This window comes from Spermophilus citellus (genome assembly GCF_964194105.1).
Source record: "Spermophilus citellus genome assembly, chromosome: 5".
NCBI lineage: Eukaryota > Metazoa > Chordata > Mammalia > Rodentia > Sciuridae > Spermophilus > Spermophilus citellus.
The window spans coordinates 11,839,620-11,973,678 of NC_138186.1; the positions used below are offsets into that span (position 1 = coordinate 11,839,620).

The 134,059-nt window shown below is 47.2% G+C and overlaps 1 protein-coding gene across 2 annotated transcripts; it reads left to right on the plus strand.

Annotated features, from left to right (window-relative positions):
* Positions 1–288: 288 nt before the first annotated feature.
* Positions 289–104,373, plus strand: GFOD1 (Gfo/Idh/MocA-like oxidoreductase domain containing 1). Of its 2 annotated transcripts, XM_081296314.1 has the most exons (3): positions 411–551; positions 38,114–38,191; positions 97,845–104,373. In XM_081296314.1, exons 2-3 carry the CDS (start codon positions 38,164–38,166, stop codon positions 98,762–98,764), a joined length of 948 nt encoding a protein of 315 aa, XP_081152440.1. In that variant the 5' UTR covers positions 411–551; positions 38,114–38,163; the 3' UTR covers positions 98,765–104,373. The 2 variants fall into 2 exon arrangements, with proteins under 2 accessions (XP_081152439.1, XP_081152440.1); XM_081296313.1 differs by lacking the exon at positions 38,114–38,191 and having other exon boundaries at positions 289–551.
* The last annotated feature ends 29,686 nt before the right edge of the window (positions 104,374–134,059 follow it).

The window sequence follows — 134,059 nt, forward strand, 5'->3', positions numbered from 1 at the left end:
GCTTCGGGGCCTCGGGCGCACTGGGGGAGTCCCAGACGCGGCCTCCGGGAAGGACGGGAGCCCTGCGTGGGGGACACTGCAGCAGTCGCCGTGCTGAGGAGCCCAGAGTCTGCTCTGCCCGCAGCTCGGCACGCTGTCGGCACCCGGGCGCCTTGCCGGGTGCTGGGCGCCAGGCGCACCGCGGCGTGGTCGGTCTGCTGCGGGAGCCCGGTGCACGATTGGCTAAAAGAGGTGTGTGTGCGCGAGTGGTTGGCCTGGCGATCGCAGCAGAAGCAGAACCGGGCGAACCTGAGCAGCCATGCTTCCCGGGGTGGGCGTGTTCGGCACCAGCCTCACGGCCCGTGTCATCATCCCGCTGCTCAAAGACGAGGGCTTCGCGGTGAAGGCGCTGTGGGGCCGCACGCAAGAAGAAGCGGAGGAGCTGGCCAAGGAGATGAGCGTCCCCTTCTACACCAGCCGCATCGACGAGGTGCTGCTGCATCAGGACGTGGACTTAGTGTGCATCAACCTACCGCCGCCACTCACGAGGCAGATCGCTGTCAAAACCCTGGGTGAGCGCGCCTTCTCTCGGTTCCATTCCGGATGCCTTTCTTTCTCTTCTTGCCCTTTCCATATCCCAGAGGCTTACTCAGCATCTGAACCGCCCCAGGGATCCGGGATCCCGGGTCCCACTCGGATCTCCCCCTCCCTACTGCCTGCCCTTCTCCACCTGCGCGCTTCTCCCCTTTCTCCGGCATCACCTGAACGCGCTTCCCCAGGTGCGTGGCGTGGAGAATGGAGGTGCGTGGGTTCGGGGGATGCAAATCAGGTGGATGGCGAGAACAGGAGCTCGGTTGCTACTCCCGGAGAGGAAACTTTGCCCTCAGCTGTGTGTGTAGTGCCGAGTGTGTGTGTGTAGTGCCAACTACGCACCTGGGAGAGAGGAGCGCGCAGCCCGCAATAAAAGGGCCTGAATAAAGGGCCGCACACGTGTCTGGGTTTTCGTGGGGGCGATAGAGTACCTGCTTTTCAGCAGCTGTGCAGCCCTATTAGGGTGATTTGTTTCTTTCCACTGTGAGTGAGTTTACTGTGAGATTAGAGATGTGAAAATCGGCTGGACTGATTTCCTTCCAGGCAGGAGGAAGGAGGGCCCGAGGTGGTGTGTGTGTGTGTGTGTGTGTGTGTGTATGGGGCTGACTATTAGAATATTTTAAGAGATGTCATAGGTTACTAAAGATAGGTAAAAACCAGAGTAATTTAACCTTTGAGTGCGGCCTCCTGGGAGTTGACTTCTGCACCGATTTGGAATAATCATCTTTTATTTTTAGGGGATGGGGCACTCTCCTTTTAGCAGGGTGGATACTTTGTATTGGAAAAGGGCCCAAAGCTGCCAGTTTGTTTTGAAAGCGTGTGATGGTATCTCTCTCATTTCCTTCAGGAATAGTTCAGAGGTTTGGTGTTGACAAGCAGACTGTCACTCTCCCTCTTCATCTGGTCCCCCTCTAACTCCGTCCAGGGGGCTGAACAGCCTCCGAACTGCATTGTCAACCTCCCTGTTGTGCTGAGGACAGAAAAGTGCAAGTGTTTTGCCCCCCAGCAGCTCCACGCACCCCTCAAACAACCCCAGGGCCGTGGCTCACTCTTTCCTACCCTAAACCATTTAAGAGCCCATCCTGGGGAGCTGGAGTTTTTATCAGTGAGGAAAGAAGCAAAGCTTCTAACAGGAGGATATGGGATATCTGATGAGTTAGAGCCTGAGAATCTGCTCAAGGTTGGCAATTTTAACAAACCTCTGGCCTTTGTGACCTTGTCCCTTTGGGCTTGAATTGAATTCCACTGGGTTCTGGCCAATATGTCATTTCTCTTTGATGGGACATTTATGTCGGGTGGGAAAGTCCCTTATTTACATTGGATCTGTGCAGAGCAGATAGGTTACCACCAAGCGATAGATGCATCTGTAGGGCAATTTGTAGAAAACTGGTCCCTGTTAAGCTGCATCTACTAGAAAGGCCCTGTTGGAACATTGCCCCCCACCCCCCCCCCGCCCCACCATGCAGGGCAGACCCACAGAGCAGCCCCAGAGCAGGGGAGTGCCAATTTGGGGAACAAGGATGTTCTTGTGTTCTGACCATCTCTGGCACTGGGACTGTGAAAAGTACTTGGGGGAGCTGGCCCAGAGGAGTCATTTCTGGATACTTCTGTGCAAAATCCCCAGGAGGACTGGAGATAGAGCTCAGTGGTAGTGACTAGCATGCATAAGGCCCTGAGTCTCATCCCCAGAACCAGGAAAAAAAGAACATCCCCATGACTTTTTCATTGATAAGACTAATGTGAGTTATCTCTTCAGAACCAAATAGAGAAGGCATAAAGAAGTTTAACTAAGGAATACGATTTGTTCATGTTTTGAGGTAGACTGGGGGCTCTCTTTTTTAAGCCCTCCTTTCGTAGGCAATCCAAGGTAGTCCTTGCATATGGAAAACATGGAGAGGCCGGGTTTAGATGTGGCTGGACTTTTGTGCTAAGCCTCATCTTTCCTGGAAAATCCCCCGGTAGGGCTCCCTTTGGTTGTGCCTGCGAGTACATACGGGGTGGTCGTCTTGGTCGGCTTCACAGTCATGGTTAGAAGTTCAACCCAGTGCAGGAAGTGAAAAACCCCAAACAGTTATCAGGCTGGCTTGGCTGTTGGGGGCTTACAGATGCTGGTGTTAGCTTGGAATTGAAACCAGCCAACCTTTCACCAGTCTTGGTGAATTCTTTTAGCAAAAGCCTGGGCTTTGAGTTGCTTGTGCAGGCATGGTGATAGACCCGTGGCCTTCTGTTATGGAGATGTTTCTACCACATAGAATCTCTACACTGCCCAAGGATGCTTCTGAGTACCTGCTGTGTGCCAGGTAGTGTGGAAGGTGCTGGGCATAGTGTCTTATTTTGTGATTAATGTAATCCTCCAAGATAGATACTAACTAGCCCCAATGAGACAACTGAGGTTCAGAGACGTGGGATGAGTTGCCCAAGGACACACAGCTAGAGACTTGAACCCGTGGTCATTTCTTCCTTTCTTACCACCTCTACCTTGTTCACGGCCGTTCCAGATAATGGTTGGCGATGTCCTGGGTTCCCTTTGACCCCACCCATGGAATCAGTTCCCACACTGTCTCCTGAATCTCTCAGTATCTTCCCCCTCTGTGCCATCGCTTCCCCAGAGAATCCAGGGCCTCACCTAGGCTCCAGCTCACCCCTGCCTGCCACTGGCCCTGACTCCCCTTTCCAAGGCTCCCTGTCGCGTCCTAGGAAGTAACTCGTCCTGCAGGCTGATGGGAGTCCCACGATTTCAGCAGAGACACACTGTCTCCTTGGAGGGACCCAGTTGGCTGTCATGTCCGTGCCTCTGTCAGGAAGACCCTGTCCCTTGGGGTCATGATCTTGGTCCTTCAAGACTCAGTATGTCAGCGCTTGGTAGGTCCTACCCCTGTGGACCCTTCTGAGTTCTCAGCACTGGGTGCCCCCCCCCCCCCCATTTTAGCTCCTCTTTGCACACATTTGTTAAAAATCTAAATTTTGTTTAGTTATTTTGAATAGGCTATATATTCACATGATACAACATTCAAATGCCGTGAATGTACACAGTGAAGAGTAAATGTCCCCCAGTGCCTGTCTCCATCAGAGCCAATCCATGTTGTTTTATACACACACACACACACACACACACACACACACACACACACACATGTCTTCAAGACTTTTCTAGGGATATACTGAAAATACATGTGGGAGAATTTTTAAACCCTTTTTTACACAATCGGTAACATCCAGTTCACACGGTTATATATTTTGATATTGTTATGCGGTGTTATTGTGGAAATTTGTATATATTAAAAATATAATATCTTAACCAGCTGTGGTGGCTCATGCCTATAATCCCAGTAGCATGAGAGGCTGAGGCAGGAGGATTGCAAGTTCAAAGCCAGCCTTAGCAATTTAGCAAAGCCTTAAGCAACTTAGCAAGAACTTGTCTCTACAAAAAATTTTAGAAGGGCTGGGGATGTGGCCTACCGGTTTAGCACCCCTGGGTTCAATCCTTGGTATGAGGAAAAAAAAAGGTAATATCTTAATTTAATATTATATAAAATTTAGATACATTATATGTTTTATAAATATATGTAAAGTACATAAGTATATGAGCACATATTTATATACATATAAATATTATATATAAATACATATTAATGTATTCATAAAATATACAAATATTTACACACATAATTGGTCCTTTATCTCCTTGGGTTCCACATGTGTGAATTGGGTACTAGGGAATGAGAGTGATCAAATTATTTTATGTGCCTGTAAAATATGAAACAATACAACATGCAAACTACGTACATAGCATTATACTATATTAGGTATTCTAAATAATTTGGAGGTGATTTAAAGTATATGGAAGGACATCCCATTTTCTATGAAGGACTTGAGCATCCATGGATTTTGGTATCTGAGGGGGTCCTGGAACCAACTACCCAGAGATTCTGCAGAACAACTGTGTACACATGTATATATTTATATCATACACACATATAAAATGCAGAATGTGAACGTATCCTTGTTCCTGTTTTTAGCTGTATGTATTTCGTTGTATGGAAAAATCAAAATTTATTTAACCTGTTCCCTATGACTCAACATTCAGGTTGTTTCCAATCTTTTGCTTATGCAAACATGACATAAATAATCCTGAGCATGAGACTGATCTAATTATTGAGCATATGTTGTTTTGCACACGTCGGTTTCTTTGTAGGATACCTGTGGGGACTGAGAGCTGGTCATTTAGCCACAGTGTTGCCAGATTAACTGGCGCCCGAAATGGCCCTGCACTTTCTCAATTTCCCGGGCTCCTCTACGGACAAGGCTCTTGACTGCCAGGTCCCTAAGGCAGCAAGGATGCTTTCACTCACCTTTGAGTCCAGAGCAAAGGGGCTCAGGGCCAGCACCATGCCCCAGCCAGCCTGTGGGGTCAGCCTAGCCTGGCAATATTTTCCCCACTGCCAGTCTCCCTGGAGTAACACAGTAAGCTGTCCAACCTCCTTGGGGCCCAGCCTGTCTCCTATCCAGTCTGATCACTAGACAGTGGAAAAAGTGGTTGTGTGTGGACGCACAGATCATGCATGTGCACGCACACCTACGTTTGGACTTGCTCTTTGTTTTTTAAGGTTCCCTCGGCACCTGGAATAACACCAAGTGCCTCACCGTGATCTACCTGGCCGGAAATGGCCCTGCCTCGCCCAGCTCCCCTCTGGGACTCTCTGCCCTCCAGCCCCCTCCTCTGTTCCCCCAGGGCCACATCCCCTTCCGTGACTCCAGGCCCCCACCCGCCTGGCCTCTGTCCTTTGCCTAGAAGGCTGGTTCCTCACTGCTTCCAAAGATGAGCTCGTCGTCACTTCAGTTCCAGCTGAACTGTCCTTTAGGAGCCAGGCCTTTCCAGACTCTCACCTCCTGGTCATGCCTCTGTCATCCTCTGTCTCTTCTTGGTGACACTGTCAGTTTGTGATCATCCCTTTCGCTTGCAAGATTGTCTTCTTAGGGCTCTTTGTCTCTCCAGCTAGAAGGTGAGTTCTTGGAGGGTGGGGCCTTTGTCCTGCTCTCCAGACAGTGCCAGGTGCCTTGTCACCTGGTGGACAGGCTGTAAGTGTTTGTTGAAGGATGCACCAAGGCACAACCGGTTTCCATTTCGTGGATGTCTCCCTGGGGGAAGGTGAGGGGTTGCAAACACCCGGCGCCCTCCAACACGCAGAATTTTGGTCCTGCCCGCCGTAGCTTCTGCCTTCCCAACTTTCACACACAGTCACCTTATCTGGGGATCTCTTCAAGGTGCAGATACCTGGATGGGTCACAGTTTCTGTCCAGGTCTCTGTTGATGCAGACACTGGAATAGCCAGGCACTGGAGATGAGCCGGCCCTCTGCCTTTGGGAAACCAGGATGTCTCCTGCCATCATTTCTCTGCCTTGCATGGAATGCGGTGACATCTGTTTTGTTGATCCCTATCCTGGCTTTTGGAGAGTGCAGATTCTCCCCGGGAAGCCACCCTTGGGGCGGTGAGGAAGGCTAGAGGTTTTCACTGAGCTCGCTCCTGCCGCACATTGATCTTGCCCCAACTTGCTTGGCTTCGTTAGCCGAGGACCTGAGCGTCCTGCCTCTCCCTGCCCCACTTCACGCAGCAGCAGTTGCTGAATGCTAAGGAGGGCAGCCGGGATAGAGGTGACGCAGGAGGAAACAGGGCTGAGGCTTGACGAGGGTGGACTTGGACTTGCTGGTGACCATGCTGAAATCCTAGCCAACGCTGCGTCTCCAGTTCATCCTCGAGGTTTCTTTTGGATCTGCTCCTATCTTAACACTCTGGAAGAGGGTGACTCTAGTTTTTTCTCGCTGCAGGAAATGATTTCAGTCAATCAATTTGGTGAAGAGTTGAGGGAGCCCTGGGGCATTATGGAAATAAAAGAAATTACCCTGCTCACTGTTAGGAAAAGTCAAGCCTCACCAGTCTTATTTCATCTCACCGAAATTAGGTGCAGTTGAACGACCCTTTCATGGGCGATATCTGACTTTGAAAACAGATAATTCTGCAGAAGTTTAAATTGGAGTGAGAAGAAGCTAAATGAAGACGTTGAATGTTTTGGTACCTGAAACTGAGGGAGAATGACCACCACAAAAAAAGTAGAAGTAAATAGCATGTTTTGAGGGTTTCATCAAGAACGAAATACAGAAGGCAATTCATTATGGATTTCAATCCAGGGCAATCATGGCCCAGCAAAGAGCATCTTAATATTATTGGATGTGTGTTTTAGAAGGTAACCAATGATAGGAAAGACTTCCAGTTACTACCATGTGACTATGGGAGAGGTACCTGTCCTTCCTAAGTCTCAGTTTTCTTAATAAAATGGAGGAAATGACAATGTCATATGGTGTGGTGGTTAAAATGAGGGGTATGTAAATACTTAGGTTTTTTTTTTTTTTTTTTTTTTTTTTTGTCCTCCGTCAGTTATCTGCATCAGCTCAAGTAAAACTTCTCCTGAGCATGATCAGTTCTGTAGCCTATCCCAAATGGTGCTTTGACAGATGTTCCTTTTTTTTTTTTTTTGGTACTGGGGATTGAACCCAGGGCACTTAACCACTGAGCCACATTCCTAGCCATTTAAAAAAAAATTAATTTTGAGACAGGGCCTTGCTAAGTTGCTGAGGCTGGCTTTGAACTTGCAATCCTGCCTCAGCCTCCTGAGATGCTGGGATTACAGGCATTTGCTGCAAATCTAGTACAGCTGGCCATCTGTGTCTGAGAGTTTTACAAGCTTGAACCAATTACCGGTTGAAAATATTTAAAAAGAGAAATTGCATCTGCATTGAACATGTACAGACTTCTTTTTTTCCCTGTCATCATTCCCTAAACAATACAGTAGAACAACTGTTTATATTGTCTGAGGTATTATAAGTCATCTGGAGATGATTGAAAGTATACGAGAGGATGTGTGTAGATTGTATGCAAATACTGTGCTGTTTTACACAAGGGATCTGAGCATCTGAGGAGTTTGATATCCTTGGGGGTCCTAAAACCAGCCCCTGGCAGATGCCAAGGGACAGCAGCCCTCGATTCACAGATATGTGATCAGCAGAGGTGCTGATGCTACTGACAGGTCCTCACTATGCTCCTAGGAAGATTTGTGGTCACTTGTGTTGAGGATGCTGGCCATCTTGGTGTCGGGCACCTAGCCAAGACTCCCGGGGTCATTCGGTTCCCCTCTGACAGCTTCGTCACCCACCCCTTTTCACACCAGCCTCCTTTGCTTCGCGGGCCCACGTGGTGGACAAAATAATTGTCCACGCGCCGCAGCTCCCAGATCTACAGATCACAGGCGTGTCACCTGGAAAGTACAGCCCCATCTTCCTGGTCATCTTGGCTTGTGTCCACTGCACTCCTGGCTCCGTGTTGTCTGGGGTCACTCACAAACTAGGGACCCATCAAAAATGTTGCTGGGCCCACTCAGCTGGATGGCAGTGGAGGAGGGGCCAAGCGGACACTTTTACAAACGTAGACGATTCTTGAGTCCTGACTGAATGAAGTGCACACCTGGTATCTCATTGCCTTTTTAATGACTGCAGTGAAGCAGTGGAAGGAAAGTGGGGGGTGGGGGTACCGAGGACCAAACCCAGCAAGTGGTTCTGAGCACATCCCCAGCCTTTTTTATTTTTTAATTTTGAGACAGGGTTTCGCTAAGTTGCTGAGGCTGGACTTGAACTTGCCATCCTCCTGCCTTTGCAACCAACACTCTACAGTGTACCATGTTGTTAAGCTGTGAAGATTAGGACATCAGGGGTAGTCCGTGAATTTTGTTTTATTTTACTTTTTCTTTTTGTAACAGGGAATCGAACCCAGGGACACTTTACCACTGAGCTACGTCTCCAACTCTTTGTATTTTTAAATTTTTTGTGGGGTGGGGTACCAGGGATTAAATTCAGGAGTACTTGATCATGGAGTCACATCCCCAGCCCTATTTTGTATTTTATTTAGAGACAGGGTCTCACTGAGTTGCTTACTGCCTCACTTTTGCTGAGGCTGGCTTTGAACTCACGATCCTCCTGCCTCCACCTCCCGAGCCACTGGCATTACAGGTGTGCACCACCACGCCTGGTCCCATTTTATTTTTAATTTAGAGACAGGGTCTCACTAAGTTGCTTAGGGCCTTGCTAAGTTGCTGAGGCTGGCCTTGAACTTTCAATCCCACCTCAGCCTCCTGAGCTGCTGGGATTATAGGTGTGCATCACTGTGCCTGGCCAATTTCCACTTCTTAATATCTCACAAAGGGGACTGAATTTCAACTCATGAAGCTTTGGGGGACACACTCAAACATGTGTATGTCACAGCCAGAGATGTGTTGGTCCATTTTCCATTGCTACAATGAAATGCCTGAGGCTGGGAAATTTGTAAAGAACAGAGGTTTACTTAGCTCAGGATTCTGGAGGTCCACGAGCATGCCACTGGTTTCTGCTCAGCTCTGATGAGGCCCTTCTGGCTGCATCACATCGTGGCAGATGGCATTATAGGCTAGCACCACCGTGCCGGGTAGTCAGTGCATTTTCCACTGATGAGGTCTTCAACTCACGATTGGTCTATGGGGACAAAACCCTTTGTGTATTTGCACACACATCCCATGGGTTCTGTTTCTCAGGAGGACCCTGACTGATAGAGATTTTGCCACCTGGCCAGGTAAGCTGGTCATGGGGCACCTGAAAGTCAGGTCCCACAAGTCTGGGTCTAGAAAGACATGCTGGAGCAACTGCCCCGTCCAGTTCAGCCGTGAGCCTCTGAGCACTTTCCCTCCAGAGAGGAGGCCCTGTAGGTGAAGATCCTGTGAGTTCAGACTCAGGCTGAAGGAGCCTTGGGGGAAGTCCTGTCCCTCACCTTGACGCTTCACCCTGTCAGATTCTATACTGTCTACAGGGCCTCTGGGGTTTGCTCAAGTCTGAGATGCTTTGGGGTTTAGACTTTTCTTGACAATTGTTGATGTCCTACTTTGTAGTTTTTAAAATCCCAGAAAAATAACTTCATATTGAAAATAATACCATTTTCCAAAATTCCAGTTTCTAATTGTGACAGCCCTTGGAACATTCAGCCACTCTTCTGGTTAGTATAATAGCCATCAGCGAAAACTAGAAGATTCTGAAGCCCCCAATCAAGTCGGTTTGTGGCTTTAGCATTTTTTTTTTTTCCAGGAAAGCTTTAACTGGCTAGCTTTATACTATAGAATTCACCTATGCACTTGAAAGATTTTTAGTAAACGTATGTAGTTATGTAACCCATCACTACACAAAAGAACATTTAGAGCGTCCAACCCCCGGGTTCCTCCTGCCTGTTTGCAGATGATCCTGTTCCCACCATGAGCCTCAGGCAGCCACTGATCTGCTTTCCGCCTCTACAGTTTGCTTTTCTCATAATGTGTAGTCTTGTGCAGCCTCATAATGTGTAGTCTTTTGTATCTGGGTCCTTTCACGGGGCATCGTGATTTCCATGTTCATCTATGTTGTTGCGTGTGTCAGAAGTATGTTTCTTGTTACTGCCATGGAATAATCCATGGTATGAATATAACACATGTCGTGTCTCCACCCATCATCTAATGGGTCGTCTTATTAATTCTGGGCTTGGTTATTAAGAATAGCGTTGCAGTGAACATTTGCATACAAGTCTTTTGCAGATCCTCATGTTCATTTCTCTTGATCAGACACCTGGCACTAGAATTGTTGAGATAATAGGGAGTGTATATATTTGACTTTTGGAGAAGCTGCCAAACTGTTTTTCTAAAGCAACTGCACACTTTTCCTTTGCCGCCGGTGATGTGGGAGCGTTCTGATTTCTCCAAGTCATCCCCAGCACTTGCTATTGTCAGTCTTTCTGATAAGAGCCATTAGAGGTGGTGTGTTGCGGTATCTCATGAATTTGATTTGCATATTCCTAATGACTAATGATGTCGGTATTTTTTCTTGCCTGGTATTTTTTCTTGCCTCGTCTCTGGTGAAATGTCTATTCAAATCTCTTGTCCATTTTTAAATAGGCTTTTGTCATCCTGTTATTGAGTTGTAAGTGCTGGTTTTGTGATTTTTCTTAGTTTGTTGTAGTAGCAGGCTTCATTTGGGAAAAGGGTTAGAGTCCCCCCACCCCCCTCATCCCCTGTCCTTTGTTTTTGATTTCTGGAACTAGTACAGTGGGACTATTTCTCCAATCCAAGTAAAGTGAGCTTTGCAAATATTTACTAAAATGGCTCATTATGTCAAAGGCAGAGAAGGCTCAGGAGGGGCTGATCCTGGGGCTGCAGCCTTGCACGGAGCCCTGATAAATGCACTCTGCTGGGCATGTTTGCAATTTACAGATTATCTCCAGTGCCCACGTGGGGTCTCCTAATCCCCTAATTTTCTCAGCGCCTGGAGACTATTTCTCTTTTTTCCATTTATTTTTATTCAGTTAGTGCCTTTTGGATGCCTGCAGCTCTCACTCTTGGCTGTGGTGAGAAACAGCCCAGAGAGTAAGACACGGGTTTGTCCTTGGACACGGAGGCTGCGGGGTGTGTAGTGTGGAGCAGGGTGAATGGTCACAGTGTGGTGCCCGGAGGGGTTCACCTAAGGCAAGAGAACGGTCCCCCTCCCAGGTCAGCCCTGATGAAGAGTCGGCCACGGGGGGGGGGGGGGGGGGGGGGGGGGGGGGGGGGGCTTCCCAGGGCAGTGTGCTGAGGGCACTGGAACAAAGGAAGGTGACGGAACAGACGTTGTGACAGAAGCCTCCATAAAAGTGTGTGTGTGTGTGTGTGTGTGTGTGTGTGTGTGTGTGAGAGAGAGAGAGAGAGAGAATATGGGAGATCCACAGCGGGCTGGGACCTGGAAGGGGCGCCTGCTGATTGCTGGTGAATGATTGCTTCCTCTTCCCTGCCAAGCACCAGGGGGGACTGGAGTTTGGGGTTAGAGATAAGATGTCCAGGACCTGTGGGGAAGGGCCCCACTGCCCTTCCTCTGGGGCAGCTGTGTGGTCCCTGGACTGCTGCAGGCTGGGGAGGAGCTGAGAGCTGGAAAGTCCTGGGAGATCTTTATGAGGAGCTGGGGCTTCCCCTGGAGCAAGAAGAGGGGCCAGGTTTAAAGAATTTTAAGGGAAGGTGTAGAATGTTCTGGAGTCTTCCACGGCTGCCCCGGGAGCTACCTGGTGTTGCGCACCGTTGGCCACCCAGGATGATGTTAGAGTGGTCTGAGGATGTCCAAGGTTCTCAGCAGTCCACTATACATTTCAAAAGAGCCAAAGGAAGAGAGTTTGAAGGCCGCCAACACACGGGATGGAGAGTCTTTGAGGCAATGCTAATTACCCTGCTCTGATCATTGCACATCATAGATAAGTATGGAGTTATCCATCCGTTCAGCATCCATAAGTACAGATACCATGTATCGATTTCAAAATTAGGAAAAAGAATGTCTGATATCCTAAAACTATTTTTCTTCAGCAGCGGTCAGTGCCCCTTGCGTGGTCCTCTCCCCTAGGATCCCACACAGTGACAGTCACAAATGACAGCGCTCTTGGGTGGGCGAGGGAGACAGCCTGCAGGGCGCTGGAGAGGACCTGGTGGAGAGGAGCCGGATGGTGGCCTTAGAGGGGGCGGAAAGAGCAGCTGGAGACGCTGTGAAGATAAAAGTCCTGTGTGTGATGGAGTCGGGCAGCTGGGGACAGGAGGGTGGGAAGGGTCTCGCCCCTGGTTTGTGCTGCTGATGGGTGGTGCTGGTGACTCGTGCCCTTGGAGGACATTCACGTGTGACGTGCAGACGTGCCGGTCTGCGTTCCTCGAGAGCTCGTGGAGATAGTGACTGCTGGGCCATCTCAGAGTGGCTGCTGTTGTGGGAGATGGCTTCAGGAGGAGGCCACAGAGGTAGAATGAGTAGTTAATTCTTGACTCAGGATCTGCCATTCAGTCACCAGCACCCTGTGAGGCTACTGCTGCAGCTAGATTTTTAGAAGATCCCCGGATGAGACACGTCGGGTATCTTTGTTGCTGTATTTCAAAAGGAAAATTTCCCTGTGAAATTTGATCTCACTCTGTTGAAAGTGGTGCACCCTCATATTTTTCATCAGAGGAAAACTCAGCCAGTTTTAGGAGAGACGGTTCCATCAGATCCCAGAACACCTGGGGGACTGTGGCAATGTGGGTGTGGGAGACCTGGGTTGGATCCTGGTCTTGCCATGAGCTACGTGGCTATTGACCCTTCACTTAATGAGTCTCTGTTTCTTCATCTGTAAACAGAGATAATAAAAGTAACTAGATCTGAAGGTTGTTGACCTAAACAGGGCTTTGTTCGACATGAATGCTCAATAAACATGAAGATCCTGCTTAATCAGGACACGTTGTGGTGACCTGGGGTCCATTCATTCTTTCCTTTCCTCAGAGCTATCAGGATCCATGCTGAGCAATGGAATAGCTGTTAGCCTCCTGTGGTTCTTTAAATTGACATAAGCTAAAACTAAGAGAGGGAAAATTTAGTTCTTAGATGCCCTAGTCACATTTCAAGTGCTGGAAGGCCACTCGTGGCTGCCATATTGGATGGCGTGACATGGAGCATTTCCATCCCTGAAGAAAATTCTGTTGGACGGCACTAATCCTGAAACTGGGGGTATAGCTATGAGCAGAGCAGTTGCTTGTGTTTAATCTAAACATGGATTTTTTTGAGAAATCCAAACTTTTGGATGTGTTTCATTTTTCTCCAAGGAATGGGATAATAGGGCGTCGACTCTTGGGATGTTTGTGTCTCAGAACTAATTAGTAGGTGTTTCACGAGGTCCAGGCACATTCTTCTGGATTTATTAGGAAGGACTCTTATTAATAAGAAGGGCGTCAGGTGCGGAAAGTTTCCTAAATTTCCCATGAGAAGTTGGGAATGATCCATCAAGTAAATGACACGGCCCCCACCTTTCCTCCGTCTCACCCCAGGACTCTAGGTAGCAGATGGCACAGACCAGGGAGGAGTGTGCCAGGGCAGGAATTCTGTCAATGTAGAGACGGAAGCAGAGAGAAGCGAAGGGACTTACTAGACTATGTAGGGAAGTTTCTAGATGCCAGGACTCTTGATCTTACAAGAACCTGTGAGAACACTGAGCAGCTAGTTGCTGAGGACTTGGGCTGAGGGGAAGAAGAATTTTGATTTCATAGTAAAATAGTTCTCTTCTTCTGCGTGATAGTGGGGGACACAGGGACCCTGACTTATTCCTCCTCTCTTCACTTACCCCTGTCCTTCCCATCATCTAGGGGGAGAGGCTAAATAAATACTTAGAGCACGAAGCCTCTACTAATAGGTTATTGCCATTTTGCTAATTATTATTGCTGACACTGAGAAAGCCATATCCATTTGTGCACACGCTCCTTGGGGAACTGGGAATGTGAACTCGGGCTTGCTGGAGCTCCGTGCTGGAGGCGGGGATGGGTGGGTATTTGTGAAGGTGTGAACACACACACGCACACACACGCACGCACACACACATACATACACACACACACACATACACACACACGCAGGAGCACGCTTCTGCCAGAATGACTTGACTGGAGTCAAGGGCAAAGCAATGATTTGAGACGACTTGATATTTAAATGTGTCCCTGGAAGCCCTGCTCATCTCCTACGTGAATATAAATAATCAAAAGTGGGTGGTGAAAGCGAGATTAGTTCCCCTGCTCTGTCTCCTTTCCCTTTCCAAAGGATCTGGGGCGTTGGAGGAGAGGAAGGCAGCAGGCAGGCAGACCTAGGTGGGAAATGCACATGGCTGTCTGTGTGAGCTCCGTTCCCTGCAGCGCCACCCACGTGGGACATTTGTTTACACCTCATGCTGCTGCTCCCAGAGAGTCCTAGGGGACAGGTTCACAGCCCCAGGGGATGTAGCTGCCTGACTTAATATGCACAGCCGTTCACATGGGCGCAGAAGGCAGTCTGGCTCTCTCCGGGAGGCCTCTGGGTACCACAGTGCCACGTTTGTCTGTAGAAGTACGATTTAGCCAGTCATTCTTGCCTGAATGCAGCTGCCTCCATCTGCAGGCTGTGGGAGGGAGGTGGAGGGGGGGAGATTCTCGGTGCCTCCAGAGCTGACATTGGCTCTTCCCGCCCCCAGACCCAGGCAGGATTACACTGAAGATGTGCTGTCACATTCAGGCCCTGGGGAGGCCAGTGGAACTCCCATGCTATATCCTCGGACAGGAGTCCCCGGCTTACATACCTAGCAGTTTTCAAACTGGCCAACATTTGTCTTCCCACTGGTTAATTGAGTACCTACACGGCGTAAGGAGACATCTTGGTCATAGAAGCGAACAGGTCAAAGCCAAGAAGATATGACATCTACTCTGAAGGAGCTTGTGGTCCATCCGGAACCTACCCATTACATTTGAAATGAGAAGAGGAATTAGTATTTTTTAAAATTAGTTCACTATGGAGACATATAATATTGGGGTTCATTTTGACAATTACACAGGCCTGGAATATAATTGGCTCCAATTCAGTCCCGATATGTCCCCTTCCCCTTTCCTCTACTCCATTTATAGAGGTGTTTATTTTTTTAAGATCAGTGCATTATGGATATACACAAAGGTGAAATTCACTGTGGTATATTCATACATGTACCTGGGAAAGTTAGGCCAGATTCATTCTACCCTTCCTCCCTTTTCTCATCCCTCCTGCGTCCCCCTCGATACCCTCCCTGTCCCCCTGATCTCTCTTCTTTAGGAAAATTAACATTGTGAAGGGTATTTTCTGAGGAGCAGGCCTGGAGTCGGGTGTGACACAAGTGTAACCTCACACAGCTGACTCCCAGGTGGACATTCACACCTCTCTCCCTCTTGCTAGTAAGAAATTTAACTACGGGGAAGTTAAATATTACATCGTGGAATCTAAGTCGTGGATTCTAAGTCGTGGATTCTTTTCATATTCTAACATCTAAAATGTGGGTGCGTCTTTTTTTTTTTTTTTTTTTTTTACTTTGATACAGGGTCTTGCGGGGTGGCTGAGGCTGACTTTGAACTTGTGATCCTCCTGCCTCAGCCTCTCACATTGCTGGGATACCGGCCTGCGTCACTGCTCTCAGCTGAATGATTGTAATTCATTTTTAAAAAATTGAAGCGAAGCTAAATGGCCCACAGGAGTGTATGGCTAAGGTGGACCTGAGGAGTGGGCTGCGTCCCTGCATCAGGGTAGCCATGTTCTGGGGCAAGGGTGAGATGTGACCAGTGGCTGCTTTTCTGTCCTCGGCGAGGGCCATCCTAGGAGGTACAGGTGACTGCTGCCCATGCCTGACTGAGTCCTGAGAAGTCCCCAAGTGCAGGCCTGTGTGTTTATTATTATCACAGTGCCCCATGGCCAACACCGCGGATGAGAAGCAAGGTCTGTGAATGCCATGGCTGACCTGGATTCAGAGAGCCGTGACAAGGGCTCTGTAGGAGGAGTGACCAGTGGTGACCAGGTATACTCCAGAGACTTGGTGGGCACGGCCCCCCATGTGCTTAAACCGACACGGTCCCTCCGTGGGTTCCATTGAGTCATTTTTCTGAGCAGCTAACAAGAAAAAGGGAGACCGGCTGGGGAATTTGGCACCTTGGCTGGGAGGCCACAGAGAACAGTGGACACCTGTCAGCTTAGGAGGACCGTCTCCTGGTGCCCAGAGAAATCGAGTTGCCGAGGAGGGGAGTGGCTTGCCAGTGTTCCTACTCGGTCAGTGACAGCCTCCTGGGACCAAACCCAGGTCTCTGGAGAGCGCGTTCCTTACCCTCTTGAATCACTGACTCCCTCAGGGCCTCTGCTTTCCCAACAATGACAAGGATGACTTCTAGGAAGGTCTCCTAAGGAAATGGCATCAAATAGTGATGACGGAAACACCCACCAACTCAGTAGTGTTCACCGATGCCTTATTTTTAATCAGTGAAATACTAGAAACAATAAATATTACTCCATATCAGAGCAGCTAGGTGCGTCCTACCATCCTAGTACACACTCACCCTTGCCCAGAAAATTCAAGTCTGGTAGGTAAGAGGAACAAATCCTAATGGTGGTTATTTCCAAATTGTCTAATTATGGATTTTTTTTCCTCTCGTCTATATTTTCAGTCTTTTAAAAACATGGTCATAGTGGGCCCGGTGTGGTGGTGCATGCCTATAATCCCAGTGATTCAGGAGGCTGAGGCAGGAGGATCACAAGTTCAAGGTCAGCCTGAGTAACTTAGAGAGAGACTCTGTCTCAAAGTAAAAATGACTGAGGATGCGTTTGATTCCCAGTAAAACACACACATACACACAAGTTATGGTCATAGTGGGGAACATAAGTTTATGTTTTCAAAAGAAAGAGAAAGGGCTGGGCCTATAGCTCAGTGTTGAGCACGTGTGAGGCGCTGGGTTCGATCCCCAGCCCCACCAAACAAAGAGACAGTAGCATGGTCTGATTGGGTGACTCTCCAGTTCTTCCATCCTGTGATCCTTTGGGCCTGGGTGCTGTCCCCAGGTGTCTATACATGTGTTTGGTGAAGGAAAAAGAAGTCCCACATTGTCCCAAGGGAAAGGCCACCTCTTTTGGGAAGCGGAAGGGGGGTGATTGTAGTCCAGGGGCGTTGCTGATGCTCGGGGAATCCGTGGGCATGTCTCTGGGTCTGGATGTGCCACAGGCGCCTGGCTGCAGGGTGGTTTGTTTATATCCCTCCATGTGTGGCCAAAGCCGAGCTGTGTGGGCACACCCCAGCCATTCCCTCTGCCTCCAAAGCTTGCCCCTGGTGGGAAGAGGCCTGCCCTGTTCTAGGTTCTATTCCCCCCTTTCTATGCAGGAAGCTGCTGCTCAGCAAACCCACGTGGGCGTCTGTGGTTTGCAGCTTCAGAACCTTGACCCCGAGAAAACCCATCACCTCCTGCGTGGGGTGCTGCGCAGCCAAAAGGGTGTTGGCCTGGGAACCTGGACAGGTGCTTCTTGTCCCAACACCACCGCCAATTAGCCGTGGGACCTTGGGCGAGTGACCTCCGCGGCCTAGGCTTTCTCTTCCTGTAAAATGCAGACGCTAGAGTCGGTTTTTAAGAGCTCCTTCTGGTCCCCACCCTGTGTGTCTAATAACTCACTTTAAGAGCTTGGCACCGACAGGCCAAATTGGTGGTTGGTAAATATTTTAAGGTGTTGTTCTATTGCCATCGCTGTCACGGTTGATCAGCTTGGCATTCACTTTTCCTGATCAGTTGCACAAACCTACAGGATTCTGCTGTACACCAGGAGGCCATATTCCCTTTATCTCCAGGGGCGGAGAAGACGCATTCCAGGGGCGGAGAAGACGCATTCCAGGGGCAGAGAAGACGCATTCCAGGGGCAAAGGGGCGTGGCTGGCGAGGCTCCAGACGGCAGAGAGCGTGTGCTTACAGGCGCACATGCCCTTCTGTGTGTGGCGTGTGCACCTGCCCACGTGTGTTGTGCCCTCAATGGTGGGTTTCTTTTTCCCCCTTAAATTTTCCTTGATGACTGCGCCAAGAACACATCTGTGGGGGTAGGTGTTTTCACCAGCTGTCAGCTAGCAATTCAGTGGGGCGCCTCTTAATCGCTGGGCACAAATTTACCAGCGTGGTGGGCGTTTGTGGGAGCTGCTTCTGCAGGCGTTTCCTGAAACCACTTGTTCTCCATCGCACCGAGGAATGACGTGGTTCTGCACCCTGGCGTGGTTGTGTGGCCCTGAGCAGATCCAGGAATATTCACGCCAACCAACTCCAGGTCAGAAATCGTGTCATGGACAGTTTATGGGAGGCCACAGGCAGGGAGGTGACGGAGACTGTCACCCTGTTGTGTTTGAGTCATCTGCAGGTGCAGGGCTGCTTATGTGGGTGCTGGTGGCAGATGGGCTCCCTTGGTGGGTAGTCACCCTTCCTAAAAGGGAGAGGAGGACGTGAGGTTGCTGATCTCTGTGGGTGGAGAGCCTGTTGTTACTGATCATGACCGGGCAGAGGAATTAGTCAACCTCACCAAACCAGTAAAAAGATAAAAGCCAGGGAGCGCCTTGTAAGGAAGAGAAACCCGGTTCCCTCTCCTCTCTCCTTCCTGCTCCTCAGATTAAAAACCCACACCAGATGGCCACCAGAAGAAAGCACAGTCTCATCTTCCTGTACCTTCCAGAGAAGTTACATAACCAGAGCGTCTCGGGATCAGCAGAGAACGAGGGAGCCAGTGAGCCTTCCCCGCATCCCCGGGGGACATTTTTGGGTCGTCCAGCCTGGGGGTGACACACATCTTCCCCAGCCCTAATTTGGCGCTTAGTTTCAGCGTGTGACGGTCATAAATAAATGAGAAGGTTTCCTCAGATTCAGCCTAAATGAGTAGGTCTGCATTCAGAGAGAGTTCGGCTGGTTCTGGTTTGCAGAGATGACTTGGTGTGCTTACAGCGACCCCTCAGCGGGGTGTCAGATGACCCGGGTTTCATTTTAAATTTGCTGACAGGGCCTGCGGATCTGTTTGCTCTTTCCTGTAAACGTTTTTTAGGGAGATGTGAAATCTTGGCAGGAAGGTTCTTATTCCTTGCATTGACTCACCTGTGGTCCCCTACAAATCCTCAGCCTTGCCGTCCTTAACTCCTCTTATAAAACTAGAGCTTCCTTCCCAGTGGCTTGGGAGGCTGAGGCAGGAGGATCGGGAGTTCAAAGCCAGCCTTAGCAAAAGCCAGGCGCTGAGAAACTCAGTGAGACCCTGTCTCTAAATAAAATTCAGAATAGGGCTGGGGATGGGGCTCAGTGGCTGAGTGCCCTGAGTTCACTCCCTGGACCCCCCCCCCCCACAAAATGAGAGCTTCCTTACAATGGTCTATTGGGATCCCGAGGAGGTTCCTAAGGTCGGGGTGTGTAGGCTGTACCCCAGGCCAGTGACATCAGAGTCTCTGGGAGTAGAAAAAGAACATGGGCATTTAAAACAAAAATAAATTTTAAAAAAGCTGCTCAGAGTTGAAAACCTCTTGCTCCAGCCATGCTTCTCAGTCTCTAACATGCAGACAGTCCCCTGGGCATCTGTCTTAAATGTAGATCCTGGTTCTGTGGGGCCTGGGATTTTGTGTTTCTAACAAGCTTCCAGGGTTGCTGCGGCTGCTGGACCCAGCTTTAAAGAATAAGGTTTGGAGTCAACAAGCCGCTGTACGGGCCCAGTCATTATGTTTGCCAAAAACGTAATCAGCATCCTACAGGGGTGAGCAGAGGTCAAGGGGCCGACCAAATCAGGGTGGCTGCACGTGGGAGATGGTGTTCCAGGATGAGGAGGGTTGTTAGTCAGGGGTTATGAATCTCGTGTTTCTCCTGGGAAACAGAAGTCTCCTTGACTAATAGACACACCTGCATACATGGACCAAGTGTGTGCACCAGGTAGCAAGAGAGGATGCATGCACACAAGTGAATGGTACACCCGCACAGAGGGCTAGGGACCAGGGCAGGGTTGATAACGTAGTTCAAATCCATGGCAGGCGTGCTGGTACGGTGCCTCTTCTTTAAGGGAGATCAGTCTTTAAAAAAATAATAATAAAATAAGGTCTTCAACTGATTGGTTGAGGCCCACCCATGTGAAACAGGGTAATCTGCCTTACCCAGCCTACCAATTTAATGCTAATCTCATCTAAAAATTCTTTCAGCAGAACATTTATTTTCACCTAGACATTTAGAAAAACATGTTGGCCTAACCCCTGGCTACCTGGCCTAGCCATGTTGACCAGCGGAATTCACCACCATACTCAGGGCAAGGTGCTCCAGTATCTCCTGGGCTCTGTAACCACAGAACCCTGGTTAAGAGGCAAGACTTGAGTTCCAAGGAAGCAAGGATGACTTATGGCCACTTCTCGGTCTCTGCTGTTGGGGTTCTGGCAAGCCTTTGTTCTGCTAAATACAGAAGAGCTGGACTTCGAAGACCCCAGAGCGGGTGTAGGCCCGGCTGTGGGTGGGTCTGTCCTTGTGGACACTGGGAGCTCAGCTGGGCATCTGGAGCCGTCCGTCTAGCTCCCTGGCTGTATGCCCAGAGGAAATGGATTCACAAGGAAAAGCACGTGGAAAGTCACCTCTGGAGGGAAACCCGCGTGTGGGCCCATGAATCAGAGCTGGACCTCATTCTCTCGTGAACTGAGTCATCCGGAAAAGGGGAAAATGAGCGGGGACGGGTCACCCAGCTGTCTGTGCCAATGTGAGAACCTCGCTTCTCCTGACCTTGATGCCCGGGAAGATACACATTTTACATTGCGACCCAGTCACTATGGAGCTGCACAACTGTAAGAACAGACAACTGTGGGTGCCCGGGTAAACGTACAGATGCACATAAATAAAACTGAATATGGCTTTTAGGACACGACATTTACCCTTGTTTCTTTGGCACGTGATGCCCTGTGGTGTTTTCTATTTTCTCCATTTCATTAAAAAAAAGTGTGGGGGGGGAGCTGGCCGTGACCTGTTGAACCAACTTCGTGATGCTTAGTGGATCCCCACCTTGGGCACATAAGAGCCCCAAGTCTTGGTGGATGGAGTGAAAATATCTTGCAGGGTCTTGGGATCTGGGACAACACCACCCCATTTCTGGACATTTCTGTGACCATGGAAATGTTCTGATCTGCCCAGTTCGACCCGAGAGACTGACTCCTCGTGGCCACTAAGCATGGGAATGTGGCTAGTGTGAATGAGGGCTGGGCTTTCAATTTTATTTCGCTTTAGTTAACTTGTGGCTCCTGGGTTGCATGGCACAGATGCCCTCCCTCTGCCCCTCACCGGCTCACTGCAGTGAACTCTGGCCGGTCAGCAGGGGTCTCTGCAGAGGCTACCGGCTCCCCCTGCATTCTGAGGGTCAGGAAAGCCAGGCTGGATGCTTCTGTAGGGACACCCTTGATTAAGTGCCCGGGCGGTGTTACAGATAACACGCTTTGCATTTTTAAATGCTCCTTGAGAAACCTTTTCCTTCTTTCCTTTCAGTTGCTTAATTGGTCACCTGTGTGACTTGAGTTTGGAAAGGTAGATGCTCTCTGCCTGATGAAATCTTAGCAGCTCATCTTTCCTGGCCACTGAGCTCAGGGTGGCGTGTGCAACCTGAATACGAGAGGCTTAGTTTTCATCAGTTGCTTTCGCCTCAAGCAGAGGAAACTGCTGGCCAGATGGGTAGAATGGCCCAAATGACGATGACAGTGGGCATTTGGGGACATGGGTTAAATCATCAGGATGCTTTTATTTTTTTTTGGGGGGTACTGGGGTTTGATCCCAGGGGTGCTTAACCACTGAGCCATATCCCAGCCCTTTTACTTATTTATTTATTTATTTTTTGAGACAGGGTCTTGCTAAGTTGCTTAGGACCTTGCTAAGTTACTGAGGCTGGCCTCAAACTTGCAATCCTCTTGCCTCAGCCTCCCGAGTTGATGCACCTGGCTCAGGCTGCCTTTGGTTCATGTGTTTTATATGTTGTTCATCATGCTTGCAACTCTGTTTGAGCTGTGGTGGACATTATTTGTTTAGATTCCATCAGTTGGAGCCAGAAAGTACTCCTTCTTTCACTGACTCTGCTGGGAAAGTCAAGGGGCCCAGGAAAGGGCAAGAAGGGCAATTTCTTCCTAACTTTCAACCATGTGGTAGGAACGACCGTCAGCCTTGGCTGAGGGGCTGGGTCTGGCAGAGCGTTGAACTGAACGTCCTTGACGAGCTGACGGTGGATGTGAAGCTCGCAGCCTGCTGACTTGCACCAGGCCTAGAAGTGCCTGAGACGGCTGAGGCGTCGTCTTGGCTGACGGGAAACATAAAGAGAGGGACAGAAATCCTAGGAAGAATCTTGATTCATTGATGTCGAGGTTGGAAGCTAAAATAGCCTGCCCCCGGTGGGATTAAGTGGCCCGGAGCTGCAGGAGCATCTCCCCGGTGGACCCCCTGTTTTCTCTGCACGTCGATAATAAGAGGAGTGTTTACAAAAACAGAGCAATTGTGGCATTAAAGAAGAGCCAGGTCAGACCCACCCCCACATGAATGCAAGTCGTTTTGTTAAAGGTGGAGTGTTTGCCGAGTGCCAGGCATCTCGCTGAATTCTCCCCAGGACAGTCTGAGCAAGTGACAGTCTTCATTCACAGCTGGGGAAACCGAGAGGTGAGTATTGCTCAGGGCTCAGAAAGCGACCCTCCAAAGCATGTTGCATTGACACACCTCGCTGGAGGAGAGCCTCCGAACTGCGTCTCCAGTGTTCCCTTCTCCTGCAGAATGGGAGGGGACTCTTCTAAAATAAATGCAATCAACTGAACCACCTCGCCGACGTGCATCAGTCTGGAAATACATTAAACCGACTGCAACCTTCAGAGGGGGAGGGGAATTTCCTCGCTCCTACGGTGGCTTGTCCAGTGTCACCCAGGGACTGGTGGAGTCTGGGCCCAGATCTACCTCTGGAGCCTTTACACGGCTGAGCTGCCTCTCCGCTGGAGGCCTGGCCCCCTGGGGGACTCACGGCACCATCCCTGGTGCCCATCACGGGGACAGTGTGAGTCTGGTCCTCTGAGCCGCGGCTTGCTCGATGGAGGCCGAGGCTGTCTCCTGGGTTTTCTGGGAGACTTGAGCCTGGGCAAGGTGGAGGAACAGGGGGGCCCTCATTCATCCTGAGGTTGGAGAGGGAGAGTCCGTGCAAGGGAGAGAGTAGGTCTAAAGGCGCAAACTGTCCTAGCACATGGCCTGCGACTTGGCTGACAGCAAACAGCTGCTGAAGGAGCCGGGTGGGACAGAGGGTCCCGCCCTGCTCCTGGGGTGGGAGGCGCCAGCTGACTGTGGCTGTGAAAACCAGGGGCATAACTGCAGCCTGCATCAGGCTGCACGAGGAGCCCCAGGACAGCTCGGGTGGCATGCTAGCAAGGTGGGCCCGGGAAGGGCAGGTGCCCATTCCCTGCGCCCTGGGAACCCTCCTGTCTCCCCAGCTGCTCCTCAGAGATGTGAAACAGAGGGAGCCGCCCTTGATCATCACGATCGTGGCACTTTTACTGAGGGTCCACCATGCCCAGGGCACCCTGCCGGGGGCTGGGAGAGCAACTCAGCGGTAGAGAGCTTTCCTGGCCTGCGCGAGGCCCTGTTCCATCCCAGCGCCAAGAATCAACACAACAAAAATGAGTCACAAACCTCGCTCCTCTTAAGAAGGCTTGGAAACATGGCAAGATGGACTATCTGCTTCCAAGGAGTCCAGATGGGAGATGAAGATGGACCTGACACACAACTCCAGGCCATGCCAGTGACAGTCTGCTCTGTGCTGCTATGACAGAACACCACAGACTGGGTAATTTATAAAGCACAGAAGTTCATTTCCCATGGCCCTGGAGACTGGAAGACTCCAATCAAGGCACCGGTGTCTGGTGTGTGATGGGCCTTCTTGCTGCGTCCCCACATGATGGAAGGTGGAAAGGCACGTTTGATGAACATGTGTCCTTGGGTGGCAGGACAGAGCCATTCAAGCCCTCCTGTGGTGGTGGCAGTCCATTTGTGAGGTAGAGGCTCCATGACCCAGATGCCTCCCTTATGATCCCGTGTCCCAGGACCGCGGAGCTGGGGATTAGGTTTCCAACACATGCATTGTAGGGCAACAAGAATGTTCAGACTATAGCAAGACAGGACAAAGTCTCTGGGTCCTTGTGCTTGCCCCGTTCTCCCGTCCACCCTGCCTTTGAGAAGCAAAGCACTGGTCTCACCTGGTGACCAGCGTAGCAGTCCTGGGTATTTTCTTCCCACTATTCCATCGTCACTTCTTACAAAAATTGTGCAAAAACGCTTCCATTTCCCTCTCACTTCTTTGCCTGAGGGGAAGTGGGGTCTTTTTCTGGCTGCCTGCACCATGATAATTACCAGAGCCTCACAAAGCACTTCTATGTCATCTCATGTTTTATCCTTGCAACAATCCCATATATGCAGGTGTTAATACCGTTTTGCAGCAGAAGAAATGGAGCTCAGAAAGGGCAGTGTGGAAGGTCACTGTGGAAGGTCACACAGCTAAGGAAGGAAGGCCCTGGACTGAAGTCAAGTTCAGCTGGACTCCTTCACCACAACTGGCAAATTCAGTGAACTGTTATTGATGGTGCCGTTATTTCAAAGGACTTCAGAGATGGTTTGTAAGTCAATGTATAAATAAGACAGAGGGTTGGAAAAGTATGGGTGAGGAAATCGGGCCCAAGGGCTGGAGCCCAGTAAATTACATTTGGGTTTTAATTGTCCTGAGTTTAAATATCCTTTTGGATGGGCTGAAACCTCTAGGTTAGGGGGTGGAGAGGCTGATGGGAAGGAATGACGTAATTCTTTTGAGCCAGTGACTCCAGGCGGAGCCCCCAGAATCCTATTATTAGAAAGCTCTTCTATGCTGGGCAGGATGGTGCACCCAGCAGCTCAGGAGGCTGAGGCTGGAGGATTGCGAGTTCAAAGTCAGCCTTAGCAACTTAGCAAGGCCCTAAGCAACTTAGTGAGACCCTGTCTCTAAATAAAAAATAAAAAGGAGCTAGGGTTGTTGCTCAGTGGTTAAGCACCACTGTGTTCAGTCCTTGGTACCAAAACAAAACAAAACAACCAAAAAACAACAAAAAATGAAAACCAAGAGAGCTCTGCTCTGGCTGGATAGAAAATACTTCATTTCAACTGGCGGCTGGTGCTGGAGCAGCCCGAGCCCATGATTCGAAGCTCTCAGCACCCAGCCAGGGAAAGCCCTGGTGTTCATTTGTCTTGTGAGAACAGGTCCTCAGCTACTTCCAAAGAAGAGGAGTCGTGGAGTCCAGCTTAGAGCTACCCTGAGGATCGCCTGCTGCTCTGAATCTCACCCATCTACAGGGATTTGTTACTGATGATCACAGTGCTGAGAGGGGAATACCTGGCCTCCATCAATCATCGATTAGGTTTACGGCACAGGAGAGGAGGCGCCCAGTAGCATCACCCAGACCTGGCTCCGGCCCAGCCCCTTCATTCCCCAGGTGTGTGACTTTTTCTCTGGATCAGTGCTTCCCAAAGTGCAGCTGAGGACCACTTTGTGAGGACCCTGGAGGGATGCCCCAGCATATCAGGTGCCACCAGGGGTTGGGGACAAGTTCCTTGGTTGGCTCTTTGCTCGTAGTGGGCTGGTTTGTCCACATCACCCAACGTTGGCCGAACACCTGATGTCTGCAGGGCACAGTTTTGGCTGTGACAGAAATTTCCAAACACTTTTCTCCATTTTAGACTCTGGAAAATTCCAGAAAGTCCAGGTCACAGTTCACATCCCTGGCAGGTGCCCATTTGCTCCTGGCGAAGCCTGACTCGGGATCCGCAGCAGGGAGTGTGTCTGGGAGGTGACCTTCCCCTCGTAGTCTTTTCTGCTGTTCGTGCCGGGAGCAGGTGGCTTTGCTCTGCACAGCTGTGGGCTGGAGGCAGCTCCATCCATTCACTCCTTGGTTATGAGTAGAAAGGCTCCATGATTCTCCCACGCAGGCCTCTAACAGGACCTGCTAATTATGGGAACAGGGAGAGCGGGCAGGTGTCTCCAGAAGGGGTGCTACGGACGGTGCTCCCCAATTTCCATGCTCAGGTACCCCAAGTCAGGGCACAGATCACAGCTTCTTACAGAGACAGCAAAGTCTCCTTGAGGCCTCTCATTCTTTTTGGGGGTGGGTGGGTACAGAAGGTTGAGCCCAGGGATGCTTTAGCACTGAGCCATATTCCCAGCCCTTTTTATTTTTTGAGACAGGGTCTCACTGAGTTGCTTAGGGTCTTGCTAAGTTGCTGAGGCTGCCCTTGAACCTGCCATCCTCCTGCCTCAGCCTCCAGAGTTGCTGGGATTACAGGCAGGCACCACGGTGCCCGGCTCTCATCTTGGAAAATTCACGTGAACTTTTCTGCTCAGTAATGTCCCTGGGATTGTCTGAATTTGAAAAGCTTTTATTTCCAGGGGGTTACCGTACGTTGTGGGTCCCTAAGACACATCTGTGGAGTGTGGTGAGGGTGTCCAGGGTGGGAAGCCCAGCTCTGGCAGGCTTTGCGTCTGAACTGAACATCTGCTCAGCATTCATCTCCTGGAACAAAAGAGCAGTTGAGATCAGCAGATATATTTATTTCGATTCTTGCTTTAAACTAGAAATGATTGGAGGCAGCTGCAATGGACCTATATTTAAATAGATGAAAGAAAGTGGGATCAGCTGCACCTGTATTCATGACAGTATTAATGGGAAAAATTGGGGGGAGGGGCGGTTCCAGGGATTGAACTCGGGGACATGCAACCACTGAGCCACCTTCCCAGCCCAATTTTTTTGTATTTTATTAGAGACAGAGTCTCACTGAGTTGCTTAGCACCCTGCCATTGCTGAGGCTGACTTTGAACTTGCAATCCTCCTGCCTCCGCCTCCCGAGCCCCTGGGATTACAGGCGTGTGCCACCGTGCCCGGCTAATGGAAATTGTTTAGAAATCCAGGGCAATCTTAGGCTGACATGTGGGTGCATGCCTATAGTCCCGGTGACTCAGGAGGCTGAGGCAGGACAATGGCAAATTTGAGGCCATCCTCAGCAACTTAGTGAAGCGCTAAGCAACTAGCTAGATCCTGTCTCAAAATAAAAAGGGCTGGGAACATAGCTCAGTGGTAACGCCCCCCTGGGTTCAATCCCCAGTACCGGGGGTGGGGGTGGGGGGGGGAGGCACACTCTAAGAAACTTCACTTCCTTCTTTCAGCCTTTGGGATCTTTGCTGTGAGGTGATCAGCACCGTGAGACCCTGGGAGGTAGCAGCCTTCCTGGCCGGAGCTGGCTGAATGAGCAGAGCCCCCAGCCTCAGGCCTGCTGTGTCAAAATCACGCCTGACGATATGTTCAGAATAAGCAGAGCAGGCGGGCCACACAGAGGGATCCACTAAGCTCCCTTTCTATTTGAAAACGCTGTCCAAACAGGGCTGTGGTGCTGTGAAGCCTGCATTTGATCTTCCTCTCCATTTCCTGGGGCGTGACTCCTAAAATCCTTGGAATTTCCGAAGTGATAAATATTTTTTTGTAAACTAGTGAGTTGGCTGAAGCCTGGATAAGGACAGTCGCAGGAAAGACGGAGACAGGACAGGGGGTTGGGACTTTCAGCCCAGCCCCCAGCCTCCAGCGAGGGGAATGGGGGGGGGGGTTCAGTAGATCACTGGTGGCTGATGGTTGTATCATCATGTCTTTGAGAACCAAGATGGAAGAGTGTTTGGATGGCTGAACCCATGGAGCTGGGGGAACATCATGCCCACTCCCCACGCCTCGCCCTCTGCACCTGGTATCCGGGCTCCTCTATAGCACCCGTTAGAGTAAGCCAGTAAGTGAAAGTGACCCCGAGGTCTGGGAGGTATACAAGCTAATTGAACCAGAGGAAGAGGCTGCTGGAACCCTGGTTCATAGTAGGTCTCTGGAAGAACCAGTAGAACAACTTGGGGCTGAGATTGGCATCTACTTGTGGGGGTGCCAGTCTTGGGGACTGAGTGCTAACCCTGGGGCTGACACCAACTCCACAATCCTCATGTCAAAATGAAATGAAGGCAGAGGGTGCAGCTGGCGTTGGTGGCTGCTGCTGTGGCTCGGGTGGGGGAGCCACAGGAACCTGGGGTGGGAAGTTGTTGGGGGGCGCAGAGGAGAAACTGAGTCTGTTGGCTCTTTCTCTGTGTCCTTGGAAGGGATGACCAGGCGGCTGCTGAATCACCACCTGGGGGTTCAGGAGAGGTCGCTTTGGGCCACTGACGGGCTTTCCTCCTCTCAGCTGGGTTCCCGTAGGAGGCACCGCCACACCTACACGAGGCGGGTCCGTGGCAATTTGACCTTTGGTGCCTTTGGAGATTGAATGTGGCTCTTTGTGTGGGTGTCTGTGCTTTGTTTGGCTGAGACGTTCGTTTCGTTCCGAGTTGGCTTCCCAGGTCCACAGGACGTCGGGTGGCCCGCGCTGGGTGCTGCTGGTGGGCAGCAGCAGGACCTCAGGTTGCTGGGGTTCTGGCTTCAGGCCCCCCCTTTGCCCTGCAAGCTGTCACCCTGGGGTGAGCCAGCCTAGGTGTCTCCCTGACACCTGTTCCTGTCCCCGGTGTCCTGAAGCCAGTGAGAGGTGGCCTTTCCACCCCAGGGGCCTCCCGGCCGGCAACCATTCTGTTGGTGTCTGTGAGCCGGGGTTGGCTTTCCTTTCAAGAAACCAAACCCAGGACGGGCATCTGGAATTACCACGGTGACGTCGTGATAGGGACTTCGGAAATGGCGAGCCCCGGGTGTAAAACTCGACTCAGAGCGGGTGAGAAACTCAACCCACCCCACACCTCCAGGGGTACCTCTGCTCGCTGCCAAGCTTCCAGAGTGTTCCAGGAGGTGTGTGCTTCTGGCTAGACACCTGCCAGGACGGCATGGGAGCTGTGCCTGCGTGTGTGCGCAGAGCCCCCGTGTGACAGCCTCACGGGCAGAGGGGTTTAGATCAGAGGCTGCAGATGACGGAACGCTAGGTTCCAATGAAAGCCACAGCATCAGAGCGCAGCAAGTCACACCTAAATGCATTTAGTATCTATTCGAGGATTTCATCCCAGGGAAACCAGGGCTTTGTTGTGATAGCCAGAGGGTGAAGCTAAGGTCCTGGGGTCTGAAGAGCACCCCCTGCCCCAACCCCTGCTCTGGTATCCTCTGTGAGGCCATCCCTCTCTCCCTCCTGCAGCTGGGAAGCTTTGACCTTGTCCCTTGCTGCCAGTTCTCCTCTCTGCGTCCCAGGCAGTATGTGGGAGGGTGGAGAACACCATCGGTGGATTTGCACAGAGAGTGGGAAGCGTCCTTTCTGTGGGTGACGTGAGTGTGGCAACGTGTGTGCTTGCCGATGGCAGGGTGGCATTGCTCATTCTGAAGAGCCGATGGGTGGCCTGGAAAGGTGTCTTCTCTTTGGTTTCTTTGAAGAAAAGTAGTCATGGAGAGGCCAGGAGGTAGGATTTGGGGGGGGTGCCAATGAGTATAAAGTCCCCTCAATGCTCGGTGTCTTTTCAGTCCAACAAGGGCCTTCTGCATGCGCCTCTGTGCGATGATTTATTGGTGGTGTTCATCCCAGCCATTTGACGGGGGCGTATCTGCTTCCAGGAGCTGACGTAACAAGCCGTAAGCTGAGTGGCTTAAACAACGGAAATGTGTTCTCTCGGCTTGGGAGGCCAGAAGCCCAACATAGCAAGGCGTTGAGAGGGCTGGCTCCTCCCGAGGGCTGCCAGGGAGTCTGCTCAGGCCTCCCTGTAGATTCGGGGGTTTGCCGGCGACTTCTGATGCTCCTTGGCTTGCAGATATACCACCTGGTCTCTGCTTTCAGGTTTCATAATGATCTCACTGTGTGCATGTCCATCTGCCTGCACCCAGATTTCCCCTTCGTATCAGCACACCAGTCAGGTTGGACAAGGACCCATCTTCATGACCTCACCTGAACTGATCACCTCTGCCACAAGCCTGTTTCTAAATAAGGTGACATTCATTCACAGGCATCAGGGCTGGAAACATCAGTGTCCTTTGGAGAGAGACAGATCAACCCATAATGAGGGCAAAAGGGGGGTTTGTGCTCTCCCAATGTGGGGGGCCATGGAAACAGGTTATGGGATGTGATGGTGTGGGATGGACAGCTGTCACCAATTACCTGTATCTATATAGGTATGTGTATTTACATATATTTCTAAAAAGTTAAAAGTTCAATTAATACTTTAGTGTACTTCTCACTAGACGTAAGTTGCTGCCACTACCTATACTAGCTCACTTGTTTGCCTCCAGTTATGAAAACATCGTCTTCTTCAGGACGTCTTAGAAGCCGTCAGTGGAGTGGGCCACCACCCCCGGACTCCCAGACTAGGGAGGATCATTTGAGCTCAGGAGTTGGAGACCAGTCTGGGCCCCATAGTGAGAGCCCATATGAATGAATGAACGAATTGAAAGGAGTAAGGACCTTATTGCCTGAATTTCTAGATTTATTTATCTTCAAATGACTAAACAATTCCCCTTCAGAGAATTCGTGAGGAATGCTGAGCAAAAAAACCCCTTTATTCAAGGCTGGCTATACACAAAGCACTTGGCGAGGTGCTCGGGTGGATACAGAACAGCTAGACTGAGGTCTCTGGGCTTGAGGGAGCCTGCAGCCTGGGGAGAGGCAGGAACGTATGGGGGAGGGGGCTTCTGCCGAGCACCATAGCTGGATTGCCCTGTGTGATGGTCACATAACCCCGATGGGTGAGGTGCCGTTTCTCCACTATTCTGAATTTTAAACAAAAAGTCCTCTGACAAATGGAACCAGCTCTAGGGGTGGGCAGAAGGGACTCAGCCAGAGTGTCTTAACTCCCATCCTGATCCCCACATCTGCTTCCCTCCCGTGCGGTGGTGGGATCTAGTGACAACAGACAACGTGGGCCACACGTCAGCATCGTAAGAGCCCCCACTCCAGGGTGGCTTCACCCAGGATGATTAGTCTGCTGACCTTAGTCCCATGCCCCACCTGTCTTTTGCGGTACATATGGCCCAATCTTGGCTCTTGCTTCTCAGTCTGATGCCTCTCTCTTTGTTGGTGACCTGTCCTCTTGCTCTCTGAAGTGACAATGTGGCACATTTGCTTGAGCCCAAGGCCAGCTGCGTGGCCTTTGGTTATTCCCATCCTCCAAGATACTGGCTTCAAGTTGAGGGCCCCCGGAGCTTCCTCAGCACCATCTGCCCCTCAGCCTCTCGGAGGGGCTTTGCGCAGCCTCTGGAAGCTGCCGGGTGGCTCCAGGTTTTTGGAGGTGGCCGGACCTCGAGCCTGTTCTCACGGCCTGTTGTTGAGTGTGACTGAGCGTCAGGCTACTCCTCCCTGACCACACCAGTTACATAGCCAGGCAGATCCCTAGAATCATGCCTCTGAGCTGCTCCCAGGCCTGTGGGTCATGGTGGAGGACTGTGGCTTAGGGCCTGGTCCATGTCAGAAGCCCTTCCAGGCCTGGGCCAGAGAGTCTGGGAAAGGAGAGAGGTCTTCTTTTCTTTTGTGGTGCTGGGGATTGAACCCAGGGCCTGGTGCATGTGAGGCAAACACTCTACCAACTGAGCTATATCCCCAGGTTTAAATGTCAGACTGACATGTAACCTCCTACAGGGTGCTCCCCTCTCCTATAACCTGAGGGGAAGGGACCCAAGGACCTTTCTGGCTCTGAGTTCTGTGATGTCCACTAAGAATCCTGGCAGGAGTTGTTAAGAGTGTACCAAGAGCAAGTACCACTGTGTCATGTCAGATGGGCCAGTCCATGGGTGAGAGAGACTGTCAAGGTGTGGCAGGATGATCCCCAGGCCGCTATGCTCGGGTTCACATGCCTTGCCTGAGCCCTCTTTCCCTTGCAGAGGCCCAAGACTGTTGTCCTTAGAAGGGCCTGCTTGTAAGCTGACCTTTAGGGGCTCTGCAGGGCAGCTGACCGGTAAACAGTTCACTGCACTGATGCAGAACTTGCCCTAAAAGACATGAGGGTTGGCTGTGCATGGACTGCTTGTGCAAACCGTGTGCTTTCTGCCGGACACTTGCTTTCCATCTGGGAGGCTGGAATCCGGGGACATGGCAGCTGGCTTACACAAACAGCCCCACAATAAAAACCCAGGACGGTGAATTCCTGACCAGGGTCCCTGGTAGGCAGCACTTCATGCCTGTGGTCACCGGTATGTGCTGGGGGAACAGAGCACATTCTGTGTAAATCCCCCGGGAGAGAGGACTCAGGGTCACGCTGGTTGATCACTTCTGACAAACCTGGGTGTGGTCCTCGAGATCCCTTTCAAAGTGACTTCAGAGCAAGAAAACCCCCCACCCCAGTGCTGATCCATGGGACAGAGAGTGGGTCCCCTCTGCCTTTTCAATAGGCACTTCAGTGAACATTAATGACCATCGCCTCTTGATTACTGCTGTCCCCACTACCCCACACTGAGTCCAAATGTTGTGTGAGGAGCCAGATCCTTCCTGGGCCAGGTGTAGAAAATCTGTTAGGAGATTGTGGTTCAGCTTGACATTTCAGAATATGGAGGAAAACCCTTGGAAGAGAGCTGGTTGGGGTGCCTTCTCCCATGGACAACTCTGGCAACTCACTTTGGAAGAACGGGACCGGACTCTTCAATCAATCGCTGATTCGCATTTCTCCAGGGCCCAGTCAGGAAAAATTACCCCTGGAGGAAAGATCCTTTGCAAGGAAGTACAAGGTCTCTTCCTGGCAAACTTACAGTTTCTGTGAACTTTGACTAGAATTTACGCACGGGCCTCCTGGATGCCTTAGGTACCCACAGTTCTGTCCTGGGCAGGTAGAGCTTGGTATCTGAGTGGCGGGAACTGCAGGTGTATAAGGAAGCGGAGAGAGGTATGAGCTGTCATGTTGGTTGGTGTGCATTTGTGGATCGTGGGAACCCAAATCCAGTACAGATGGTCCCTGACTTACCACGGTCCAGGTTGATTTTGTGGCTTTATCACCTTGTAAAAGCAGGATGCACTCAGTAGAAGCCATCCTTGGAAGTATGGATCTGGATCTTTTCCTGGGCTAGAGGTATCCTGTTCAACTCTCTCTCATGATGCTGAGTGGCAGTGACCGCAGTGACCACAGCTCCCAGTCTGCCCTGCCGTCCTGAGGGAAATGGCAGCCACTCAGCTGAGGTGCTGAGTCGGGATGGTGGTTAGGTGAGGGGTATGAGTGCATTTTCATCGTGCCACTTGTCAACACATTGGTGAGGTAGAGGAGCATCTGTATTTGATTCTGACTCTGGCCCTGGTGGCCCCGGTGGTTGAGAACTTGGTTCTCTGAGGGCCGAATGGCCCCACCACTCTTTGTATCCCAGCATTTAAAATTAGCCCCTGCCTCAGAGAGGCCTTGGCTCAGTCTCCGGTGCTGGACACCAGCAGTTTTCAGAGCAGAGCATCACCGTTGGAGGCTGTTTAAAGAGAGCTTGAAAAATCCATGGCAATTTAGCGGCTTGACACACCGACTTGACCTGTGAGCATCTGAAGCACGGTTCTCCTTCCCCTTGGAGAGCGGAGACAACGTGTTGAATGTCCCAGGGGCCTGCTGCGGGCAACACACTCGAGTAGGCAGATCTCCCGGGCAGATCCCCTCTTGGCATTTGTGAGAAAGGCTGAGTGTTGCTATGGTACTTGGAAATTTTCATTTTCTTTTCAAGATTGTTCATGGTCTCCTTATTTGGTGGAAGAGCCATCCGAGCACAAACAGCGAGGGGGTTGGGGATCACAGCACCCCCGTTCTTCCTGAGTGACTGGCAGGTGTGGGTGGTGTACACAGCTTGGGTACGCTGGACAAAGGGATGAGTCACATCCCGGGTGGGCTGGAGCGGGGTGGTGTGAGATTTCATCATGGCAAGCAATTTAAAAGTTAAGAATTGTTTATTTCTGGAATTTTCCATATAATATATTTTTGGACTGCAGTTGACCATGGGTAACTGAAACTGCAGAAACCAAAATTGGGAAATTCTGCAGATTGGAAAGAACACTGTAAATGCCTCAGTATCTCCCTGGCCCCCAGGGCCTCTTCATCTGCCCCTCCCGTACCCCTGGCCTCGTCCTCTGTCATTGAAATGACTTTGCCTCCAATGGAAGGGTCCAGTGCCTTTCTGCCCCTTGCCTTCTTGATGGTGATGTCTTTTTCCAGTGTCTTTGCCTGGAAAACTCCTAGGCACTTTAAAAACTCATCAGCCATAAAAAAAGAACGAAGTCTGTCATTTGCGGCAACCTGGATGGAACTGGGGGACATTATGTTAAGAGACATAAGCCAGATGCAGGCAAGGACTGCATGATCTCACTTATGTGGGGAAACTAAAAGAAGTTGGCTCTTATGAAAGCAGAGAGTAGAATAGTGGTTGCCAGAGACCGAAAGGCGGGAGGGAGGGAGGGAGGGAGGGAGGGAGGGATGGAGAGAGGGGGGCCACGGTGCAGGGGTGGAGTCGGCCAGGAGGAATGACTTCTAATGCTCTTGGCACCGTAGGATGACTCTGGCTGATGACAATTAACTGAATACTTTAAAACCACTCGTGGTTTGTTGGGATTTTTGAATATTACCATCATAAAGACATGATAAATGTTGAGATGATTGGAATGCCAGTTACCCTGGCTGATCGTCATACATTGAATGCATGTATTGAAATGCCACACTGGACCCTGTAAATATGGATACTATGTGCAGTTACTATGTGTCAATCAAAATAAAGCACCTCCCAGCCAGGATGTGAAGCTGTGAAGCATCTCTTCGTCCAGCCAATCTCCGCTGAGTACGCCACCCACACCTGCCGATGCTTAGAGGAACGGGGGGTGCCTGTGATCTCCAACCCCTCACTGTTTGTGCTCTTATGGGTCTCCCACCAAGGAAGGACATTGTGAACAACTTTGGAAAGAAAGTTGAAGTTTCCAAATCCCACGGCAACGTAGCCTTCCTCACAAAGGAACACACACACACAGAGCCAGGCCTCTCCTCGGGAAGTCCCCTTCACTCCCTGTTCCTCCAAGCCCCTCAGTGACTGGGTCCCCCTCTTAGTTCTCACTACAGTGCCCTGGCATTGACTCCAACCCCCCAAGAAAACTGTGGATCCTCCACAGTGACCAGACTTCTTTCTGGATTCTCGAGGGGAGCTCTGTGCCTGGCATACAGTAGATGCTTCTAGAATGTATTTTAGTAGTGAAGCCCTAGGATGGAGATTGAGATTTCCTCAGACGTGCTGGACCAGATGGTTCTCAACTTAAAGAGAATTTATAAAACCTGGTGCTCCTTCTGGGCGAGGTGGTGCATGCCTGTCATCCCAGCATCTTGGGAGGCTGAAGCAAGAGGATCGTGAGTTCAAAGCCAGCCTCGGTAAAAGCGAGGCGCTAAGCAACTCAGGGAGAGCCTGTCTCTAAATAAAATACAAAATTGGGCTGGGGATGTGGCTCAGTTGGTTGAGTGCCCCTGAGTTCAATCACTGGTAACCCACCCACAAAAAAAGCTGGTGCTCCCTAAAACACAATTTGGAAATCCCTGGATCTCTGAGATTCCATTCTGTTACGGATTGAAGTGTGCCCCTCAACTCCAGGACCTCGGAATCTCTTGTTGGGAAATAGAGTCATTGAGTTAAATTGAGTTCATTAGGGTGGGCTCTAATTCAATATGACTGGTGTTTTTATAAAATGGGAAAATTCAGACAGTCACACACACAGAGGAAATGCCTTACGAACACCCCGGCAGACGTTGAGTGGTGCATCTACAAGCTGAGGAGTGTCAAACATGGACAACAAACAGGAGCAGCTGGAGAGACAGCTGGAACAGATTCTCCCTTACGGCCCTTGGAAGGATCTAACCCTGCCCTCACCTGGATCTTGGGTCTCCGCACTCTAGAGCAGTGAGACAATAAATCTGTTGTTTCAGCCTCCAGTTTGCAGTGTTTTGTTACAGCAGCCTTCACGCACTAATACATCTTCTACCTTGAATCTTTTCTGACCTATATAATGATGGCAAAATCAGTGATTTGCTTATTTTAGCATTTAGGTTCAAAGTTTTAGAACACTGGTTTCTATTTCATATTAGCAAATGTTTGCCAGTCATCTGTGACACCTGGAGATGGATGGACCCCGAATTTGGGAAGCCACCTCTGCTTTGGGCACCTAGAAGATGGCAGAGGAGAGTGTGATGAGGCTAATGTCAATGCCAGCCAGGCCGAGGGTGTGCTTCCAGCCCCTGAAAGCACCTCCTACCCCCAGTGGGACGGATTAGTGGGATCATGTTGGCCTTCTCCCTCTTTCTCAAGACCTCCATTTCTTTGCAAGGCTTCCTATGCTACATGCGGCTGCTGCCTGCACACAGGTGCTCAAGGGAGTAGATGTGGCCTACACAAGTGATTTGCTGCCGACGTCAGGGGCGTGTGTGCCGATGCTGTGGGGTAAGGTTGCTGTGGGAGTAGCCGTTGGCCACCTTAGGTGTGAACCTGGGCCTTCACCTGCCTGTCTCGGTTTCACCCTGTCCTGAGTCTCCTCTCCCAGGCTCTGTCCAGGCTGAGTGGCTTTTTCAGAAGGCAAAGCCTCCATCTCAGAGATCAGGATCCCCAGGGGATAGATCTCTTTAGATTCAGGACAAGTGCAGACGTTATGACACATGATCCAGGGGACATCATAGCTAGGGGCAGCTTCAGGTCTCATTTCGAGGCTTATTATTTCCTCCGCGCCCGACTCCTCAGTGGACAGGAGTCCCCCACTGGGAGTGCAGGAGTCGCTGAGCATCGGGAAGCCTGGGAGGCTGTCACAGAACGCTAACTGCTTCCTGCTCACGGTCCCCCGCCACGTCTCTGCAGCTGGCGGTCACATTCCTCATGACAAAAACACTCAGGGTCACTCCAGGGGAACTGGCTGCATGAAATAATCACACAAGAGACAGAGATACCTTTTTCTTTGGGGTCCTGTGACGGCTCCTCTGACCTTAAGGGTCCACAGAAAGAGCAAGACCCAACATGTGCTGACCCTTTTATTGAGGAGAAGCCATTCAAATGAGGCCAGGGGTCAGGTTTCAGGGGACTGAGTCTAGCTTCTTGATGTCCAGCTGTCAGCAGGTTGACTGACATCTAGGAAGGCCACACCCAAAGGCAGAGCAAGAGAAGGGGACACCCAAAGGGCGTTTCCATGGAACATTCTATCCCAAACAGGGCAAAGGGGTGAATCACAAAGGAACAAGTTGAGTGTAACTTGATCCATGGGGGCTCATGGAGCCCTGCGTGTGAAGACACATTCTGCTACTTCAAGGATCTGGGCAGTGTCTAGGGCCACTACGAAGGTGACCAGATAACTAAGAAAGTGACCAACAGAGCCTCTACCAATCACGGGAAGGAAAATGCTCATCATTCAGAGTGACTGCCTCCCACAGCCGGCTACTGTGCTCTGTCCCTTTGCTGTGTGTGGCATCTGCTGGGGCGTGCAGAAGCTGAGTGTCACGTGGCACTGATCATAGGTGTTACAGCAAGACTGCTTTGCATATTATTAAGTTTCTTTCTGGGGAAGATTTGTTTAATAATTAGAGGGGCTTGATATTTATAGTAGAACTGAGAAGATGAAGAAATATTGTTTTGTAGGGCTGGAGAGCAAACCCAGGCCCTTGCACAGGCTAGGCAAGCATTCTTCCACAGAGCTACGTCCCCGAGCCAGCCCTTGACTTGATTTTTAAAAATACACAAATGAAAATTGGATATCATTATGCATAATTGTAAACATTGACTTTTGATTGATAAATAACATTGTGTGTACTTACGGGATACAATGTATTTTGCTAAGTATACATTATAGAAAAAGGTTGTCAACCCAGTTAACATACCCATCACCTTTTCTTTTCTTTTTTTAAGTATTTATTTTTTAGTTGTAGTTGACGCAATACCTTTATTTTATTTATTGTTACATGGTGCTGAGGATCGAACCCAGGGCCTTGCATGTGCTAGGAGAGCGCTCTACCGCTGAGCCACAACCCCAGCCCCATACCCATTGCCTTTCCAACTTATTCTTTTATTGGGATGAGAATGTGAGCAATCTCCTGTAGCAATTTTGAGATACACAGTAATTATTACTGACTGTGGTCTCCATGCAGTGTGATGGAGCTCCTGACCTTATTCTTCCAGTCTAAATGAAACTTTGTGCTTTGACCAACATCTCTTTTCCCAAGCCCCGCTTCTGTCCCCCAGCCTCTGAGGACCTCCTTTCTGCTCTGTTTCTATGAGGGAGACTTGTGTGGATTCCACCTGTAAGTAAGATTGCACGGTATTTGTCTTCCTGTGCCTAGCTCATTGCACTTAGCATGATGTCCTCCAATCTGTCCACATCTTATTCCATGTGTTCTCTCCGTCCATCCTTTGATGGACATTTGGGCTGCTTCCTATCATGGCGATTGTGAACAATGCTGAAATGACCTTGAGGGTGCAGATGGCTAGTTGGCTTACTGATTTCAGTTTCTTTGCAGACAACCCAAACCTGGATCGCTGGTCACAGTGTTTGCTGTTTTGAGAATCGTACACATTGAGGAGTGGCTAAATCAAGCTAATATGCATACACGTTTCATTACCTCACATGCTTATCCTTTGGTATGTGATGAAAACTCTTAAAATCTACACTTTTAATCAGATATGGTCCTTTGATCTTGGACCAGGACTGTGAGCTAAAATAAACCTCTTTTCTTTATAACTTAGTCTGTGGCATTATGCTATAGGCAAGCAAAAGCAGACTAAGATGCAATAAATCAGGAATAACATTTTCTTTCTCAAATAAAATTAAAAGGATAAAATACTTTGTAAAAACATCTATCCTTTTAGCAATTTTCACAAAAGAAAACTTTTTAACATGAAATATGAGATTGGAGAGAACTGTGAATTCAGAGATTTTTCTCCTATTCTGTTGGATAAGGGTTTATCTGTGGGCAGGATCAGTCATGGACATTGAATTTCATTTGAATTGGATCTGTCACTTGCAGCGATCTTGGATTTGTTGTTTTCAAGGGAACCTTTCATCCCCAATCCAGCCATTTCAGAAACAAGGAAAGTCAAAATCTGTAGATCTAGGATGATAGCACGGGTGTGAGAGGACAAAGAAGAGCAGATGTCCATGGTAGACCTCATAGACCTTTGGCTCTAAGGTGTGTGTGTGTGTGTGTGTGTGTGTGTGTGTGTGTGTGTAAGTGTAAGAGAATCCATTTAAAAAACAAAACCTGGGCCTACTATGGGCACAGCCACTCTGCCAGCCTCCATAGGGAGGGCTGAAGAAGGAGAGGTTAACATCAAATGCTTATGATCCAGTGAAGTCATATCAACCAGGCAGATGCGGCCTGGGGAATGGCTTTCTCCATGATCTGAGCCTTTAGATGAGCAGACGAGGGACAGTGCACCAGGCCCAGCCTGTTCTTTTCGCTCCTGTCCATCTGAGGAGGCAGACCACTGCAGTGGTTCCTGTCGGCTGTGGGGAGGAAGAGTGGGGGACAGACGGCCGTGGAGCGGGCCTGAGAGTGAGGCGGTCTGGCAGAAGGTAACCGCATGAGCACTTACTTTAAGTACACACAGGGCTCTGCGTTTCTGGAATGAACTCAGTCTGTTTGGGTAATCATCTGAGCGCTGTTTACATTGAAAGCTGTTCTCTGATCTAATAGGAAACATGTCTGGGTTTGATTTCTGAAAAGATTTGTTAGCAAAAATTGCTGCCAGGAGACCAAGCCAGTCCTGGAACGAGAGGGAGTCTGCACTCTTGGTCTGTTAGGGATGAAGAGTGCTGTCCAGGGCTGCAGGGCTCTGATGCTGTCACCGGAAGATTGGCAGAGGGCCTTCCAGGCAGTGGGCACGGTTCACACACAGAGAGCTCCCGTTAACCCCTTTGTGGAAAGACCTAGAACTGTGAGGGAGGCTGTGGAATTAGTCTAGCTTAGATTTCCTAGAACAACTGTACTGAACACTGTCACCTGTCACCTCATGTTCTTTATGTCAGCAGGGAGCACAGAGAGCAGTTAAGGCCTCAGGTCCTGGGATTGGGGGAGTCTGGTCCTCCTTCTGCCTCCTCCAGTGAATTGTTTTTGTACAGTGGTTCTTGATCTACCCCCACCCCCAGTCCTGAGGATGGAACCCAGGGCCTTGCGCATGCTTGGCAAGCGCTCTACCACCGAGCAACACCCCAAACTGGTTTTCAATCTTATCACCCAGGGAGCTCTTAAAACTCTGGGTACTCAGGCTGCATCCTAGGGCTAGGGGTTTAAGAACCTCTCGGGGTGGAACACAGGTACCGATGTATTTTAAAAGTGTTCCTCTCTTCTTAAGCAGTTGAGAACCACTGCTTAAGTAACACTATGGAAATGTTCCAAACCTCATCTGGAAAGTGGGGATAATGTTATGTAGCATATTCGGTTGCTGTAAAGATGAAGACTATACATGCCTGGTGTTTGGTCGACTGCCCAGCACATAGTAAATGCTCAGTAAATTCCAACCTACATCACCAGCTCAGCTTCTCTATATGCAAACAGAACCCCTGAAATGCCAATGTCATGTTTTCCACATCTCTTAGAAGGCAAAGGAGCACCATTCTGGCTTTATTTGAGAGATTCAGTTAGGCTCTAAGCCTGCATTGGTGTTGGCAAAGAAGGGTTGAAGGGAAGCCTGAGTGTCAGAGCCCCTTCTGGGCTGGGTCCTCCTAGCGCAGCCACACTGTCAGTGTCTGACTTTCTCAGACCTGCAAGCACATCCATATCTGTTTGGAATTACAGATGACATTCTTTCATTTCAATCGTTTACTCTCTGATTCTCCCTCTCCTCTGCCAAGGCACTGTGATAAGTGTTTAAAAAAATGACTCTTGGGGTGTATGTTGTAGAGCTCACACTTAGCACGTCCCAGGCCCCAATTTGCATACCTAGCACAACACCACCACCAACAAAGTCCTGTTAGAGTGTTTGACAAAAGGCAGTCTCAAGAAAATCAAATGAGGGAAATTGGGGTAAATGCACCTCTGATTTTTCTACCTGGCATATCTGGGACAGTTAATTCCCAAGTACCCTCATTGCCAGAGATGGATGTTTCTAGAAGTCAAAAATGCAAATGGGCTTTCATTTCTGTGTTCTGTCCTCATTCAATGATATAAAATCATGTCTACTCGGGGAATGTTAATTTCCATCTCGATTACTTCCATAAACAATTATAAAATCCATTGTGTCTGGGGAAACAATTCTGCTGTCTGAACATTACCAGCCAAACCTCATCCATAGTACCAGCTCCCACCCAAACTCACTCAGAGGGTTTCATGGGCATCGTGCACAGCCCCAGGGTGTTTGTCACTGGGTTAGAGTGTGGACCTCAGACCCCAGAAGGTCTGGGTTAGAATCCTGGGTCAGTACTTGGCCACCGAGCCTCAGTTTATCCATCTCTGGAATAGTGAGAGCCATGCTAATTCTGCAGGATAATGATGAAGATTAGGAATAATTTAAATATGTCAGGTCTGCTGTAAGTGCTCAATAGTGTAGGTAAAATATGTATTAATATCAAAATATAGGTCAAGCATTACTAACCCCAAAATCCAAAATCTGAAATGCTCTAAAATCCAGAACTTGTTGAATGCTATGGATTTTTGGAGCTCTCTAGATTGTTGAATTAGGATGCTCAGCCAGGAAAGTCTGTGTAAATATTCCAAAAAATATTGGATAAATATTTTTATAAATAATCAAATAAATAATAAAAAATAAATAATAATTTATTTTGAAAAGTAAATAATCAAAAAAATCTGATGAATTTATGGTCCCAAGCATTTTGGATAAAGTATTATTAGTTTAAAGATCAGTCATTTGTGTTTTAAAACTTAAACTTTCCATCCATTTGTGAGAAGGTGTAATCTTATATTGATGGTACTGAATTTTCTCTGGGGCGTGGGAACTGGTGTTGAGTGATGATAAGCGATGGCAAAAGTCTGTGTGTGGTCACAAGCGGATTTCCTTGTTGATAAGGGGATTGCCTCCTCAGTACCTCATTGACTCCTTGCCTTCCAGAACTTTCTTTTCTTCTTGGTCTTGTATAAGAGGGATCTATACAGTTTCTTCATTTAAGGTTTTAACAGAGTGGTCACAGCAGTGGGCCGGGGGATGTCCAGTTCTGGGCTCCTCAGGTTTACATCTGCAAATCTGCAGATGGGAGTGGAGGCTCAACCCAGTACAGGCCCCTTGCAGTTCCCCGAGTCCTCTGATGGTGGCCCACTCACTTCACACCACGTTGCCGTTGACATTGATGTGTCTTATTGACTCAGCTCAAGGAATGGAACAACCTGTTGCAGTGCCCATGAATGCTCAGCACACCGTTTGTGACTTTTCTTGCTCTCTTCTCCGTGTGTGTGTGTGTGTGTGTGTGTGTGTGTGTGTGTTTTCCTCCCTGCACCCGCTGCCCACTTGTTCCCTCTGCCTCTTATTTCTCTGTGGCACCAGTGCCGCGTGGCACACCTGTCCCAGATGTTGGTTGAATGAAGGATGAGTTGAGGGCATCTTTTCTTCCACAGGCTTAAGTGGACCGTGGTGTCTCCTGGTCTGGAGTACAGCAGCGAGTGGCCAGAGGGAAGCAGGGACTGCCACAGGTCACAGTTGAGACGTTGGCCCATGGTATGCTCATGGCTGTACATCCCTGTATTTATTATGCGATAGCTGGAGAGGTGGCCTGTCTTTTTAGATAGGCTGGTTGAGAGATTTGGACTCAAAAGGCACCTGCACTTTAGAAACCATTTCGGTTGCTGTGTTGGCTTTCTGGTTCTGTGACAAAAGACCTGAGAAAAATCAACTTAAAGGAGGAAAGATTTATTTTGGCTCATGGTTTCAGTCTGTGGTTGGCTGACTCCATTGCTATGGGCCGGTGTTGAGGCAGAATGTCATGGCAGAGAGGACACGGTGGAGCACAGCTGCTCACCTCATATCAGGTAGAAAGGAGTGGGGGAGGGTCCAGAGATAAGATATAGTCCCCAAGGGCACAGCCTCAAGGACCACCCCTCCTACAGTTTCCACCACTTCCCCGTAGGCCTTTCAGCTGTGAATCCATGAATGGATTAATCCACTGATGTGGTCAGAGCCCTCACGAGCCAATCTCTCAAAAGCTCCACCTCTGAGCATCGCTGCATGAGCAACCCAGCCTTCGAGGGGCACTTTAGATCCAAAGTCTAATAGCTTCTCGGCCCAGCGTGAGCCACCAGCCATCTGTAACTATTTACATTAAATTAATGAAAAGAAAACAAGGTGAACATTTTCATTTCTCAGCCATATTCCAGGATCACAAAGGTCGCATGTGGCTAGTGGCTCCCACGCTGGACAGAGCAGACAGAGAGCAATTCCAGCATCGCAGAAGGTTCTGTTGGATAATGTTGCATTTGGAGGTGGCCGTGAAGGATTTCAGAGTGACTTTTAGAGTAAGAGAGTCCTTCTCAAGTCCGCCTTCTGCATTTGCCGTGGTTAGAGGAAGAGCATTTTCAAAGATAAAAATCTTCGGTGACACTTGGCGCCTCATCGTGGAAATATGTTGGAGCCAGGAAAGCAGCAGAAATCCAGAACCAACTCGGGTCTTGAGGCTGCGGTGTTTGACCTCTGTCTCTGCCATGACCTTGGAGTGGGCCTGATCCCTTTCTCTTTATCCTCTGATCACAACAACATGCTTTTTCTCTAGAAGTGACCTGAGGAGGTAAACATACAGTCCTCCTGGACACAGCAGCCCTGTTCCTTGGCCCGAGGACCCGCACACCCTGCTCTCCTGAGGCTTTTGGACCAGCCGCTTGGCCGGGAGCCATCAGTATAAGCTGGCCCCAGCCAAAGCTCTGACTTGGAGTTCTGTACAAACCCAGTGTCTTTGACTGAATGTCACATAAAATGATCTGGCCTCGTGTTTCTCAGGCTAGCCAAGACTTTTACAGGAGTAACCTGATAGCCCATCGATATTTTCCTGCTTTACAAATGGAGAAAATAAAGCCATAGAATGATTTAGTGTGTGCCTGGCCATTCAGCAATAGCCGTGAAAGCGGAAAATCGCACCCCCCTCACCCCTGATCGACTTCTGAGAATTTATTTATCCACATTAGCACAACTGTTTATTGTAGCGTTAGTTATAGTATTGAATCACAGGAAACGGGTATGCCCTGTATGTCCCTGTATGGGGGAGAGGGTTCAGCGAAGCATGTTGTATTAATACAACTTTATGCAGCCTGTAAAACCATAACTTAGGTTTGCGTGTCTTGCTACAGAAAGATTTTAAGTCATACTAAGTGAAAAATTTAAAAAATGAATCAAATGTATAGCATAATCCATTTAGGTTAATTATTTTTCAAAGATCTCTATTCCAGGAGAATATGCCCAAAACTGTTTGCAACCATTTTACTTGGAGAATATACAGGGTTGTGAAGGGAAAAACTTAGTTTTATTTCCTACCCTCGTGTTATATTTCTTTAAAAGAACGTATCTGGGTTTTACTTTTGTTTTAAAATTGTTTTATTTATATATCTTTCAAAGTGTAATTTTTGAACTTGTCTTAGTTTTGTATCCTTAGCATAGGTAAGACCCACACGTGATTCAAAAATCAAATATTCAAGAGAGACAACAGTGAAACATGAATCTCCTTCCTTCTCTTCCTCTAGTTAGTCAGTTTCTCTTGTTGGAGCCAACAGTTATCTTGTGTGTGCTTCTAGATGTATTTTGCATATATACAAAAACAAAAGTTCCTTAAACTAGCTTCTAATTAAACATGTGAACATGCATGCATACTGAAATCCCCTTTGACTCTCCCTGCCTCTCCCCCACTCCTATATTTATAATATTGTTTTTTTTTAAATGCTCAAACCCAGATCCTTGCTCTTTGCTGAGCATGTACTTTTCCATCGAGCTAACAGTTCTCAGACCCAATATTAAGTTTTTTTTAAAAATAATTTTTTAGTTGTAGATGGACCCACAATATCTTTGTTTATTAATTTATTATATATTTTTTTATGTGGTGCTGAGGCTTGAACCCAGTGCTTCACATGTGGGAGGCAAGCATTTTACCACCGAGCTACAGCCCCAACCCCCAATATTAGGTTTTGAAGAATAAAGCTAGTCAAGGAAGAAACCCAACTTTCCCAAGGCTATTAGTGCTAGACAGAAGGCAAGATCAAAGTGCTGCGCTAGCCCATTACTTGGAGCCAGTACTTTGTTTCCAGGGAATACAATGAAACCCTATCAATGAAAAGGCATTTCATTGCTAGCTCAGTGGGGGAGCTCTTGCCTAGCGTGAGCAAGGCCCTCAGTTCAGTCTCCAGTACTGTTAAAAAAAGAAAGCATTGCACAGTTTGGACAAGTTTGGGTCCTGTGGGGAAGGCATTCAGTGGGCTTGAAGCAGTATCTGTTGACCAACCCATTTAGAAGTATCATAACCACTTAACAAACTGCTTTGTGTTCTGGGGATCATCCTGGGCCAGAGTCCCTGGAGAGCTGGTGCCCAACACATGTGGGCTATGTCCCTTTGGAGCTTATGGTCTGGTGGAGACAAACAATTATTTAATTACAGTTGGAATGAGAGAGAGAAAGGAAAACTAAGAGCACGGATCAGGGTCTGAAGTAGTTCATGAGCAAAGGAAGTCTTGTTTGAGAGGAAGGTCTGAGCTGAAAATTACCCGGATGCAGCCAGGGTGGGGAGACACTCTTTCCAAGGGCTCTCTGTTTCTCTGTGTTTGAGTCCAGTTGCTTGCTTTTTTTCTTCCTCAGCACCGTCTCCCAGCTAGGTGGATAGATTGCAGATGTAACCCAAGACTGCAAACCGGAGCCCTTCCGTGGGGACATACGAGTACGGTGGTCTTGAGTCCAGCACAGCATGAACTCAGATGCCCAGAAAGAGAAAGCTCTAGAAAGAGGTAGTTCTGAGGTCGCCTGGGGATTGTGAGTTTCTGCAATGGCTTTGGGGCCACAAGTGACCTGCTGGAGGGACTCAGATGTTGGTTCAGCATGCGGTGAATCTCCCAGGACTCTGGCTTTCCAACATTTGACCTTGTAGTTCCTGTTGGTTCGGTTGCCCTCTGGCCTGTGGCCTGCTGTTGTTCTGGAACTCAATTTGTCTCCTTTACCCTGTCTTCAAGGAGTACCCTCCCTACTCCATCTGCCCGGCTGATGGCTACTGATCTTTTAAGATTTGGCCTGAACAATTGCTTCTCTGGACGTCTTCTCCTTCCCCCTTTCCTTCCAGTCTAAGAGTTGGGAGTTTGACTTCTGAATTCCCATAATGCCTTGCATTTGAATTCTTTTCCCATAGTACCTTGCACTTGACTTGAGTTCCCATAATGCCCTGCACTTGACTTCTATGTTACCACAATGCTTTGCACTCGACTTCTGAGTTCCCATAATGCCCTGCTCTCCCCCTGCCCCAGGCTATGACACTATTTGTCATTCTAATGCTCACACCAGTCTTGGTGTCAGACTGTGTTGACCTCCTCTTGGTGTTCAGGGGCCTGGCGTAGCCTGTCCATGAAGACAGGAAATGTTTGCAGTGGTCTGCAGGTGATCTGTGAGGCTGAGAGAGCTCATGAAGGCTGAGTGGAGGAGTCTGTTCTCTGGCTGATCCTCGTCATCCCCGTTGGATGGAGAGAATAAAGAGGAAGTGATAAGTTTCTAGGCAAGGGTGGTAGAGTGCCCAGAAAGGAAGCAAGAAAAAATGTCTCATAAGGTGGTTGAGATCAAAAGGGTGTGCAGCTCGTGAAAAGTCCCCCATGATGCCTTCCCCCGTGGAAGCCCTCCTTCAGGTTAAGCTAGTGATTTTCAACTGGCAGAAATCTTGGTCCCAGGAAATATTTAGCAAGGACTGGAGACATTTTTGATTGTTCCAGTTAGGGAGCTCAATCATCTATAGTCAATAGAGGTCAGCAATGCTGCTAAATATCCTAAAATTCACAGGAAAGTCTATTCCCTACATCAAAAAATGACCCAGCACAAAATATCACTCATGTGGCTATTGAAAAACCCTAAGTGGACCACTTAACTTGGATGTGCTAGTCACCTTTCCATTACTGTAACAAGTACCCCAGATAAGTGAATTTATGAAGAGAAAAGGTTTATTTTGGCTCATAGTATTAGAGGTTTCAGCCCATGTTGGGTGGACCCCTTGCTTTTAAGCTTCTTGTGGTGGAGTTATTTGTTATTTTAGTTATATATGACAGTAGGGTGTTTTATTTTGATATATTATACATGGAGTATAACTTACTCTAATTAGGATCCCATTCTTACAGTTATACAGGATGTGGAGTTTCTCTGGAACATTCACATACGAACCTAGGAAAGTTCTGTCCAGTTCATTCTACTGTCTTTCCTAGTCCCGTCGCCCCTCCCTCCCTTTCATTCCCCTTTTCTAATCCAATGAACTTGTATTCCTATTGCCCTCCCAGCATGCTGTGAGTCAGCACTTGCCTATCAGAGAGCACATTCGGACTTTGGTTTTGGGGGATTGGCTTATTTCACTTAGCTTGATAGATAGTCTCCAGTTCCATCTGTTTACCAGTAAATGCCATGATTTCATTCTTCTTTAAGGCTGAATAATATTCCACTGTGTATCTATATCACATTTTCTTTATCCATTTATCAGTTGAAGGCCACCTAGGTTGGTTCCATAGTTTAGCTGCTGTAAACATTGAGGTGGCTGTGTCACTGTACTGTGCTGATTTTAAGTCCTTGGAGAATGGGCAGGACATGATAGTGGGAGCCCATGGTGTGGCAAACTGTTTCCCTCATGGCTGAAACATGAGGGGAAGGAAGAAACCCGGGTCCTGCAGTCCCTTGGGCACAGCTCCAGTGACCAGAAGACCCTCCCCAGGTGTCCCCTCTGAAAGTCTCCCCTGCTCCCCAGCAGCACCACGCCGTGGGCCAGCCTGCCACAACGCGGGCCTGTGGGGACGTTCCAGAACCAGCCCAGGAGACGGCCTGGCCACCTGCCGACGGTTGGATGGGCTGCCGGCGGTGTGTGGCGTGTTTCTGATCGATTTGCACACGCAGATGACTCATGTCACCCTAGGGGAACATTTTATGACCAGAGATGCAGGAGAGGAAGTGGGTTTGGGCGAAGTGGCGCCTTTGTTTATTGACACCTCTGCTTCTGTCACCTCGTGGCCCCAGGTGTGGTGGGACGAGTGGTGGGAGTGGGAGGGAGATGCTCTGGGGTAGAGCAAGGTGTGGAGGCCGCCGAGGTCTCCTCTGTGAGGCCCACTCCCCGGACGGCCATGGCGGCCTGGGGTCCTGCGCAGGCCTTTGACAGCTGGGGGAGGGGACTGGACGGGGTGGTTTTTTTTTTTCTTTTTGACTCTACCTTCCCTGCAGTCTCATGGTCACCACTGGTTGACATGGAGGTGGCAGCGGTCGCTTTGGGTTGTTTTCTTCCTAAGATTCTCACCTCCTCAGAACATCCTGTCACCAGGTTGCTTTCCGGTGTCCTGTCTGTGTCAAGGCTGTCTGACGACTCTGAACCCATCCAGGAAATCGCCCCCAGAGCTTGTTTTGATGTTTGGCTGTTAGGGGGGTCAGAGGTCATCCAGCAAGCAGAGTGGACCTGGCTGGGAGGGAGTCATTGAGAGAAGACTGGGGCCACCTTACACCAGAGCCAGGTGCCTGGGGAGGGGGTGGCCTTTGTCTTAGTGAATTTGAATTTGAACAGAATACACCATGGGAAGCGCAGGCTCTCAACAGTCCCCTATTCCTACCAAGCTTTGGGTTTTGGAGACAGGAAGGGGAAGGAGGAAGAAAGGGAAGGAGAAGGAGTTTCATTAGACGTTCTTAGCCAGTGACGTTTCACACTTGATGGTGGCCTGGGAGTTAAGTAAGTGGTCATTAAGAGTTGTACTGAGGTGCCAGATTATTGCTTTTGGATTTTCCTCGTCATTAATTAAAAGCATTTTTTTTCCCTTAAAATGCAATTTGCCCCATGCTTTTTAGAGCAGAGTCATGCAGAAGAGGACAGGTACCGATTTTTTAATTGGAAAAATGCCACAAACTCTGTAGCTAAAAGAACCCTGTGCCTTATTGGTTAGTGAGGGGATGACTCCCCCAGGTTAGGCCTGGGATTCAGGGAGTCTGGAGTCAGGGTGCACCAGCAGGGGCATCCCCTGTGTGATTCAGAGATGTGTCAGCCTGGAGGAAGGCAGGAGAGGGGCTGAGACATGTGTCTTTAAGGCAAGGGCACAGAAAAGATGACAGTCTGAATCAGTCATGTGAACCTGGCTGGTCAGGGTAGGGGGCCACCACGCTCTTCTGGATGAGGAGAGACCATGAGTAGTGGCTACATGGGAAGAACAGGAGGTCTAGGGTTCCTTCTTGGCCCTTGACCTTGAAATAGTTGCTTATCATTTCTGTGCTTTAATTTCCTCATGCGCAAAATAGGGACTAATCATGTTACTTGTCTCGATTGGTGACAATGAGAAGCCATGACACAATGGGGGCTACCTTCATCGCCACCACCCATTTCAGTTTTCCTTCTCCAACTCAATTTTCTTCAGAGTACAGCAAAGCGATCATAAGGACACTGCAGAATCAAACAGCCCATTTTCCGTCCCAGTTAGGTGCCTGACCCGAAGCAAATGTCTTAACCTCTTTCTCTGTGCCTCAGTTTCCCTAAGAACAAATCAGATGGTGACTGATAAAGCAGATGAAGCTCATAACAAGATTTTAACACATCCTCAGGGTGGGGATCCTGCGGGGAGAGGGGTCCTCTTTGGAGACGCAGGAGAAGACAGGGTGATGGATTTGGGGAATGTGGGTGACAAAGTGGCAAGTCCCTTCCCTGTGCTTATTCTCGATGGTGAATACCTCACCAGTGGTTGCTCATGCCTTTTGCAAGAAAATTACTTGGGTCCGAGAACCAAATCCCAGGTAGTGGCAGCGCCATGTGGTGAGGGCAGAGAGCACCCAGCGTGGGGCCTGGGATATTTGAATCTGGGTTCCAGCTCGGCTGCCTAGTAGCTTTGCACACATGGAAGTCAGTTCTGTTCTCTGGGTCTGCTTCCTCGTGGGTAGGTAGAGCTGCGTCTGGGTTAGGCCTGTTGAAGGTCCTGTCTGAATGTGAAGTTATGTGAGTGGTGGTTTTGGTTTAAGTTCTAGGAGTTCTTGAGGCTGGTCTGATGCAGAAGCTGCTCCAGGGGGCTGCCCGTCTCTGTGGCCACTCTCCTGAAGGCCTGCTCGTCTTCGCCCTCTCTCTTGCTTTGCTGTTGTCCTGAGCAGGGCTAAGAATTGACCTGTCGTCCAGGGCTGCAGGATTTACCTTGTTCTCTCCTCTGTAAAATAGGAATGACAACGTGGTCGGCCCTTTCACGGATGCTGGGGGGACTGAGTGAATGTCGCGTGCTCTGGCCAGCATGCTACCAGGCTTTGTAAATATTTACAGAATAAATAAGTGAGTGAATTAATAGAAAATGAATGATGGGTTTCTTGCTTGTACAGATGGGCTGTTCAGTGTTCCCCGGATGTTTTTGGCCTGACCCTCCGAGATACATTTTATATTGTATCTGCATAACTGTTTCCGCATAATGAACTAGTCTACAACTTTGTTGCTTAAAACACTCACACTCATGTATTTGGGTCTGAGATCTGTAATTTGGGTTGGGTCAGCTCATGCTGTTCCATGCTGTACCATCCTGGTGGCTCTGAAGATGGTGGGAGACTGGGATCCGGCTGAGGCTCGCTGTCTATCTTGGGTTCTGATTCTTCCCTGGGACCTCATGGAAGCCATGAGCAGGGACCCTGCCTGTGGGCCGGGCTTTCTCACAGCCTGGCGGCTGGATTTGAAAAGTGAGCATCCTCAGAGAGATGCAAGCTGCTCCGAAGCTGTAGGCACCTTTGATAGCCGTCCTCGGAAGTCACATAGTGCCATTTCCACTGTTTGCTTTTCATTAAGCAGGTCACACATTCCCACCCAAATTCAAGGGGAAGGACATAGATGCCACCTCATCAGGAGGTGCCAGGGTTCTGGAACCACTCGTGAGATGAGGAGTACCAGGGCCACTTTTGAAGAAAACAATCTGTCACATCAATACAGATATTACAGCATGTCTCTGTATATTGGTATGATGTACATATTTGCATAATATTCATATATATATGGATATATAAAAATAAAACGTTTACACACTAGTCCTCCCTTATCACATGTCATGCATTCTGTGTCCTGTTAGAACGAGGCTCTTCGCCAGCCCCCTCCATTGATCTGATACTCCGTGGTCTTGGGCCTGGTCTGCTTCTTCTAGACGGCTCTGTGAAGGGCTGTTTCTAAGCACCCTAGTGACCACGCTGTGCCTGGAGGCCCAGGACACCACCTGAGTAAGTTTCCGGCCAAGCCTTTTATGTCGAGCACAGGTCCTGATCAACTCCTTATTCCTGGCTACCAGGAAATGCAAGCCTAGTGCCCTGAGAGGACCAGGGGCCTCACCCTCACAGTCTCCGTGTCCGCCTGTGGTCTGTGTAGCCAGGTGGCTCTCGAGAGCAACAAGCAGGTTGATAGTCTGCAGAAGGAGCAACTCATGGGTGCAGTCGCCAGTTGGCGTGAGGACCACACAACCCTTTTACAGAGCCAGCGCCTGCCACCCAGAGGACCAGCTTGTCCCTCATGGGGACTGGCTTCCTGTGGCCCCTTGTGTTCTTTAACTTCATGTGCAGCAGAAACAGGTGACCAGAAGGTGGGCTCTGGCACCGGGGCCCCTGGGCCTACAGAGAACAGGAACCAGAAGAAACTCGTTGGTTTCCCTTTGTGAATCAGACAGATCCCTGCCCCCGACTTCTGCTGGGTCTTTCCTCCAGGTCCATCTGGATCCCCTCGGAGCCCCTCTTTATAGGTATGTGACCTGGCCATGTTCTTAGGGCACTGAATGAGTTTCTGGCAGGATAACTTACATGTTCAGGGTCTTTGGCACCGATGAAGATAGTTAGTGCCCTGTCCATGTGGTGAAGAGGATGTGTGTTCAGCGAGGCACTGTTTAACCAGCCCAGAGAAGAAGCAGGCCGGAAGCCATGTGGCTCACGATCCTTAGGGAGCTTCTTACTGGAGTTGCTGAATGATCAGAACGTTCTCTGCTTCTGAGAAAGGACCCAGGAGAACCCTGCAGCTGACACCTAGGCTGTGGTGTTGAGGGAGGGAAACAGGAAAGGGTGCTGTAGAGGTGGCACACGCCTGTCATCCCAGGAGTTTGGGAGGCTAAGGCAGGAGGATTGCAAGTTCAAAGCCAGCCTCAGCACTAAGCAACTCAGTGAGACCCTGTCTCTAAATAAAATACAAAATAGGGCTAGGGATGTGGCTCAGGGGCAAGTGCCCCTGAGTTCAATCCCTAGTATCCCCCAAAAAAGAAATGGAGGTCATAAATAATACAAAGATAACAGATGAGAGAATAATAAATATGAACATATGATAAAATATAAGATCAATAAAAAAAGAATAAATGAGATGATTAGAAATTAATAAAAATAAATTTAAATAGGAAAAATTGGGATAAATGAGATAATAAAATAAGTAGCAAATAAAAATAATACAAGTAAAAATGCCGCAGCCCGGCTGGCTGGGCAAAATAACCAGGGGTGAAGTGAGGAACAACTTGTGTAGATTGATACAGCAGGAGTGGGAGCCGTTTATTGTAGGACAGGAGGGGTATTTATACATTCCACACAGCTTGTCTAATTAACATAAACTAGATACAGCAGTCAACCAATAAGGAATCTCCACACTTAATGGCTCGGTGGCGTTACTTCACAAACCACTCCCCCTGGCAAAATGCCAGGCGCCATCCAGACTTGTTTACAGACTCTAACATAAAAATATCTCTTTTCTGGGGGTCCGGACCCCTGGGGAAGGCTTTGGGTGCCTGGGTAGAGGAAGTGGAATGGAGAACCGTGCTGGATTCCCCCAGGTGTCAAGGTTTTAACCTGGAGCTTCCCGCCTTCCTCCTCTTGTTCTTGAAACTTTCTCTAACGTTCTGGGTGTGAAATGGAAATGAGGAGCAGGGTGCAGCCACGCTGGGTACCTGAGATCAGAAGGTATCTATCGGAACGTGAAAACGTGGGGGGGTTGCGTTTCCACTGGGCTGTGGCTGTGCCTCCTCCCTCCTGGTGCCCACCCTCCCACTTCCTCCCGGCCCCAGTCCCTGTCCCCCAGGTGACTAGTGCCCTCCAGGCTTCTCAGAAGAGGCCTGGGAAAGAGCAGGGGGTTAGTTCAGCCCAGGCCCAGAGGCTCAGAAAGGACCTGGCCTCTAAAGAGGCTGCAGAGACCCAGAGGGCAGCGACTGTGTCTTTCCTTTCTAACACGAAGAAGAAAAGCACCTGGTGGGTGGGAAGGCCACTTGGTTCCATCCAGACCTGCCACCTCAGTGGTGCCTGCAATCCTCAGTCCTGAGACTCTTAGAAGGTGTCCCTGTGAGTGTCATCAGGGGTGGGCCAGGTGTCAGCCCTCTCAACAGAGCTTCCCGGGGACTTGTCAGCTTTCTCTTTTGGTGTTGTTGACCTCACACTGTGGTAGTCCCCTCCCGTGCTCTCAGCTGTTGTGCTGGGCCTGAGAGCTCCTCAGAGAGTGGCAAGGTGCCTGTCGGGTGCCCTGGGCATCCTGCAGGAGCAGGTTGAAGACCCGACCCCTCAGGCGCCACCCTCCCCTGGCTGTCAGGTGGAGGATGCGCTCCCACTCATGGAATTCAGAAAGACCCCGAGGAGCTTAGTGCTTTCTCACTGTTTTTGATTCTTCCCGGTCACTCCCTCTGTTCTCTCTCGCGAGCCTCCCGCTTGTCATTCTGAGTTTTTGCTTGGTTCCTGGATTTTCCCAAAGCTGAGCCCTTCTGGATGCACATTCTCTCTTCGGAGGCTGGAGGTGGATGAAATACTGACGCCTGGGGCCCTGGGAAAACTCGGCACAACCTTGAAAATGTCCTTTCAAGATGATTGTGTGCAACTGAGAAAACTCGGCACATTGTGAGCCTGTCACCTCTGTGTGTCCCATGGGTTCCCACAACACACAACAGCAGGGCCATCGCCAGCTTCCTCATGATATACAAAAAATGTTTTGCCTTGCTTACGATCATCACAGCCACCGTGAGATAAACACTGTCACACCCTCTTTCAGAGGATAAGCCAAGTAACACGGAGAAAGTAAGTCCTGTGCTCCGAGACGCAGGGGAGGCAAGAGGGGGCTGTGGGTCCAGTCTGGCCTTCCTGCACGGAGCCCTGTCCTTTTCCCAGTGGACACACACAGCCATTGCCAGAGCCAAAGAAAGCTGGGAGAATGTGAAACATTTGGCCCATGGCTCTCTGTCCTCCGGCCTGGCTTAGTTCCTATCCCCATTCTGCTCCTGAGGCACAGGGTTGTCCCTTGCTCCCGGGATGCCTTGTCATCCACTTAGCCTCTGCTTCTGGGTTCTCAGGAGTTGTCCCTCCTGCCTGCTCCAGGCTCCTCGTGTGACCTAATCCACCCTGGGTGCCTGCAGAACACCAGTGGGGGCCTCATTCACCTTCGTGGGGGAGCAGAGGTGACATCCCAGGCTTCTAGACACTCGGCCTAGGAGCCAGGGACCTTGGCAGGCTGCAAGAGGTGAAGGAGAGGGTGCAGTCATCGCACTGGGATCAGGGCAGGTCTGTGTCACTCAGTCAAGAGACCACTCCCCTGCTCTCCAGTCACCTTGTCACCCAGAGGACAGTGAAGTCTGCAGGGGGGTAAATCTGGGCTTGCGTGTGGGACACCAAGCCCCGTTGATGGCTGCTTCTGTGGCTTCTTGGCCCACTGCATTGTAGGACTGGCAGGCTGGCCCTTGGCCTCTCTCTGAGTGTTTGTGGCCTTCCTGGCCCAGAACGTGCTCCCTAGGAGGCTGGTGGGAGGGAAGAGAGCCCGAGTGACCGAGTCTCAGCCTGACTCACCTGCTTCCCACATTGGCATCCATGTCCCGCAGACTTTGAGATGTAGCCACTTGGGGGGAGAAACTGGCGCAGGGTCCCCAGCCTGAGCCTGCCTTCGTGTGAACACACTGGCCAGGCCTCTCCTACCTTCTGGAAGTCGGAGGAATGTGGCTGTCATCTGAATTTTTTTTTTTTTTTTTTTTGTGCCAGGGATTGAAACCAGGGGTGCTTAACCATTAAGCCACATTGCCCAGCCATCTTTTAATATTTTATTTAGAGACAGAGTCTCGCTGAGTTGCTTAGGAACTCGCTAAGTTGCTGAGGCTGTGATGAGGGGGCACGGGGGCAGGAAAGATGATGGAATGAGATGGACATCATTACCCTAGGTACATGTGTGACTGACTGCACATACAGTACGACTCTACATCATGTACAAACAGAGAAATGAAAAGTCATGCTGCAATTGTGTATGATGAATCAAACGGCATTCTGCTGTCATCTATACCTAATTAAAAATAAATAATTAATAAAAAATAAGCCGCTGAGGCTGGCTTTGAACTGGTGATCCTCTGCCTCAGCCTCCTGAGTCTCTGGGGCTATAGGCGTGCGTGACCACGCCTGGCTCTCAGTTGAATTTCAATTTCTATCAGAGCCACATGGAGACCACATCTTTGGTGAAACGGGACAAGGACCAGGACGGGAGCAGTCAGGCCACGTACTCTCCTCAGGAAAAACACAGAGGGCAGATCTTGAAGCTTTCAGAGCTGAGGGCGGACTGCTGACCAGAGCCATACCAGAGTGACACCAGAGGGACTTCAACAAGCTCTCTGTCCCCAGATGGCTTTGGAAACATTTCCTGCTCTTTTGAGTCCCATCTGTTGTAGCTCTGACCTGGGGAACATAAGCCCTCAGCTAGTTCTGGGGGGCCAGTCTGTCACATTTAAGTCTTGCCCCTACTTCCTACTAGTTCTGGGGTCTTGGATAGTTGATTTAATTTTTCTGGCCTCAGTTTTCTCGGCTGTGAAACATTCACAATGACAGCTCCTAGCCCTAGGGGCCGAGGTAAGAATTAAGTGTGTTCCTATGTAACAGCCTGAAGAAGATGCTTGGCACATGGTAGCTGCCATGTATGGTTTGGTGGTGCTACATTTATTTATACACTTTTGTTGTTGTTGTTATTATATAGAAGGTGCTCTCGTGGGCTGTGCTCTAGATTGCACGGATAAGTCAAAAAAATGTTTAAAAACTTTGAAAATTTTCAAAATGATAGCAGAATCTAAAAGGACATTTTTAAAAGTCTTTTTTCTGTCAATCAGAGATAATCACTTAGTCTGATTTATGTTGCTATAACAAAATACCTGCCACTGTGTAATATATAAAGAAAAGAGGTTTCTTAGGCTTACCATTCTGACAGTTGGAGAGGCCAAATGGCATGGTGCTGCCACCTGGCTGCGTGACAGCCTGGCAGAGGACAAGAAGGTGAAACAGCCATGTGCAAAAGGACACCTGTATGAACAAGGAAGCGAGAGAGATGCAGGGTTCACTTATAACAGCCCACTCTCAGGGAATTTCCTGTGAAAGCAAGAACACACCCCCATAGGAAAAGCACCAATCCCTCTTAAAGCCCTACCTCAGCTAGGCCCCGCCTCTTAAAGGCCCCCTCTCAGCATCACTATATTGGAGACTAAGCTTCTAGCCCCTGAATGCCGCAGTCTGGCTGGGCACAAATCACGAGCCACTGAAGTAGGAACAAACTTTATTTCTGAACTCCACCAGCACACTCCCCACACGCTCCCCGGGAACTCTCCCGAAGGCCACCCACGCTGCTCCTCCAGGAACCAGGAACCGGAAATCCCTCCCCTGGGCTGCGTGCCACTCACTCTCAAACCGCAAGAACTCAACGGGAACTCCGAACCGGAAAGTAAAGGTCTAATATACAATTGAATCCACAGCTTAACATAACCATTATCATCTCAATGGCTTGCTGGCGTCACCTCTCAACCACTCTGTTCTGGCAAAAATGCCATGCATCATCCCTACTGGACTGGCTGTGGCCCTCAACACCTGAACCTTTGGCGAACACACTTATATAGTTTTTGAGTTTCCTTCTATACATTTTTATATGTATAGAGTGTGGTTTTTTGGTTTTTGGGGGGTTTTTTTGGACACAAGAGTGATTGTAGTCATCCTTCTGTATCCACAGGGGACTGTACCATGACTTCCAACCACTATCTCCTATGCCCAAATCCAAAGGTGCTCCACTCAAATTCCTAATCTAAAATGGTGTAGTATTTGCATATAACCTACATACATCCTCCAGATTAAGTCATCTCTAGATTACTTTTATATAATATAAATGTTACATAAATTGTTGTCATTATTCTCTTAAATTACAACGTAACAAGAAAAGAGTCTGTACCTGGTTGGCACAGTTGCAGTTTGTTTTTCTTCTGAGTATTTTCAATCCACAGCTGGTTGAATCCACACACTCTATAGATCCAGAGGCAGCAGTATGTGTTTCTCGTGACACAGGATATCTTTGGGACCTTATTTTAATAGCTTCGGAGTATTCCATCCTTATGACATTTAAGTATTCTCTTTTGTTCCAAGATGTACTTGATGGGGCGCAAGGATTCAAGGGAACCCTTGATATGACTTTTCCATGAGGAAAATTTGAAATCGGCATGACGTCATCATCATCTTCACATTTTCAGAGCCTCCCACAGAAGCCAACGCATTGAAAATCCAGTTGATCAGAGTTAGGTGAAGGTCACCTGTTGAAGTGGTGACTCCTGGAGCCCAATGTCACCATAATTATTTCAGGAAAGGGTGAATGGCCATGTGTTGGAGATGCTCCTACTTTGAGAGGAGGTAGGTCACAAAGGATTTCAAAGAAAGAGGCCCCTTCACCCCAGACAGGCTAGAGGAGGTGTGCGTCTGGATCAAGTAGGTCCAGCCCTAGCTGGGCTCCTTCCTTGCTGTGTGGCCTTGGCTGACCCCTGGACATCCTGCTCTGCATCCTGAAGGGGCTCTGGGCACATCCCCAGGAGGCATGTGACACTGAAGGAGAGCAGCTAGCACTGTGCTTTGCTCTTGGCAGCTGCCCAGTGAAGAAACCCACCATTCTCTTTCTCAGCAGTGTCTGTCCGTGTCATGGTGTGAGTTTCGGCTGTCATCTGGTCCCAAGGCTGGAGCAAAGGCTTCTGGGTCTGTTGTTGTTGGTTGGTTGGTTTTTTGCAGTACTGGTCCTTGAACCCAGGCCTGTGCAGGCGGGGCATGTTCTCTACCTCTGAGCTACACCCCACCCTGGTTCTGTTATTCATAAGCTGTTATCCCTGTGCCGGGTCCTACTCTCCACACCTTATAGTTAATCTCAAACATGACATTTTCTGGGTTTTCTCTCCATTATTTTATCTTGGAAGTGAAACGGGCTTTCAAAGGTATGCCCTTGGTTGGTTTTTAAGAAAGTGCCTAGTTTACCAGGAGGCATCTCCAGCCCCTTGGGACATGTGGTGCTTTGTGAATGCCACCTTTGTTCCCTGACACGCTCTAACATCTTGCGGGTGTATTCAACATGGCATCGGATATAAAAGAAACAGCCAATTAGAGCAAGTTGTATTTAAAACAGTTCCCCTGGTGACACTGGCAGTGTCTACACTCACACAAAGCCCACCCTGCTACCCTGAATTTCCAGAATCGTTAAACCAGGATCGTTAAACCAGGCCAGGATCTTCCCACCAGAGCACCTCCCTGTTCACGGGGGAAGGTCCTTGCTGAGAAAGCCTGCCCTCCTCCTGCAGCTTGCAGGAAAGCCTTTTGTTTAAACAAAGGAACCAGCCCTGGTATCGGGGTGGGCGCAGGCTTCCTACCGAGATGGAATGATCTGAACCAGAAGGAACTGGGCTTCCTTTTTTTCTCTTTTTTCTTCCATCATCCACCTGAAATGGTAGAGGCTCTCGGCAAAGGGTCAGTGTTGACACTAGGCATCCTTACTTTTGAGGAAGTGTCTGCTCCTGACCTGATGAGGCATTGTTTAAAACAGATCATGAGTCAGTGCAGAAGTGGGATTAGCAGGAGGGATGGGTCTTGAGGAGCCAGGGAGGGAATGGAAGCTCTTGTGTGGCAGCCTGGGGGCACCAGGGGTCACTTGGTCAACCCCAGTTTCCTCCTCGCAGGGTGTGTGGGCTCTCAAGTCCCCTCCAGCCATATTGTTCTCTGCATCTGGGGGGTCAGTTTTTTTTCTCCTGAGAATCCAGGTGCTGGGCAGCTTGAGATCCACGACCTCTGGCTCCACTTGGTATTTTCACAACATCACAAACCACATGAGTGAGCTTCTTGTTCATTTTGTCATCACCAGAGCCTGAGAATTGGATGATAAACTTAACCGGAGAAGGGCATGACCAGAGGAAACTGTGTGTGTGTGTGTGTGTGTGTGTGTGTGTGTGTGTGTGTGTGTGTGCAGGTGTAAAGGGGAAGGACCCCATGGGGGAGGGGTCCCACCCCATCCCCAGTTTCCTGAGGGTCTGTGATTTTTCTTCCTCCTTCCCTGGTTATATTTCCTCAAAGAAGTTATAGCTCAGGACTTCAGATTGGGGCCCACTGGTACTCCCTGGAGAAAGGAGCCAGCCCTTGCTCTGTCTACCCCAAGTTGCTGCGTTAGGGGACAGACAGATGTTGAGTGGTGGGAACACGAGGTCAAGGGGATGATCTCATAAAACGGGCCCATGTGCTGACCCCGCATGCTTTCTCCTCCAAGAAGCAACCGACCTGGAGCTTCGCCTGGCCTAGGTGGACAGGATATGGCACATTCCTCCGCAAACTTCCTGTTAACTGCAGGAGAAATGCAGAGGATCCCAGTAACCCTGAAGGAGGAGACTCTTGTGACCAGATCCTGAAACTCAGGGAGATAAGGGTAATTCCTCCTGACCATACAATCTATACGAATCTTCTGGTTAAGATTCCAATTAGAACTGGTCAGCAGGGGCCAAGGGGACCTAGAGTTGTCATGTCAGTGGGGTCTTTGAAATCTGATGTCATCTTGCTGTCAGTCAAAAGTCAAGAGGTGGACCTGGGCAGGACTCTCTAGAAATTTCCCTGGGATCCCCAATAAAACTGGAGTGCAGGAGAGGCATGCCGTCCCCTCTCCTCTCTGAGAGGACCCACTCTCTCCCTTGAGAGTGTCCCCCTTCCCTTTCCCTATTCCTTCCATAAACTTATTCCTGCTACTCTGAGTGAATGTCTAAATCTTTCTGACTTGATCACAAGGGTTTGAAGCGGGTCTTTGTACTGCCTCAGTTTCCCCGAAGGCCCTGTAACAGTTTCATGTGTTTGACTGACAGCCCTGGGGAAAGGTCATGCTTGCCCAGCAGAACCTTCTGGACCCTCACTAGAGACCCATCTTAAGTTGGCTTCAACAGTCTGAGCCGCAGTCCAAGTATCACCCCTTTGATGTCCCTCCTAGCCTGGGCTCAGAAAATCATAGGCATTAAAAATGCCAATTAAATTACAGGAGGCTACCCCCACAGCCCCCCTCCACCACCACCCCCACCCCTGAGAGGGGGTGCTAATAAGGACAGGGTTGGAGTGGAGAGAATAGATGTGGTGGGTGGCACATTCCTTTTGTGCAGTAGTCAAATATGGAGGGTGGAGTAGTGGAAAAGATTGATGGGGTTTCTGACGGCACATGTGGATACAATCTTATAGATGTACTCTACTTAATTTAATTACTCAAAATAAAAATGTTCTACCTACCCCTTATGGAATGCTCACTGTGTGCCAGACACTGGGATAAGAATTTTATCCTTCTTATTTTTAGATGTTTAGGTTGTTTTCAGCTTTTCCCTCATTATAAATAGTGCCTGGGTGAATATCTTTGCATGTAACTTTTTATCTGATTTAGGACATCCTATTTCAAGTAGATTCTCTTAGGCAGAGTTTCTGGGCGTGGAGTTTCTAAAGGTACCCTTGAAACACTCTGCAGCTTTGGTGTCACGACAGGCTACCATGGGAAGGAGCATGCCCACACCACTTGTCCTCAAAGACTCTGGGATATCAGTGCTTTGTTGAAACAGAGGCATGGACCTGAGGCACAGCTAGGTGTCCTGAAAATTTAAGGTAAACACTGGCAAAATTTATTCTAGAGCCTTTGGGTTTCCATCAGATGCAAACCCAGTGCACTATGCAGAAAGGGAAAGCACATCTGTCTGCCTCCCTCTGTATCTCTGCTCATCCCTCTACCCCGGCTCCCACAGCATCACACTCTCAAGCTGGCTGTGTCTGGGTGGCAGAGGCCATGGGCTGCTTAGAATCTGGGCCACTCTTGGGCCCTCTGCCTCTAGAAGTTGTCCACTCTGTCCTGGCTCTCAGTTCCCTGCCAGGCCTTGTGCAGTGTGTTCTGAGGCTCCATTGTCACCCTTCAGAAACAGGGCTGTTTGGACAGACAGGAGGACATGCATCCATTCAGACACAAACCTGCATATGCAAAGACACCAGGTGCCCACTAGCCTTGGGCATCCTGGGGGAAGTCATGTTCTGTCCCTGAATCTAGTTTAAAGGGGTGGAGTTGGTTCCCCAGGAGCCAGCAAGTTTGTACTGAGCACTGTCCCAGAAGCAAACAGACCAGGTGCTGCCTCACTGAGCTCGGGTACCTTCTGGGGGGGGAGAGTAACATACAGAGACCACTGCGTGCCCTTGGCAGGAGAGAGGCTCATGACCCAAAACTGAGCAGGAACATCAAGAGAGTGATGGGGGAGAGGGGGTGGGACAGCACTGGCTTCCACAGGTGGAAGAGGGAGGTCTCCAAGACATGACATTTAAGTAGAGATCTGAAGAAACAAGGAAGGGAGACCCGCGGATATGGACCCGCCGGTGGAGGCACCAGCCGTCCCCACAGGGCTGCGAGTGTGCTGCAGGTCTTCCACAAGTTGGGTGGTGGACTGAGGGGGAGCAAGGGGGAGGCAGAAGAGCAGTGGGGGGAGCTCTGGAAGAAGGTGGCCCTGCAGAGCCCCAGCAGGCCTTGGGCTTCTCTCCTGTGTGGATCGCAGGGCCCTGAGGGCTGGTGGCAGGAGAGGGTGGCCTGGTGTGCTGTTCCTGAAGGCTGGCCCTGGCTCTGACTTAGCAATTGGCAGGGCTGGAAACAAGGACACCAGCAACTGCTGCTTCAGTGCAGATGAGAGGGAGGGTGATCGCCATGCTGAGGGAAGTGGCCCATTGGGGGACACACGCTGTGTGGAGATCGGATGTTATCTGCTTCCACTCTGTCGCGGTAGGAGAGCTGTGGCCTGCAGAGGGCTTGGAAGGGAAGAGTAGGAACTTTCCAGTTGCCCCCATTGGAGTCTTGACTTCCAGGTCTCGGTCACGGCTGTGGTGATCCCTGTATCTCTGTCCGTTTGGAAGGATGGTCACCTCTCATGGGCATGCTTCTCCCTTGCCAAGTTCTTTCTTCAACAGGAAGTGCATGGGAGTCCAACACAGCAAACTGGACTTGTGCAAGAACCATCTGCTGCTCTTTCTCCATGCCAAGCTTCTGCTGGATGGGAACTTAGAACACAAAGCCAGGAACCACCTGCCGAGGCCCCCGGGCTGCACGTCTGACCAGGAAACACGAGGTGGACAATGGGCAGGATGTGTTTTGAATGCCCACCCGTCTCAGCCCTGCTCGGCTTCCTTCTGGCCTTTGGGTTATTGACAGTTTAGTGAAAAGGGCCCAGAAACATTTCCCAGGGTGATGGGTGGCCCTTGCTCCACCAACCACTGCTCAGGAGACCAGAGTTTTCATGCCAGCTCTGCCACTGGCCAGATGTGTGGGCCAAGTCTTAGTTTGACTTCTAAGATGTTGAAACTGACATCTTAGAAATCCTAAGCTGAAAGACTGAGCAGGAAATAAGGAGCGGAGGAAACCAACACCTGGGGCTTTGGGAGAGTCCTGATGGTAGTGTCCCAGGTTCGAATTCAGGGCCGTCTATGTGCCACTCTTTGGTCCTCCACATTTGTTTATATTTAGGACATCAAGGCTGCTGGATGGATTCATTCTGTTAAAGGAGATGCGAGCACACCGAAGCTAGGATAAGAAAATAAAACTTGCAGTCAAGGAGAATCATCGCTGATGTCCACATATTCTGCAAAAAGGTCTGATTGGATCAGTCATGTGTCGACCTGGCTCTGCCTGGGTTGGAGTTTTGCATCTCAGGAGAGGAATTACTGCAAGTAGGACAGTTACCCACCCAGACGACTGCTGTGCTCCTACAGGTCCAGCCTTCATTCAACCTATTTTGATCTGTCCCTCGTCCTGTTATGACTTCTAGTTCTGCCTGCCGCATGCAGAGGTGTGAGGTTTGAGTGAGCAGGTAAATGGCAACCTCAGTCCAGGTCAGGGGCTGAAGCCAGGTGGGGTTAGCCCAGTCCCTTTCCCTCTTCTTCCTATAAGTTAAAACCTCCTTCCCAGGTGCAGCAGGGTGGTCACCTTTAGAAAGTTTCTTCTCTCACTTTGTTTCCTTACTTTGCCACCTGTTGTGAAATTCTACTGTGCACCAGTGGGCGTGGTCAGTGCTTTCCACATCGCATTGTTACTTTTTTATTGGTTCTTTTTAGTTACACATGACAGCAGAATCCATTTTGATATAATTATAAAAGCAGGGGACATATCTTGTTGCATTGTTATTCAAACGAGCGTGCTGGGTGCTACCCGAGGGGTGGGTTAGACTCTTTCAACTAACTCTTCTGAGCAGGTTCCGAATCCAGATGTGCATTATTGTCTTGATGAATGATGAGGTGGCAGCTGATATTGTTACCGAGGTGTGGTTTAAAGAACCCGTATTCCCATTGCATTTATGAGAAGTGCCCCTGGGCTCAGGGTTTCCATGCTGTTTTGAACTTGATGTCATCCGGGGTCTTTGCCTACAGGATGCGTGAAGGACAAGCAGCCCTCCATTCTCAGTGCGCCATCTGTACTAGTAGCTCTGCTCTAGTTGGTCAACAGCAACAGGCATAGATGTACTAGGATTGCTAGACTCCACCATTGGAAGTAGGCAAAAAAGCAGCAGCCAAGAGAAGGGTATTAGATCTCTCTAGAGTAAGTGAACCCCCTTGTTCAGTTCTGCTTCCTGCACTTTCAGTTACTTGTGGTCAACTATGGTCCAAAACTATTAAATGGAATATTCCAGAAATAAAATATTTCATAAGTTTTAAATTGCACGCCATTCTGAGTAGCATGACGAAATCTCGCACCACCTTGGTCTGTCCCGCCCAGGATGTGAATCATCCCTTTGTCTGGGATAGTCACACGGGGCAATACCTCATTGGTGAATTGAACTTTATTGAAGATGTGTATGTGCAGCAAAGATATGTAGCACGTTTAGGCTTCTGGACCATCCACAGTTCCAGGAGCCCACTGGGGGTCTTGGAACATTTCCCCCTTGGATGAGGGGCTACTTCTGTACACAGCAGCCTAGCATGTGCTTCTTCTTGAACACACTGTGCAGTGTCACAGTAGGTGCTTTATAAGGAAGTCGAGTGACTGATTTACTCTTGTTCATGGGTCAATGATAATTCTGCCTGAGAGACGAGGATGATCCCGGGGAGCTGGAGAAGCCAGTGGCAGTGTCTGGCTCTTCCCCGGTCCTGTTCGCTCTCTTGGCAAAGCTGGACAGCCCTTTCTCATGCTTTTCATATCTCCTCCTCCTCTCTGTCCCCATCTCCTCCTCCCTGGGGCTCATCCCTGCCAAGTCATGCTTGAATAATTCATGTAAAATTTTTCGTCGAGCACCTGGAGCAAATAAGTGCTGGATAAGAGGTGGATACCAAGTTTTTATTGTGAATAACCAAAGCAACCCAAGTACGTCTAGCTGAGTTGCCCTCTCCTGACCAGAACCTTCTGAGACTCCTCACTTGCTGTAGGAGAAACTTTGAGCCTTCCTCCAGGCCTACGGATGTGGCCCTGCCCAGGGCTCCCACCTCCCCGAGTGGTACCTCCCTCTGCGATGACTTCAGCTTTCCCTGGACCTGCCAATCCCCTCCTCTCCATGGGGGAACTGTTCCTCATCCTTTTCATCTTAGCTTAAATGCCACCTCAGAGAGGCCTCCCCTGACAGCCTTCTTGTCACTGCCACACTCTGTCTGTCTCCCCCAGAGCACTTCTACCACCCAAGTTGGTCTCTCTTTGTTGTTTATTATCTGGGACATGGAATTCCATGACGATGGGACCGTGTCTGTCCTTTGTCACAATGTGTCCTGTACCCCGTTGAGGCTAGAAAAACATGGCCAGTGGTTGTTGAGTGAACAAACAGAAATCAAAATACTTGAGATAATCAACCTAAAAGGAGGAAGGGTTTATTCTGACTCACAGTTTTGGAGGTATCCATGCTGGTCGCTTGGCCCTGCTGCTTCGGGCCTGTGGTGGCGTGCTACATCACGGCGGTGCGTGTGGCCCAAGAGACCTGCTTATCTCATGGCAGCCAGGAAGCAAAGAGATGAAAAGAGGCTAGAGTCCCAAAGTCCCCTTCCAGAGCACGCCCCCAATGACCTAACTTGCCTCCAGTAGGTCCCACTTGTTAAAGCTTCTGCCACCTCCCAAGAGCACCACACACTGAGGACCAAACCTTGGATACATAAGTCTTTCGGGGGACATTTCGGGTCCAAACTCCAGGAACCACCCAAGGAAATCTAGTTAGAAATTCAAATCACTTTGTCTTATGTGTCTTTTGACTGAGCTGATGTAATTGATTCCTCCTGTGATTATAAACTAAGAGTCCCTTTTGAAATGTTCATTGAGCATTTCCTGAGTGACAGGCACCACACTCATGTGCTTCCCCCAGCAACCCCGTGATGTGAGCTCCATTTTCTGGTCTTCATTTTCCAGATGAGGCTCTTGTGGCCCAAAGAAATCATATGAGGTGGCCCAGGTGGCCGTGCCTGTAACTGAACCCAAGCAAGCGGCTCTTGGACTTGCCTGGCTGCGTGTCCTGCCGGAGACAGCAGGTTAATTCTGGCTGATCCAAAGGACCACGCTCTCTACCAAGACAAGCCGCTCACTCCAGCCTCTGGAGCCCCTGCTGGCTGGTTTGACTCGGCTGGTTGGGTTTGCAGTGGGGCAGGCTGCCTCTGCCAAATGCTTCACAGCCCTCACAGACCTGCGTCACAAACCTGGCACGCCCTCCAGTGTGACCGCTGCCATCGTGAGTCATTCCCAAATATGCACATCTTTTCTCCCCGTGCAGGTTGCGAGACGCTACGGAACAGGGCCCAAGCTTTGCTTTTTCCTCCAGTTTACCCAGGACACCCAGAATGGCACTGAGAAGTGGCTCAGTGTCACTTAGCCTGACTGGGGAACAGAATGGTCTCCGCGGGGTGGTGCCCTTCTGGTGGTGGGTAGAGACCTGCCTTGTAATAGTTGGCACGAACAAGTCCTTATCTCTTTTTAGAACAATGTGGTTTGCTTTGGCAACTGCTCAGGAAATGGAAACGTCACGTGTAGAATCCAGACTTGTCTGGGAGAGGTTCAGGCCTTAGCCACTGTGTGCCTGTTGTATTGGCCTCTTTGTCTCGGGGATCTCTGCCCCTTATCACCCATCAGGGGCTGCCATTCCCATTACTCTGTACAAAGCAGAGACCCAGGGGGAGCTCTGGGATGCCCTGGTCTGCTTGGCTGGGCCCCAGTCTGTTTGGCTTTGCCGTGGGCTGCTTTGCACTGGGCATGTCTGAGAGGGAGCCCAGGCTGTCAAACAGTCCAGGGATGACAGCTACCGCAGCCTTGAAATGAAGGCTTCAGAGGGTGGTTCCACCCCCTTTGGCCTAGGAAGGCTTGTTCTTTTCAGCCTGTTCATCCTGGGCCTCCTGAGGTGAGAGAGTGAAGGGCCACACTGTACCCAGCTGAGTGCCACCAGGGTGCCGCCCATCAGCCAGGCTTCATTGGTGGTTCTTGGATCAGACCTGTTCTTTTGATTACCCTGTGGACAAGGAATGCATGCTTATTAGCTGTCATTGTGGAGGCCGACTCTGGCTGTGCTTAAGTGCCCTGGTGGCAGGAGAGCGAGCCGTGGGCCAGCAACAGGCTGAAGAACCTTGGCAAGCAGGCAGCCTAGTCCCCGTGGTGTCTGTCCCCTGGAAGACTTTTTTCTTTTTGGTCCTTGGGGTTGAACCCAGGGTACTTCATCACTGAGCTGCATCCCCAGCCCTTTTTATTTATTTATTTTTAAATTTTGAGACAGGGCCTCACTAAATTGCTGAGGGCCACACTAAGTTGCTGAGGCTGGCCTCTAGATCCTCCTGCCTCAGCCTCTTAGTCACTGGGATTACAGGTATGCACCATCATGCCCGGCCCCACGCAGACTTTTATGATGGACAGGTCTCCTCTGTTCTTTCCTCCGGCTACCAAAAGAACATGAAGGTTCGGGGCACAGTGGATAAATGCTCCACCAAATCGTGTGGCTGGTATTTTGAAAAATGAGGGAGAATATCAGGTGCAAGTGGCACATAGGTCCCAGGTACAGACGTTCTAGGGAAACGTGGATAAAGGCTGGCGCAGGGGCAGGCCAAGGGGGTCGGCCATCTTCCTAGGCTTCTTTGATGCTCTGGGAAACATCATTCCCAGTTCAGGTGTATTTGGCCTTCTCGTGTATACAGTGGGTGCCACTGAGACTGCTTGAGAGACTGTGAACAGTGCTGAGCAAACACGATCATGCTCATTGTCATAGCAACCGTGTCACAGTCCTCAGAAGCATGCACTCGCCGAAGCAGGCGGGATCCCCAAGGGCTTCTCAGATGAGGGTTTGATAATGGCTTTGCTCAGAGGAGTATCCCTTCCCTGTCCTTGGTCATCACAGCTTCCCAAGAGTGGGGGAGGGCGCAGCACTTGTGTAAGCCCAGGAGGGAGGGCACGGAAAGGGGAGCTGAAAGCAGGCGAGTCCTCACGGATTTCTCCAGCCCAAAGCCAGTTCTCTGGCTGGAGAGCCCACACCACAGGAATAAGACTAATGCATGGGAGCAGGGGCACACCTTAAAAATATTGGAAATACAACTGCTGACACCTGTCAGAAGTGATGCTGGCTTGGCTTCCATACTGGTTCCTGTTACCTGAATATCAGCCCCACTAAAATTACAGTCAACCTTGGTTTGTATCAGTTTGCTTTGGCTGCCATAACAAAGAGTACCACACACTGATTTAAACACCAGAACTCAATTTTTTTTCACACTTTTGGAGGCTGGAAGACTGAGATCAAGGTAGCAGCAGGATTGGTTTCTGTCAAGGCCTCTCCTTGGCTTGCTGATGGCATCTTCTCCTTGTGTCCTGATGTGGTCTTCCCTCTGTGTGTGTCTGTGTCCTAATCTCCTAAGGACATCTGAGGACATCAGTCAGATTGGATTAGGGACACCCCAGCAACCTCATCTTAGGCATCTCTTTAAAGAATCTGTCTCCAAATACAGTCACATTCTATGGGCCTGGGGGTTGAGACTTCAACATATGAATTCCCAAGCACTAGCGGGACTCCTCTTCCCGACATGGTCCAATAACCATCCAAACACAGCTGGGCCAGGGGCACTGATAGATGCAGGACCCTTGACTCCTAGAATACAGATTCCAGGGTAGCTTGCTGCCCTTATCTGAAGTCAAGGTATCTTTCCAGAAGTCCAAGAAAAAACACTTTCAAATCACTTGGGGCTTGGGACTTTATTTCCCCATCTTACCTGCCTTTCTGATGTCATTGACCGGGTTGGCCCTGGACGTTCACCCTGCCTGCAGAATCCCTCCAATTCTAAAAAAGCTAAAGGTCTGTATCACTTTATAAATTCAGAAGATTCCACTTCATTTCAGTTCCTGACTTATCCAAGTTCAAACAACAGACCCCTTTATTCAAGAAAAGAATGTGGCATCCCCCCTTGGAAATCATTTCCACCTATAAATCTCTCCATCCCCCAGCTCTGTCTGTGTGTAACGAGGTAACTGAAATTAGTCCCCTCACCTAATGATAGGAACTTGATGGGTGTTGGGATTTGGGGACTGGTTTCATTTTCTTCTTCAGATTTGCCTGTCTTATTTTTTTAAAAAACTTGAGCATGTGTCATTTTTTTTTTCTAAAATCCATCAAGTCATTCCAAGAGAAAATAATAGGGAAGTAAACAAACACAGTATCCCAGCTCTTCCCTTAACAGAGTTGTGTGAACCAGGTGAGTGTTGAGCACCGTCAGTCATAAAATCATCGAGGTAGAGGGCCCCAGGTCTACCCCAGGCCTCAGATTATCTCCCGTCTATCAAATCTGTTGTTTGCTTGTGGCTGGGTTTTATTTCGACCCAGTGACCTACTTTCTTGCAGGTCCTGACTGGCTCACCTGAGCTCTTTATCAGGTGGCTGTATCTTTTCTCCCTTCAGGGTCACTTGAGGAGGTCCTCACTGCCCAGTACAAACGTTTACTAGAACAGCAGCCATTAGTAGAGAAACTACACCCCCCTCACAGTCCATGTTGTCTGTGAACAAAACATGCCCCTGGGTCAAACCTTCCCTCTCTGGGAAGATTTTGCCTCCTGTCCAAGATAAGACACTTACGATATTGTGTGGCAAATTTAATTAGGCAAAACAAGACAACTGGGTCTGGGCCCTCCCTTATATGGAAAAGAAATTACCCTCTGCCAGCCACAGCCTGGTCTAAGGTCACATTCAGTTGTGTTCTGATCAGGTGGCTGTTTCCCAAGCCAGCCTCCATGTGGAGGACAAATGCTACTCAGACAGGGCTCCTGCCACTCTCCTGCATCATTCCGCAAGGAAGGGTGCATTTCTCACATACCTTCGCCGGATCACAGCTTTTCTGGGAGCTAAGCCAAGTGCTCCCATCCTTTGGGAGCTGACCCCAGAAGAGATATTGTGTGAACTTCTGCTCTCGAGTTGGGCAATCTCCCAAAGTCAGTTGGGTGAGCCGGGGAAGGGCGGGGTTGAGTCGGAGTCACCCTATTTATTTCATCACTGTCGTTAAACAAAGGGTTTGTGTTTGCAATTCCCTGACGATGAAATCCAGTGACAGGAAAAGCCATGCGACCGGGTCCTGTTGTAATGGCTGATCCTCTGGGTCCCTTTGATCTCAGTCTCCCTGTCCCCAGGTTTGCTCCACACAGCCTCAGAGCTGGGCAGAAGGTGATGTTTCCTCAGAAACTCAATCTCTGCTTTGAGGAGGTTTTCAATTCTAGGAGAAGGCCTTTGAACTTGGCTGTCTTGGACAGTTTTCTTGGCCATTGTAACAGGGTGTCTGGAAGGCATTCCAAAGAGACATTGACATTAGTTTTTAATATGGTTCTTTATTCAGGGAGCCTGAGCCAGTCTGGTCAAGGAGTGATGCTCTTAAATAGACGGCAGAGGAGGTGAAGAAAAAGAAAGAAACAGGGAATATACAGTCTCTGTAGTCCGGGAGCTGGTAAGGGTGAGATTCTTTATCTGTGAGAAAGGTAGAGAAGCTAGAGGTTGACTTTCCCAGAGGAAAGCCAAAGGTGTCATCACCAATGTTAAGGGGGATGGATAGTCTCCTTTCTTCTTTTTCACAGATCAATCCCAAGCATACAATTTCAGCCACTGTATCCCAAATCCAAAAATCACAATTTCTTTCTCATACAGTAAGCCCTCTGTAACAACCTGGTGGCTTCACTCTACCTCTATCTTGTTGCCCCACTCTTCTTGACTATGTGGTTCAATATGGCCTCACCTCTGTGACTGTGCTTATGGACACAGGAAGGTAAGGGAATGGAGAGTTGCACTATGGGAAGTTTACATGTCCCTTCTACTCCTATCCCATTGGCCAGAACTTAGTCACATGGCCAACCTTGATTGCAAAGCAAACTGGGAAATGTAGTTTCCATTCTTGGAATCCACAAGTCCAGGTAAAAATGTATGGTTCTATTACTAGAGAAGGAGAGAGTGATTGGAAGGAGAAGAAGGATAGCCCTTGCCCTGTGTACTCATCACCACCCTGTGTAATAAGAACTGACCCAGTGTACAATGAATCGAAATGCATTCTGCTGTCATATATACCTAATTAAAATTAATTAATTAATTAATAAAAACAAAAAACAAAAGAACCAACCCTGGGATGAATATAGGCAGCAACTACAACAGGACTCCCAAACAAAGCTTCCCAGTGACCATCTGTAAAGCATTTTAAGAACCACTCTAGTAGGCCCTATGGGTTCAGAGTCCATTTTCTAAAATCTCCATACCAGCTGGACCCACATTTCCCCTTCTTGCTCAGGGAAGTTGAACTTGGAAGTTGAATGTCAAGGAACTACTCTCTCGGCCTTTGTACTTAACATCAAGTACACATGTACAAAATACTCTAGAAAGCATGAATTTAAAACAGGCAGGACTCCTTTCATTTTATCTCCCCATTTTCCATCTGCCTCCCCTCCCCTCCCCTCCCCTCCATCTAGGCTAGGATGCAGGAGTTCCACAGCCCGAGCAGGAATGAGGTGTCTCTCTGGGGCCTTATTACCCGTCCAAGTGGAACCCTCTCGGGCTTCACACAAGATGCCTTTCAAAGGGTTTCAGGGCAGGGGCTGCAGGGAGCAGAGGTAGCATAGAGAGCTCTTATGTAATGTGGTAAATAGCAAACGGGCGTTTCATTTTCCATTAGCCAGAGAAGCATTTCATTGCCACTAGAAATGGGAGCAGACGTGAAAGCAATTAGTGTTAGTGGGTTTACAGTGATGTCCTCGAGCCAGCAAAATCCTACAGCCAGATGTCTGTACTTCACAGGTTCCCGATTCAGAGAAAATTTGTGAGTTTTTTCTACCACTGCCCATCTCTGCCTCCTGCCAGAAAGACCCAAAATATCACAGTTGGGAGAACAGAATATTCTCTGAATAGCAGAGGTAGCAGGCTTGTTCTTTGGAGATACAGAATGTTGCCTCCAAATTTGGGGAGGGGATGCCAGGAGGGACAGGAAAAATCCTCCTGGCCCCGGAACCTTCAGACCTCTGGGACAGAGATACACTTCTGTATTTGTTTGTCTTTAACCCTGCCCTACCCCACCCCTTATGCACATAAAATAGGAAAGAGAAGACTCCACACAAGAGAGAAGCCCTGAATGCCTGCCCCTTACACACACACACACACACACACACACACACACACGACTAATGCGATCTCAGTTTTGCTCCATTTCCAGCTCTATCATATCCATTAATACCAAAGCCCCAGAATCCACCACTTAAAATTCATACCAGATCTCCAGGGCTGAGTCTGGAAGATCTATGTAAAATGTCTCATGTTTATACTGATTACATGTTAATAAAAGTTTGGAGAGACTGGGTGAAGAGCACTGTACAATTAAAATTAATTCCACCTGCTCCTCTTTGCCTTTTTAAATGAGGTTCAGGAAAATTAATCCTCCTACTTGGCCACAGCAAGAGAGTAGAACTGTTGTCGGAGCCCCATATTTTAGATGCCATAGTCACAGTGCCGAGGAGAGGTACTATTTTTTTTTCCTACTAGGGATTGAACCCAGGGGCATGCTACCACTGAGCTAAATCTCCAGCTGTTTTTATTTTTTTATTTTGAGACAGGGTCTCACTAAGTTGGCCGGAAACCTGTCATCCTCCTGCCTTGGCCTCCCCAGTAGCTGGCGTGCACTACTCCGCCTGGCTGAATTCCAAGGAATTTTAAAGCTTTATCTTGTACCTCGTTTCATTTACTCCTTACAAAACTCTTGTGAAAGGCAGGAAGCTTGGGCAAGTCCTTAGCACTGCTGGCTGATTGCAATTTCTCTCAGTTCTAAGAAGGTTCTGGACAAGGTGACCATTCCATGAGTCCTTGTCTTTGTGACTTCCTAGTCACAAGAAAAGGCTGAGCCTGGTCCAGACTTTTTCCTTTGGGACTCCTTCACTGGCTCTCTATCTTACAACATTTTGCAAAGTCGTTTCCAGACATCTCCTCTGTGCATTAAATGATAAGTCAATATTTCTACATTGTAGGAATTTATTTCGGGTTTCATTTAAAATTAGACTTTGATTTCAAACTGTCATCATTCAGCATTTTTTAACTTTTAAAAATATGGAAGCATTCAATCTTTCCACTTTTTTTTCCCTGCAAAAAAAAAAAAAAAATCATGTATTCACAGTTGTACCACCATCACCACAACCGACTTTAGAACATTTCATCAGCCCAACAAGAAACCATTAGTAATCACTCTCCCTCTACTGCAACCCCAGGCAACCGTAATGTTGGTTTCTATAGATTGGCCCATTCTGAAAATTTCATATGAGAGAGATCACGTGTGCTTTTCTGTATGGCTCTTTTTAGATGTCGTATATTTTCAAAATCCATCCACATTGTAGCATATATCATAACTTTGTTCTTTTTTGTGGCTGAATAGGTCCCCTTGTATGGATGTTCTGCATTTTGTTTTCCCATTCGCTAGTGGAGAGACATCTGGGTTGTTTCTGTCTGTGGCTATGGTTAACAGTGCTGCCAGGAACATTTACATGCATGTATTTGTCAGAATACCTGTTTTCAGTTTCTTTGGATGGATGCCTGGGAGTAGAATTTCTGGGTTATGTAGTCACTTTATGATTAACTTTTTCAGGAATTGCCAGAATGTTTTCCAAAACGACTATGCCGTGGTCCACTCCTACCAGCAGTATTCTAATTACATCTACACCAACTCTTTGATATTTTCTTTTTGATTATAGTCACTTTTAGTCCAAGTGAATTGGTATCTCCTTGTAGTTTTGATTTGCCTTTCCTTAACAACTAATGATGTTGAGTATCTTCACAAGTTTATTGCTACTTGTATGTCTTCCTTGGGGAAATGTCTATTCAGATCATTGCCTGTTTTGATTTCATTTACCTTTTTATTACTGAATTATATTTATTACTGAATTATATATATTACGGATATAGTTTCCTTCTGAGATACAGGATTTGCAAACATTCTTTCTGGGTTGTTTTATACTTTCTTGATGATGTCCTTTAAAGTACAAGTACTTTCATTTGAGGAAGTCCAATTTATCTCTTTTGCTTTCTCTCTTTAAATTTTTAGTGTCTGGCCTTGAGTGTCATTTCTGAAAAGGCTTTGTCTGACCCCAGGTCTCATATTTTTATTCTTCTGTTTTCTTCTAGGAACTTTATAGCTTTTAGCTTTTACGTTAGGCCCTTGATCCAGACTGAGTTAATTTTGTGTGGTGTGAGGAAGGGGTCTGGTTTCATTGTTTAGATGTGGGTATCCTGTCATCCCAGCACCTATGTTGAAAAGACTGTTTTTCCATTGAATTATCTTGGCCACATCCCCAGCTCCATTTTGTATCTTATTTTGAGCCAGGGTCTCACTGAATTGCTTAGTGCCTCACCATGGCTGAGGCTGGCTTTGAACTCAGGATCCTCCTGCCTCAGCCTCCAGAGCTGCTGCAATTACAGGTGTGTGCCACCTCACCCGGCTGTTATAAATTTTGAAATCATGAAGTGTAAATCTTTCTACTTTGTTCTCTTTCTAGATTGTTCTATTCTGGGCTCATAGTTTCTGCTTCTCAGTTTTTACAGAAGGCAACTAGGATCTTGACAGGAACTGCAGGGGATCTGTATACCAATTTGGGAACCACATGAAGTCGTCTTCTGATCCACATTTCCATTATTGGCATCTTTAATTGCTTTCAACAATGTCTTTTAATTTTCACTTCTTAAATTTATTTCTCAGTATTTTATTCTTCCTGATACTGTTGTAACTGGACTAGCTTTCCTCATTTAATTTTAACATTTTCCATTTTTCTGCAAAAATTAGTAAATAGCATCATACCATTCGTAAATACTTAAGTGACATTCTGTCTGTCAATACCAAAGCCAGCGTCTCTAACTGATAAGGAGTCCTTCCTTCTTATCTGTCCTACAGCCACCACACCACGGCTACTGCTCCCACAACCATGAGCACACATTCCCTGCTGTCCTCTCCTAGGTGGGTCAGCTTTGCATTTCTTGGATCATCTCTGCAATGTCTTCTGACGGTGGCCTTCCCTAGCCAGGGTCCAGACAGGCCCACACCTTACCCTTAGCAATGACATTTCTCAGTTTCCCTCCATTTTCCAACAGTCTGTCTTTTCTTCTTTCTTCTTTTCTTTGTTCTCTCTCTCCTCCCTTATTTCTTTTTCATGCTTGGAGGGTTTGAATTTATATTTTCCAGGCAGAGCTATAACCTCCCGTAGGGTGATTCTGCAGTCAGATGATCCTCACTAAATGGAGCTCTGTCTCTCCCCACTTCATTTCCTAGAAAGACATTTGAGACAGACAGTGGTTTTCTGGAGCAGTAAGGCCACGGGTCCCTGCCAGAGCGAGATGCTGCTGTTGGCTCTCCAGGCACCTGCTGAGGAGAATCAACCTTGGCAAAGACCCTGGACAGAACACCAGGTACCCCACCCCCGCCCAATATCCGAGCATCAGTGACAATTGTTACCCAGGGTGATGGAGAGGCCGCCGCTCACTTCACATGCTTTGGTAGGGTGGAATCAGGACCAGACTCCTCGCTCCTTGAGAAGCTGATTGTTCAGAGCCTCTTGCCCACATACAGTCCCAGATATGGTCTTCTCTTGGGTCCTCCAAGACTCTTCCTTCTTCCCTTCATTCAAAATGTCGATCTGAAAGACAGATATATGTCTGCAATTAGGGTCCATGCAAAGCTTAGAAGTAGAGAAATCTTACAAAGAGTTTTCACATGGTGTGTGTCTCCCACTTTTATGTCTCCCCCACCCCCCACCATTGGCAGCACTTCATTGAGACAAAATGTGTGCCCTTTCCATCGCGATCTGCTGTGGATTACTCCTAAATCATGTTCCAGGGGCAAGGGGACATCCAAAGTATTTCCTTATTTAGTATGGCCATTAGCACAGCAGCAGCCTGGGAGCGGGACTAGGGTCTGGGTGTCTCCTGCTGTGGCAGCTTCCAGGGTTCAAGGTGCTGGACTAGGGTGGGGTCCTCGGTGTGGGGAATATTCCAGAATCCCAGGGCAAATGATAAGGATATATTGAGGGCTCAACTCCACATCTCTGGAGTTAGGTGAAAGTGGCAGTAAAGCAAGTCACACAGAAGCTTGGTTTCCCAGTACATAAATCTATTTGCCAAATGATAAGTATATATTTTGTTTTCCAGCTTCCAATGTGATTGTCATTGTATGCAGCAGGTTGGGGCTCCGCCCATTTATTATGTTTGTTTTGAATGATCTTGGACTGTGTCCATTCCAGAGCGTCCACTCTCCTAAAATGTCTTTACGTTACCCCAATACTTATGAAATGCCCAGTCTCCTGGGACTCGCTCAGGGTGTGTGCTGGGAGGAATAAGGAAAAGGAGATCTGACAGTAGCTGTGGTTTCCTCATCAGTGCAGAGGTTTCAAAAGGAGCCCTGAGCCCCTGGACGTCGCTGCTGGTTCCTGTTCTGGGGTACTGCCCCTGGCTGCTGTGAGCCCTGCCCTGCAGGAAAGAGACATTTCCATTACTGGGATGCCCGGATGGCTGAGTGGGGTGGGAGGCGAGGAGGGCTCAGCAGAGCTGAGTTCAGCCTCCAGGCTGGGACCGTGAGTCCGGGGGTGCCCATTCATCATAACTAGACGCCCCAGTGAGCACCGTGGATAGGCATTGTGCACTCACATGCACATTCTCAGTTAAATAGGCAAGATGCATGTTTGAGGATGAAGGGAAATTTTTAAAAAATAATATATATATGTATGTGTGTGTGTGTGTGTGTGTGTGTGTGTGTATATATATATATATGTATTTTGCTGAGGTGAATTTATATGCAGCAAAATGTGGTGCAGGAATTAAGTGTACGATGAACGTCGATAAGTGTAATCTACCCAAATGGCCACCCAATGCAGAGCTGGAATGTTTCAAAGGGATGAACTGTTTGAAAAGAAGGTCCCCCCTGTATTTGCCTGGACTTGTTAAAGACCAAGCAGGGCCCTGATCCCCACCCAGCCCAGGCCTTGGTGAGAAGTGAATCCTGTAATAGATTCAAGTCAGGTGTCTGTCAGGCCATGAGCACGGCGATGACTACCCGATACAGGCGGACCTCAGAGATGTTGAGGGTTCAACTCCAGATCTCTGCAATTAGGTAAAAGTGGCAGTAAAGCAAGTCACACAGAAGCTTGGTTTCCCAGTACATATAAAAGTTATGTTTGTGCTACACTATAGTCTACCATGTGATAACATTCTGTCTAAAAAATACACAGACTTTAATTTCAAATTACTTTATTGCTAAAAAAAAAAATGCTAGTGATCATCTGATCTATTGGGAAAATGGTCCCAGGAGACCTGCTCAATTCAGGGGACACAGGGTCACCACAAACCTTGAACATGCAAACAGTGCAATGGCTTTGAAGTGGTAAAAAAGCACATCACAGTGAAACCAGGTATCCTTCTATGCCTGCAGAGCATGCCTGTACCTGACCTGGTTTCATCCTCAGAACAGCGCCAGAAGGCAGCAGTCAGCTTCTCAGACTTCCTCCTCTCTGTCAAGGACAGAGAAAGGGAATGCATCCCTTGGGAGGCAGAGGGAGTCTGTATCTGGGGACCTGACTTGTACTCAGAAATTTCTTCTTTTAAAAATGAATACAAGGGCTGGGGCTGTTTTTAAAAATGAATACAAGTAGAGCGCTTGCTTAGCACGCGTGAGGCACTGGGTTTGATTTTCAGCATCGCATATAAATAAATGAATAAAATAAAAGTCCATCAACATCTAAAAAAATATTTTAAAAAATGAATGCAAACTTTGTTTTTGGTTCTAAGGGAACCTGTTTATTTTCATATAAGATGTTTAATTTATGAATATTTGCTTTCAATCCCTCCCCAAATCATCAAGTAAAAGGACGACACTCCAGAGAGGCCACCTGGGCCATGTGTCATTTCCAGCTCACCCACAGTGGGTCACCACCATCTTCTTGTGATTCCTAAGGCTGAACTGGTATTTGGCCAATCGTGTGTCCCCTGCGCACCCTGCCCTCCTGTGTTGTGTTGGCTTCTAACCATGGAAGCAGATGAGGCCAGATGGTTCCCTACCGGGTTCCAACAGAGCCCAGCCTCCCGTGGCCCAGCTCTGGGCTTTCTGACACAGCAGAGTCCCCCCTTTCAGGATACGGCTCAGGCTGCGCCCAGACCATCTCGGGCTGGAGAGCCATACGATGCTCACCTGTGCTCTGACGGAGCAGCCAGGGTCCTGGAGGATAATGTGACCTTTTCCTTTGAGGACCAGCTTCTGCAGGGTCCCTCCGTGCGTCTGCTCTTGCCCATCTGTCCCCAGGTCCCGGCTTGTTGCTCTGAGCTCCCTGAGGGCTGCTGTGGGCTCTCTCCTCCCTCCCAGCACTTTCTCCAGCATGCAGCCTCCCTGTGGCTCTGCAGCCTGGGTCTTCAAGGGAGTCACTGTGCGCCCGTGGTCACCACCACTCAGGATCCCACACTTCCTCCTGGGTGAGACCTGTCCCTCCCTCTGACATGCAACATCCCCAGGTATCCAAGTTTCCTCTTGGCTGCTGTCACAGGTTTAGTGGCTTAAAATGGTGCAGATTTACTCTTGAAGCGCTGCTAGAGGCAAGAAATCTAAACTGCACGTCCTGCAGGGCTGCGTTCCTCCCAGGGAGAAGCTGTCCCCTCACCTTTCCTGGCTTCTAGAAGCTGCCTGCATGTCTTGGCTCTTACCCACCTGGGCTCCCTTCTGCCTCTTGTGTCCATGCTGACCTCTGGCCTCCTCCTTATCGGGAGCTTGTGAGATACCGGGCCGACCTGGGTAATCTGGGATAATCCCCTGCGTGATCCTTAACTTCAACACATCTGCGAAGTCTCCTTGCCATCACATAAGGGGACAGTCATAGACTTGAGAGATTAGAAAGGTGACAGTCTGCCTGCCAGGAGAAGGGGCAAAGGGGACATTTCGTTCTGCCCTCTGCAGGCTTATTGGAATAAAGTGACAAAGATGAATAGGAGAAATCACTTAAATGTATTATCTGCAAGGGACGATCACAGAGCAGCTGCCACCAGCTCAAGAAGATGCAACAGTTGGGCTGGGGATGTGGCTCAAGCGGTAGCGCGCTCGCCTGGCATGCATGCGGCCCGTGTTCAATCCTCAGCACCACATACCAACAAAGATGTTGTGTTCGCTGAAAACTAAAAAATAAATATTAAAATTCTCTCTCTCTCTCTCTCTCTCTCTCTCTCTCTCTCTCTCTCTCTCCCTCTTTCTCTCTCTCTTTCTCTCTTTAAAAAAAAAAGAAGATGCTATAGGCTTTCCCAGGAGGAGGGTAGAGTCGGGAGCCTAGACCAACTTTAGGGGAATGGTAAATGGATTTTAGGGGAACTCAAGGGCTTGGAGAACATAGGGTGGCTGGGGACAGTCCACCCATTCACAAAACAGACAGTGATTTGTAAATGATCCTCTGTGGGACAGTGTGATCCTCTGAGGCCAGTGTGAGATGAAAGTCTGTCCAGGTCCTTGTGGTTCATGAAATTTCAGTAAGAAGACCAAAGTTGATGGTGTTCTCTTGGTGGAACAAGCCCTCAGGCAGATCAAGGGACATCACAGACAAATGCTCCCTGTCAGGGACAGGGAGACCCCCGGGGAGGTCCTGGGGCTGGGATCCCGAGGTGGGTTCCAAGGTCTCTGCAGGGATCAAAGCAGCAGTCTTTGGGGGATCATTTTCTGAGCCCCTGCAGGACTCAGCTTTGCCACCAGCTTCTGGGAAAGGCCACCTGTCCTGCCGGCGATGGTGCTGTGGGTACAGCTCTGTCTCCCAGCCAGCACAATGCTTACTGGGAGAGGTGAGCGCGTTTGGAAGTCCACGGCACCAGACGGGAGCCCAGCTCCTGACTCACTGTTGGGCTGTGTGACCTGGGGCAGGTTAAGCCCCCATCTCCCCGTCTATAAAATGACACTGAGCTGACTCTGAGAAATGAGAAAGGCCTTTAGCACTGTGGCTGGCAAATAGTAGGTGCTCAATAAGTGGTGTCTCACGGTTCTTGGGAGGAGTTTCGTTCCTCGGCTTTGTTTGCGTGTTGGATGGGGCCTCCATGGGTGTTTCCATGGTTATAAAAATAAGTGAAAGGCTGTTCCCAGACTTCCAAATTCTTAAAACCCACTGCTGCAATTTGAGCCTTGGAGGACCTTCCTGCAGTCCCTTCTGCCTGCCTGAGTGGACACCCCCAGCTCACCCTGGATTCGCCCTGTGCCTCTGGACCGGGCAGTGCAGCCCGGGGAGGTTCTGGGCTTCCCTTGCCCACGGCTGGGAACGAGCTCTGGGAGGGGGTGGAAGAGACTTGGCATTTAAGCCCCGGGAGTTTCTCCAGTGGGAACAAAGCCCAGGGACATCATGAAGCCCCCACCCTGCGCTCTTTATCTCAAGGGGCGGGGATAACATTTACGTGTGAGTCCTGGCCGTCACTTTCCACAGGTCATCTGATCATCAGCTGTCCCTGTCCTATTTTACTGATGAGGAAGCTGCAACCCTGAGAGACTAACTCCCGTGTCAGAGTTCCCACAGCTGGGAAGGGGCAAGCCTGACCTCTGTCCAGCTTCTAAATGACCAACCCGTGACCCTGCAATACCTCAATTTGTGGCTATTGCATGAATCCCTATGGTGTTTCAAGAAAGGAGGAACAAGAGTCCCCTATCAGAGGCAAGGCCACAATGCATGAGCTTATCAAGTGGTGGTTTATAGGCTCTTTATTGCACATCCAGTTCCTCTTGGGAGAAGGCTGTGCCAAAGGCCATGGCTGTCATGTGTGTGGAGGGGTGCCAGTCCCTGCTTAATCCATCCCTTCCAAAACTTGGGCCCTGTCTTAGTCTCTTTCTGTTGCTATAACAAAATACCTGGGTGTGGGAAATGTATAAAGAAAACAGGTTTATTTGGTTAACAAGCTGGGCTTCATATCCTGGACAGTAAGGCATGAGGTTTCATCATAGACCTCAGAATGGCACACAATTTAAAACTTATGATATATTTTCTGGAACTTTCTATTAAGTATTTTCAGACTGTAGTAGACTATGGGTAATTGAAGACAAGGTAAGTGAAGCTGTGTACTTCAGTAAGTTCTGGAGTTGCCAGACGCAAGAAATGAGAGTGGGAGGAGACTGTGTTGGGGCAGCTCGTTGCTCCATCCCTGTTGGAGAGCCCTGTTGGAGCTGCAGTGGTCACCAGAGGCTGTTGATTATTTTATTTTGCATCAAAGAGCTCAGAAAATTGTATGTATTCTGGAGGTTGAGAAGGTCTACTCAGCTCATTTCTCCTTTAGATTTTTTTTCCTACCCTCTTTCCTTCAAAACATGTTGGCCCCCAAGCTGAGGGCCTGTGTGTCTATGGTTGGGAATAGGGGCTGCCCAGAATGTTCTAGAACACAGCTTTACAACCATTCTCTGTTCACTCTTATCTCAATTTAGTAAGCAATTAGGTCCATGCAACTTAATAAGTGTTTGTGTCCTAACAACTTTGCAGTTGCTTAGGGGGGAAAAGTCACACAAATTGAGAGTAAAAAGATTTTATTTCACTGTTGAATAATAACTATGACTTAAAATGGTACACATGTTTCTGTTAGCCACTGAACAATTTCTCAAACTTGGCATCAGGTAGAACCCTGCCTCCCTCATTTCTTTCCCACCTTGATTTTTGCCTGGTGTGTCTGTTTCTAATCACAGCAGCTGTCCAAAACTCAATGTTGAGTATCAGAAAGTTAAAATACAGTCATGGGTTGCTTAACGACAGGGATGTGTTCTAAGAACTGCATCCTCAGGTGTTCTGTGTGAACGTCACCGAGTGTGCATACATAGCTGGTCTAGGTCAACTGCTCAGTTGATGCAATTGAGACACAGCCCCCCGCCACGGTGGTGCATACCTGTAATCCCAGCGATTAGGGAGCACAAGGCTGAGGATCGCAACTTCGAGGCCAGCCTCAGCAATGTAGCCAGACCCTCTCTCAAAATAAGAAATAAAAAGGGCTGGGGATGTGACTCTGGTAGAGTGACCCTGGGTTCCATGCCCAGTTCAGAAAAAAGAAAAAAAAAATCCACATTTTCAACTCTATTCCTTCACAGTCACATTTTTCCATTTCTCGAGTTGCATTTGAAGTTGCAATGCCGCATAATCGAGATGGGCACAGATGCACAGAGCTGGTATGAGGCGCTTGCACCCTGCTTCGACCACTTTCTGGGCCTCGAGGGGCGAGGCCCTGGCTTCATGGTGTGGGAGTGAGGCTGGGAGGACAGAAGCTCTGCAGGTTGTTGGGAGGATTCAGGGAGATGGTTTGTGCGCCGCCTTGCCTGGTGCTTGTAAGTGCTCCGATCAATATGTGCGAGTCTTTATTATTTCCCCAGGGTGGGCTGTCACATCAGTGTGATGCATGACAAGGCCTTATCTGCTGCTGTCAATGAGAAGAGGGTGGGAGACGGACTCCCTCTTCCCCTGTGGTGGAGCAGATCAAGCGCCCTGCTCTCTGTCTTCGGCACACCTGTAAGGGAATCTCTGGTGCCCAAGACCTCAGACGTCTCTCCACAGGCTTATCAAGGTCCTGCGCAAGCCTGAGGAGTGAGCTTTCAGGACCCCCAGCCAGACCTGTTCCAGCCCAGTCCCCTGCAGTGCCCTCAGATGTACAGGGAACCGTGAGAGTCCTGTTGGGGCTCAGTTTTTCCAGGGGCTAAGGACTTTCTTGTTCTGTAGCTCAGCCTCTTCTCGGGCCTCACAGTATTTTGCAGAAGAGAAAGAGCTAAACCTGAATCCCCAGCTCACTTCCTCATCTGTAAGAAGGAGCTGCAGCTACCTGCCCTCACCAGGCCAGCCTTGGCTTTCCAGCTCGCAGCTCGGAGGGAGTGTTGGCCAATACAGATTCTTTTGCGTCCAGTTTTCTGGGAGTTCTGCCAACTAGGTTTCTGCCTTTAATAACAGTCAGTAGCCAGGCGTGGTGGCACACGCCTGCAATCCCAGCACCTCCAGAGGCTGAGGCAGTAGGATTGCAAGTTCAAAGCCAGCCTCAGCAACTTCGCGAAACCCTGTCTCGACATAAAAAATAAAAAAGCTGGGGATGTGGCTCAGTGGCAGTGTGTCCCTGGGTTCCATCCCAGTTACACACACACACACACACACACACACACACACACACACACACACACGGGCACACACCAGTCTGTATTGTTTGCAAATTGTTGCAAAAGAAAACAAAGGACTAGGACTCACCGTGGCCAGTGCCTAGGGCCATGTGACTGGTCTCCATCCCCAGTGAGCAGTGTTTCAGCCTGGAGTGGCTGGGCTTGCCAAAACCTTGTCCACTTAATGCAGGCTGTTGTCACCTGGCCCTGAGGTGGAAAATTAAACACCATCCCTTTAAGAGAAGAGGACACAGGAAGTAAAAAAATCTGCTGGCTTCGGAGCTGCAGAGGGAAGCTTGGATCAGGGGTCAGGCTTTGTAAACACCTCCTCTGGTCATTCACTCCTTGTCCCCAGTTTTCGAGTTTTAAGGTTCCAAGCACTGTTGGCAGGACATGAGTATTTCCTAAGGAACCCAGGCCTGGGGAGGTTAGTAACACAGAGCTGTCCAAACAACAGCTGTGACCCGGGGCAAAGTTTGTCCCTTGGCAGGAGAGGTTTAACCAGTAGCCTTCCATGTCCAGCTGAGCTTTATTTATGAGGAGCAGCTAATGAGGTTCTCAGTTAAACTCTCAGGTGGCCTTTGCCCTACATTTGCCCAGCCTTGCTTCCCTGGGTTCACCCCAGACAGCCAGTAATGCCAGCCCAAGCCTCTGCCAGGCCGTGAGGGGCACGGAGCGAACTTGACATTGGCTGAAGTTCTGCCAGCCTCCATCTCAACGCTCACCCAGGCACAACCCTCGGCTGTGGCTCTGCCTGTGGTTCTCATTCACAGGGGCGTCCAGGGTCCAGCCCACGGGGCCCTGGCCAGTTGCACTGATTTGATTTGCAGCAGTGTTCGGCAGTGACTTGGTCCTGGTGAGAGGCTTATTTTCCTATAGGCTGTGCTGCGCCTTCCAGACTGTCCACATCTTGGGAAGCTGGAGGGCCAGATATCGGCTCTGTGTCCAGATGGCTTCTGTACCAGGGCAGGCCTGGAACTGCTTAGAGTCTGTACCTCCCTCACCCCCACATTGTCACACGCCCCTCCCTGCCTCTGGCTTGTTTTGAATTCCTGCAACTCTCAGAGCTGACCTGTGCCTTGATTTTTGGATCTACGATTGACTCCAGTAGATGTCTGTGGCCACCTTTCATGGGTCCGGACAGTGCCTATGTGGTCCCATCCTCAAAGCAGCCATTTGAAGCAGGCATTATTATTCTGATTTTTACAGATATGGAAACTGAGTTTCCTCAATGTTAAATGGCTCAGGTCACAGATGTTGCAAATGCAGGAATCAGAACATCAGTCCACAGCCCCGGTCCCCATTTCCCCTCCCTGTCTAATAAATCATCTGGATCCCGGGCTCCTTTATTAATAGGCACTCAGTGATTCCTCTGCACTCAAATCAATCTTTTCAGACAAGGTCCAGAAAGCTTGGAAACCTGTGCTACTCGAGAAACATTCCAATTGCCAACAGGCAATCTACGGGGTTGATTTGAGCAGAATGGAATTTTCGGAAAGGACATGGGAGCCTCACAGACACATCCGGGGGGCTGAGGAAGTAGGCTTGGAAAACCAGAGGAACAAACAAAGGCTCGGCAGCTGGACTGGGGACCCCATCCAGCATGGTCAGAGTTGGTTCCATGGTTGGAATTGGTGATACTGGCCCTGGGTGACAGAAGCCATCATGGGCAGGGCTGCCACCCCAGCCTAGAACTTAGAAGTCGCTTCCCACTGCTACCCTGACCTCCACCTTCCTCCTTGTGTACCAGGCCCAGGTGGTGTCCCTGGTTGGGCAAACCCGGGCGTGTGCCCGCCCATGCCTTTGCTGCAAAGGCTGCTGGGTAAACAAGTTGCTGGCTTGGCTGCTGCAGGGGAGAGAAGCCGTTCCTCCCACCAAGACCTTCAGGAGGGGAATTTCCCCAGCCCAGCATAGCAGGGAGATTCAGAGACAGGGCAGCTTTCCCAAGTGGCAGATGTCCACTCCCCAGCTCCCCAACATCCCAGACACCCGTGGCTCAGTAGGATAGGGTCCCTTTCCAAGCCTCAGTGCCTTTCCCCGACTCCCCAAGCCTCATCTGACTTGTAGACACTGTGACGGTGACTGGGTGGAGATGCTCTGGGAACCCCATGTTGGTAGTCACCACCACTTGTCCTGGGGAAGCCTGGATGTTCACCTCGGGCTGTGGGAGAGGTCACACTGCTCTAGTTGAAGACTAGAAAGAAACATGATTCTCCTGCTGACACCCTTCCTTCCCCTCTGGCTGAAGGACGAGGCTCCCTGTGTCTTTGGGAGGAAGTGTGGAGCACTGGCTGGGTTTGGCCACCCCGAGGTATTCATCCCCCGCCATGATCTGCAGTTCTGAGGCCATGTGAGTATGGCCCACGGTGACTTTCCTCCTGCTACCCCACTTTCGTGGAGGTGAAGCATGGGCACAGCCACTTCTGCCAGTTCCTCTGGCCAAGATGGCAGGCGCCCACTTGCAGCAGGCTGGAGCCCTTGGGGGCTTCCTTTCCTCGGCTGTGTCAACCCCGTCACCACAATGGTCAGTTACCCCAGCTACTGTCCTTCCTGATAACCATCTTTCAGTTGCTCTCTGGCTGGTTTTCTGCCCCGGATGTGGAGCAACTCGATGGCTGCTCTCCAGGGCAACAACCCTTGTGTTCCCCCGTCCAGCCCCTGGCTCTTCTTGCTCTCCACCCTTCCCGCTTCTAGAAGACTCTGCCCTCCCTCCATAGCCATCCACAGTCACTTTGCAACAAATCCAGGGCTTAGGGTTTCTTAATTCTTCTGATAGCTTCGGGCTATCCTTTACAGGGAGCCACTCTCTAGGTGGGGCATGCCGGGTGGGGATAGTAGCACAGCTGTGCAGCCTGGACCTGCCACACAGAGCAGAGCTTGGGCAACCCCAGTCCCTGAGCCTCAGTTTCCCCATTCTGTATAAATGGTGCCCTTGTGGTGCTTAGATGAGCCTGTGGGAACCCATGACACCTAGTGGGCATGTAACACTGTTATTCCCTCTTTATCGCCTACCCTGCACCTGTTCCTACTGCCCAGGGAGCCTGGCGTCAGGGCCACAACCTACTGGTTAACAAGAAGGTGTGAAAAGATTTTTAAAACTCCAGAGTACCTCACTGAGACTTTCTTTTAGATGGAGGAAAACCGACTGAAAGATCCAGAAACAAAGGGAGGTTTGAACGCAATGCAGACACAGGTCAGAGGCACTCTGTGTTGGCCCAGTCCTGGAGACTCCCTCTGGGGAAGACTTTCTAAAGTTTCTAGAGCTCAGAACAAATGTGCAGCCTGGGCCAGAGTCACTGGTTGGCACGTGACTTTCGCCTTCTGGTAAGATCCCTGTGAGTAGTTCTGTGGCCTCAAACAGGAGGCCGTCTGGGTGGGCATGATCTAATCACAAGAGGGCGTTAAGGTGGAAAGGCCTCTGTAGCTGGTGGCTCCAGGGGAGTCAGAGAGACGCCAAGTGAGAGAAGGATATGGTGTCCGCATTCTCTCGATGGCTGGAGGATGCAGGGCACAGGGCAGAGACGTGGTCGCCAGCTGTACTGGACTGTTGGTATGGAAACAGACCTCAGTCCCACAACCCCAGGGCCAACATCCTGAATGCGCGTGGAAGCAGATTCTTCTCCGGAATGGCTGTCTGAAACCCTAATCAGAGACCCAGCTGAGCCCCCTGGACTTCTGACCTAGTGACCTGACAGATAGCGTGCGGGTGTTGTGTGAAGCTGCTGCGTGAATTGTGGTAGTTGAATGTGGTGGCACGAGAGAACTGCCACGCCACACACTGGTGCACCTGCCATCTGACCACAGAGGCACCACACAGCTCGGCCGATGACTGCCTTGCTAGTTTCCTTCTCTGGAGAAGAAACCCAACATTTCTCTTTCTTGTTATGATAGTCCCTTCCTGTGATCTCATCCAACTGTATCATATCTGTTTTGAGAAGCTCGTTTTCTTGGTGGCTCTGGTTCTGCATTTCACCCCTTGTACCCTCCTCTCCTGCTTGGGGTGGCTACTTTCTGCAGAGAAAGGGAGACTTCCTTAGGAGGCTCTAGCTATGTCCCTTGGATCCAGTTGGTGCCCTTTGGCCGGACCAGGTGTGGAATGGCAGTATAGGCTCAAGAGTGTCCACACCAGGCTTCCCCCCAGCGTAGTGACCACTGAAGTACAGTGGGTATTATTTGGCTATTTGAGACCAAAGCAGCAGGACTCAACTTTTGGAGTTCACAGTCCTCTGACCTCCTACCATCTCAATGCCCCCTCCACTCCAGTCAGTGTGTTCCACCAACAGGCAGGGAAGGGTGGCCCAGGCCCACCTACCTGGGGAGCTGGCCCCTAGCCTGCAGGGCTCTGCCTCCTGCATATTATCTATCTGCTGATGCTGAATTGCTTCCCTCTGTCTCTCCTGGGATGGTAAAAAGTAGTTTTCCTTCTCTCTCCTGGGAATGCCCAGTGAGAAGCAGCTGGCCAGGGGCTCCCCAACATCTTATCTTCACCCCAGTCTCATCCAGAACCTGCAGTGATGGAGATGTGTGGGATCCCCTGGCCCTGTCCCTCTTATGGATGTGAGAGACTCGATGGCTAGGTGACACTAATGCAGAGGAGGCAGCTTGAGAAAATCCAAGAACGATGTGGGCTCTTGTGCAGAAAGAGGGCTTGGCCAACAAACAGGCTTGCGTGGAGGCGGTGGGCGGGAGAGGAGCTGCTCTAAGATGGGTTCCAGGTAGGAAACCCTTGGCCATCATTCAGTTCAGCCTCAAGCCCTCACTGTCAGCTGGGCTGCTTCCTTTCAGAGTCCATTGATGACACAGGGCCTTGACAAAGGAGTCGAATGTGGGTCACCCTGACCCATTTCCATCTCAAGTTCAAAATTAGGATGGAAACTTAAGATGTTCTGGGCCTTCAGCTGTACCCCAGCTGAGCAGCCCCACCAGTCTGCCCTGGTTTCTGCTGCTGGCAGCAGCCACTCACTGGGCTGTCCCGAGCCCTCCTGTTTCTGTGAGCTGAGACGCTGCACCTGTGAGAACTGGCGGGGGTGGCAGCATGTCTCGGGGTGACATGGGTGCTAGATACACCTAAGACAGGGTGGGCAGATGGCAGAGGCCAGGCTGGCTCCAAAGCCTGACAATCCAGGTTCAATCTCAGCTGCACTGAGGAGGAGCTGGGCCAGATGCTCACCTTCTCAGAGGCTCAGTTCCCATCTCTGGAAGGTGGGGACAGTCATAGTGCCATCTCATGGGGTTATGTCTACCGAAAAATGCAAATGCGTGGGAGACACTCGCCCCTCCCCCTTGCATAAAGTGCTCAATAAGCAGCGGCAGTTGCTACCGTGTGTCGTCATTACTCTGCGCAGATCAGACTAATGGTTTGAGCTGGGGAGTTGTATTTGGCCGGGAACTCTTGTGGGGATTAAAGATTGGGGATTTCATCTCTGTGTGGGGCTCTTCTCCAGCTTACACGGAGGAGGGGCCGGGGCAGTGTGGGAGTAGATGAGTCATCTCTGCTTACGATGAGGCCACTCTCTTGCACTTTGTAAGTGGAAAAAAGGAAGTGGTGTGTGTGCACCTGTGTTGGAGCAAGGACAGGCGATAGAGTTGGACTACACAGAGTGTTGTCGTGAGCCAGTGAAGCCAATGGAAGGTCCCAGGTCTCTGGGTGCTGGGTGGAGAGATCACAAGTAACCCCGGCTGTTCACATACAGTGCCTAGTTCTGCTAAAACCAGATGTTGGTCTTTGATGTGCCTTCCTACTCTTCTGAGCTCCAGATCTGCTTAATCTTTGTTTGAATGCTAGATTCTCAAGAATCCAATGGCCCTTTTCCTCAGAAAATTACACATCAGGACAGACATGATCTTTGTGAACAGTCCAGTTGTAGAGATTTCTCAGATCCCACTTTCTAAACGGAGCAACATCTGAAGGATGACTTGAACATCTGATAAACAGGCGAACTCCTGCACATGCTTCAGAACCCTGCTGACATGTCATCTATCCAGTAGAGCTGCTTTCCTGGTCCAAATCAGCTGAGCAGCCCACCTTCTCATTGCTCCTCTGTCTCTTAGATTTGCAGCCTGTATTTTCCCACTTCCTGGTTCTTCTTCTCTACTAGGTTATGGCTCCCAATCAGCTTTCCTCTTCATTCGCTGGTCCCAGTGCCAGGAACACTGAAGGAACAGGTATCAGATATCATGAAGATAATGAGTTTCCCCACTTGAAATGCAGAGCAAGACGTCTCTCTGCAAATTGTAGGGGAACTTGGGAAGCCCTGTCTGATGGGATTTCTTTGGAGGGCTCTGCCTGTATGCTGGGACAGTTGCAAGCTGGTCTGGAGGACCAGTATCTGTGTTGGCTTCCACAAGATAAGGGGCTGTAAACACAAGTGGAATAATCAGGAGGAACTGGTGGGAAAGTAGCATTGGCCTCAGAGATTTCCAGCGTGATTAGATAAGGGAGTATGTAATTGGAAATGTGCTGGCAGGGAGACCTGCTTTGAAGTTCCAGGCTGATTATGTTAGGGAATAGGTCCAGTATCTGGGTTGCAAGAGCCTCCCTGATCAGCAAAGAGCACCTGCTCTGTGGGAGAGCAGAGAGCCTGTGTCTTTGTCTAGAGGTATCAATGAGAAACCCCTTGCCCAAGCTCCCAGGGGGCAACATTTGCATCAAGAGATGCACAGATGTGAGCCAGGACCGACCTCTGACTTGCAGAGCCTGAGCTCAGAGAGTGAAGGGGCAGCCGATTGCAGGTGGCATTTGGTGTCTTCTCTCTAGCACGCACGCTCAAGAGGGCCATGGGTACTTCAGCTCAGTTACAGAAAGCATGCTCCGTAGCTTGGAGGAAGCCAAGTGCCCCTATTCCCCAGGAGGGCAGTGCAGTTACTTCGGAAATTACTGAATTTAAGCGCTTCTGACAGAGAGCAGGCACCCTGCTTTGCTGGGAGAACTTGCACCTTCTGAGGGCTCCCTGTCAGTCTCCCACTGTTCCAACCTCAGCTCCGTGAATAGATGGGAAGTTATCCGTCTCTATTTGATGGCACATAGCTCTTACTTTATTTGTTGAAGAAGGAGTCTTGTCTTGAAAAATCAGGTTGGTTCAAGTCCAAAGCTCCCCAAAAGACCTGGCTTCAGCCCTCTTTCCCCCTACAAAGGGGTCATGGTCTAAACAGAGGAGGGCTAGCAGGGCTCCTCAGAAGATCCAGGGAAGTCCCTGTGTGTTTTGCTGTCGCGACCCCCTTGCCCGCAAGGAAGACGCAACAACAGGAATCTTCTTTCAGCCGTTTATTCAGGTCCTTGATATTTCTTCTTCCTTCTCTCGGATGCCTCTCCCAGCCTTAATAAAGCATCTCAAGCCCCAATGCGAAGCTGCCACGTGGAGCTTTCTCATAGGGTGTTAAAAAACCATGCGCCAACTCTCCCAAATAAGGAGTTGTTTGTTACAGACCACAGCGGAGCCAGCGCCATCTTGTAATGGCGACCACAGTCCGCAGAAACGGCTCACCACAGTTCCCCCTTTTGTTTTCCAAAAACAATACAGGCGAGAGTAGAGGTCCTATCCCACTGTGCAGAAGTGGCTGCATAGTATGGCTCAGCCCCAAGGAGGGCCCTTCCCCAGATCTGAGGCCATATCAGCCGACGCCTTTTTTCGTGGGACGGGGCGTGGACGCGTCTAACCCGCATGCAATAGGACATGCTCTCCTTGAGGTCCACTTCAAGGATCACTCAAGTGCAGTGCCTTGCCTCGTATCCTGTATCGTGATGATGGTGGACGAAGGGGGATGGCTGAGGCTGAACTGTGGCTGTATAGAAATACGACGACAAACAAGTTGGCAACACCCTAAAAGAAAGGCACGGGTCTTAAGGCGATAGAAAAGCACTAGTGTGGAAACCCATCTGCGTGCAATGGCAGTAAAGCCGGCAGAGTGCAAGGGCTTTCCAACACTAAGAGAATAACAAAGAAAGACATGTCGATCCCAGTGCAATGTTCATAAAACTTGGGGTGCAACGACCATGTCAAAGATTTACTGTTTAATCTGCGCAAGCCAGACTTGAGGTGAGATGCCATTTTCTAAAGCTGCAAGAGCTTGTATGATCATAGCTTTATCTGGACCAATTTCCGGCCAAATATTCGCCAATGATACGGGAGGCATTCCTGGAATCATTAAATCATGAACCGGCATCGGCATTGGCCAAGCCCGTGCCGCTGCCCACCACTGCATTGGTGTCGTCCATGTCATCGGCACCAGCACCAGAGCCAGAGCACTCAGCAGAATGAAGATCCTCATCACGGGGTTGCTGTGGTATTTCTTGTTGCTGAATAGCTGGCGTCAAGACTCTTCTTGTCAGGCGTTCAGGGACCCACAATGGTTCCGTGAGATCCTGGGAAAAAACACATACAGATCCTCGTGCCCATGTCAGCACGGGGTCGGGGCCGTTCCATTGGCCCGTAAGAACATCTTTCCACTTAACATAGCCAATCAGAGACGGGCCCTCAATGAAGCCTTTTCCGCACTGATGGCATTTGTATGGCTTGTCTCCAGTGTGGATTCTCTGATGGTTTATCCAAATTCAAAAAATTAATGGTAAAGAGAGCTAAGGACAGGCGTTCTTTAGGAGTATGTTCAGCTCCTATTCCCCCCTTTTGTTTTTGTAAAGTTTCCTTTAAGTTGCGATGAGCACGCTCAACAGTAGGCTGCCGCATAGTGGCAAGCACACATAATTGGAAAGGTTTATCACTCTAAACTAGGCAAAATTAGTAATTGAGCAATCCGATCTCCTGGGGAGATGGACACAATGCCCCCTGGAGCTTCCACCATAACCTTTACTATCCCTACAGTATCAGGACTTATGACTCCGGGGAAAACACGAAGACCTTGTAAAATAGAGGATGCACGTCCAATTAGCAAACCTACAGTGCCAGGTGGTAAAGGCCCTTTGAACTCAGTTTCCACCAATTGGACTCCCATCTTAGGTGTTAATACGAGTCTGGAGGTGGAACAGAGGTCCAATCCCGCGGCACCTGTAGTGGCTCTCCGCGTTTCATGGGATGGCGTAGAGATGGCCATGTCTCGGGTTCGGGTGTAACATTTTCCACTGCCCCATATATTTGTGGGCCCTGGGGTCGAGGGCCCCGTCGGCCGTTTTTTGGCCCAGCTGAAATAGGTTGTCCATGAATGTCCCTCACTGATCTACACTCTTTTGCCCAATGCTTCCCCTTTTTGCATCTTGGACACAACCCCGGTAGACGAAAGCCATTGGAAGGGCCACCGTGAGGAGGTCCAGTAAAATTGTCTTTTTTGGGACATTCACGTCTGACATGACCGGGTTGACCACAATGGAAGCACGTTCCGGCGGCAGGACCGCCCCCTTTTGCAATCCGAAGGACAGCAGCTGCAAGACCTGCATTAGTTAAAGGTCCTCCAATCTCTCTACACACCTTCATCCATGCTTCTATGCCTTTGTTCTTATAAGGAGCGATTGCTGCTTTACATTCCTTGGTGCATTGCTCAAAGACCAATTGCTTAACAAGGGGCATGGCTCTATCAGGATCCCCAAAAATCTTTCCAGCGGCATCCACCATCCTTGCTACAAAGTCTGAAAAGGGTTCTGTAGGGCCTTGTATAATCTTGGTCAAATTACCAGATACCTCTCCTCTGTTTGGAAGTGACTTCCATGCCCGAATGCAAATGTTATTAATTTGATCATATACCTCAAGAGGGAATCCTGTCTGTTGATTAGCAAATCTACCTTGCCCCAAAAGCATGTCCTTATCCCAATGAGGATGTCCCGCCGCATGGTTTTGGGCGGCCTGTTCTATTGCGCCCTCTAACACAAATGTTCTCCAGTCCAAATATTTACCTGGGGAAACACAAGCCCGAACAAGGCTAGCCCAATCAGAGGGAGTCATACAGTATCTAGACAGACTCTCCACCTGAGTTAGTGTGAAGGCGGCATCCACCCCATAAGTGCGCACAGACTCCGCCAGGGTCTTCACAATTTTAAAATCTAAAGGCTCATGGAATCTTCCCCTATTATCGTCCTGAAAAACTGGATAAGCAAGACCCATCTCAGCGTGAACAGCCTTCCATGTTTGAGCATGGAAAGCTCTCCCCGAAACACCCCCACCATACGGCGGTGGATCCGGAGGATCACATTTCTTGAGCCCCTGCTTATCTTTGCTCCCTTCTCCTACAGCTAAACTCCCTAGCTGGCGAGACAGCCTCCCAAGCTCCTCCTCCTCATTCTCCTCTTCCTCTGACCCACTTTCACATGGAGGTGTGCGCAGCGCACTGAGATCTGGATACAATCGCCTCTTCCCCTGTTTCACGCTCCGCACACTTCCATCCTCCCGAGATACCTCACTTCCTGCCGTCTCTGATTTCTCCTCATGTAATTGTTCTAGAACTTCCTGTCCTTTAGTAAGTGCGTCATGACATCTGTCCTCTGTGAGGCAACTACGGACTATTCTCCAAAGGGGTATCACCCCGCCCTCTAATATGCCCTGCTCAGAAGCAAAGTCAAGATCTTTGCCTAATTTATCCCAACTAGGTATAGTAAGGCTGCCCGAAAATGCAAACCACGGTGCAGCAATATCTATCTTCTGTAAAAATCTCTGTAAAGTACGATGCTTCACTTCCAGGCCCTTGGAACGTAACAGGCCATCTAGGGCCAGGAGAAGCGGACTTGAAGATGCGGCACCCATGACACAACAACAAAAGAAACACAGAAAACAAAAGACACAGACGACAAAAGAAACACAGAAAACAAAAGTGAAAGTACACATTGCAGCTGCAATAAAATATGAGGCTCTCTCTTTCTTTGTAGAGGAGCTGACCCCGCTTTGGTCGCGGATCCCACTTACTGGGACTATCCCCGCTTTGGTCGCGGGTCCCACTTACCTGGGACTATCCGGTGCACCACCCCTGACGACTGAAAGTTCTGGTTCCCGGGTTTCGGCACCACTTGTCGCGACCCCCTTGCCCGCAAGGAAGACGCAACAACAGGAATCTTCTTTCAGCCGTTTATTCAGGTCCTTGATATTTCTTCTTCCTTCTCTCGGATGCCTCTCCCAGCCTTAATAAAGCATCTCAAGCCCCAATGCGAAGCTGCCACGTGGAGCTTTCTCATAGGGTGTTAAAAAACCATGCGCCAACTCTCCCAAATAAGGAGTTGTTTGTTACAGACCACAGCGGAGCCAGCGCCATCTTGTAATGGCGACCACAGTCCGCAGAAACGGCTCACCACATTTTGCCACCACTCATGGCCACCTCCAAGACATCCATTTTTGGACACAGGGACAGACCCCCAAGGGAGCAAGCTGAGCCTGGAGTGTGCGATCTGGGTGGAAGCAGCCAGGGATGGCCACTTGTCACCAGCATGCCCGACAGCTCGCCTGTTCCTCTGATATCACTGACTGCAGAGGGCTTAGCTGAACTGCCCTGCTCGGAAGCCATCAGGCCTTGGCAAAACACAAAACACGTTTTCCAGGCACTTCTTGTTTTCCCAGCACTGACTGTATTCGGAGTGAAATGGAATCCATCTGTTTGAAGTGCTTTTGCTGAATTCTATGCAGCATGATTTTCTGTTAAGTGTGTCTGAAGGCCTGAAGGTTTTAATCTTTTGTCTTGGAAGGAGGGCACCACATTTTGCTACAAGACAGTGTAAATTGAAACCTAAAGCACACGTGTCTGGTGTGGTTCTCTGTGAGGCGGATGGATACAGGGCAGCAGGGATGGCCTTCCTGTCCCTTTGCTAAAGTTCACTGGGAGTGAGGAAGTGGACTGTCCCCTGGGCTATGCAAGGTGAGACCAGGGCAGTCTTTTCCCTCCTCATAAAGAGGTTCTGAGCAATTGGAGCCGGAGAGTAGGTAACAGAGCCTGAGCCACTGAAGCTAACGAAGTTCAGGTCCGTAAGAACTGGAGCTGCCCGTCCATCAGAGACTCTTGAGGGTCTTTTTGCTGTCACTGCGAGTGCTGTCCTTCAAAGGCCCCATCTCACCAATTAAGATTTAAAAAAAGATAATTAGTCTTTTTTTTTTTTAACATTAGAAACTATGGGATAATGTTGGTGCTGGGGATGCAGCTCAGTGGTAAAGCACCTGTTAGCTTGCACAAGGCCCCGGGGTTCCTTCCCCAGCTCCAAAAATAAAAGAGAAAGAAAAATCACTCATCGTCCTACTGATCAGCATTCACCACTACAAGCATTGAGGTATTCCTTTACGTGGTTTTTCCTTCTGTCTCTTTAAAGCAAATTGAGATCGTAGTAGTTTATGAATAGAGCCTTTTCAAGGACCGTGACATCACAGTCATCTTGCTGGCCCCTGGACAGTCTTCCTAGGCATCAGATTCTGGGACTGCACAGTATTCTATTATATGGCTGGTCTCCAGTTTTCCTACCCATTCTTGGGCAGTTGCAGTGTTCCTAGATTGTCACTTAAGTAACACAGTGAACAGCATCTTTGGGCACAAAGCTTAGATGGATTCCTAGATATTTCTTCCAATTGTTGAGACTTCTGTATGTGAAGGTGTTACCAAGACCCATCTATAAAGCATGGTTGTCATAAAAGATGGCAGGCAGAGAGGTGGGGTCAGGTGACAACATTTGCTGTGTCTCTGCCCCATTCAGGACATGCTGTTAGGATTGTGAGCATAGAAAAGACTTCATGAATGACAGACCTGGTCTTTATCCTTGAGGACCCTACTGGATAGTTTGAAACCACAATATATAACAATAGTCCAAGGAGAGGGGGTTCCTGTATTCATGGGAATCCAGGCACAAATTTCAGGATGAAGCAGAATTTGTGTGATCCTCTTGCATTTTCTGGAACTTTCAGCAGAATCATTTCATCTATAGAGTGGCCAATAATTACCCATTCAATGATTGTTAGGAGTGAGTGTTTAGAGGAAGGTGAATGTTTTCTTCTACTTATCCTTTTCTCCTTTTGTTATTTTATAGTTTTTTTATGATAGAAAAAGTAAACTTCTTTGAGTGTCATTCATATGACCAGTAAACTAAGGAGATGGCAGTCAGGTACTGGTCAGGGTGTAGCAGAGGCCGGAGTCTACACCCAACAGGTGTGAGGCAGGGATTGGCAGAATTTTTACCTGCCCCTTCAGTGACCTACCAACCTGTTTACATATAACTCTGACCTGACAACATGAGCTTAATGCCTACAAGATCATATTTGCTGGAACATTCTGTCATGCAGGTACATGGCACTTCCAGTGGTTCAGTCACTGCCAGTGCTTCAGTGTGCACCTGGCTGCTAGGAGTTAAAAGGGTATTTGATCACTCTGCAGGCTCCAGACTTCCACTTGGGGCCAGAACTAGGTGTGCATGTGGAAGTTGGTGACTATCGTTTGTATGTCTTTTCTCCCCTTTGCCCCATCACTTCTGCTGTTCAGCTGATTCTTGGAGAAAATGAGAGTGCCAAGTGCCAGTCTGCGGCCTTGTCGTGGCGCCCCCTACTGGTCAGACATCTGTAAGTGCAGGACTTGGGCAAAACCCCATCTCAGCTCAACTTGTTCCAAGAGCTTATCAATTTTTGTCAATCAAATGTTCAGTTAGGACAGGTAGGACTGGGGGATGTGTCTCATTACCCCAATTTCTTTGGGGCCCTTCCCTCCTCTGTGGCTGGAGTGCCTGGGTCTCCATCTGAAGGTCTAATGACAGCACCACAAAGAACTGCTCCAGGCAGGCAACACACCTTGACCCAGTCACCTTCCCCACCTGGCATCCCTCTTATCTGGCCTGCTAGCACCTGTACAGTTTTCTGTTGTGTTCCAGTTGGCTGTTTCCCCAGGCTAGCAGGGTTGTTTTTCTTCTTCCCTGACTCTGCTTCTGCAGAATAAATCCCTTTCTCATTCCCTGTCACTCTGCTTTCCTTTGATCCTTTGTTTTCTCCAGACCCAGAACCACTTAGTCTCCTAAAGGGCTCAGAGAGGCATCTTGCAGCTCCCTGTAATTTATAAACCCATGATAGACATCACACAAGACTAATTCTTATTTGGCCAGCACTCTGCTGGCCAAAAGCAACAAACTCCACCCTGAGGCAGATGGGGGTGGGGGAGGAACCAGGCACTGCCCACCCCAGATGTAATGAATATGTGTTCTTTATGGGACTAGAAAAACACTAAACAAACATCTGTGACCAGGGCCAATCTTAATCCAGAATGCAAAATAAACAAGATAACATTCCAGATACCATCCTGGGGGACTTGGGGGGGGGGGGGGAGAGACAGTATCTAAAGCTTACACCTTCACATTCCCTGGGCTAGGATTTGCTTATATCCTGTTTCTATCCAGATTATATTCTATGTAGGATTTTTAAATTAATACATTTTTAGTAAAAATTATTGTAAAGCATTTCATAGTTTAGCAAAATATTTTGTATATGTATTAATACAACCATAATTTATGTGTAAATATTAAAATATAAATTAATATATTTTATACATGTAAAATGCATATATATTTATATAAATATTAGAGCATTTTATGCCAGACATTTAAAATATTTCTAAAAATACAGGCTAAATAAATACATTAAAATAAAACTTACTATTTAAGTCAATATCATGGCTTTATATTAAAATTAAATACTTTAATATTGAAACCCTGTCTCAAAGAGCTGGGGATGTGGCTCAGTGGTAAAGTGTCCCAGGGTTCAATCCCTAATACTCCCCAAATTAATATTGAAATATGTAGGATGTATTTTTTATATAAATGAAAGGTGTTAGAAAATAGTTTTTAGGGCTGGGGATGTGGCTCAAGCGGCAGCGCGCTCGCCTGGTGTGCGTGCGGCCCGGGTTTGATCCTCAGCACCACATACAAAGATATTGTGTCCGCCAAAAACTAAAAAATAAATATAAGAAAATAGTTTTTAAAAATAACCTGGCAGGGGGCGCTCTGCTCAGGTGTAGTTCCCGCCCCGGCGGCCACAGCGCCCCCTACCGCTTACTCCGCGGTGAACACTGACCGGCTGTTCTTGCTCCCGCCCGCAGGCATTGGCAAGAATGTCATCTGCGACCGCACAGCCACGCCGCTGGATGCCTTCCGCATGATGTCAGCCGCACATTACTACCCCAAGCTCATGAGCATCATGGGCAACGTGCTGCGCTTCCTGCCGGCCTTCGTGCGCATGAAGCAGCTGATCGAGGAGGGCTACGTGGGCGAGCTGCTGGTGTGCGAGGTGCAGGTGCACAGCGGCAGCCTGCTGGGCAAGAAGTACAACTGGAGCTGCGACGACCTGATGGGCGGCGGCGGCCTGCACTCGGTGGGCACCTACATCATTGACCTGCTCACCTTCCTCACCGGCCAGAAAGCCGTCAAGGTTCACGGGCTGCTCAAGACCTTTGTCAAGCAGACAGACCACATCAAGGGCATCCGCCAGATCACCAGTGACGACTTCTGCACCTTCCAGATGGTGCTGGAGGGCGGGGTGTGCTGCACCGTCACCCTCAACTTCAACGTGCCCGGCGAGTTCAAGCAGGATGTGACTGTGGTGGGCTCGGCCGGGCGCCTGCTGGCGGTGGGCACCGACCTGTACGGGCAGCGCAACAGTGCCCCCGAGCAGGAGCTGCTGCTGCAGGATGCCACGCCCGTGAGCAACTCCCTGCTGCCTGAGAAGGCCTTCAGCGACATCCCCTCGCCCTACCTTCGTGGCACCATGAAGATGATGCAGGCGGTGCGCCAGGCCTTCCAGGACCAGGACGACCGGCGCACGTGGGACGGGCGGCCTCTCACCATGGCCGCCACCTTCGACGACTGCCTGTACGCGCTGTGTGTGGTGGACACCATCAAGAGGTCCAGCCAGACCGGCGAGTGGCAGAACATTGCTATCATGACCGAGGAGCCGGAGCTGAGTCCCGCCTACCTGATCAGCGAGGCCATGCGCCGCAGCCGGATGTCCCTTTACTGTTAGCACAGACTGAGGACCTGCGGGACTTAGACCTTCTGTGCGGGGCCCAGAGAAGGGGAAACACGTAGGGGTGAGAGGGTGGTGGTCTTGGGGATCGTGGAAGTTGGGGACAGAACACGGGTAGATGGTATCTGAGAAGGTGAACCCCAGCCCAGGTAAGGGCCCCCAATAAAGAGTGTCGGTGGGCTGAGCTCACGGCCAGGGCGTAGGCAGAAGGGCCTGCCATCCTCCACACGTCTTTTGCCAGGTTTTGCATGAGAGGGAGGAGGCTCGCTGCCTCTGCTGCCTTTTACTGAGAAGCTAGGAGGGGTTGCTTCCCTCCCTACCTCATCCACCCCCATACCTTGGCCTCCTTTGCAAGCCAAATGGCCCTGCATCAGGGGGCAAGGCCATGGGAGCCAGGCTCCCCGGACACCTGCCACTGGCAGGAGATGGCACATCATCTCATGTCCTCAGAAGCCTAACAGTCTAAGGAGAGATGGAAATGGGTTGGGTTAGTGAGGCACTTTTTAGTCTATTTGAAGTGTCTGAAGGGAAACTCCTTTGAAGCAAAGGGTTTAGCTTCTTTGATTGATCTTCCTCATGGGGAGTCCTAGGGCATGACTGGTTCCTTATCCTTCTCCCTGTGGGGTAAGGAAGCATTGTCCCTTGGCTGACGTTGGAAAGATCAGGAATGGCAGCAGAGAGCAGGGTTCCCTTAAGCTGAAAGGGGTGAGCAAGAACACACACTGCATGGGAACAGGTGAGGCAGAGAGTAAACCCTCCCTCTGAGCTTGTCAACAATGCAAAAACTGCTTTATGACCTTTCCAGGAAGGGCTGATTGAGTGAGAGCCATTCAGACAATGCGCACCAAGTGGGGGTCTGACTGCGAGTTCCCACGCTGCCCTCCGGGGCTGGGTCAGCCACTGTGCCCCAGTGTTGCAGTGTGAGTCCCTAAACAGGGAAAATGAGCATAGCCCTGGAATTGCTTTGGGCTCCAACACCAAGCTGGGCTTCCCAGCTTGGTAGATTGAAAAGGGAAGCCTTCAGTTCCACTCAAAATTCTCTTAAGATGAGAAGCCAAGGCTCTTTCCCTTAGCTTTGGCTTCTAGAATTCTGACACCTGAAAACTACTGAATAGTTATCAAAAAAGATAGCAAGGAACATGATTTTCAGTGTTTCTAAAATGGGGGTTTGGAGGCCTTGGAAGGCTGTATGTCAGGGCAGATCAGGCTGAAGGTGGAAAATCTTCTACTTGCCCCCTGGCTCTCTTGTATTTTCACCCACTTTTCCAGCTTCCATTAGTGACAGCCAACTGTAAGCTCAAGAGTGGGCAGTGCCAAAAGGGAACGGCTCATCACATGGGCTCATACACTCATTTGTAAATACTTACCATCATCAAATGTCCCCCAAATCAGTTTTTTAAAATTCAGGTCTGATCTTGAAAGAAAGACCAAGTCAAGTACATTTTGAAATGTGGAATTATTGTTGTCTTTGCTAACTTTTCACACACACCCCCATCCCATAATACATTTGTGAGGCTGGGTGTGGGGACTAGTCCTCGTAAGTCTACGTAGCTTTTGTTCACAGGTTTCTGAAGTCAAACAGGTGTCTTTGGCATACAGCCGGGGTGAAGACTTCCTTTCAGATTACCAGCAATAGAACTAGAAGGGAATTAAAGGCCCTGGAGGCCACTCCCAGCCTCTAAATGGGCAACATTTGAAAAGGAACAGTCCCAACAGAGGGTCCTCCATCCTCCTCCCTGGAGTCGATACACTGCAAAGCCCCCAGGCTGCTCCTACTCACAGGAATAGTCCTGGATGTATCTAAGCACCAGGGAAATGTTCATCTTCTAGGACAAAAGAGTAAACCTTGCTTTTCTTGGAAGAATCACCCTGTTCCCTGGGCCCCTATACAATATGGTGGGGTTAGTTAGCAGAAATTCCATGACATGGTTATGTTCCCTGATAGGTTGACTCACTTCAAAATTGGGAGATGTGGTAGATGGAAAGTGTCCCAGTGCTAGTTGGAACAAAGGGCCCCATTTCTGGACTATTTGGGTTTCTGTTCTAAATTGCCCTCTGGAGAAGTAGTTTTTGTGAAAACTGTAGAAAGAAGTTTTTTTTTTTCCTAGCTTGCCTGAAAGGCTGTGATTAAGAATGAAGGGAAATAAAACTAGGTGACTCCACAGGTTTCATTTTTCTACATCATTTGTAGTCTAGGTAGATATTCTTGGAGTTTCCATTTTGTCTTTCTGTACTTAACCATAACACTGTAGAGATTCTCCCTACCCCCACACAAAGGCCTCTGAGCTCTGTGATAAACAAAAATTCTTGTTTGAGCCCAGGGGATATAAAAGGCATATACTTTAAAAGAAGCATGAAAAATATTTTTAGTAAGTGTACTCAAATTTTATCTACTGAAATGCATGTAGTAGGTTGAAACAGAAACAAGAGGAAGAAAAGACCTAGGCAGCTCATATTTTAGTACAAAAATGACAGCAAATGAGTTTAAGATACTTTAGTGTTCCTTCTGCACTTGTCCTACCACATGCAAAGACTGGTGGGAAGCAGCAAGGTGAGACTGAAATTCCTGAGGACTTTGTTTCAGCTTGGCGCCCTCAGGGGTCTGGGTACCATCTGTTGACTTTGACCTAGGACTAATTCCCAGTAATAACCCAGCCCATTTCTTTAATGTGTTTCAAGGCCCTGCTGTAACAGAGGCAGCCCTTTAAGGTCTACACATTCAGTTTCCCCTTGACTGTCTGGTACCCTTCGTTGTGTAGATGCCTCTACAAAAGTCCTAAATTCCAAATTCTCAGAGAAGATGCAGGTCAGCGTTCTTTTCAGGCAGGCATAGTGTTAAGGGAATGCCCTGGGCTTATTTGGAAACTTTGGAGGCTGTGATCACTGTTTCTCCAAGACTTCTCTCCTTGCTGGGAAGATTGCATCGCGGGGCACCTCAGATCTAGTGTGGCCTACCTGGCAGCAGATACAGTGTGCAGAGCATCTCATTCAGTCCATAAGAACAGCTCTACTGCGTGTTTTCATCCTTTTTGCACACTAGAAAGCAACTGTCCAAAAATCAGCCAGAAAGCAGAAGTGAACTCACCGGAATTTACCACCTTTTTCTCCAAGCCCGGTTCTGTTTCTGCCCTTCAAACCCTGGAGAGGGGCTGCCCTCCCCCTGTGCTGAGTGGACTCCAGTGAGACCTGGAGTCCACTTCTCTGCTGAGGCTCCCTCTTGTTGAGCAGGATTCAACATTTGGTGTTTTGCCAGAAAGTTCGATATTAGAGCTGCAAATAGAAATGATCAATTTTTCTTTTCCTCCCCAAATGGAAATAGCACTCAACTTCTTTTAAAACGAACTTCCTAATTTTATCTTTGGTTGTAGTAAAAAAAAGGTACAAAAAACTTAGACAAACCAGAGTTGGAGATTTTCAAAACATTGTTGGCTGACTATCAGAGATGGCCTTAGATTTTGCTTTGGGGGGCCTGAATATAATATAGGAAAATATCTTTTCTCAGGGAGTGGGGCTTTCAGGGTTGACTTCTTGTGACTGGGATTAGAGCCGTGCATTTGTACATTTGTATTCTTTTACTCTCTACATCTTGTCTTATAGTTGCAGCTCTTGGATTTGACCTGTGATTATAGATGGGGCTTCTGATCTGATCTCTTTTCATTTTGATGGGCATAGGAGGAAATCAGCTTTGCTGATGATATCCTGGGGACAAAGTAAATCCAGTTCATGGGAAGGGACTTCAACATCTAATACATTTAGTCCCTCATCTTGTATCCCAGAGAGGGTAAATGGTGGCTAACGTCACCCCAGCCCAGTTTTCTGACTATGAGTCTCACCCTGCCTCACACAGCACCCTCAGAGATTTGGACCGGGAATGGTGGCTAAGGGAGGGGTAGTGACTGGTCTGAGGTTCCCTATTTGGTAGAGAGGTTGGGACTGACTGCATTGCACTGCATTCCCTGAGCTCTTATAGGTAAATTCATTTTTCATGAACTCAGTTATATCTCAAATATACTCAGAAAATTAGCTTTTAAAAATTTTCCATTGTAATTGTAATGTGAATAATCTCTAATTGGCGTTTTCTTTGGCAAGGATAGGGGACGTTCCCCTTTGGGGTTTCCTGAGGCTTGCTTGGACTAGCTCAGGATTCTTTCTCTACTCAGTGCCTGTAAAGCCCTGGAGTTGACAGGGCAGAAGTCATGACATTGAGTAGCTTGTGGAGTGAGGGGGGATCAACTATCAGAACTCCACATTTTAATCCCTTTTTGGGGAGAGGAAGGAGAGTGATGAAAGATAAGTCATATGTATTTGCATTGTGAGCCCAGAGTCTCCACCAGTGGGGACAGTCCAGATGGACTGGGGTTTCTGGGACTTCTCTACAGAGGAATTGAGACCTCCCGTGCTTCTCTAAGTAAATGATGGGTTTGCTGTTCCCATTGGAATCTGGCTGTAAAGCCAGTGCCATAGCTGAGTGAGCACGATCACATCAGTTAGGAGTGGAAAGTAGTAGCCTGCTGACATTTTGGTGTCCCCATGCTTATCTGCTAGAGCCCTTGAGACAGGCTGAAGAGTCTGGCTCTCCTTCAGGCTCCTAAGGTGTTGCATTATTGAAAACTCCGGAATCTGCTACAGTCCTCTCTGTTTCCACCAGCAGTGAATAGAATAACAAAAAGAACCTGCTGAATGCAATGGCCTGATGCTTTGTGCAGCAATCCGAGCTCACCTGGGCAGGTGTTGGCAGGAAGTACACAGAGCCATGGAGTCTTGATGTCTCTGTCTCTCCCCTTCTCTGTCCAGTTCTTGCTGTCCTCTGCAGCCACCTCAAGGGCTAAATCATTGAATGAGCCCCTTGGTTCCTCCTTATAAACGCAGTAATTTATTTGTGATGCTGAGTCTAATCCCAGGTTAAGAAACAAAAGCTTGTGATCTGACCTGCTCCTTATTCTGCCCTGTGCCTTGTCCAGGGGTGGGAGAAGTTTCTAGCAATTTTGACTCTCTGTTTGCTGCCTGGTGCTTTTCATTTGTTTTGTGTGTATGTGTGTTTTTTTTTTTTTAACCAAAATTGCATTGGTTGGGTCGTCATTGTCAAGTATGTATTTATTGTGTTTTACAAACATGAGTATATATGTATGTATATGTATAAAAGCAAACATATATAAAAAGTCAAGGCATGTATACTAGATATTTTAAAGAGTTATTTATCAAGGGGAAAAGATGTGTGTTATAAACAGAGTCTATATTTTATATATAATGTAGATAGCAAAAATATCTTATAAATTATAGAAGGTTTTGGTTTTTCTTTTTTATTATTAAAGCAAAAAAAAAAGAAAAGGACAATGAATGCAACTGTTCCTAGTGTTTTAAAAGATAAACTACTGTGGGAGTTGGGAGGCAGTCTTCCCTGCTGGGCCTTCCAGCAGGTTCGGCGGCCATTACCCTGGCCCACCCAGCAGATCCCCGTTACTGCTTACAAGACGCTGGGGCCAGGGGGTCACATCCCTGTGCCTGCTCGCCTGTGTGGCTCCAAACGCGGCCCCTCGCTCTTCTCCACAATTTGCATTGATGGGAAAAGAATACAAGTGGCAAATAAAGATTTAAAAGCAGCAGCAGTTCCAGTTCTTTCTCATTTTCTAAGCTCAGGTGCTCATAATTTAGGTACCTGCAGAATCTGTGGGATGTGAAGCATGAATGGGTGTGTCAGAGGGGTGTGTGTGCTGGAGGCGGCTCCCGTGTATCAGCACCCAGGAAGCTGAGCCAGGGGTCAACTCACCTTCCACTTCCTTCCAGGAATCATTGGATGTGAGAGTAGGAGGCACTTCACAGCCACCTGCTTCAAACCCTCACTTTGGAAAAGTGGAAATGGAGAGGAGAGAAGCTCCCTAGAGCCTCTTGGTATGTGTGTGTGTGTGTGTGTGTGTGTGTGTACATGCGTGTATGTGTTCATGCGTGGGTCAAAAGCTAGACCAGGGAGGAGGGTGGTGACACAGTTTTAGATTGGGAGAATAAATTTGAAATTTGCTTGTCATTTTAATATTACACCCTAAGTTCCCACAACCAAGCTCTGAAGACACGACAGGTTCACTCGATTATGTAAGAGAGTATCTTTGCTTACTTTTGAATCAGTGTTCAAGGACAGCCATTGTGGACCTAATTTGAAGCTTGCATTTGTGGGTTTCCCACAGATGGGTGGCCCCTTCCTTTCCACACTCTGCTGAGTCTTACAGAATATGCACAGTGCTGCTTCTGGTCCATGTTTTCCTTTTATGTAAACAGTTAATTAACCACCACAAGGCCTGAAATCTCATTATTCTCTCCTTCATAAGCAGGCTGAACCTAACATTCAGAACTCAGTCTATCTGTTAAGATAATAAGATTGCTGCAAACCCCTGCAACCACAGAGATCATAAAGTTTGAGAATGTTCCATGCTGTGCGCAATCAGCAGGGACTCTCATAATGGTTCTGCTTAGAGCAGTGAGGACAAATGCTGTGTCACAGCTGAAGGCACCATCTGCCCTGATGTGAAAAACCTCTGAGACGGGGTCTAAGGTCCAGTCTCTCTGTATCTTCCATCAGAGTGAAGAACCAACCAACCTTCAATAGGCCTCATATCTTCTGAGCATTATGTAAGTGTTCTCCATGATGTTGATTCCTCCCAGTTAAGGTCTATTTCCTTCTTTATAAACCAGAGAATATATAGTTGACACTCTAATGTGAATATCAGAAACCCCAAATACTCTGAAATCTGAATTTTTTTGAGAAGCAACATCATGCTCAAAACATCTCAGATTTTGTATATTTTTGGATTTGCAGATGAGGGATGCTCAACCATTTGCAAATATTCCAAAATCTAAAAAAGTATGAAATCTGAAAAACAGTGGGTCCCAGGCATCTTGTATAAGGACTACTCAACTGGTCTTGCCTCCTACTACACTGCAAAATATGATGAGCACAGCTTTCACTATCTCCAAACTGTTGCCTGAAATGAACAGTCAGATGCCCAGCAGATCATTCAGGGTGTTCTTTGCTGGTAAAAGGAGAACTCTGCGTGTCCTCTCCTGTCTGTCCACTCACCACCTAGAAACACAACCATTCTCCTGTTTCACTGCCTGCTGCTTTTATCTCATGCATTTTTTAGCACTGTTGTGATAAGGCTGGGTGATTCAGTTTGAAAAATAAACCAACTCCCATGATTGCTATGAGAATGAATTACATATGTGCAAAGTCTGCAGAAATCTGTATAGAAATGAAAACACAAAGCTCACCTCACCTTAAGTAGGGGGTCCCATTTTATGGGCCCACAGTCACCTTTTTCTTTGCTAGCAGAAAAGATCCCTCTGCCCGGATCTCCCCCTAGGCTTTGCCCCAACTCTTGCTGGAAGGTTGTCCAAGTCTAGACAACAGAGATGAAAAACAGGCATCACTGCAAATGGTTGGTGCCAAGTTACAATCAGAAAGACAGTGTTGCAACTTACTTGATCCCAAACTACAAAACAAAAATACTGCTGCAAGTTCAAACCATTCAAAATCCTTTGCCTCATTCATTCCAAGATTCATTGGAATCTTATCTCCAAGTCTCCATCTGCTGGGTCAAGACTCACTATGTCAGCTTCTGTAGCACTGCTGAGGTCTGACCAGAGCTCTGCCATACAAACCCCACCATAGCTAACCTAGTTGTTAGGCTTCCTCTAAAATGTCATACTAAGCACAGAAATACCTTTCCTAATTTTATGCAAGTTTTGATCCCCTTGGGTCAAACCAAACTCTTTTCCTTCAGCCATGTGTGAAAATGAAAAATAACTTTTTTGGAGCCTTTCTTGGGCAGTTATATTGTCCCTTAATATCAGTGAGGGGACTGATTCCAGGTCTCCCTAGGTATACCAAAATCCATGGATTCTGAAGTCCCTTCTATAAGTGGCTTAGCATATATATGCATAGCTTGTATACTTTAAATAATCTCATAATTACTTATAATACCCCAAACAATGTAAATGCCATGTAAATAGTTGTTATTTTATATTGCTTAGGAAATAATGAAAGGAAACAAGTTTTGATGTTTAGTAGCTATGTGATTTGGAGGGTGGGTATTTTCGATCCATGGTTGGTTGAATCTGCAGCCAACCAACGTACAGATGTGGAGGGCCAACTGTATAGCTTAACTCATTCCTTGGTCAGAGATGGGGTTCAGTCCTAGCATCACAATCTGAAATGCACTGTATGTGCACCCTGTTGTCTTCAACACATTTGTCAAGTGCCCCGGGAGGGAGGAGCTGTGAGAAGGCCTCATGTGGCTACAGCAACTGTGCAGACCACATGCACGGAGCTCATAGGTCAGGCTCAGTTCAGGACCCTTCTACCCAAGTCACTAACTCTCTCTCAGGGAAACGTAAGGGGTCTCAATCAGGACTAAATCAGACGGAGGCTCTTTGAGTCTCCTTTGGAAACTGGTGAAGCACTCCAGACTTCTCAAAAGCAAAAACCAAGCAGACACAATGGCTACTGAAACCCAGGGAAGGCAGAATTAGGGCCCACTGTGTCTTCTGAGGCAGCTCCTCGGGGTGCAGCTGTGGGAATCTGAGCGTGAAGTTCAGGTTTCTGCCACCAAGCAGAAAACAGAGCTAACCCCGTGAGAGCAGCTATGGATGAATCCAGCTGTGGAGTGCTAGAATCATATAGATCATGGAGAAGTAGGAGTAGGAGGGAGATGAGAAGATGCTAGAGAGAAAAAAAAAAAGAGGAAGGAGCTGGTGGTACTGGGCAGCCAGGGGAGGAGAGCGCGGCAGGCAGAGGCTGGCTCAAGCCACTGGTAAAAATAGATAAAAGGGAATGAACAGAGGAAGACCACAGAGCTGTGCATCTGAGATACGGAGGTTGTGGAGATCAGTACACTTGGCACAAGATTCTGAAATCTGCTTCCTCTGTGGCTGGCAGGCCTGCAACCGTGCTCTGGGAAAAGCTTGTCTGAGGAGGAGATGGCAGATAGGAAGGAACGAGGGAGGAATTCTGACAGGAGCTACCGCACTGTTGGCTGGGACGTTTCCAGGGTGTCACACTGTGTTAAGACCCCCAGTGACCCTGCGTCCCCACCCCCTTTCTTGTTCCTTTTCCTACTTGCAAATCCCCCAAAACTGACATCTTCATGGATTCAACATCTGCCATTTCTCCCAGGCTGCTCGTCCCCCTGGACACCCTCTCCACTCAGTAGTTTTCCACTTGGTGGGTACCCCCAACGCCTCTGGGGCCTTCACACAACCTCCCCTGTACGCTGTCACTGTGATCTGCTTTCTCCTCCAGCAGCACAGCAGGCCTGGCCGGCAGAAGTGGGAGCTCATCAGCCCCATCTAGGCCCCAGTCTCTGCTGCCTTGGACTCACTGACTCAATCCCCAGATCCACCCTAGGTCCTCTGCCTCCCTGGCTTTTCTGTGATGTGCAGGTTTCTCCCCTCCCTGAAAACAACCACCTCTTCTTTCATCCATCCATGCGTCCAGGCTGAAGCCATTCAAGAAGAGCCTTCTTCCCTGTTCCCATCACCTGAGGTATGTGAATCCACCCTCTTCCCCATCCTCGAGGAGGGAAAGCAGGCAGAGGCATCCGTTCTCCTGGTGCTGGATCTTGCTCCTCCCCAGCCTGCTCTCCTGTCCCACCTTGCTCTCGCTCTGTTACCTGCCCCTTCCCCTCCATCCTTCAGTGAGACCGATGATTCCTGGCCTGGCGTATGAATTCAGGAGTCTCTGAAGTTAGATGGGGAAAACACATTTTTATTTTCACTAACAATAATGAAATTTAGTGTTTCCTTTCAGTATTACGAAAAAAAAAAAGAATCACAAGAAGACACCATCTGTGATTTTATCACCAACAGAACTCATACATATTTTCAGATTTCATTATTGGTTTTGAGATTTCTTAAAATATCAGTTACTTTCATCACTTCTCTGAAATTATGGAAATTGCTAGAGTAGAACCAGATTTTATCATTTAATATTTCAATAAACAACTCATTTTGCTCCACCAACAATTTCCTTTTAAATTTGTGTAACTGTGTGACAATATAACTCGATACTTTGTAACATATTATTTTACACATTTAAAAACTTTTTTGGGGAGAGAGGGAAGCCATTATTCCTAGTCACTAATCTCACCAGATTATAGGTAAATATGGCACCAAAAATAGTTCAGACCCCAAATTTGGCAGAAATGGCCTTTGCCTAATCCTTATTCCAGACTATACAGTTTCCAATGTTTACTAAATATGATTTGAATAATGACATAATTAGTTTAAAATAAATATTCTGACATACAAAGAACTCTCTGATCATTTAAGCCCACAAACATCTTCTATAGGTAGATCTTGTTCTGAAGCCATATCATAATCAAAAAGCTGCATATCATAATCAAAAAGGACCATCTTAATACAGGCAGGTCTGGGCACTAAACCACACAATCTGAATCAATATTCAAGTAGAAACTGGATCCCAACACTATCCCAACTCTAATTACTACCACCCAGTAAGAACACCAAATAAAATGATTAAATGAGTGGAAAAATTTAAAGTTCAAATAACACAGGAATCTGTTAACCCAAACAGTGCAAAAAAGTATACAATAAAAGTTAAAATCCCTTCCATCCCAAACCCTCAATTCCATTATCTAGAGGAGTTGAACCCCTGTCTTACTGAAGACCTCTGAGCCCAAACTCTGACAGTATATAAACTACACACTATTCTGGAGCTTGCCTAATATGGCTTTTAAAGACATTTCTTCACATCAGCATATAAGATTGACCTAATTATTTTAATGACTATATTAAAGGAAATCTTCATTAAAATTCTAGTTAATTAATAGAGAATCACTTTATCAGCACAGGAAAACCACCAAACAACAAGAGAGGGATAAAAGAACAAAGGAAATACAAAAGAGCCAGAAAAAAATTAAAATGATAGGGATATATCTTTACTTGTCAATAATACCCTCAAATGTAAATGGATGAAATTTTACAATTAAAAATATATATACTTGCAGAATGGACCCTTAAAGAAAAGATGCAGTGATATGCTGCCTGCAAGAAACTCACTTTGCCAGTAAAGACACACATGGGCTGAAGGAGAAGGGATAGACACATGTTGCCAATGGAAACCAGGAGCCAGCTGCTGAACCTATATCAGATAAACAGACCTGATGTCAAGTTGTGAAGGTCACCTGTATAATAATAAAGGTACCCCAAACAAGAGAAAACCACAATTTTAAATATATATGCACCCCATGATGCAGTACCCAGTTTTATAGAGTGAACATTATTAGATCTAAACGGAGAGACTCAAGAAAATGGTAGCTGGGGACTTTAACATCCTGTTTTCATCAATGGACAGATCATCTAGACCAAAAAGTAAATAAGGAAACAAACTCTGGGGTTAAACTTTACTACAGGCCAATTGGACTGAACAGACATTTTCAGAACATTTCATTCACCAGCTGTAGAACCCACACTGTCCTCATCAGCACCTAGAGCAAGTTCCAGGATAGACTATATTTATGGTTTCAAAAAGTTTCAACAAATGCAAAAATTTAAAATTGTAGCATGTGCCTTTTCTGATCACAATGGGATATTAATAGAAATCAATAAGAGGAACTTTAGAAATTGTAAAAACATCTAAACAACTCTCTTGAATAACCAATGGGTCAAAAATTTATTGAAACAAAAGAAAATGAAAACAACATATTAAAGCCTGCTGGATACAATCAAGACAGAAGAAGGAAGTAATAAGTGCCTACATAAAAAATAAAAACATTTCAAATAGATAAGGTAGCACTGCAACTCAAGGAAATAGGAAAACAAGAACAAGCCAAACCAAAAATTGGTAGAAGGAAAGAAATAACAAAGATCAGAACATGAATAGATAAAATAGACTAAAAAATTACAAAAGATCAATGAAGAGTTGTTTTGTTGGAAAAGATTAACTGACAAAGCTTGAGCTAGACTAAACAAGAAAAAAAGGGAGGAGACCCAAACAAACAAAACACAAACAGAAGCAGACAGAAGCAGACAAACACAAATAAAACACAAACAGAAGCAGACTCCACAGGAAGACAAATAGTCATTAGGGACCACAGTGAACAACTAGGAGCCAAGGAATTGGGAAATCTAGAAGAAATGGATACACTTCTAGATACACGTAACCCACAGAAATTGAAACTTGATAATCAGGAAAACCTGAAGAGACTGATGAAAAGTAAAGAGATTGAATCAGTAATAAGTCTCCCACAAATCAAAGTCCAGGACTGGCTGGCTTCACTGCTGAATTTTACCAAACCTTGAAAATAACTGTCAACCAAGATTTCAATATGCAGAAAAACTGGTCTTCAGAATCAAAGAAGTAGTAAAAACCTTGCAAGATAAGCATAAACTAAAGGAATTCATTACTACTAAGCCAGCACTGCAGTAAGTACTTAAAGAAATATTTCACACAGAAGGGAACAGAAGATGGCGGAAGTGAGCCTGCGGCTATGCAGAAGAAAGGGGCTGATACCAGGCTTAACAGGTGCACAGCCTGAACCGTGATCACAACAGACAAGTGACAGGGCATTGTTCAGATAGTTGTGGGACCTTGCCTCAGACTTAGTAAGCAAAGGAAATTGATGCATGCCATTCACAACCTGTGACAGTGGACACTAAAGTCCAGGTGAACCATTGGAGACCCTTGACTATAGTACCTCAGAGAGCTGTGTGAGCTGTGGGGATGCTTCTGCACCACAGGACACCATGGAAAATCCACAACCAGAGTTCAGACACTCACTGACAGCCACCAGGATCCTCACTACTATGAAAGGATCCAGTAGAGAGAAAAAGGTTCACAATGACCCACAGCAATCACAGGGACACTCCAGAACCTGCGTCCTGAGCTATTGCACACATCAGAAACAGCCAACCCTCTACACTCCATCCTCTGAGCAGTCAGCTGCAGGCCTCTGAGCTGCTAATAGCAGGTTCACATCAACTAAGATGTTGACTTCTGTGTCACTGCAACTCAGGAGAGATCCATAGCCCAAAACTAAAGGGCATCTGCTAAAATGTCCAAATCCCAATAAAATCCAAATCAAGATTCAACAAGAATTTTCTTCACCTAGATAACTTTGATCATATAAATAATTCCTTGAGTGATAATTGTTAACCAAATAGCCAACCTGGTACCTTCAACTCATTTGAATGTGTTTTTATTTAATGGTTTAAAGCATTAACTGGAACCAATCTTTGTATCTCTGTTTTCCTATTCTAGTTTACACTGGCTTCTCTTACCCCGTACTCATCCTCTTGCACTCTGCTACAACCTCAAATAATACCCCATTCATCAATCACTCTTTTTTTGTTGTTCTTGTGCTGGGGATTAGAACCCAGGGCCTTGTGCATGCAAGGCAAGCACTCTACCAACTGAGCTATATCCCCAGCCCATCAATCACCCTTTTGTAACTTAGTGTAAGTTACCACTTTATAGTTTTTCATATATATATATATATATATATATATATATATATATATATATATATATAAAAAATCTCCCTTTTTCTGTCTCCTATTTGCCCCATTTTTCTTCTTCCCTCCTTTTGGCCCTTATTTAAGGGTACAGTTAAGTTCACTAAATTTAACAACTAAATTTTTGACATATTCTACAACTTTATTATAGGTACTTACCTGAATTCGAAGAACTGCAGAGAACAATTGCAACAAGTGTTTGTTCTTATAAAGGTTGAATAGAATGAAGTTTGGCTCAGAAGTGATTATGGTAAATAAGGCTCAGTGGCATCTCTTAAAGTGGTACTGATATTGGGATCAACAGAGGTCATGCATTGAATTAAAATATCTTTTTGTCTTGATATTCACCTGACCCAGGGCTCTTAAGAAAAAGAACTTTACAAAGTAGTCCTTCACTTAAAATAAGTCAGAACCATACCAATAAATGGGTAGGCATACAAACAATATGAAAAACAAGGGACCAAACCATCCCAAACACCCCAAATGTGTCAACAACAGACTTCATGAACACCACAGTGGAGGAAATGTCAGAGAAGGAATGTAGAGAGTTCATAATTGAACTGTTATATGAGCTAAAAGACCATGTAAAAAGTGAAATCAGATAAAAAAATAGAAAGTGAAAGATCACTTTGATAAAGAGATAGAGCTTCTGAGAAAGAACCAAACAGAAATTCAAAATTTGAAAAATTTTGGATTTTGAAAAAGAACCAAACAGAAATCAAAAATCAATTTAAAAGTATCAAAACAGGCTAGAAAACTTTGAAAATAAATTTTCAGGCCTCAAAGACAAAGTATGTGATCTTGAAAATAAAGTTTTCCATAGAGAAAAGATATTAAGAGACCATGTAAATATTTTTAAAATCTGGGATAACATTAAAATGTCAAATTTAAGATCATCAGGATAGATGAAGGTTAACTAAAGGAATGCACATCTTTTCAATGAAATAATATCAGAAAAAAATCCAAACCTTAAGAATGAAATGGAAACTCAAACTCAGAAGATATACAGGACTCCAGATATACAAAATCACAACAGATCCACTCCAAGGCACCTGTCATGAGCCATTCATGGGTTGCATGTGGGTCACCATGCATGGAAGCCTTGTAGATATAGACATCTGGTATCTGGGAATAACCAGTGGACATTTCTTCTGGTCAATTTCCCAGGGACAATGTGAATTTCTTTCCTACTCTGCCTGTGGTCCACACAGCACCTGAGATAGGTGTGACCTGCCAAGATGTCAATCAACCTGCTGATTGCAAGACATCATGAAGCAAGACTCTGCCGTTGAAACCTTAATCTTACCTTTGATGTACTCCCTTAAATAAACCACCAGAGCTATTTTCTCTTTGTCTAGTTCCAGAACCCATGTGGACTAGCTCTATCAGGGGTTTTGCATTATGTTAATATATTTCTGAGTATCTTTTGTTTTGTTACTTACTAATTATCTGAGATTGAAAGTTTTAGGGTGGATTAGATTCCTGAGCAGAAAGAAAGACGCTTATTGAGACACTGGCTGTCATGTCCCTCCCCTGAAAGGCACCTTATTGTGAAAATGCCTAGCATATTTAGAATAAGTATAGAATATAAAAGCTGCAAGGGGAAAATGACTGGTCACATTTAGAGGTAAACCATTCTGGATTTTAACTGATTTCTAAACTCAGACTCTACCAACCTCTGAAAGAAAATGGATGCCAACCAAGAATACTATACCCAGCAAAATTAAGTTCCAGAATTGAAGAAGAGATAAAAACCTTCCATAAAAACAAAAGCTGAAAGAATTCATAACCAGAAAGCCTGCACCATAAATACAATCAATAAAATATTTCATGAAGAAGAAATGAAAAATAAAAAGTAGACCAGCATAAGAAGGAATTACAATAGTCGATCAAAAGAGAATCAAATCCAATTTAAACACTAGAAATAAAATGGCAGGAAATAAGAATCATCTCTCAATAATAATAATGATGAATATAAATGGTCTAAACTCTTCAATCAAAAGACACAGGTTGGCAGATTGGCTAAAAAACAATACCAATACCCAACAATATGTCTGCAGGAGACTCACCTCACAGGCAAAGACACCCATAGTATAACGGTGAAGCGATGGGGAAAAAAACATCCCATTCACATGGATCTTGTACACAAGCAGGGGTTCCTATTCTCATATCAGATAAAGTGAATTTCAAGCCAAAATTAATCAGAAAAGACAAAGAAGCTCACTTCATACTGACTGAAGTAAATAACACATCAACACAAAATAAAGATCATAAATATTTGTGCCCCAAACAATGGAGCATCAATGTACATCAATCAACCTCTTTTCAATATTAAGAATAAAACAGATCACAATACAAAAACACTGGGTAAGCCATACCTCTCCCATCAGTGGATATATCATCAAAACAAAAACCAAGATTCTATAGAACTAAAAAATATAATCAATAATTTAGACCTCACTGACATCTATAGAATATTTCTTCCATCAATGACTAAACTCAATTTCTTCTCAGCAGCATGTGGAACATTTTCTAAAATAGACTATATTTAATGTCATGAAGCAAATCTTTGCAAATACAAAAAAGATAAAAATACCTTGCATTCTATCAGATCATAATGGAATGACATTAGAAATCAATAATAAGATAAAAATAGAAACTACTCTAACACTTGAAGATTAAATAATATACCTTTGAATGTATAGTAGAAGAAATTAAGGGAGAAATAAAAAATACTTAGAGGTAAATGGGAATAGTGATATGAAATATCAGAATCTCTGGGACAGTATTAGGATAGTTCTAAAAGAAAAGTTCATAGAACTTAAAAGAATAGAAATATATCAAATAAATAATCTAACATTACATCTCAAGGCCCTAGAAAAAGAAGAACAAACCAATGCCAAAATAGTTAAAAACAGGAAATAATTAAAATCAAAGCCAAAAATCAATTGAGAACAAAACAAAGAATTGGTTTTTTGAAAGAATAAACAAAATTGATAACCTTTATCTAAACTAATCAAAAGAAAGAGGGAAAAAACTCAAATTAATAAAATCTGAGATGAAAAGGGTGATATCACCATAGACACTACTGAAATCCAGATGCTCATCAGAAACTATTTTGAAAATTTATACTCCAATAAGCTAGAAAATCTTGAAGATATGGACATATTCCTAGAGACATGAGACCAACCCAAATTGAGCCAAGAGGATATATAAAACTTAAACATCAATTTCAAGTAATGAAATTGAAGCAGACATCAAAAGCCTTCTAACAAAGAAAAGCGAGTACTAGATGGATTCTCAACAAGTTTTACCAGACATTTAAAGAAGAAGCAATACCAATTCTCTTCAAATTATTCCATAAAATAAAAAAGGATGAAACTCTTCCAAACTCATTCTACAAATTCAGTATCACCCTGACACCAAACCCAGACAAAGACACACCAAGGAAAGCAAACTTCAGACCAATATTCTTGATGGACATAGATGCAAAAATTCTTAATAAAACTGGCAAACCACATATAAAAGCACATTTAAAAGAGAGTGCATCACAATCAAGTGAGTTTCTTTCCAGGGATGCAAGGTGGGTTCAGCAAATGTAAATCAATAAATATAATTCAGCACATAAATAGACTTAAAGAAAAGAATCACATGGTTATCTCAATGGATGCCGAAAAATCATTTGAGAAAAAGCTATAACCATTCATGTTGAAAATACTAGAAAAGGGGCTGGGGATGTGGCTCAAGCGGTAGCGCGCTCGCCTAGTGTGCGTGCGGCCCGGGTTCGATCCTCAGCACCACATACAAACAAAGATGTTGTGTCCGCCGAGAATTAAGAAAAAATAAATAAATATTAAAATTCTCACTCTCTCTTTTAAAAAAAAAAAGAAAGAAAGAAAATACTAGAAAAATAGAGAGAGAAGGAATAGACATCAACATTGTAAAGGTTATAGATGACAAGCCCAAGGCCAACATTAATCTGAATGGAGAAAAATTGAAAGCATTTCCTTTAAAAACAGAAAAAAAGGCAAAGACTCTCATTTTTACCACTCCTATTCAATAGTCTTTGAAACTCTATCCAGAGCAATTAGACAAGAAAAGGAAATTAAATGCATATGAATAGGAAAAGAAGAGCTCAAATTATCTGTTTGCCAGCCACAATCCTACTTTTGGAAGACCCCAAAACTCCATCAGAAGGCTTTTAAACTCATAAATGAATTCATCAAAGTAGCAGGATTAAAAAAAAATCAATCATGTTCCTATACTCCAATGATGAATCTGCTCAAAGTACAAAAACTATTCCATTCACAATAGCCTAAAAAAATAAATAAATAAAATACTTGGGAATCAATCTAATAAAAGAGGTGAAGGACATCTACAATAAAAACTATAGAATATTAAAGAAAGAAATTGAAGTCCTTAGAAGATGGAAACACATGTTCTTGGATAGGCAGAATTAATACTGTCAAAATGGTCATACTACCAAAAGCACTATACATTCAGTGCAATTTCCATCAAAATTCCAATAACATTCTTTACAGAAATAGAAAAAGCAGCCATGAAATTCATTTAGAAAAAGAGGAGACCCAGAATAGCTAAAGCAATTCTTAGCAAGTAAAGCAAAGCAAGAGGCATCATAATAGCAAACCTCAAACTATAATACAGAGCTATAGTAACAAAAACAGCAGGGTTCTAGCACCCAAACTGGCAAGAAGCACAATAGAATAGAAGACATAGAGACAAACCTATAGAGACAAATGCAGTTATCTCATTCTAAACAGAGCTGCCAAAAACATATGTTGGAGAAAAGATAGCCTTTTAAACAAATGGTTCTGGGAAAACTGGAAATCCATATGTAGTAGAATGAAATTTAACCCCTCTGTCTCACCCTGCACAAAACTCAAATCAAAGTGGATCAAAGACCCAAGAATTAGAACAAAAACCCTGCACCTGCTAGAACAAATGTAGGCCTAACACTCCAACATATCAGCTTAGAAACTGACTTTCTTAACAAGACTCCCAAGCATAAAAAGTAAAATTAAAAATCAATAAATGGAATGACATCAAATGTAAAAGCTTCTTAAAAGCAAGAGTATAAGAGAGTGCCTACAAAATGGAAGAAAATCTTTGCTACCTGTTCCCCAGATAGGGAATTAATATCCAGGATAGACAAAGAACTTAAAAAACTTAACACCAAAAAAAAAAAACCCATAAATAAATGGGCAAAGTAACTATACATATACGTCTCAAAAAAAAGAAATATGGATGCTCAACAAATATATGAAAAAATGTTCAACATCTCTAGCAATTAGAGAAATGCAAGTTAAAATTACACTGAGATTTCATTTCACTCCAGTCAGAATGGCACGTATCAGGAATACAAATAACAATAAATGTTGGTGAGGATGTGAGGAAAAGGGTACACTCATATATTGTTGGTGGGAGTGCAAACTGATGCAACCACTCTCGAAAGCAGTATGGGGATTCCTCAGAAAACTAGGAATGGAACCACCATTGACCCAGCTGTCCCACTCGTTGGTATATATCCAAAGGATTTAAAAATTAGCATACCACAGTGATACATCCCCATCAATGTTTACAGAAGCACAATTTACAGTAGGTAAGCTATGGAGCCAACCTGGGTATCCTTCAACAGATAAATTCATAAAGAAAATGTGGTGTATATATGCAATGGAATTTTACTCAGCCATTAAAAAGTGTGACTTTATGATGTTTTCCAGTAAATGGATGGATCTAGAGATTATCATGCTAAGCAAAATAAGCCAATTCTCCCAAACCAAAGGTTGAATGTTTTCTCTGATATGTGGAAGCTAACCCATAGTGTGAATAGAAGTGCAATAGATTAGAAAAAGAGGAACGAAGGGAAGTGATGAGAGATGGGAAAAGGAAAGACAGTGGAAAAAATCTGACATAATTTTCCTACGTACAAGTATAAACATACCACAGCAAATCTCACTATCATGTACATCCACAGGAAGGGAGTACTAATTAGAAAAGGATATATTCCATGCTTATAATAATTGTATCAAAATGGATTCTACTGTCATGTATAACTAAAAAGAACCAATAAAAACAAAATAAGGTGGGGAGACAAAAAATAATAGAAGAAAAATCAGTGGAGTTGGCCAAGGGAAATGAAGGAAAGGAGAAGGGGTGGGGTAGAGAAAGACAGTGGAATGAATCTGACCTAACTTTCCTAGGTACATATATAAATAGATCACAGTAAGACACTAATTTAAAAAAAAATAACTATAAGTAAACAGCATAAAGATCAATGGAGTAGAGGGAAGGGAGAAAGGGGTGAGAGGAAGTGAGGAGCAGAGCCAGTACTGGGAACTGAATTAGAACAAATGTATTCCATGATTTTATAATTATGTCAATAAATTCTATTGTCTTGTATAACTAAAAAGGACCAATGAAAAATAAAGACAAAAAATATTCTGCACACACACACACAAAAATCAATACAAACTTCAGAACTTTTGAGTGAAGAAAGATCATCAGAAGAGCAGCTAAGCAAGTGAGAACTAGGGCCAAATCAAACATAACAAATGAATCAAATGACAGGAATTACTCAATCTCTCTCTATAATGATGCCCGTTGATTCAAGTCCCCAGTTAAAAGGAGACACAGGCTGGCAGATAAGGACACATAAAAAAAAGGAAACTACAGACAATATCTCTGATGAACATAGATGCCAACATCCTTAATAAAATAGATCCAACTATATGTTTGCAAGAATCCCATTCTACAGTCAAAGACAACCACAGGCTGAAAGTGAAAGGATGGAAAATTATATTCCATGCAAATAAAGCCTGAAAACAAGCAGAAGCATCTACTCTCTCAACTGACAAAGCAGACTCCAAGTCAAAATTAATCAGAAGGGACAAAGAAGTTTACTTTATACTGGTTAATGGAACAATCTCATAAAAGCAAATATTTATCCCCCAAATATTGATGTACCTAATTACATAAAGCAAACACTACTCAACAAGACTCACATGGACCTGAATACAATAATTCCAGTAATACTAGATTATTTATTTTCCTCCTCCTCCTCCTGGTATAGAGGGCTTAACTTAGGTTTCTTTTTCACCAAGCTACACTCCCAGAATCTGTCCTTTAAATTTGGCTGCCATTGTACCTTGAGTGAGTGAAACTAAATTTTAATTTTGAGACAACTTATCACTAAGTTGCTGAGATTGGCCTTGAACTTGTGACCCTCCTGCTTCAGCCTCCTGATTCACTGGGATTGTAGGCATGCATCACTATGACCAGCTACACTAAGTGATTTCAACACACCTCTCTCATAAATAGATAGGTAATCCAGACAAAGAAAAGATTAGTAAAGATTCTTCAGACCCAAAACGTTATAAATCAAATGGAGCTAACAGATATCTATAGAATATTTCATCCAACAACAGCTGAATTTTACACCACAAAATATGTCTTAGCAAATTAAAAAACCAATATGGTTCCCTGCATCTTATCAGATCACGTTGGAAGGAACGATGGATGGGTAATAGAATAAATCAGAAGAAATTTAAAAATTCTTAGAATAAAATGAGACTAGAGATGCAACATATCAGAATCTCTGGAACATTATGAAGATGGTTCTAAGAGGAAAGTTGATAGCTGTGAGTGCCTACATTTAACACCCTCCTCCCCCCCCCCCCAAAAAAAAAACCCACCCAACCTAATAATGCATCTCAAGGCCCTGGAAAAATAAGAACAAACCAATTCCGAAATCAATAGAGGGAGGGAAATAAGATCAGAGCTGAAAGTAATGAAATAAAGATTAAAGAAATTAAAAGGATCAAGGAAACAGAGCTATTTCTCTGAAAAGATAAACAAGATTAAATAAACAAGATTAAAGTAACCAAAAGAAAGAGAAAGACCCAAATTAATAAAATTAGAGATGAAAAAAGAGATAACATCACAGAGTTGCAGAAATCCAGGAGATTATTAGGGACTATTTTGAAGACTTATACTCCAATTAATTGGAAAATCTAGAAGGAATGGATACATTCTGGATACTAATAATCTACCAAAATTGAACCAAGAAGATATAGAAAAGCTGAGCAGCCCAGTAATAAGGAATGGGATTGGAGCAGTAATATAATAATAAAAAAAACCTCCAAAAAAGAAAAACCTAGGACCAGATGATTTCCAACTGAACTCTATCAGACATTTAAAGAAGCATAAATGTCAAGGCTCCTCAAATTATTCCATAAAATAGAAATGAGGGGAACACTTACAAATTCATTCTATGAAGCCAGTATCACCCTGCCACCTAAACCAGATAAGGACACATGAAGAAAAGGAAACTACAGGCCAACATCTCTGATGAACATAGATGCCAACATCCTTAATAAAATATTAAGAAATCATGTTCAATAACACATTAAGAAGATTGTACATCATGATCAAGTTGTTTTCATTCCAGAGACCCAGGGATGGATGCACATATGCAAATCAATAAGTTTAATTTGCTTCAAAAATGGAATTAAGAACAAAAATCAGAATCACCTTGATTGATAGAGAAAAACCCTTTAACAAATTCAGCACCTATTCATGATAAAAACACTGAAGAAATTAAGGATAGAAGGAACTTAGCATCACAAAGTCTACATGTGACAAACCAAAGCCATCATAACAATGAATAGGGAAAAACTAAATGCATTTCCTCTAATATATGTTCCTTTCTATATATCCACTCCCACCACTCCTACTCAGTGGTAGTTGAAATTTAAGCCAGAGCAATTAGGCATGATAAGGAAATAAGAGGTATATAAATAGGAAACAATCATTTGATTGTTTGTTGATGACATGATCCTATACTTAGAAGAGCAAAAAATTCCACCAGAAGACTTTTAGAGCTAATGAACAAATTCAGCAAAGTAGCAGGACATGAAACATACAAAAACCAATAGCTTTTCTATGCACCAATAATGAGTCTTCTGGGGGGAAAAAAACAACCAAGGAAAACAATTCCATTCACCATAACCTCAAAACAAAACAAAAAACCTTAAGAATGAACCTAGCCAGGTGATAAAAGTCCTATACAATGAGAATTATAGAATCCTGAAGAAAGAAACTGAAAAAGACACCAGAAGATGTAAAGTCCTATGTTCATGAATAGGCAGAATTAATACTGTTAAAATGGCCATATGACCAAAGCTGTATACAAGATTCAAAGCAATCTCCATCAAAATACCAATGACAATCTTCACGGAACTAGAAAAAAAATAGTCCTTTGACTATTTAAAATTCATTTGAAAGAATAAAAGGCTCTGCACAGCCAAAGCAATACACAGTATGAAGAGCAATGCTGGAGACATCATAATACTGGACTTCAAATTATACCACAGAGCTACAGTAACAAAAACAGCATGGTATTGGCAGAAATACAGACACATAGACCAATAGGACAGAACAGAAGTCACAGACAAATCCAAACAGATACAGTCAACTGATCCTTGACAAAAATATATGTTGGAGAAAGGTAGCCTTTTAAACAAACATTGTTGTGAAAACTGAATATTTATGTGTAGAAGAATAAAACTAGATCCCTCTTGCCCTGTGTGATACTAAACTCAAAATTGATCAAAAACCTAGAAACTAGACCAGAAACGTTGAAAGTGCTGGAACAGAGTCAACACCCTAATATACAGGTGCAGGCAATGGCTTCCTCACTAGAACTCCTAAAGCTCGGGAAATAATACCAAGAATTAATAAGTGGGATGGCATCAAAACAGAAAGCTTCTGCAGGCAAGGAAAACAAGAGCATGAAGAGTGAGCCTAGAGCACGGAGAAAATCTTTGCCAGTCACTCTTCTGACAGAAGATCAATATCCAGAATATATAAAGAACTCAAAATCACCACCAGAAAGGTGAATAACCTAATCAATAAATGGGAAAATGAACTAAACAGACACTTCTAAGAAAACACACACACAAATGGCCAATAAATATATGAAAAAGTGTTCAACAGCTTTAGTAATCTGGGAAATGCAAATAAAACTACAATGAGATATCATCTCACTCCAGGAACAATGTTGGCCATGAAGAATAAAAATATAATAAATTCTGGTGCACTTTTACATGGTTGGCAGAATTGTAAATTAGGACAACCTCTGTGGAAATAAGCATTGAGGTTCCTCAAAAGACTAGGAATGGAACCACCATATGGTTCAGCTATTTCACTTTCGGAATTTACACCAAAGAATTAAAGTCAGCGTATAATAGTGACACATGCATACCCATGTATATGGCAGCACAATTCACAATAGCCAAATGTTGAAGACAGCCTAGGTGTCTGTCAGTGGATGAATGGATAAAGAAAATATAGTGTGTATCCATCATGGGGTTTCATTCAGCCACAGAGAACAATGAGGCTATGTCATTTACAGAAAAGTAGATGAGACTTGAGAGCTTTATGTTAAGTGAAATTAGCCAGACTCATGAGTTAAGAGTCATGTGTTCTCTCATATGTGGAAGCTAGAGAGAAAAAAGTGAGTGAGGATCTCCTGAAAATGTAAGGAAAACAAGTAAAGTGGAGGAAGGGGACCAGGGGAGAGAGGAGGAACTGCAGAATGAAATCGACCAAGTTATGTTATATGCATGTAATGAGTATGTCTCAATGAAACCCATTACCAGGCATGATCACAATGCTCCCATAAAATTAATTTAAGAGAATATCATTGTTGGCTGTGTTTTAAATGTACCTCCAGGCAATGTGGTGGGAAGAACAGATGAAATGGGGTTGGAAAATGTTGATAATTACTGAAGCCGAGTAATGGGTACCCAGGGGTTCAATATACTCTTTGATATTCATATATATTTGAAAATGTGTCTTAAAATTTTTAAATAAACAAATTCACTATACAAAGAATGACTACTATAAAAAGACACACACACGTCAGTGATCGTGGGCATAAGGGGAACTCTCACATACTGTTGGTGGGACTGTAACTTAGTACAGTCATCATGGAAAACAAACCAACAGAACTGCCTGTGGCCCAGCACATCCACTACTGAACACATCCAAAGGAAATGAATCATTCCTGTCGCTATAACAAATAACAGATAATCAACTTACGAAGAGAAAAGGTTTATCTGGCTCACAGTTTCAGAGGTTCTGGTCCCTGATGAGTCGCCCTCTTGTTTTCAGGCCAGCCTTACTCAAGGGTATGAGGCTAATGACTTGAAGATCTCCTAGCCGGTTCTACCTCTTAGAGGTTCCAACACCTCCCAATAGCATCACGGACTACTGAGAACCAAGCCTTCAACGCATGGGTCCTTGGGGGACGTTCTGGGTCCAAACTATGGCAATCAGTATGTTGAAGAAACATCTGCACTTACATGTTTATTGAGGCATTATTTGCAATATATAAAATATGGAATCAACCAAGATGTCCATCAACAGATGAATGGATAAGGACAGTATGCTATGCATACACAATGGAATATTATTCAGCCATAAAAAGAATAAAAATTTATCATTGACAGCAACATGGATGAAATTAGGCACAAAAAGACAAATAAGAACACACTCTTACATGTGAAAGCTAAAAAGTTGATCTCAAAGAAGTTGAGAACAGAACAGTGGTTACCTGGGAAGAGTGTGGAGGAGGGAGAGTGGAGCGAGGAGGGTTATGGGTATGGTGGTGCAGCTGGGTAAGAGGAATAACTCCTAAGGTAGGATAACTACTGTAGTTACTGTTTGTTTCAGAGTAATTAAATAAATGTTTCAAAACAGAGCATTTTAAATGTTTCCAACACAAAGAAATAAGAAATGCCCAAGGTGGTAGATATACCAATTACCCTGATCTTAGCATTACACAAAATGTATATTTTACCATAATTTTAAAAAATTGTTTTTCAAGCTCTTCAAGTAATTGAATCACAGCGCCCCCTCCTGGCCCTGGCCAGGTCAACCAGCCTGATGTTTGAGGGACACCTACTCTTATTTTGCCATCATTCTGAGCCCCCCCCCCTTTTGCAGACCCTAAGAACAGAAAGGTGATTAGTATTTCCTTAGAGCAAGGAATTCTTGTGTTCCCACAGGTGGCTGTTGGAAGAGCTGCAGGGTATGAAAGGATCCTTTCCTAGCCTGGCAGACATCTGCACACAGCTACGTTGTGGCTGACAGCCCTCCCACTCTGAGCTAGAGTCCTTTCAGCTCTGGAATGCCTTTCATCCTTTGGGGAATCAGGTCAGAGCTGGAGTCATTCAGGCCTGGTCACAAAGCCCACAAAGTCTGCAGCACCTAGGTCCCTCCCATACCTGGGAAGGCCTCCTCCTACTTTCTTGAAGAGCGTTTCTGCATTCTTAAGCCAGCTAAAAGGCTTTGGATAAAGCCCTTTCACAAGTGACATGCTCAGATAAGCTAAATCCCCTGAGATCCAGCACCATGGGGCTAGATCTGCGGGTTTAGTGGAGTTCCATTGACCCACACACCCCAGAGCAGTTGGGGTCTGAGGAAACAAAGTCAGGGACAGAGCTATCACTGAAATCCAATCTCCAGGCAGCTTCTCTCCCCTCAGTCAACCTGGGTCCCACAAAGGAGCCCTTGCTAGGGGCAGACAGAGGCCACAAAGTTAGACACCTGCCAACTGGGCTCTCAGTGACCTGGGCAAGGCACCACAGTATCCAAATTCATGCCTCTGTCTGAGTAAGTGAAAATCTTGCAGGATCTACCCCAATACTTTTCACATTCAAGTAGTTTGGGTCTTTGTGTTTGAGTCTCACCAGTGGGATTCGGCTGGTGAGGTTACTCTGTTGGAGATCTAGAATATTCCAATGTTTTGTCACTCCCCAGAGTAGTATACTATGCTATGCACACACCAGCATTTCATCCAAGTATTCTGAGGTTTGGTGAGGTGTGGCTGTGAGCTTATAAAATCATTTGGGATTCTTTTCAATTCTTCTTTCCTATGCGGCAGCCCCTATACTAATTGCCACTTCTCTGGACAACCTATTGGTGCCCCCTGCCCACTACATGACCAGCCCTGTCTGCACATGCATTCAGGACCACGCTCCACACTTCCTATACTGGATTTTGACCTGTCCATACATCATTCCAGGCGTGGTCTATTTTCAGTCAATGGAATTCAGCGTGGCAAGACCTGGTGTCAGATTCAGAGAACATGGGGCCACCATACACCCCATGTACTTTCACTTCCCTAGAAAGACAGACTGCCTCACACCTCACCCTGAGACCACAGTCCTGGCAATTGTTCCACAAGGTGAAGTGAAGGAGTCAGGGACAAACCCTGCAGAGGCAGAAACAGGCCCCAGATCTGGCTGATGTCTCCAGAGAAAGGTCTTGCTCTGAGTACTGCCTTACTCTGGAGCCTGATAATAGCCATTTAGAGCTTCTTTAGACTCATTTTTCCAAAATTAACTAATTCTAGGGTGAGTTTCAAGAGACTTTACCTTTAGCACAGGAAGCCCACATGAGCAATGCTCATTTCTTGCTTTTGTATTCTGGGTCATTGGCTTGCAACTCTTCCCTTCTCCGAGGCTCCCAAGAGATGGCACAGGCCACACAGTTGGAGTTGTAGGTTCTGTAGTTCTTTTTCGTTTGCATGCTTAATCAGAATGGCCCTTTTCCCTATGCACACCCCAAGTCCACCCTGGCAGCACAACAGACGTTAAGGCAGAAGACCAGACAAGCGTAATTGGAAAAGTCACCTCCAGGTCAGTGGCTCCTGGCTCAGGAAGGGCAGCAGCAGCAGCAGCGTGCAGGGAGTTTGTTAAAATACAAACCTTCAGCCCCACCCCAGACCTAGGAAACAGGGTTGTTCCAGCAAGCCCTCCAGGTGAATCTGAGACACGTGCTTCATTTGCTCTCCACCTTCCCTTGTTAAGAATCATCATTCTAAAAAGCAGCTCCCAGCCCTGGCTATACCTTAGTCTCACCTGGGGAGCTTTTCCAAACTGACTTAACTCATCTGCCAGGGGCTCTGTCAACTCTCCAGGTGCACAGACACGAGCTTGAGGTCCACCCACCCCAAGCGCTCTGCAGAGCTTGGCAGCCTCCTCCTCCTGGCACACGGGTAGTTAGTTCACTCCTTACAATTCCTCTTGATCACTCATCAGCTGGACAGGCAACAAGGTACAGGACAGCATCCCGGGGCAGGAGGTGGGAAGACTGGGATTTCTAACTCCCACCCCCTTGCTGGCCGCAGACTGGGAGAATTAAATCATCTCCTTCTATGCCTCAGTTGTCTCATCTGTCAAATGGGATTATACTAACCATTCCTTTCTTTTCTTAAGCCAGACGGCCAGTGAATGGTCTCTTAAGGTCTTTTTAGCCCAAAACAGAAATCTTTGACTCCAGCAGCTTTTCAAAGGTCTGAATTTGTCTTCAGCTTAACATTGCCAATAATTGATTTTTCTGCTTTAGAAAATATTGTGAGCTGGTTGATTTGTATTTTTCTAGTATTTACAAATAGGATCTGTGCCAAAAAGGAGTTGGCACTCAGACAACCAGATGTCCAACAGAAAACAATGGCAATGATTTATATTTTTTCCATGCCCTAAAATGTTCCAGTGGGCACCCAGCAGCCCCTCTAGGAGACATACTTCCATGTTCGACCTGGCTCCTCCATGTCCATTTCCACCCTGCCACCTGTCCTTCTTCCCAACTCCTGAGTCCTGCGGCAAACGCCGCACAGCAGTCAGCCTGCAATTCCTCCTCATGCGGCTCATCCATCCCGGCTAGTAAGATCTGAACCCCTGTGAACAAGTTTCCAGGGAGGAGGAGGTGAATAGGTCAACTGTTTCCTGAATCAGTTTGTGTGTGTGTGTGTGTGTGTGTGTGTGTGTATGAGAGTGTATTTTGTGTGTTTAGTCTTTTTGTTCCCTGAAAACAAGATAGGTTGGTGTTCCTCTCTCTTCCATCTCCCTCAACAGAGAGTAATGGGATTAGAAGGCTAAGAGAAATTGCTAAATGGGTTCATGTTGATATTGTGGCCACGATATTAAGTACAAACTAGTAACTAAATGAGTGAAGGATCAGTAGAGAGAGGGAGGAGGGAAGGGAGTAGGGACAGGGAACGGGGACTGAAATGGAATGAATCAAATTCCATGCATGTACGACTTTGTCAAAATAAACCCAACTATTATATATAATTAACTGTAATGCTCTATTAAAATATATAAGACTAGCAGATTCAGGGAACAGCCACCACCCCTAGGGCTGAGATACATCATCCACAGGACAAACCTGAGAAAGGGGGTCTCATTTGCCCCCAGGGCTGAGCTCCACACCTGGCTGGAGAGGGTACAGCCATGGCTCACAGGATGAAGTTGCACTGATGGGATTCACTGAGAATGGATCTCCCGGGCACTGGGAAAAGCTGTGTATTGGTTTGTGCATCTTGGAATCTGCTACAAAGCCACACAAAAGGGCACTTGGGAGGTCACCCACATGGAGCTGCCTTGTGCTGCTGGCTGTGACCCACTGCAGGAGTTGGGCACTGTGGACATTGCACACTATAGGACCTACCATGAAACATGCACTGCAGTCCAAACAGAAACTTTCCCCTCTGCACATTCTGCAGAGAGAGCTTCACATCATGCTAGAGGGCAAAGGAAAAATATTTACAGGGTCCAGCCCTCTTACTGCAGAGCAGGAAATGACAGGTGGATTTGGAGCTGGAGGCAATTAATTGGTAACTACTACATTCCAGACTTAGGACCGATTGTTGTGGTATAAAAGTGAGGTGTCCTTTAAAACTCATGTGTGAGAAATGCAAGAATGATCACAGGTGAAATGATTAGATTATGAGAGTCCTAACTAATCAGTGGATTCATCCACTTGAATGGGTAACTGGGCAGAAACTACAGGCAGCTAGAGCCTGGCTGGAGGAAGTAGGTTATGGGTGTGTGTGGGGAGGATGTTTGGGGTTTATATCTTCTCCCTGGTGAGTGGAGATCTCACTCTGTTGTTTCCGAGCTCTCATAGCCTGGCTGCTTTCCTCCACCACATCCTTCTGCCATGGTGTTCTGCCTCACCTTGGGCCCAGACTATGAAGCCTACCAACCACAAACTGAACCTCTGAAACCACGAGCCAAAATAAGCTTTTCCTCTGCTATGTTGTTCTTGTTGGGTCTTTTAGTCACAGGGAAGCTGACTAACACACTATCAACTGCTTAACATTTCTACCTGGATGTCAAGGACACGGTTTGCCATGCCCAAGTTGAACCAGCATTCACAAACATGCTCCTGTCACTCAGGCCCAACCCTAGAAGCCACTGTTGACTCTATTTTTCCTTCATAGTCCACATTTAATTTATGAGGAAAACTTGTTGGCTCTACCTTAAACAGATCTAGAGTCTGGCCACTTGTGACCCCATCCCCTATGACCTTCTTGACTCAAGTTGTCATCATCATTGTCATAACTCCTCAAATGAGTCCCTAACAGGTATCCCTGCTTCTACCCATATGCCCCTGAAATGTGTTCTCAAGAAGCAACCAAGGTGGTTCCTTAGATAGATGGTTGGATCATATCGATTCTTGCCTCAAAACTTCCCATTTCTTTCAGAGAAAGGGCCAGAGTTCTCACATTGACCACATCAGCTCACCCCTTCCCATGACCCTTTCTGACTACTGCTACCACAGCTCTCCCTTGGCGCTCCCAACACGTTCGTCAAATCTCAAGTACACAGATGTGCAACCTCACCACAAACACCCATCAGCATTACCCTGACCTACCTCTTTCTTCTAAAAATTAAATTTATGCATTTATCATATGTATTGTTTGTTGTCTGTTTGCTCTACTAGAATGTCCACTTCACAAGGCAGAGGGATTTTATTTTTTATGTTTTTAACTATTTGGACACAATCTAAGCATCTAGAAAAGTCCCTGAACAGAGTGAGCGCTAACTAACCACTGGTCACTCTCTGGTTGTGCACCCTCAACAGAAGACAGGGTCCTCTGCTCATTTCCTGCCAATTCCCCACATGACCTACAGAAACTGACTTTGTCTTCCTGTTAAAAGCTTATCTTCTACCAAAGCCTCTTCTTAAGTCTGATCTGGGGAACAACCCTGTTCAGTGGTTCCAAATTCTCCTTGTGGATCCATTCGGGTGTATAACTGCTACCTTGTCTTTCCTTTCTTTTCTCCTGGCTTCCTTCCTTTCTTCCAGTACTGGAGATGGACCCACTGAGCCACATCTCCAGCCCTTTTATATTTTATTTTGATACAGGGTCTTACTAAGTTGCCTAAGCTGGCTTTGAACTTGTGATCCTCCTGCCTCAGCCTCCAGAGTTGCTGGGAAGGTTAGGTGTGTGCCACGCATCTGGCTGCTAACTCTTCTAACCTAACCACCTCTTCCTAAACCCTGGAACTCTTATGCAGAATAAGAGAAGAGGGCCCTCCCCACACAGCCCCTTGCTAATCCAAATACTGAGTACAGACATAATCTCTAGCAACCAAAGTAATCAAAAGTGCTTTATGTGTTTCTTTCTTTTAACCCCCATGATAACCCAAGAGGGTAAACATTGCTTTCTCCCTTTTACAGAGCAGTCAAGTGAGGCCTTGAGAAGCTAAGAACTTTGCCAACTAGCAATCTGAGGACCCAGAACATACCTCTGACCTGTTGCCAGAAAAGTTTTATGTCACAAAAATGGCAATGACTAATTTGGAGAGCTAATCTGAATTGAACTTAAAAATTGAGTTTGAGCTGGATTACAGAAGGTGGGAGTCAGGACATAACCACTGGAGCTAACCACCCTTACCTGGCTTATTCTCAAAAGTCTATGGTAGGACCAAGACAGAACAGTGTGACATCATCCTGGGCTCCCACGCTTGGCCCAGGACTGACGTGCTGTGTCTGTCCCAGTCCTACCTGGGTGTGCCACCACCTGTCATTCTCCATCTATGGCTTTCAGTCATTTTAAAACAAATTATCCACATACTCAGCAGCAAATCAGCGCCTCCTCATTTTCTATGGCCCTTCCCAGTCTGAAAGAATCCTCTCTGATCCCAACATAACCACCAATTTTTCACCTTGAAACACCTGGCATCTGGGTCTTTTCTGGATTCTCTTGTCCTGGTCCACTTTCTGTTGCTCTGGGTGATGCCACAGGTTGAGGATCTATAAGGCAGAGGGTTACTCACTTGCAGGTCTGAGGTAGGCAAGATCAAGATCAGGTCATGTATCTGCTGAGTCCTGAGGAAGCACGGTGTGTCCCACGGCACACTGAGCATCTCAGCTCAGGTCTCTCCTCCTCTTCTTATAAAGCCACGATTCCATTGGATTAGGGTCCCCTTCATCCTTATGGCCTCATTTACACCTGATTCTCTCCCAGAGGCCCCACCCCAAATAACTTCCCTGGATGAAGTTTCTACCTCACATCGGGGGTTAAACTTTAACATGAGTTTCTGTGGGACATCCAAACCAGAGTGACTCATGCTCCCTTCAGCTGGCTCTAAGCTCCTGTCAGGTAGAGGCCTGGGTTCCCAATGTGTGGCACATCACAGGGAGTCAGGTGAGTTGAGGAAGGAACAGGTACCGGCAGCCCCCTCCAGCTCCATCTGTCCTAGCAAATCAGGCTCTCTAGAAAGGACCTCACAAACTCATGAGAAAGTAATCACTTGGGCGGAACATATTGGTCCTTCCAGAACTCCTTTTTTGTTGTTTTAATAGTGAAAAGAATTGTGCTAAACAAATTGCATTGAATACGGAGGAGGAGCAGAAGAAGAGAGTTGGGGAGAGAGGGAAATTCCTCCTGGCAAACTGTGCTGTATGATGGACATTTACGTTGTTCTCCAATCATTTTTATAAAACAAGGAAACACCTGCGAGTGAACAAAGACTGGTGCATTCCCCCCTCCGGGCGGTAACAACCATCTTCCTTCTCAAAATTTTACTTGTGTTTTGACAAGTTCCCTTTTTGAGTTTTGAGGTTGCTCCCCCCTGCCCCTGGAAACTCCACTTCTCTTAGAAGAAAAACATTTTTTTCCATATTCCTAAACAGCAACTTCTTGTTTTTTTCTAAATAGCAACTTTTGAAGGCAAGCTGGCATGAGGCCAAAGGTTCATCTTTCAGCTGAAAATCAGACTTCATTTTTGAGATAAGTGAATGGAAAAACGAATATGAAAACTTGGTTTGCTCTGGGGCCTCTGATTTATCAAATGTCCATGTAAAAGGGACATCAGTGATCTCCAAAAACTGTTGTTTTTAGAAACAGATTCCTCATTCTCTCTTCTTAATGTGTCCTTGTTCTCATCAGAGTGATTTGGCCAAAGGCTAAGAAGGGAAAAGAATCCTCTTCTGGGAGAGTTGTCAGATTGTCCCCCCAGGGCATGGCCACACACACCTGCAGTCTCAGCACTCAGGAGCTGAGGTGGGAGTTCAAGACCAGCCTGGCAATGTTGGCAGACAAAGACAACAGAACCCAACCTCCAAAAGATTGTCCTTTATCCTCTCTCACCCTCCCTCCTCCTTCTTTCTCATCAAGGATCAGTGAAGCTGCTGGAGGATTCAGAGGAGCAGCTCCTTCCAGTTGGGAAAACTGTGCTGTTGCTCAGTGGTAGGGTAGGTGTCTAGCATGCACCAGGCTCTGCGTTCAATCCCTAGCACTGTAATGATGATGATGATGATGACGATGCTAGGTTTCATTTCCCCTGTTAAGGGAACATATCTAAAACCTGAACAGGTTCTACATCTGTGTATGACGTTTATGACAGTGCTTCTTTTTTTTGTTGTTTTTAAATATTTTTAGTTGTAGATGAACAATACCTTATCTTGTTTATTTAGTTTTTTTATAAGTGGTGCTGGGGATCAAACCCAGAGCTTCATGGATGCTAGGAAAGTGCTTCTTGAACAATCCTACGACAAAGGACAAACCATGAATTACTAGAAAATGAAACAAAAAAGACATGCAGAATGCATGCCCCTGATTTTTATCATTAGATCCAATAGACATAAAATTACTCTCTCGAATTGTTATAAAAGTATCTAAATGCTTCCTCTCAATTTCCATACTTACCTAACAGACCAGTCAGGAACCAACAGTTTGGGGACCAGCACTCTCTGTGGACCACACTTTAAACACTACTGTATTTGTTAATTGCTAATGAACAACATTAAGGTTAATGATGGACAGCATATACGACAGTGGTCCTATAAGATTATATGACCTAGTGACACCATAATTGTCTTCATTTATGTAAGAACATTATGAGGTTTTCACAACTTTGAAATTGTCTAAAGACGCATTCCTCATAATGTACCCCAGTTGTTAAGCAATGTAAAACTGTGTCTTGTTTCTTCCATAGATGTTTTGGATTAAAAGAAGATCAAAACACCTACAAGTTTTTTATCTTACCTCAAATTTTAACAAGCCAACGAAACCGTCTATGCACAAAAGGGCAAGAGTGCTCACACACACACACACACACACACACACACGTACTCCAAGAATACTACCACTTCACAGGGAGGCAATAATACAGTATCCAGTTAAATGTATGGATTATGCATCTTGGATATTGACATGTATAAGTCAGGTCCTCTTGAGCTCATTTACTATAAAATGTGGCTGGTAATTATAAGAGCGACTCTTCAGGGTTGCTGAGACAATGAACAACAACATGCATACAGCTCTTAGACAAGGAGGCACTGAATACACACAGTCTACTATTATGCTTTTTGCTTGGGGGAATAAAGAAGTCCCTACTGCTTTTTTCAGCATTTCCATCTGCAAGATGAAGATGGATCTGCAGTTGACTGTGCAAATCAACGCCAGTCTTCTTTTCCTCTGCACCTGGAACATCCACTGTTGGTTGGTGGAGGCAAAGCCCCAAGCTCCCCTTAAGAATGAAGTTTCCCTGGGCTCACAAGGTCAGGATGGTTCAATCTGCTACTGTTGATGCCCTCTGCTGCTAACATTGAAAACTACATGGGACAGAGTTCCTACAGCTGCAAGGCTGGCAAAATTTAACCCTGAGTGGAGCAGAAGGCTGGGCTTCTGTATATTTAGTTCAGGATTGGAGTGCCATTGGCATCATAGCTCTCCAGTTTTATGTGGACATATAATCTATAACCATTTTTGGACACTGCTGTTGATGCTGTTCCTTGGTACCTTGACCTCAGCCTACAGGTAAACAATTGGAGCCAATTCTCAAAACTGCTCCTAAATTTCTCTTCTTCTTCTTCTCCTTCTTCTCCTTCTCCTTCTCCTTCTCCTTCTCCTCCTTCTTCTCCTTCTCCTTCTTCTCCTTCTCCTTCTTCTTCTTCTCCTTCTTCTTCTTCTTCTTCCTCCTCCTCCTGCTCCTCTTCTTCCTGTTCTTCCTCTTCTTCCTCTTCTCCTTCTTTCTTCTTCTTCTATTTCTTCTTCTCCTTCTCCTCCTCCTCCTTCTCCTCCTTCTCCTCCTCCTCCTCCTCCTCCTCCTCCTCCATCTCCTTCTCCTCCTCCTCCTTCTCCTTCTCCTCCTCCTCCTCCTTCCCCTCCTCCTCCTCCTCCTTCTCCTTCTCCTCCTCCTCCTCCTTCCCCTCTCTCCTCTGCCTCCTCCTTCTCCCTCTCCTCCTACTCCTCCTCCTTCTCTTCCTCCTCCTCCTTCTCCTTCTCCTTCTCCTCCTCCTCCTCTTTCTTCTTATCCTCCTTCTTATCCTCCTCCTATCCTCCTTCTCCTTCTTCTCCTCCTTCTTCTTCTCCTTCTCATTTTCATTCTTCTCCTTCTGATTTTTCTTCTTCTCCTCCTCCACCTCCTCCTGTTCCTTCTCCTTCTC

Coding starts and splice junctions, on each gene's coding strand:
- GFOD1 (XM_081296313.1), top strand. CDS start 299: ATGCTTCCCGGGGTGGGCGTGTTCGGCACCAGCCTCACGGCCCGTGTC. Junction 552..97,844: donor GATCGCTGTCAAAACCCTGG/GTGAGCGCGCCT, acceptor TCCCGCCCGCAG/GCATTGGCAAGAATGTCATC.